The 144,179-nt window shown below is 39.8% G+C and overlaps 2 protein-coding genes and 1 long non-coding RNA gene across 7 annotated transcripts; 2 read left to right on the plus strand and 1 right to left on the minus strand.

The window, feature by feature from the left end:
• Positions 1-282: 282 nt before the first annotated feature.
• U2SURP (U2 snRNP associated SURP domain containing) lies at positions 283-53,501 on the minus strand. 5 transcript variants are annotated; one of them, XM_012102001.5, is made up of 28 exons: positions 53,436-53,501; positions 44,370-44,414; positions 42,914-43,045; positions 40,789-40,887; positions 38,648-38,762; positions 37,939-38,072; positions 35,793-35,860; positions 35,150-35,244; positions 35,034-35,066; positions 34,861-34,943; positions 33,691-33,856; positions 33,313-33,524; positions 32,335-32,378; positions 29,213-29,317; positions 28,215-28,281; positions 27,971-28,134; positions 26,297-26,459; positions 25,811-25,890; positions 25,322-25,409; positions 24,182-24,304; positions 21,023-21,179; positions 19,077-19,172; positions 18,317-18,383; positions 14,469-14,628; positions 9,647-9,757; positions 7,002-7,120; positions 5,588-5,764; positions 283-4,457 (listed from the first exon to the last, which is right to left on the minus strand). In XM_012102001.5, exons 1-28 carry the CDS (start codon positions 53,478-53,480, stop codon positions 4,319-4,321), a joined length of 3,087 nt encoding a protein of 1,028 aa, XP_011957391.1. In that variant the 5' UTR covers positions 53,481-53,501; the 3' UTR covers positions 283-4,318. The 5 variants fall into 5 exon arrangements, with proteins under 5 accessions (XP_011957391.1, XP_004003332.1, XP_060261583.1 ...); XM_004003283.6 differs by having other exon boundaries at positions 35,031-35,066; XM_060405600.1 differs by lacking the exon at positions 5,588-5,764.
• Positions 53,502-53,673: 172 nt separating this feature from the next.
• On the plus strand, positions 53,674-66,770 carry LOC121817228 (uncharacterized). The gene is made up of 2 exons (XR_006057032.2): positions 53,674-54,586; positions 64,264-66,770. It is a non-coding gene; the product is annotated as an uncharacterized LOC121817228 (long non-coding RNA).
• Positions 66,771-100,955: 34,185 nt separating this feature from the next.
• PAQR9 (progestin and adipoQ receptor family member 9) lies at positions 100,956-109,775 on the plus strand. The gene has a single exon (XM_060405591.1). It carries the CDS (start codon positions 100,970-100,972, stop codon positions 102,101-102,103), a length of 1,134 nt encoding a protein of 377 aa, XP_060261574.1. The 5' UTR covers positions 100,956-100,969; the 3' UTR covers positions 102,104-109,775.
• Positions 109,776-144,179: the final 34,404 nt, after the last annotated feature.

The raw sequence follows: 144,179 nt of genomic DNA on the forward strand, positions 1-144,179 counted from the left end.
ATTATTCTACTTTCATGTATGTTTGAAAATGTCCTCAATGAAACAGAACTTTTAAAAAATGGAACCAAAAGGAAAATGAAATTTCCTGATCAAAAAAATTATCTATCATGAAAATATTTTATTACGGTTTAAACATGTAAAAATGTAGAACATTTTAGCTACAACTGATAAATAAGACACATCATTTATTTCACTTGGGAGAAAGCTGCTGAAAACTAGATATGGTTTGCTGGGCTTACATTAGAAAAGCTGTATGGAGAAAATTACATCAACAGTCTAAAGTTTGCTATGAAAACAATGTATTTTATTAAAGTAATTAAAAGTCAAAAAACAACAACAAAAGGGAAATTCCACAACCTTTGTTTGCAACTATATAATCTTTATGTAGAAAAACTATAAAGTGACAGTCTGGGAGGCAGCTCCACGATAAACTGAATCCTTACATCAGGAGGGACTAAAATGATGGATCAGTTCACCCAAAAGAAATTTAGTCTTGCCGTAGAGTATTTCAGCTGAGCTGATTTCAACTATATTATTCTCATTTCTGAGAAGTTGTCTTTCCTGATATTTCAAATTACCAAAGATACAACGTGTAAGAGCCTGCTGAAGTCAAAAGAATAAAACACATACTCCAAGCACAATTACATATAAAAATGAATGAGGGCTTTTTATCTACAGATCTACAAAACTATATAAATAACCAATTACACACATAATCCGTGTACACTGACACTCCATGAGGTGGTACTGAATGAACACTTGAGGCATAGAATTTTCAACACTGGAACATGGCTCACTCTGGTCAGCAGCGCATTCCCACCTTTTAGTCCAGCATCACAACACTTCCCCTGGGATTTGTATTTGTGTCTTATCTAAGTCCTGGGAAGTTGATAACAAATAAAGAAAAATGCCGAAAGGAAAATGAACGAAATATCATCTAAAATCTATTCTAAAACATGCCTGTGAAATATGAACAAACCAAGCATTTTGTGAGTTTTTACAGTCATGTTCCTTTAAACTTATATTAGTGTCTTCATTAGTACCTGCACTGAATTTTCTGTAGCTTTTCCATTAATATATAACAGAAGAGGAAAACAACAAATAAAAAAAGCTCTTATTTTCTTAGAAAAAAAGTGGTACTATTTATTTTAAAAAACAACTTTCTCTGCTAAAGAAATCACACTATTGTGATCATCAAAATGGGTTAAGTCACTTTGACAATACAGACTTATTTTATTTTTAATAATCATAAACTATTACCATGGTCATATAATTTTTCAGAACTTATAAACACAATGGAGACAAATATGTACAGAATATTTCTAATAACCTATATTAGTTCATGATTATAACTGTTCAAAATATATTCAAGTACTCAAGAATATTAAAGTTTGGGGGAAAAATGCGAAAGTCATAAGCATTTCCTCCCTCTTAGATTCTTTAATTGGGATGAGAGTCTCATGGTAAGCCCATAGGAATGGTCTGTAATAAAGAAAAATTAGGTCAGTGTACAGTAATTTCTGCATACTTTAGCAGAAATGGCAAGAACACTTTGAGCCAAATGGAAGCATTCCTTTGGGTCAGGGCTTTTGTTTTAGTTCTTTCATCTCTAACTTCTCAACATGTCACAGTTCAGAAGTGCCTATACACCTACTAACAGTAATAAGAAAATACAAAATCAAAGAAAAGATTCACAGACATGATTCTGTTCAACCATAGGCCACCTTTGATAAGAAATAAATGACCATTTTTTTACTTTCTCTCACCTGTTAAAGAGAGAGATTAAACGGTATTAACCTAGTAAGGAATACCTGTTTATGTTGGAGGGGAAGAGTTTAAGCCACGCCCTCTATAAAGTATAGATAACAGAGGATTTCCTCCTACATGTAGCTTTTGGGGAGGACAGTACTGGAACAGGATATTTCCTATAACTGAACAGTCATGCCTACAAACACTTTCATGAACCTGCAGAAATTGTGTTATCTAATTAAGTATTCTTTAGACAAGAAACAATGACTACTATGCTCTTATAAAAATATGGTAGAATATCCCCCCCACTCCCACTCACCAATTACTGACCATTAAGCTTTCACTGAATCCATAGAGAAACACAATTACTCTGGATATTTTCTCATTAGGTAAAGCTGGAAATTATCTAACAATACCACTTGCAATTCCAGGAAAAAAAAAATCCAGTACAATCTAATGCAAACACTAGCAAGCTTCACAGAATACATATTCTATCAAGCCTACAGAATCCCTATCCATCACCCAAAAGGAAGTCAGTCTTATCCACTGCATAAATGATGTTCATTACATACCTAGATGCAGATTAAAAGAATTGCTACATTCTACTGCAGTAGAAAAAAATACTACAAATAAGCACTCAAAACTGACCTAACAATGTCTACTCACTCCTGCTTCTCCAGGCTACTTTAAGAGACAGAAAAATAAGCATAACTTGCAATTTGACTGGCAAAATCACTTCCTGACTAATCATTTCTAAGCCTATACTAGATACCAATGATGATGGAATGCCCACAATCACCAGCAACTCAACCTTATCGTTATTTCTGCAAAGGAAATTATATAAAATTCCATTCTCCCAGGCAGTGAACAAGGGAGAAAAACACATTCTTTAAAAATGGCTATATTTGTAGGTTTTTAGAAACCAGCACCAAATGTTCATGTTTAATGATTCTAAGCAACATTTAGTAATTAACTAAATGCTTACCAATATGGACAAACAAAAGGGTGAATGATAAGGAAATAACTTTCAAGCAATAGTGCATGTTGTTAAGAACCACTAAGTAAAATAATCTGGCACATTTCTACAGCTTTTGTAGGTTTGCCCAGTTTGGAAATAACATGCCTCACTGCTCAGATAATATTCCTACTCCTCAAATCATGAGTACAGGTTTTTAATTTTGTGACTAGGCAAGACCAAATACAACAACTTGAAAAGATACTTTTAAAAAACAAGCTAACTCAGAACAATCTGCTATTAGAACCGTTACTCTATTAAGAAGGGAAAAAAACATCAAATCACTGTAAAAAGTGTCTAAATGAAAAACTGAAAGCAAGGTTCACAAACAGTAGCATCAGTTCAAGTCTACATAACCCTTTATTACATTGTATCGATATTATGTTCAACATTACATAAGTTTTCTTATGTCTTCCTCACACTGCAATTTATTCCCACTGTACAACAGATTTCAACTCTGAAAATGGTTTAAATCAACTTTTGCATCTTTAATTTACAAACCATTGGGTGTTATGTTTCATAAAAATTTCTATCATTTTAAAATTCTGCTTAAAAGCTAAACCTAAAACTAAATCCTTTAAAAACAAAAAAACCAATGAAGGTGCTTTAAACAGAACCTTGTAGAAATATTCTGATACCAGTGTTTGAAAGAGAGCCTACAGAGGGCTATAAAAGGGCAACCTTCATAAAAAAAAAATTCTATGGCCAGTTACTGTTAAATTCTTTTAAATAAATTTTTCTAATGATAGAAAACTAAATCAAAAGATGGAAATTTAATATTTCCCTGAAAATAAGTAGTTGCTCAGGAGATGGGTTAAGTGTATTGAAATCATATTGCTTCTTTGGAAAAAAAAGAGATTTTAGCCAGGCATACCATTAACAAAAGACCACGCATATCTGCCTAGTCTTTTGATCACTGGGTACTAGTATTACCCAAGGGAACATTACCCAAGAAATTGGTTGGCAAGCCTACCAAATATGAGTCTTGGGTCCCTAAATTTTGACAGTCATCTTAGTAAATACAAAACTTTAGCTACTTGAACAATGAAGCTTGTAAAGTGCATTAGGTGTAAGAAACACAACAGAGGTGCTAAACTCACTTAGCAGGATTTTAAGGGACTTGATGTCATCAATAGGGCAAAAAAACAACATTAAAGTTTTCTGTTCAGATTTTATTTGAAATCTAATTCAAATTGTCAAAGCTACAAAAGGGGGGAAGACATCTGTATTATTTTTTCTAAGTCACAACATCCTAAACAAAATACTACTACTGCCAGCAGATCCATTATACACATTTCTGATGAAATTCATTAGCACAATAAAAATTTCATCTTGAGAAACAGCCACAACAAAAGTAATTTATACAATATAAAACAACAACAGGTCTACAGATGCAGTTACTTATGAGTTTACACATGCATTCACAAACAAATAAAAACCCCAGGAATGCTCTTTCATTAGATTTTTTGTTTTTTGTTTTTTTAAAAAAACAGACCGTTCAGGCACAAAACAAAATCGCATTTCCAATAAGTGACAGCATCTTAAAAATTTATGTCAGTGTTTGTTTTTCTTTGACTTTTTATGAGACCTGTGTGGAGATCGGGACTGGGATCTGGATTTCTTCCCTGATTTTTTAGGGGATCTAGACCGTGATCGCCTAGATCTTTTAGGTGTCCTTGAACCAGATGGAGATCTAAGGAAACAAACAAAAATAATTTAACCAAAGTACTCACATGATCAAAACCAACTATCCTTAAACTGTCTAAAATGATCTTTAACAGGGCACAATGAAAGTCACTGAAATAAAAAAGGCTGTAAACGTCCCAAATTTATTCTGTGCCTATTGTATGCACACACACACACACACGAGCACACACACACACACATTTTGTACTTCCTATGCATCACATCAGTGATCATCAGTAGCATGCATGCCCAAACAGACTCTGGAGCCCTTCCACTGCTCTACTGAATCAAACTCTCGAACTCTGCATTTTAACAGCTCCCCAGATTATATAAGCCAAAGTTCAAAATGGCATCCAATAGCATTCACAAAACTTTTGAACGCAGTGGCTTTGTAGCCTATCTTCTTGAGAGGAAAAGCACCAACTACTGCAATTTCAAGGGAATCAAGACAGCACTCTGTAAGTGCTATGCATTAAAATTACCAAAACAAATAATTATATAATTTTCATGAATATATATATAATATATGCACAAATACCATTCAGAAAAAAGAGTTATCTGTTATAGAAAAATTTTACTAAAAAATGGCTACAATAAAAACGTTTTAGGATAAAAAGCAGTTTCAGCTCTCAGGAAAACTCTATAAACACCTAGATAAACAAAACACTTCTGGAACACCTTTCTGGAACTTGGAGGAAAAAGGTACAGAACACACTAAATTAAACGCTGAAGAAATAGTCTATGGTATTTATGTCCACAAGTCTACCCAAGAACTTGCTAATAAGATTACTGCTGGGTGGGGAGGGAACATGTATTTTTCTTTCAGCCTTGACAAAAACTAAAGAATATTCCACAGAAACTAAAGAACAGAAAGGAAAGAAAAGCAGCTATTCCTACTTCACAGAAAACTGATGTTTAAAATTCCTGGCTGGTCTTTACGTGTTTAAGCTTTCTTGTGCTTTAGTCATGAGGAGACTGAGGTGGGGAGATGGGAAGGAAGAATCTAAAATGAAAGTATATCTGTTTGGTTTTCTAAAATCCTTTCAAAAATGGCTGCCAAACAAATTATTTTCAAAAGCTGGTGGAATGACAAGGAAACTGGCATTCGAAATATTACAAAAAATGACTTGCGTTTACCTTTTGGCCTTTTTGCTAACATCTCTAGGAGAATCTTTGTGAGATGACCTGGACCGTGAGCTCTCTTTATGAGATCTTTCTGAACGCTCTGATCGCTCCGATTTTGGTGATGGGGATTTCACTCGTCTACCACTGCTACTGCGAGATGGGCTAGGGGACGTACTGTGTCGCCTTTTCCTATGGAACAAAGCCCCGAAAACATCCCATAAGTGAGCAAAGGATCAGGTATATCATTTTCCTTCTACTAAATTAGCTTTTAATTCCTATCAGTTTACACTATCTTTACTTTCACTAACTTTATTAATGTTATTTTCCAACAACATTCAAAGCCTTTTACACTAAGAACCAAAAAGTCTTAAAGATAGGCTGACTGACACAAAAAGCTGAATTCAACTAAATTGGATTTTTCTCTGCTTTAAGAGAGATTATTGGAACAGTAGTCAAAATTCCATCAAGGTCTCTGATTAGATGATAGTGTTTTTTTTAAATGTTAATTTCCTGCTCTTGAAAATTTTTTCCTTTTGTTCGATCTGGAAACTTACTGTGGTTAAGTATGAAAATGGGGCATCATGTAAGCAAGTTATTCTTAAATGATTGGGGGTAAGGGGGGAAAGGAAGAAGAAGAAGAAAATAAAGCAAAAGGAGAAATACTTTTAACACTGGGGGAACGAAGGTGAAAGATTATCTGGGAATTCTTTATAGCATTCTTAAAACTTTTCTATAACTCTGAAATTTTATCAAGATAATAATAAATGACAAAAAAGTGATGGATTTACTACTTTACCAATTAGTATAACCATGTTATCTTGTAACTATATGAAGAGTGACTAACCCAAAATTTTTTAATTTGCATTTGCTTGGTTTTTATTATGAAAATCTCAATTCTAAAGTAACTTTCTCTACTAATCAGAGATTTAGGAAATGTAAAAGTAAGAATAAAAACTATAAGAGAAATTATTTTGATTAGAATGAAGACTTAAAGTGAGGACCAAGCCCTACAGCCTAAGTACACAATCTCCCTTAACATACAGGACTGGGAGACTCAAGTTTACAGGTAGCAGCCTCAGCACAGAAGAAAAGCTTATATTGGCGGTAACAGGTAAGATCTAGCAAGCTGCTTAGTTATTTAAGCCTTCAGTTCGATACCTAATACTGTAACTGAATTCTTGCCCTGAACTAAGGCTAAGGTACCTTATGAACCATGTAAAGGGATGATGTCCCAGGTAACTAAGCCTAGTGTCAAATGCCCCTTTGCTCAGCTAATTCTGCCTTCTGCAGGTAGAACCCAAACATGTTTATCATACACAAAAAAAACCCTTTCCAATCTGTTGGTTCCAGTGATGAAAATATTACAAAATGAAACATGATTCCAAATCCTAAAGTCAGCATAGGCATTAAATGAGAAATGTTATACCTTTCTTTCCTTGTTGGAGTACATTCATCTTTCTCCTTCTTGTCTTTGGATCGAGATTCCAGTTTTTCTTTATCCTTCTTATCTCTTTCTCGCTCTCTTTCTAATTCCTTCTCTTTCTCCTGTTTTTTTTTTTTTCAAAGAAATATTTAGTCATTAAAAAACACCAATCTGGTTAATCTCATTTATGTAGTAATATTTTCCCTTCTAGTTAACTATTTATAAAATTACTACTGAAGGCATACCTACTCTTCCAGAAAGCCAATCATTTCTTCTACTTCTCTACTTATACTGAATGATAATAATGAGACCAGCAACAGTGGCTAAGTATTTTCTGAATGCCTACCATAGGCCAAGCAATTAATGAACAACTTTCCATATACCACTGCATGTAATTCTTCGAAACATGCCTATGAATAGTATTATCCTCATTCAAAACATGAAAAATGAGCCTTACAAAGGCTCAGTGCCATGCCTAAGGTCATAGAGGAATGAAGTCAGGATCTGAGCCAAAGCTCTAGAGTCAGGGCTCTTAAAGAGTGGTGTCCCTTCACTTAAAATAAACAAACTGGAAAAACAATATGATGACCTTTCCATCTCAGACTACTATAAAACTGTCAATAGTGATTCTAATTGTACAGCAAACTGATTTAATCAAAGGAAAGCACTTATTAACATACTAAAAAGGAGAAAGACTTATTCACAATAAATGTCTAGCAAAAAGTCTTAGTATTAATAGTGGGAAACAAGTATCAATCATATTGGAAATTTATAAAAGTACAAATTATAAATCCTAATATAAAAGTACAAATTGATTAGATGACTATATAATTACATAAATCAGAAAAATTACTTATTTGCTTATCCCCAACTGCTACAACTGCCACTTCTCACTTGAAATTATGACTGCTATTGATAATTAAGGGCATGGCTACTGACAATGAACCCACAAAGCCAACTGAGCTCTTCAAAAACAAGAATTAAAAAACAAAACAATTAAATTTCTCTATGATTTGTATGCATCAAGAGAGGTAACCGATATATGATAAAAAAAGCCCTTACCAGATGCTGGCAAATGTTTTCTGTAAAGGGCCAGGTAGTAAATATTTTCTGCTTTGTGGGCTATAGTCTGTCAACTTTATAACCGTAGTCCAAAAGCTACTACCGATAATACATAGATAATAACTGAAGGGGCATGGCTGTGTTCTAATAAGTTCATTAACAAAAATGAAGTGATGGTCATAGTCTGCTGACCCCTGGCCTATGTCTTCAAAAAAACACGTTCTTTCTTCCAATTATAACCATGGAGTGCAAGGAGACTAAAATGGTAATAAACATGTTACTACCTCAGGGCCAGTGGGCACCTCGAGGTACAGTCTTCCGTGCAAATCAAACACCTGCCACCATCCCCAAAGGGACTCAACAGGGTTCAGATATATCTTTTTTTTTCACCTCATGTATCTTTTCTCCAAATACAAATTCACAAAGTGATGTTGAAGAGACCAACTTCCTCTGGTGATCTGCAGTTACATTTTCCTGATTGATACTTCACAGGAATCAGACTACAGTTCACTTATGATATTTTAAACACCTTAATAATAAAAATTAATGTTAGCAATTATTTAATTCTTTGCGTGTGTGGTGCTATTGGTAAAAAATCTGCCTGCCAATGCAGGAGACACAACAGATGCAGGTTCAAACTCTGGGTCAAGAAGATGCCCCTGAGGAAGGCATGGCAACCCACTCCAGTATTTTTGCCTGGATAATCCCCATGGACAGAGGAGCCTGGTGGGCTACACTCCATGGTATCACAGAGTCAGACACAGCTGAAGCAACTTACACACACACATACACAATTATCTAATTCACAATCCTACAAAAACTGGACCATTAACCCAGTTTCACTGAGTAAAAGCAGGTTTCAGTGATGTGCCCGGGCATGCACCGCAGAGTAGCACCAGGAGTCCCCATGCTGAGCAGCACCACAGCTGCTTCACCACACCACTGCTCCCACCAACATGAGTAGCTTTGGATGACTCTAAGTTCCCTTCTAGTTGTTGCTATTTCTCTCAATCATCTTTTTTTGTAATAACAGTCAAGATGTAGGTAAAAATTAATAACAGTACCAATCAATAAAATTCCTAGCTTCTTTCAACAACTATCCTGTGGGCTTCTTGTGTTAAAATTCCCTGTATATCCCTACACATCTTTTGATGTACAAGAATACAAAGTCCCTCAAAAGCTTAGAATTCACAGATGAGGTATTCTCCCTCTTGCTATTCCTCCTTGGACACAATGGAAAAGCAGTCCTAACTCCATCTCTGTCTCTGTGCCACTACTTAGGGTTGTTGGTCACAAATGTAACTCTTTCTATAGGACCCTCCAGTTCTGAAAGTGTGTCCTTAACAGGATGTTATGCTCTACAAGGATCTAGAATAAAAGAACATGGTGTTGTTCTGAAACTGTTTTCCAAGCTGAACTAACTATAAAACATCAAATTCCAGATGTTCCTAATTATTTACCAGTCTTCAGCATTTATATAAAGGATATAATTTGAAAATTCTCTTCCTTAAATACACCAATATATCAATATTACAGGCAGTCAAACGTAACTGAAAAATGCATAATTGGGTATACTTATTCCTTACTCGCTGAAGAAGTTTATCTCTGTAGTGTTCTACTTGTTCCTGAAAGCTCTGGCCTGCTTTTTTAGGTCTTTTTCCAGATTCCAATTCATCTTGAAACTTCATAACTTTGAGCTGTGAAATAAGACATTTTTAAAATAAATCTTTTTATCATTATAGCTTCTCAAGCAGCGCTTTGCTCCTTTAAAAAAATATTTTCTTCTTTGAAATGTGTATAAGAAGGAGAAACAAAAATAGCAACATAAAACATAAAAACATACAGTAACTGATTAGGATTCAGTCAAAACATAACATCAGTGTATGTAACTCCCTAATCTGAAGGCCACTTGTGAGACAAGCTGAACTATGCAGAATTCAAGTGATCAGGCATGTGCCCATGTGCTCTCTGCATAGCCACACAAGACGACTTGAAAACCAAGACCTGTGCTTCATGCCCTTGAGAACGTACCTATTCTCTGATATAATGAGAATGAATTTGGTATCTGGTACCCCAAGTTACTCCAATACTTTGGCCACCGCATGTGAAGAGTTGACTCATTGGAAAAGACCCTGATGCTGGGAGGGATTGGGGACAGGAGAAGGGGATGACAGAGGATAAGATAGCTGGATGGCATCACCGACTCGATGGACATGAGTCTGGGTAAACTCCGGGAGTTGGTGATGGACAGGGATGGGAATCATGGTTTCACAAAGAGTCAGACATGACTGAGCGACTGAACTGAACTGACCCCAAATTAGAAAGGTAATGTTGTTAAAGGTAAGCATAACTTCCAGCAAGATAAGACAGTCAGCAGAACACGGGATAAACAACTATTAAAACAATCAAAGAGAGCAGCATTCTGGTTATAGCTCATAAAGCTGTAGCTTGAAGTGAAGTTTCACTCTGTTTACAGGAGAGCCTAATCACTCGGCATCAAGACATCCAGAAAAGGTTAAACCATATTCAAAACATACTTTTAAAGACACTAAGTACACAGTGATTTAAAAGAAAACAGAAAAATTCCCATTTCCTGTAATTTATTCATATATGAACAAAGTTTTTTGTACAAAAGTATTCACTACAGCATTATTTGCAAAGGAATATAGACCACCTCCAGTTTATCAAGAGATTGCTAGCTGATTTTACATGTGTGTGTGTGCGTGTGCATTGTGACTGTGAGTGAACTAAGGGAAGTCAAATATACAGTGAATAGCATAAGGACTTCGATGATCCTGGATGGTACCACAGGACTCCAGTCCCAAACCTGTAAAACCTTGTTTCACTTCAGGCGGTCAAAGGGAACACACTTATCTGACACAATTATTACAGATGCAAACTTCTTTACCTATTTCACACTGTTATGCCCTTTAAAGGGACTAAATGCTACTATTTTACTTGTATTTAAAAAAACAGGACCTCACTTGTTTTAGTTTTTTCTTTCACTACCAATGAGGCTTTCCAGTAGACTGGAAACAAGCCATAACTTCCATTCAAAGTGGTATTTTCACCATGTTTTACTTTATGAACATTAAGTTTCCTGATTTTTGCCCCTTTTCTACCTAATTCTACTTCTATTATCAGGATCATTTATAATCAGAGCTTTGAGGTTCTCTTCTCTTTCCTTAAAACTATTAAAAAATACTTGCATCGTGTGTGTGTGTTAACAACTACATTTAAAAAGATAGTAAGATGTAAGGTAAAAGAGGGTGGGGGCCTGGGAAACGCAAGTTTTCGAGTTCATCACTCTGTGAAGCCTCCCATGACTAAAACGGCTGTTCCAGAGAATGTATTTGTGGCAAATCAGTTTAAAAGTTAAACAAGCAAGAGTCAAACAACCTAAATGTTACTCATGTGAAAGGCATCCCTAGAGTGCCTTTTGAAAAATCACTATACAATCCCTAGTTACAGTTCCTGCTGATGTGGCCTAACTCAGGCACAAGCGTAAGTCCAGGGTGCCTGGAGGATCCACAGGCCACAAAGGGTCCCAACTCAGAATAGCCCGTGCAATGGTTTGTTGGCCATCTCAAGTGTATCACCTTTCCCTTCAACTACTCACTCCTTCCTCAGGGGTCAGGGCAGAAAAGGGATCTTTCTACTTCAGCAACAAAGACCCTTCACCTGGCTCCCCACCTAGTGTTCCTCTCCAACCCTTACTGGTAGAAATGGAAACAATAGCAGATAAGAAAAGGTAACTCCAGCCCAGGCACTGTTCTAAGCAGAATCTGAAAGATTACAAACTTGCTTCCAGTAAACACTGTAAGATCACATGACTGCATATTTTCTAAGTGCTCTGCAGAAAATGTCAATATTTTATAATATAAATCTTTGGTTTTTATTAATTTCATGATAAAAAAAGGTTCAGCTATAGACATCTTTGTTACAATACATTTGGGGACAAGAAGAGCTTTTAAAAAGAAAAACTGCTAAGATGGTAAAGAGTCTGCCTGCCAAGCAGGAGATGTGTGTTCAATCCTTGGGTAGGGAAGATCCCCTAGAGGCTACCCACTCCAGCACTCCTGCCTGGAGAATTCCATGGACAGAGGAGCCTGGCGGGATACAGTCCATAGGGTGGCAAAGAGTTGGACACGCCTGAACAACTAACACTTCCACTTTTTCACTTTCTTATAATACACATACCATATATATTGTAGTATATAATAAAACTAATTAGAATTTTATTCTTCATTTAAGGGATCACCAATAAAAAGGTATTCGCTGAACTCTAAATTCAGAAACTGACATTCGAATTTAGGGGCAGAGAAGGGACAGTACATGAATAAAGCTCATGAGCCCGGAGTTCTAGCTCAAACTGGCCACCAGTTGTGGACCCTTACTCCACATGACTAAATCTCAGAGTAAATAAGGAAAAGAACAAATAATTTTAAAACAAAGCCAAGATCTACATTTTAAAATTAGGTTTTTGGCTCAACATCCAAATCCCAAAAGAGTTAAGTAAATCGAGAGAGGGTAGCCAGTATGAGTGCAAGAAAGACAATCACTGAGTATCTAGCAAAGAGAAGCCAGATTATTAAAGAGCATATAAAATAGGGGGAGAGAAAAAAATATATATATATATATACACATATGTAAGGTGTGTTGTTTATGTACATGCATGTACAGCACATATACACACATATACAGTGTAGAATCATCCAAATTAACCAAAAAGTTAAATCACATGGCTTTCTTTCAAGTCAAGAGGAAAACAGAACACTGAGAAATAGTCTATTTTGGTATGTCTAAGAAGACAGTTCAATTATCAAGAAAATACATTTTTTTAACTGAATTCAGTCTTTGTTTCTACTCCAGTACTTCTATCAGGTCAGTGAGGCAGAGTTCAGTAAGACTGGGAGGAGTGCTGAGAGTTCAGAAGGATCATGAGCAGCTTGAAAAAGGTCCACAGGTGAGTGCATTCACTGAGATAACACAACATCTTATTTTCCTGAAAATTTTATAAAGACTGAATATGAATATATCTCAGGAAAAATAAATCAACTTACTAATTCTGAAAATCCTCTCTACTTGTAACTGACATCACACTGATTCTGTAAGGTTGAAACAAAACGCTTTCTCTGTTTTTGGCTTGGTAATAGATATCTGGGAAAGAGGTAGGCAAGAACTTGTACCAGCCCCAAGAGCAGGTGGCGGAGACATGAAAACTGGTAATTAATATGGTAAGGTATGGTCTTTCCTAGTGGCTCAGTGGTGAAGAATCCACCCACCAACGCAGGAGACACAGGTTCAATGCAGGAGCAACTAAGCCTGTGCACCACAATATTGAGCCTGCGCTCTGAACGCATGTGCTGCAACTACTGAAGCCTGCACACCAACAGCCTGTGCTTCTTCTCAAAAAGAAGCCACGGCAAGGAGAAGCCCGTGCACCACCACTGGACAAAGTCCATGCAGCTACTAAGACCCAGCGCAATGAAAAATACATACATAAATAAAAATAAAACTACAACACAGAAGGTATTGTAAGTTAATGAAGGAAAAGCACAGACACACAGTAAGCATATAAAGTACTGTTAAATGAATGGACAGAGTATTACAATTCACTCTCATCTATACTTTTGCGATTAAGGACTGACTGCTACACTACTGCTAACATTTACTGGGAATGTTTCATCATCTGGGGGCAAGAAATAAGAAAGGCTCCCATTACAAAACCCTCCCCTCACTGACATGTCTGAATACCTTTGGAAATTTTTTAAAAGACATTATAAAATGGAAGGGCATGGAGACAGAGAAGTCTTGAGTGTGGACTCTTCCTTCTTATGGTTAAGCCCCAATGTCTACTCTCTCCCCATCACTTGGGCAGATACTTAGAAATTTTGAGTGATGTATACATAACTTGAATGTGCCAGAAAACATTTCACTTTTATTCCATACTATGTATGCTCAAAATATGATAGCTCTCTTAAGGTGAGATATAATCTATTACATCAATATCTGCAGATGGTCTCCTATGTGCCAGGCACTAAAGATATGATCATGGACAACAAACATGTGAAGGGTCCCTTATCCTCACAGAAATCACAGCCTAGAGGGGAATACAGACATTACACAAGCAAGCAAGGAAAAAAAAACACATAAATATACATAACATAATACATGTAAAAGCATCACAGATTAATATGGATAAGTAAGCAAATCCAGAAGGTTAAGAAAAGGGTACCAAGACAGAAGAGGCACTTGAACTAAGAGGCCTGAAGGAAGATAGCAGGTATGAAGGTTCCAGACAGAGAGGGAACAGTATGGACCCAAGTGTGATGCTAAGAGAAGCAGAGTTTGGTGGAGAAGGTGGAAGAAGGTACAGTGTAGTTTAAACTTCAATGCAATACTAACCTCGATTTCACGGAGTTTAGCTCGTTTCTCCTCACTCATTTCAGAGTACTTAGAGAACTTGGACTCAGTCATTTCCTCTTTGATTGGATTAGAGTACAAATGATGTTCTTCAGATTTGGAACTCTGAGTATCTTCTTCATCTTCACTTTCTTCTTCTTGACTTTGGAAGTAAACAGAATACATTTTATGTATGTCAAGGCAACAAGGAAAATAAAAGTTACATTTTAGAGTCTTGGCCTTTTTGGTTTTTCATTGCCTTAGAGCTAAAGTAATGTTTTAACGTAAGAGGACAATTCATCATTAAAACATTCTTTACAACATAACAGACAATTTTATAAAACTCTTATATGTTTCCTCCACAGAAAAAATTTGTGCTTCAACATAATCACACTCCTAAAAATTCTGATATGTTAATGTTATTTTTATGCCTTTTTCTGCCAGAAACCTTCGGTGCAGCAGTTAAATGAAATGAATAATCAATCAATGATTTCTGTTCTCTTTGTAGTTCAGTAATTTTATGACGGTTAACGTTTAAAAAGCCAAATGTTTACCCTTCCTTCAGCAGAGTCTATAAACTAGAAAATACAAGAGCTTGAGTCAGTTTCTATGAAACAATCAACACAGCAGCAAAGGCCTTATCTATTAATAAATTAACATATAACCCTAAGAATAAAACAATATATTAAGTATTAGCACATATTACTTCATGTCATAGTTGACTATGCAAGTTGGATTGGTATGTCAAATAAAAAGAAAATGAAAAACTAACTACCATAGCTAAGGATACAAGGAAGAAAAATTCTCCTGTTCTTCCAGAAGCAATCTAGTGGAAACAGACAAGCAACCATGACAAGCTGCTCATCATGGCCAGAATAGGATTAACAAGTGTTCTTCAATGTTCTTCAAACACAAAGAATGAAATGACTTTTAAAAAAAGGAAAAAGTTGTATGCTCCAAGACTGGGCTTTGTGAGTGTTAAATTTTAAATTTGAGGAAAACAAGTATTCTATGTACAAACTAATTCAGAAAGAGTTATACTGAAACAAAATTCCTGATAAAAAAATATGGTGATATGAACATGATTACCAGTATACCCTAGAAAATGTTATTTTCTCTTTAGTATTTGAACCCAATAAGCCCTTATATGTTGGTATTTGGATACTAACACTCTACCATGAGTAAGGAGTCTTTTAGTATATCTTTACAACTATTTGTAATAATATAAAAACAATTATAACCATATTCATTCCACATAAAATTTTAATTATTTTAGAACCTGATAATAAGATACGCACTGAGAAAATGTTAAGCAAAGTAGATAACAATAAAGAGAAGATATACTGTTTGCCTTTTAATTTCTAATCTGCAGAATACTAATAAAATACTTTTCAAACTTTATACTCTGAGCCCCACAAATCATTAGTAGCATATAGGCATAACTCAATACAATACTTACATGACGAAGAAAAACAGAAAAAAGTCAAAATCCAAGATTAAAAAAAAAAACAACCTCTTTTCTGAACTAAAATTTACATATTTCTTCTTAATTTGTCAGAAAATTAGCACAGTTCTTAGCTAATTTTTTAGAACACAAGAATTTCTTCTCTAATGGTACAAAATAGTTCTACAAGTGCCTCACACGCTTTTAAGTGGTTAAACTGTGTGTGCGTGTGTGTATGTAAAAACAGATGTTTACTGAAGGATTATTCTGGAAAGAGCCAGTCAATAAAGATGCAAAATAGTTAATGAAATTGTGTGACGTATGAAGTGAAAAGTGCTTAACCAATTGTCTGTTATTGACAAATTAAAAAAAAATTTTTTTGTAATTCTAAATATTCCTTGATAAACTTCCTTGCACACTTATCTGAATACCTGCTTTCAACCAAGATGAATACAGAGCAGATAAACATAGGGACTGACATGAAATAACAACATCCATGATAGTTCAATAAAAAAAAAAAAAATGTGGGTCACAGAATAGGATATAAAACATTATATAATTTATGCTTTAAATTTATGCATATTTTTACACAGAGGAAGAATCTAGGAAACTAGAAACTAAATACTAATCATATTACTTAAGACTTTTAAAATGAACTACACTACAGATGATGACTTTTAAAATATACATACTTTACAGTTATTATTTAAATTTTCTAAGGCTTGAGCAATCTGTTCTAAATGGCTTTGACTTTAGCTCTTAGTTACCAGTTCTAGGTTCAGAACTTAGGCCCAACTTGTTCTTTTATTTTTAAAAAATGGTAATTCAAGACTCTAAACCCATAAAGAATTCATTACAAATGAAATTAAATTACTATTTCGAACTTTTCTGCAAAATACTAGTGATATATACATACATATATTTAAACCAGTCTTCTGCCACAAATACAATAATTACTTGTGTCACAGAGCAGCTTCTTGGTAAAAAGGTATTTTTGGACTCAGCCACTAGAGAGCAGTAGTGAGGCTCAAGAAAATTTCAAGAAACAGAAAACAGAATTTAAGTATTTTTTCCCTATTTTGTACTTTCATAAAGTTATTTTTGTTATTATGACTTATTTGGAACTCCTAGGAAAAGTAAAAAATATATATTGTACTCGTAGTGATCCATGCTTCCCTGTATGAATGATTACCATCAACACAAATACATACGCATTTCAAACATTAATATAAATAACAAACTTACTGCAAACAATTAGTATGCTTAGAAACAATACCACTTGAACAATACTTGAGTTCTGCAAAGGCTTTTCTACCCTTTATTTCCCTTAAATTAATTATTTTATAAGAACAGATATTCATTTTAAAAAGCAGTGATCCTACCACAGTGAGAGATGTTAACTAATGATGGGATTGCAGACGTAAAGATGAAAACAAGTTGTACTGTTTTCAATTCCTCTACTTCTAAACAGCCTCAGGTATTTCTGACAGCCAACAACATCTACATTTTACAAATATGCTGTCATAATGATTGCTGACATGTTCTGATCACACTGTTTCTGGAAAGACACCACTGTAGACAACTTTTCTTCACCATATCAAACTGTGTTTCCACAAATGCTTATCAATCATATTTCCTTAAATTTAAATGCTAATAATACCCATTTATTAGATCCATACAAATGCTCAAATTGTGCTGGGACACAAAGGGACTTTTCCTTCTGTTTACTCTTCCATTTGAAAACAAACAAACAAAACCCCAGAAACCTCTGCTTTGTGTTCTTGATGCCTTCTCTTTCCCTATTAAAAAAATAATTAACTTCCTTTGCACTGATTTTAAAAGGTGCCCAGTGTTACAAAAAACTACCAACATAAACTTGCAGAATTTGGGAGCAGGAATTCCTATTGCATTCAGTGCTAACCAGCAAAACTGAAAATTATAATAAATTTTCTATATGACGAAGGTAAGTGGTTTTTCTTTTTTCTTTGTTCTTCTGAAGTATGTACATTTAAATAACAAAAAGAATGGTCAGAATGCATTATTTTTCTTAGCAATTCCAAAAGAGCATAACCTTCCCATTCACATTTAAAAATCACCATTTTGTGGAGCTGAAAGAATAAAGATTTAAAACAAATGCAGCTGACCATTTAGTAACTACAACGTGAGAATGTATAAACTAGCACAGAAAAATAAACTCAAAAGCAAACTGAAACCAGATGCATCAAAACCAGAAAGCAAAAGCTCTTTACTCATTAGAAAAACAATGAAGAACTAAAAATGATCCTCTTAAAACAAGCTTTTTAAGAGTTAAGTTTTCCTCTTCCCTATTACTCAAGTACACCTCTTAATGAAAAAGAGTGTGTATATGCAATAAGAAATGGAATATATTCTAAACCTAGATTCTTACTTTTGATTTTCTTCTTCTTCTGATTCTTCATGCTGGTCAAATAACTCCCATTTAGAAGTTGTTACAGCTGAATAGAAGGGAAAAACAGGATGTAATTCCATAAGGTAACTTAGCATTTTTGCAGCAGCACAGCAGAAGCCTAACTTTAGAACTGAGAGCTTATATTACAGAAGTTATCTACATTTATCTTTTCTTTGAATAGCCATTTCCATGTACTAAATCTATTTCTTTCCTCACACCTACACTATAATTTTATTCAAATTCAGGAAGCAACAAGTAACGCTGTCCTCCTTGTTTCTGTGTTAGATGCTAACATCTGTTTCATCAGAACCTACAAAATACTAAATTAACAATTACACTAGGATACATGTCCAGGCAAGTATGAAAGGCAGGTCTAAACTGCATCTGATAAATCAAGCACTATAGGGGACACAGTGATTTCGATTTTCTGAAACTGACCTCTAAATTTCCAAATAGGCATCCCACCTACATTTTCTACTGATTGGCTCAACCTGAAAGGTTTTCAGTGATTTTTGATTACTCCAAGCATCCAAACTGAAGCATCTAAGAAAACTGTATAGCAACTACACTGAAAACTTAGCCACTAGAAATATAAACTATGGTAGTACTGGGTCTTAAGGTTGAAACATGTTATAAAACACAAAAGGAAAACTACACCTATACACACACACACCAACGTTCAGTAAAATTTTAAGTACTCAATTTTCTAACGATTTGCATTTACTGTACTTTAACTTACCCTGTGCTTCCAATTCAGATTCATCTACAGCTTCCCATTTTGACGGGGCAACTTTAAATATAGGCTCATTCTTCTTTGAATCTTCAGTTGCATCCACTAAGGAAGAAAAATGAGCCATTAACTTTTACTAGAGGATGACTTAAAGAGCTCATGAGTATTCGCTGTATTATTAAAAAGCAAAACTAAATAAGGTCACACACAGACTAATAATGCTAGTGTCAAGAATAACGAATATGACTAATCCAACTCTCTGCATCTGAAGGCTAATTTTTAAATATCAATGTAAGCAAAAATAATACATATGTATGTGTATATACAAAACACACACCCAGAACATACAGGTGGTTACTTCAAGCAAATGGAGAAGTTGAGGAAGTAAAAAAAAAACCCTTCAGTACCTTTATCTAATTATTTTTTTAAGTATAAAATTAATATTATTCAGTATTTTAACATACAATTCAAATATACTGAAGAGGTACATTAGGTCTACGTAATTCAATAAATGATTTCAGGTAGCTAGGAAAACAAAGTGTAAGTTAGGAAAACTAATAATAAAAACAGAATTGGAGAAAAGGGAACCCTCTTACACTATTGGTGGGAATGCAAACTAGTATAGGTGGCTTAGAGGTTAAAGAGTCTGCCTCCAATGCGGGAGACCTGGGTTCGATCCCCGGGTCAGGAAGATGCCCTGGAGAAGAAAATGGCAATCCACTCCAGTAGAGAAGAAAATGGCAATCCACTCCAGTATTCCTGCCTGGAGAATCCCATGGACGGAGAAGCCTAGTAGGTTACAGTCCACGGGGTTGCAAAGAGTTGTACACGACTGAGCAACTTCACCATACCATACCATACCATAGCCACTATGGAGAACAGTGTGCAGATTCCTTAAAAAACTGGAAATAGAACTGCCATATGACCCAGCAATCCCACTGCTGGGCATACACACCAAGGAAACCAGAATTGAAAGAGACACGTGTACCCTAATGTTCATCACAGCACTGTTTATAATAGCCAGGACATGGAAACAACCTAGATGTCCATCAGCAGACGAATGGATAAGAAAGCTGTGGTACATATACACAATGGAGTATTACTCAGCCATTAAAAAGAATACATTTGGATCAGTTATAATGAGGTGGATGAAGCTGGAGCCTATTATACAGAGTGAAGTAAGCCAGAAAGAAAAACATCAAGACAGTATAATAATGCATATATAAGGAATTTAAAAAGATGGTAACGATAACTCTGTATGAGAGACAGCAAGAGAGACACAGATGTATAGAACAGTCTTTTGGACTCTGTGGGAGAGGGCGAGGATGGGATGATTTGGGAGAATGGCACTGAAACATGTATATTATCATATATGAAATGAATCGCCAGTCCAGGTTCGATGCATGATACAGGGTGCTCGGGGCTGGTACACTGGGATGGCCCAGAGGGAGGGGATAGGGAGGAAGGTGGGAGGGGGGTTCAGGATGGGGAACACATGTACACCCATGGCGGACTCATGTCAATGTATGACAAAACCAATACAATATTGTAAAGTAATTAGCCTCCAATTAAAATAAATTTATATTTTAAAAAAAAACAGAATTGATAAAACAAAGTACTTGGAATTATGCATACAACTGAATATAAGGTTTTTGCCTCTAGTTTCCTGACAATTAAGACAGGAAAAATTTGCTAGTATTTTAAGAGGCTGACTATCTCACCAAAAAAAAAAACACCGCATATACGACCGAAAAGAATACGCTTTTCTTGGCATACTTAAATGTATTGCTGGCTATGTGAATTCTGAAAAGTCAAAAATAAAAGAAAGAAAAAAGTTAATAACTGACACCTTACTCAGAAATTATAACCTTCTTAAACATCAGCATGTGCAGAAATGAAGAGATTTGGAAACAAACTTATTAGCTAGATTCAATTAGTTTGAAGTCTGAACTTACAAGGCACTCCATCAAGATCATCATCAAGGCTCTTTATAGGGACTCCATCAAGGTCATCAATAGGAGTAGCATCAATAGGAATTCCATCCACATCTTCTAGAGGGGCACCATCCAGCTCTTCCTCAATGGGGGCACCATCAAGGTCATCTGGTACATCCTATAAAAACACATACTATTAAATGGGCTCGATAAAGGACAGAAATGGTATGAACCTAACAGAAGCAGAAGATATTAAGAAGAGGTGGCAAGAATACACAGAACTGTATAAAGAAGAGCTTCACGACCCAGATAATCATGATGGTGTGATCACTCACCTAGAGGCAGACATCCTGGAATGTGAAGTCAAGTGGGCCTTAGAAAGCATCACTACGAAGAAAGCTAGTGGAGGTGATGGAATTCCAGTTGAGCTATTTCAAATCCTGAGAGATGATGCTGTGAAAGTGCTGCACTCAATATGCCAGCAAATTTGGAAAACTCAGCAGTAGCCACAGGACTGGAAAAGATCACTTTTCATTCCAATCCCAAAGAAAGGCAATGCCAAAGAATGCTCAAACTACCACACAATGGCACTCATCTCACATGCTAGTAAAGTAATGCTCAAAATTCTCCAAGCCAGGTTTCAGCAATACGTGAACCATGAACTTCCAGATGTTCAAGCTGGATTTAGAAAAGGCAGAGGAACCAGAGATCAAGTTGCCAACATCCGCTGGATCACGGAAAAAGCAAGAGTTCCAGAAAAACATTTATTTCTGCTTTATTGACTATGCCAAAGCCTTTGACTGTGTGGATCACAATAAACTGTGGAAAATTCTCAAAGATGTGGGAATACCAGACCGCCTGACCTTACTCTTGAGAAACCAGTATGTAGGTCAGGAAGCAACAGTTAGAACTAGACATGGAACAACACACTGGTTCCAAATAGGAAAAGGAGTATGTCAAGGCTGTATATTGTCACCCTACCTATTTAACTTCTATGCAGAGTACATCATGAGAAACACTGGGCTGGAAGAAGCACAAGCTGGAATCAAGATTGCCAGGAGAAATATCAATAACCTCAGATATGCAGATGACACCACCCTTATGGCAAAAAGTGAAGAAGAACTAAAAAGCCTCTTGATGAAAGTGAAAGAGGACAGCGAAAAAGTTGGCTTAAAGCTCAACATTCAGAAAACGAAGATCATGGCATCTGGTCCCATCACTTCATGGGAAATAAATGGGGAAACAGTGGAAACAGTGTCAGACTTTATTTTTTTGGGCTCCAAAATCACTGCAGATGGTGCCTGCAGCCATGAAATTAAAAGACGCTTACTCTTTGGAAGGAAAGTTATGACCAACCTAAAGAGCATATTCAAAAGCAGAGACATTACTTTGCCAACAAAAGTCCGTCTAGTCAAGGCTATGGTTTTTTCAGTAGTCACGTATGGATGTGAGAGTTGGACTGTGAAGAAGGCTGAGAGCTAAAGAATTGATGCTTTTGAACTGTGGTGTTGGAGAAGACTCTTGAGAGTCCCTTGGACTGCAAGGAGATCCAACCAGTCCATTCTAAAGGAGATCAGTCCTGGGTGTTCTTTGGAAGGACTGATGCTAAAGCCGAAACTCCAATACTCTGGCCACCTCATGTGAAGAGTTGACTCATTGGAAAAGACTCTGATGCTGGGAGGGATTGGGGGCAGGAGGAGAAGGGGACAACAGAGGATGAGATGGCTAGATGGCATCACTGACTCGATGGACATGAGTTGAGTGAACTCCGGGAACTGGTGATGGACAGGGAGGCCTGGCGTGCTCCGATTCATGGGGTCGCAAAGAGTCGGACACAACTGAGCGACTGAACTGAACTGATTGTAATATGTTCTTTTGCATGCTAAAGTCTTATCACTGAAACATTAACTGCAATCCTGTATAAACCAAGTGGGCTTCCCTGGTGGCTCAAAGGTAAAGAATCCACCTGCTAATGCAGGCAATGTAGATTTGATCCCTAGGTCAGGAACTTTCCCTAGAGGAGGAAATGGCAAGGCTCTCCAGTATTCTTGCCTGGGAAATCCCATGGACAGAGGAGCTACAGTCCATGGGGTCAAAAAAACAGCTGGATAGGACTTAGCAAAGCAACTAAACAACAACAACATAAACCAAACAGCTGGAGATTCACATTCCCAGGTACAAAATGCAGATATAAGAATAATATATTCTTATCATCCAGTCTGACAAAAAAGTAGTCATCTGTACAATATTTATCAAATATTTACCAATACTTAATGATGCCAGGTATCATATGAGGCACTAAGAATACAATAATGAGTGAAAATGAGCTTTGGTCCCTTAGTCCCTCCTGTCATAGAGCTCAGCAGAACTTGAGAGGCGGAGGGGGCAGGGGAGTGGAGAAGGAGCCAGGCAACCAGATAATCACAAAAGTGTAGGATGACTTATACAACAAAGAGGTGCACTGTATTATTAGAATGTATAGTATGTAGGTTCTACCTAAAGAGGTCAGAGAAAGCTCAATGAACTTATGCTCAAACTGAGATCTAAAGGGTCTGAGACAAGAGATGTTCCAAGAAGAGGAAAGAACATGTATAAAGGTCTTTGGTAGGAGAAAACATTGATATTTAAGAAACTGAAACAAGGACCATGTGGTTCAAGTAGGGAAGCAAATCAGGAGTATCTTGTAGAAGTGAAAGCGAAAACATGATAGATGGATTAGGATGGTGAAAATGAAGACGAAGGATTCAAGAACTATTGAGGAGGCTTAAAAAAAAAAACAAACCAGAAGGGTGATGAACAGAATCTGCTACCACTGTGGTACACATCTTTTCAGGTACATATTTACTTACATAGGTATCTTCAGTTTAACAACATGAAATTGTGCTGCATATTTCGCTTTATTACTTGCTTTTTTTTCTTTCTTCTACTAATATACAATAAATGTTTTCATGTCATCAAATAAAACACCAATCATCAATTTTTACATAAGGATACAAAACAGAGAATTCCTGTTATATATAATTTCAACTCCTGGGCTCCAACAATTCCAGCAACAAATATCCACTATTTTGTGGTAAACAGTACATATTTTCTACAAAGAAATGTTACTCATATCTGTACCTCCAAAGCATCCCCAGAAATAAATTTTAAGATAATCAGACAAATACAGTGAATACATACCTCTGCTTCCTTTTCTTCAATAATATTTACAAGTCCTAAGAAAATATTTTGTAGTTTGATCAAAAATGGTTCTGGATAAATTGCCCAATCTTCCCACGCTCTAAAGCAGGTCATTACCCGTTGCTAAAAGGAAAAAGACAGTGAATTATTATTCAGGACAATATGTATCAAACGTCATCTCATGATAATGACCATCACAATTTGCTGAATTTCCATCACAATTTTCCTTTAAAGCAATATTGTTTTTAAAATTTAAGGAAAAGAACTATCATTACAATATTTTTTATCATTAGTTTTTTTTAATCAATGTTACCTCTCAATTAAAAGAGGAAAGACACTAAGAATAAATATTTTTTTAAAAAAACAGTTAACTGCTTGCTCTTGGTCACCTAAGCTCAAGTTCCCTCTCAGAATGGTACACATTCTGCGAAACACTAGCCTAGAAACTAATGAAAGCTGGATACAAGTGTAGCCAAGTTCTGATCTGAACTCCTTTATGGTCTGATGAAATACTTCCCGAGTCAGATTAATACCTCTCTCTGTCCCATCCTTAAACTTTTCTATAATCTCTGTCTTATGGTCAAAATTTAAGATAAAAAAATTTTAATGGAGTTGTTAGTTTGACTCCCCTAAATGGTGGAGTCATTGGGGATCTGCCCAAGCTAAAAATTTCCTTAATGAGTGTTCTGCCCACGGAAGTATATTTATTTTTTTTATCTGTAAGTAAGGTATTTTGTTTGGCCTTTCTTAACATTGGTCTATAACTTCAGAGTTTATTTTAAAAATTAATAGCTGAATATACTTTCTAAACATGGATAACTAAAATGTGTATTTCTAATCCAACCAAATTATATATACTACTACAAAACAAGCGATCTTCTGAATATTTTCTGTGAAAAGACTATTTTATTAAAATGTTTAAAAATAAACCAGACACCCAAAACACTACACATATTTTAAAATTTCAGACTTTTTCTGATACTGAAGGTAAAATGGTGGTAAATTTTAAACCAATAATTTGTAAAACATCTAAGTTATGTCTTACAGTTATCTTACATACTCTTAGCTCTCCAATGTGGTTCCCAGCCCCCATGTCCCATTTAAAACACTAGGGCAAAAATAACCAAACAATAAACGTACCTTAAAGTTTTCAGACTGTAAATGGCCTTGAATTGTACGATAGGTAGCATTGAGGTCTGAAAATATCTGACACAACTTTGTTTCAAAACTGAAATTCAAATAATATGTTACTTTAACTCCTATTATTCTGAATTTTTCTTCTGCAAAAGCTCCCAAAGAGTCTTAAGAACTAGTTCCCTTGATTAATAAGGAATTTTACATCTAGGTTACTTTGGGGCATCTAGTCCAACCTCTTTGTTCCATAAAATAGGGAACAGAAAATTTAAGTGACTTGTCCAAGGCAGAAAAAGGAATAGCAGAGCTAAGATTAGGGTTGATTATCTCCAAATTTCCCTTCAGAGCCAGTTCTTAAAAGCCTCCCTGATTCATAAAATAAACACCAAAAAGGAAATGTCGGGAACTGAGCAAGAGTTATACTATACTCTTTTCTGAGCTTCTTACCCTTAAATATTTTATTTTAGGCGTATCACCTTATATCACTATACTTACAATTTTCTATAATAGGAAGCATTGGCAACTTTGGCTGAAGAGTTGTATAAAACATCAGAAACCAAATATAATCTGGCAATCTAGAATACCAAAAGATAGCATAAAATGGATTAAAACTGAAAACCAACAGCAAATAATGTAGCTAACAAAAACTCCACATTGAATTTTTTGAATCAACAGCATAAGGACAATGTTTAGCTATGATTTAATTATAACTAATTTGAAGAGTTTTAAGAAATTCAGTATCACCACAACCATGACTTTGGCAGGAATAAAACTTGTCATTCATTTACATTTCAACCTGTTGATAATTTGTGTCAATTAACCTACATTTCCCTGGCAGAAGGAAAACAAAACTACATGGGAAAGATTTCTTCAGTCAAGTTCTTGATTCAAAAATGAAACCAATTTCAATCAAAGCAGAAGTCAGTTACTACCTCTCTTTTTCTTAATTAAATGTTCCATAAAGAAAAATCATTCCCATACCTTTTTGGGAAGGGGTGTCTTTAAGATGGACAAGGACTCAGTAATGCAATCCACTATTTCTTCAGCAGCTTCAGCATTATTAAGACAGAAAACCATTGCATCTCCAATATCATTTTTCCTTGGAGTTAGCCCCCGCAGAATTTCTTCTAATTTGTCTCTCTGTCTGAATACAAATTTTTTTTAACTTGTAAGTATTTATAGACAAATTTTAAATACCATTACAGTTTCTGCTCACAAACTAATTTCTTTAAAACCCACTCAGATAAAATTCTGAAGGCTAAACTGTGTTAAGTCTGATTTGCGTTACATACTCCAAATGTGTTACATTTTTTTAAGAACTTACATGGGGAAGAAACAGGAACAAATATATTACTACTTCAGTGACTTTCAGTTTACAAATTAAGTAAATTAAAATTACAGTCATTTTTTTTCAAGACTCCTTGAGAACATCACAGTTCTATTACCCTATTACACTGAAAAAGAACCTTTATGCTCTTCACTTTCCTTTGAAGTCTGTTACTTTAGCATGTTCGCATAGGATTAGCACAGGCTAAAGCAAGGGTTAACAAACTTTTCCTGTAAAGGATGAGACAGTAAATATTGAGGCTTTGAAGGCCATATAGTCACTCAACTCTGCTGCTCTAACACCAGTGGAACCACAGACTACAAGTAAAAGAATGGGTATGGCTGTGTTCAAATAAAACAGGAGGCATCCAGATTTAGCCTATCTATGGGCTTAAGTATATGCAGATCCCTGGGCAAAAGTAATGATGAACATACATCTTTAGAACCAAATATACTCTCAAATACTATAGTTCTCTATTATCAATGCTCTTATAAACAATGCACCAATGCAACTATTAATAGCTTTAAGATTTATAGGCTAACACAATGAAGCATATCGTTATACAAGCTAAGTATCATTTTAGCCTTTTTATCCCCCAAATCAGGGATACAGAATTTCCTTTGAACATTTCAATAGTTAAATCTGTTTCTGCTTCTTAAACAAAGCTAACTGCACTGTAGCAGTGCTGAACACTAATAATAACATGTTTCCATGGTGGCCGCACACTGCACTTCTTAGAGCAGCTTTTTGCATAGTCATCCATCTCACTTCACTAAGTCATATAATAATTTTCCCTCTTTATGCTGCACTCAGAGAAGCAACAATTCTAAGGGCCCTGAGATTACTTCTGTATGAATATAAAGTATTCCACTGCTAAAGTGCCATCACTTAAGAGATCAATTTTTATCAGTAAGAAGAGGTCAAGTTCAGCAGGACACACATTTACACTTGCCAAGATGTTTAAAGGGCTTCCCTGGTAGCTCAGAGATTAAAGCGTCTGCCTGAAATGCGGGAGACCTGGGTTCAATCCCTGGGTTGGGAAGATCCCCTGGAGAAGGAAATGGCACCCCATTCCAGTACTCTTGCCTGGAGAATCCCATGGAGGAACCTGGTAGGCTACAGTCCATGGGGTCGCAAACAATTGGACATGACTCAGTGACTTAACTTCAAGATGATTAAAATGAAAATGCATATCTTAAGACATGCACTATTTAAAACAGTCACAAAATTTTAAAGACCATTTTAAGGTTAACACATCCTACTCCATTAATTAAAGTGACCATTAAATCATCTTTTCTGAAAATAAAACAAGGAAAAAAAAATCTTACTCTTCCTTAAGTGCTCCCTTTTTACTTGGCTCCTCTACAAAAGCTTCTGTTTCCTGCTCTTCTGACATTCCATGCAGATATGGATTTAATGGTGGTGGCCTCCAAAAAGATCCATTTTTGAACATACGAAAATCTTCCGTCCTCCACTTAGTTGGCGAATCTCCCTAATAAGTGCCAAGAATGCTATCAGAAAGGTCCAATACCTCAGATTCAAAATTAACAAAGTAACTGATTATATACATGCCTGGAGAATAGAATAAAGCTTCCACCTATAGTAAACATGGGCTGGTGTCTGGTTTTCAAACAAGAATCTAAAACAAAAACAAACAAAAAATTAAACATCACTTTTTTTAATGCAGAAGTGCCTTCAAGTAAATAAAAACAAATGAGAAATTTTATTTACCTATTTAGTTCTAAATAAAACCAAAAGCAAAGATCCCTGAAAAGAAATCCTCACCCTCACTCCAAACTGTCTTTTGACTGACATTAACACTCAGAAGGTATATATGCATCATGCTGAGTCTTACGATCAGTTTTATTGAACACTCATATGTCAGGGACTGTGTCTGGCAATGGAGAAGTCTTCCCAACACGTAATTTCAAAAGCAGCAGTTTTTAAATGACTTAACTGTGAATGAATGTGTTAGATATCGTAACTATCCAGAAGATAAGTAGTTTTCTATAAACCTCATTTATTCTACCATATCTTGCTTATGACTCTTTCAGTGAAAAACAAAATGAGAAGTATTTTCCTCAAAGAGAATGCTAAAAACAATGCTAACTAACACCTGCGGCCATAATACAACTCTGGTCAATGTTTTCAAACTACCCTCCCACCCCATTACAAAAATAACCTCATACTTTCAGGACTTTATTCTTGGAATATTTTTTAAGTATTTTAAAAAAGCACATCTGAGGATAAACAGAATGTGGTGTGTGTGCGTGTGTATGTTCATCCAAAGATGAACCCTGAAGACATACGCTAAGTGAAATTAAATCGGTTTCAAAAGAACAAACAAGGTATGACCCCACTCAGATGAAGTACCTAGAGTATTCAAAGAGACAGAAAGTAGAAAAGTGGTTGCCAGTGGTTGCCAGAGAGACCAAAGGAATGGAGTTACTGTTTAAGGGGTACAGAGTTTCAGGTATGAAAGACTGCCATTGAACTGTACACGTAAAAACAGTAAATTATATGGGTATACTACATGCAAATTTTACCACAATTAAAAAAAAAATGCACACCTGAACATAGGATTGTTGATCTCTCTGTTCATAATCATAGCTTCAAACATTGGCCCTTCACGTACAACAAACTCTATCATTCGATGTATCAGGGCGAGCAAATTCCTACAACAACAACACAGTTAAAGAAAATGGATTCAGACCTACCACTACATAAAACTACACTTGACCTAAGTTACTATAATTGTGCAGAAAAAGATTGTCCTGCTGACTAATACAGAATTTATACCAAGAAAGTAACCTGGAGCACATGTTACTATACCTTGTGCATTAAGAGGGAGCAGGGTGATGGGGATAAGGGAGTGGGAGAGAAGGGAAGGAGGGTGGGAGGCCACAACACAGCTTCATAGCAATAGAGACTTCAACTTCTAAATGCCACTTAACTTTAGTTTCCAAACGCAACACATTGAATTATGAATCACAACTAACTGGAAAGCTGCAAATATATAGAATCAGTAACTCAGAGCTTATATGTTATCATAAAAAACTTATACACTATCTCAGTTTTAAAGAAAACATTCCTAAGCCAAGCACTTTTCTGGTGATATTGAAATGTTATAGACATGACTATAGTTTGTAAAAATGCAAAACTATTTAACAAGTTTAAGGCCTGATTTAAAGAAAAAAAAATCCATCCAAATCCTGTGTTTTTCTGGTACACATATAGCAGTGGAGTTTTTATTGAATCTGACCTTTAATGAGGCAACATCCCTTTGTATCACACTTCAAACTAGTTCACATAGTTTATGACATGTATAATTCTGTCTGTGTGTTATGAATCAATAAAGCAATTATATTGCCAAAGCCTTAAACAAATGGAGTCCTCTTTCCAAAATATTTCAAAACACGGAACATGATGATATTCCCTTCCCATTTTTTCATAACAACTACTTCCCAATAATATATACACATAACTTTTTAGTTGTCGTTTTGTTGACTGAGTTTATAGAAAGTCTTTATTTTAAAAATCTGATACTTTATGAGACTCCAAACACAACTTCAGACATTGATTACAATTCTAGGCAAAAATAATTCAGTTTATTACAGCTACTTCTGATTTCTCATTTTATTAGTTGCCACCATATAAAGTTGGCAAGTAACAATTGGGAAAAGCAAAAGGATATTGGCTCCTGGTACAAGGCCCACACTAAATTACACCTTTAGCATTCCCAGCTCAAATTAAAGTTCATATAACTGCCAGAATATAAATTAAATATACAGTTATAGAATAAGACATTTTTTGCTCTGTAAAGCCCTGCTTCAGAGTACATGAACAATAAAATAATTTATCTCATAGTAATTATAATTATTTTCTCAGGCAAACCTACTTAAGTGGACATTAAAATCTCTATGTAATGAAAAAAATCACATGGAGGCTTAATAAGTGTTTAACACAGGGGGAACTACATATTAAAACTATTAATTCAACCTCATATTGTTAAAACCCCAAAAGCATCACTTAATTTTAAATCTAAAATTTATTTCTTTCACAAATGCTACTAACTGCTCTGCAAATATGCAGTTCTTGATATCCAAATGAGAATGTATTCTCAGCATCCATACAGCTAATGAGTGTTTTAAAGGAATGGAGGTAATGCAATGTTAAGTACTGATTCAGTCCCAAAGCTCCCACTGGTATGCATCAAATTAAGCTGAAGGGAAATTTTGTGTATCATAATATATAAAACTAATGACTAGGTGGGCAAATACTACACATCCAGAAACTTCTATGAATTGTCAAAAGCAACTTGCATATTAAAGATAGATGAAAAATGGTTTAGCAAGTTTAAAACAAAGGATTCATTGTAATGGTGAGTCAAAACTTTACAGCAAAATGTATACTCAAAATCTTAATTTAGAAATAAGCTGAGCCACATGTAAAACTAATACTGGATATATACTTTTTGAGTGCTGCAAATACACTTCCCTGTGAGTTCTTTACCAGTGGGGGGAAAAACCCACTATAGTTTTAAACAGGCTTGTAACTGATAAATCTATTCTTAGAAAATATAAAGTTTAAAAGAAGTTCTAAAATGCTTCATGATTATTTAAAATCAAAATCTGACAATTAGTTGTTGCTAACTTAAATTCAAGATTCGTAAAGAATTGTAATCACTTATCCTTAAGGATTATGTGCTTATTTTTAAAAGGGTGACTTTTCTATCAGAATGAAACAGTGTAGTACAAAAAGATGATATAAGTGCATTAATTTATTTTAAAATGGTAATTATCTTATTCTGGGCAACAACAACAAAAAAAACAAAAATTGTCTCTCAGTTATAATAAAACCACATTTACTAGAGTCGATCGTACCAATGTCTGGTCAAAAACTGTATACTTTCCCAATCCATCCCATGATGTTTTCCTGGTCCCCCGCTGCCGCAGACAGTTCAGCTGGTGTTGCTCACCAAGGCCAATGTCAAAGAGAATTTGGTATTCTTTTGTGTTCATTTATTATTCAACCAGTGTTGTGTTCCTGTGTTTGGGAAAAGGCTTAGCTTGACTGAGCAAGAGCATACCTAGAGCATGAATTCTTCTGCTTTAACATTATGTTGAAAAAGAAAAAAAGGAAGAAAGGAAAATAAAAGAATTCCAAAAACTTTTGTTATTAAAAAAAATTCTAGTTATATCCAGTGTTCATAAAAACAACAGAAATTCCTTCTTAAAATCATTTAGGAAAAAAATAAAGCTACACTTTCAGTAAAGAAAACTCGAACTAAAGTTGTACATTAAATACAGACAATTCAGAACCAAGAAAAAATAACAGATCGGGTCAAAATGTAACATTACCTAAAATTTAAGATATATTTAAAACACCTATTTTCCCATCACAGTAGTCTAGTATTATTAGACCAGCAACTCCAGATTAAATCTATTAAACACATTCTATCTGCTAAAGCTATAAAATTTCCTACATTGCTAACAATAAAAACAAAAGATAATGACATAAAATTGCAAAGTGTACTAAAGTTGATTAAGCTTCATATATCCCCCCAAAAAGTACTGGGAAGGAACCATTGCTCAGTCAAGATACTACCTTTTCCTCAACACTATTTTTTTTTTAAATTCAGAAGGGGATATTGTCTATATTTAGATCAGTAATAATAAAGAAAAACATGTACCTTTCTGTTGGGATAACCACTTTGACTATGGCTTGCGACAGAGTCTGTATATGAAGTCACATCAGATAATAAACATAGAATATGTGAGTATTGTTAACAAGTAACAAGCAAAAATATACATATGCATTGAAAATACTACACAACTAATCACAAGTTTTGCAGGCAATCACTGCATCTGAAGTAATTATACACTAAGCAATTACATAAATGCAAATGGATGTGTTCAGTGAACAATAAACGTTCACCAAATGCAAAGAATCAGAACATTCCTGCCAGAATGCACATCAATGCACTGAAATAGGTACTACACTGAGAAATATCAGATAAAGATTTTAATTTGTGAAATAATTAACTGTTTGCCTCTAACCATACAGTTTGCTACTTTGTTCCCAAGCCTTTAAAACCAGCCCTGTCATTTTTAAGTGTAATCAACATAATAGAACCAACAAATTCTTATAATTTGAAATTAAGTTGGTTTTATGTTTAATAAAAAAAATACTCACCCTTTGCTTTTAGTAAACTTTTTAAAAACCACATATGCTCTCAAATATTCTAATACCTCAGATCTTGAGAAGTTATTAGCTAGTTGCCATCCAAACAATTTAACTATTTAACTCCTAGAGTCTTTCTAATCGAAAAGGCACTTAACCAATACAAAGTATCACTTTCTCAAAATAAATTTAGATACTACACTTAAGCAAACCTGGATACAACAGAGGACAAAGAAAACAAAACAAAACAAAACTTAATAAGAGGTCAAAAAAGGAATGGTGGCCACAAATAAAAATATGATCTATTATCCCAGTACAGGGTTTCCATGGGCTAAGGCAGGGAACACATCTAAGTTATTTCTTTTTCTTTAACAGTTGCCAAACAGAATTACACACACATTTTTCTATAAAATTGTTGAAAAGAAATACTACCACAGATTTAGTATTTACAAATTAGATGCGGCCCTATGTACATTTTTAAAATTACCTTCTCAAAATCCTCCTTGTTTTTAGGTGGTGGTAACATGGGAGCATTGGGGTTTTTTAACCGCTCTCTAGGCTGCGCATTAAAAGGCAGTCCTGATGGAGGTGGGGGAAGCGTATGTTCCATCATGGAAGGCGGAATGTATATTGGATGTGGAGGAATAGGCACAGCTTTACCCCAACCTAACTTCATTTCAAAAGACATAATCATCTTTCCTAAAAGAAAGAAAAGAAAAGTCACATTGGTAACTCTCAAAAAATCTCTAGTGATATGAATTAATTTCCACGTTTAACCTTCACACTTCTGGTTCATTTTTCCCCTAGAGTTTTGATACTTTTCAAATCTAAAACAATGTCTAAATTCTATGATGGACTTCCTTACCATTTAAATTTTTTAAAGCTCTTTCAGCATCTCTTCTGTTCATAAAGGCCACAAAGCCACAATTTCTCTCTCTTGCCCTTTCTTCATCAGTTCTAGGCCACATAATTTTCACACTGGCTAATGGTCCAAATCTTCCAAATTCTTGGCACAACATTTCTTCATTCATCTATTAAAAGGCGTAAGATATTTTTAGTATACAAAGAGAAAATAATTCTATACAATGGAAAGCAAAGTAATTTTCCAAGATAAGAAGAGACCTATCAATGCTACAATTTTCCATCCAAGTACTAGGACCCCTGCAAGGGAAAAATTCTGCCTTCACTGGCATTCACAAATCTTTTCATACCAGAAACACTGGTTTATGTAAGTGGCCAGGTAAAGACACTGGGAGGCTGGAGAAATCAAAAACACGCCTTTACCTTCACTCTTCCTCCTTTCGAGAGTCTGCATCTAAAATAAGCTACAGCAATGATTTGTTTTACAACAATGATTTGTTCAGCATTTACGAACATTTTTCAGGCAGCAATGATAATTATACTTAAACCAAGGAGAAAATATTTGTTGACAATGAAAGAAATAAAAGACCTGGTTACTTTTTTCTTTTCCAGCACCCAGCTACCAGTGTAATCAAGAAAAGACAAAACGGAAAATGGTAAATATGCCATGAGGTCCAAAACATGTATTATTTTTTACGATATTATGCATAACAACCACTACATTCAGTTAAGAACATAGCAGGGGAAAGAATTAAAATATAAAAGGCAGCAGAAATATTATTTTGCTATTATGGAGACAAAAAATTAAAAAAGGAAATCCATAAGGAAGCAGGCTATATATCAAAAGGAGAGAGTCTAAAAAGAATACTGTCCACCACTGGTCATATCCTGATTTGATAAATAAAATCAGCACTTAGGAAAACATTTCAAAATCAGAGTACAGTCCAGCTATAAAAAAAAGGAGACAAGTCCTCAAGAATTATAACAAGAAAATTTGACCCACATCAGTAAGGCTCAATCTCACAACATAATTTTAGTTCCTACCTAGTTCTACCAAATCTGCTTATTTCACATGCTTGACTTCATCTTTTTTTTAATATTGATTGACAAAGCAGTTTTCCAACAAAAGCATACAATATATGAGCCAATATTAATCTTACTTTTCTAGTATTACCTGTGGATTAATGTTTCCAAGGTATAAATTAGTAGTGCTTGGATCGCCTACATCATGTGAGCCAGGTGCATAATCATCAAGAACTATGACAAAGAGAAAAAAAATTATAACCTGCAAACTACAAAGTTTGGACAATTTCTACAAATTAAAAAAGCAAAAAACTATATTACCACCAGATGATCGATTTCTTCTTGAAGGCGCGTCCACTTTAAAAGAAGAAAAAGAAAACAATTCTTAGTTTTTAGAATAGTTCATCACAAATATAAGCATTAAAATAAATGTCACTTACTAGAACGACGCTGACCATCAGAATCTGACTGTGGAGGTTCAAACCGACTTAACCTGCCTTTTGTTTTATGTCTCTCATCACGCTCTTCTTGAATTCTGTCGAAAATATATATAATCACTACTAATGAGCCAAAATTTGGTTGTTCACATTTGATAACAGAACTTATCCAGATGTCACCTTCAAATAACTTCAAAATACTTGTGTGACACACTGACAACTAAGACTGGAAGTGTCCCTCAGCTACAAATCATGAGCAAATTTCTGACGTATTTTATAAGCAAAAGAATACAAAGCCTACTTTTAAGATGAAAAGGAAATTCAACATGAAAAACACTTAAGTTTGTTCTTTCTTGGCTAAGATAGATCACTCTTCACCCCTATCTCACTGACTATACTGTTTCCACTGCAAACAGGACTCCGGACATTAGTTAAATTCAACTTAATTGAACCCATATAATGTAAGCAATCTAGATGCTGCACAAAATGCTAATTTACTGTCAAGTATACCCCACAAAATATCTGAAACAGCTTCATGTAAGCCAGTTAGTAAAAACAAACTAGTAGACTACATTCTTCATACCTCCATCTATAAGAATCAGCTCAAAATACCTATGAGAGCTATTCTCAACACTATAAAACTTACTGTTTCAATTCTTCTTTGAAGAGTTCCAAATTGCTTTTTTTCTTTTCTTTCTCCCCTTTCTTCAGTGGCTATGAAGGATATGATAAGTTATACTTCAAACAAAACAAGGTTAAACAAAACTAATGGTTCGACAATCAGATCACTCTAAATATACTTTTATTTTTGTGCCAATTATGATCTCATTATTTAAATTAAAAAGAAAGAATGCTTCTGTTACCACTGAACTGTCTGTCCTTCCTGTTCTCTAAAACTAAGAATTTAACAATTAAATTATTAAAACAACAAGCAGAAGTCTTAAGGTAAAGGAAACACCAACTTTATCCTCCCCTTAAATAAAGTCTACGATTGTTAGGCCAGAATACTGAGGAGCACTGGAGGAAAAATTAATAAACATAAAGTAACTGAACTGTCATGTAAATAACTGCCATGAACAACTACCAGAAATATGCACTCTTCAAAACAATCACCTTGGAGGAAATGAACTACTGAAACAAACAGCAACACTGCTTGAATTTCTCTCTTAAAACTGCTTCCAAAAACGCTTTGGGGATCCTCATTTTAAAAGATCCTTTCTTTAAAATCCTTATCATTTTGGGATCCTTAATTCAATGAGGAAGAATAACAAAGGGAGGTAGGTAAACTGAATATCCAAACACAAAAAAGAATGAAATTGGACCTCTACCTCATTCCATATACAAAAATTAACTCAAATGGTTCACAGACCTCAATATAAGAACCAAAACTATAAAACTCTTAGGAAAACATAGTGAATCATCATGAGCCTGAACTAGGCAACAGTTTCTTAGATATGACACCAAGAGAAACAAAAGAAAACTGATATATTGAACATCATCAAAATTATAAACTTTTGTTCTTCAAAGGACACAATCAAAAAAGGACAAAGAAAACCCAAAGGAAGAAAACAACATAGCTGGTAAGAGAGCTGACTACAAAAGCTGTAAAAATCTCTTAGAACTCAACAATAAAAAGACAACTCAATTAAAAATGTGCCAAAGATCTGAAAAGACATTTCTCTAAAGACTACAAATGGATAAGAAATAAAAAGATACTCAACATCACTAGACAAGTGCAAATCAAACTGTAATTAGGTACAACTTCACATCGACTAAAATGACTAAAATAAATCTTAGCAAGTGGTGATACAATTTCACTAGGAATATATATTAAGAGAAAAAAACATATATGTCCACAGAAGACTATACATGAATGCTTTCAGAAGTATACTCATAATAGCCTAAAAGTGGAAACAACCCAAATGGCCATTGAGATGGATAAACAATACATAGCATTATCCATAAAATGGAATACGATTCAACCATTAAGAGAAATAAATGTACTGATGGTGGTTGCCAAAGGCTGGGGACAACTAAAAAGTATAAAGTTTCCTTCAGGGATAATAAAAATGTTTTGAAATTAGAGATTAGTGATTGTTGTACAACTGTCAATATACTTTAAAAAACACTTTATACTTTTAAAGGGTCAATTTTATGATATGTGAATTAAATACAACTGTTTTTTAATTGCTTTCAGAGTCAGATAGGAAAAACCAGTTTTACTATTCAGTTTAACCACATTTTCTCATCAAATCTGGCTCCAAATGATAAGACCCACATCTACCTACCATCTTCCAAGAAAAATTTCACTCTCAAAAAATAAGATTTTCTAACACTAAGAATATATAAAGGAAAATGTCACTAGTTCTGATAGTAATTATCAGATTACTTGGAACATTACCAAACATGTTCCAAGCAACAGACACATTGTTGGAGTACAGTCTTCCAAATAATTGTCATCACGCATGCTGATATATTTAAATACCCAATTCAGGATTGCTTAAAAAGACAATCCCAGTATTTCACATTTATACCTAAAATATAGTTAACTTTTAACTTGCAATATACTATGAGTAACAGCAAAGGTTAACTGCTTAATGAGCATAGAGTGTCATCTGTGTGTCCCAATTTGTTATCTCTCATATAGGAAGATTAAGCATCAAAACTCAGTATCTATTCCCAAAAGAATTAAAAACAAGAAACCAAAGTCCTGCTTACAGTGGAAGTACAGAAAATATTATTGGCAGTGTCATCCCTGAACCTAAATGGTCACTTACTTAAGTATGACTTACAGGTTTTTTGGTTTCTATCACAAGAAGAGATGGTGGTCTTTCGCTGGATGACTGATTTGGGGGATTTTTTTGATCCGCAAATCTTGAAGATGGCTTGTAGATTTTACCTCTTTTTTCATCTGTTTCATGTTCTTCTGAAATTTAAAATACTAAGTTTCAAAACTAATTTCACATTACATGGATTTACTTCACCCACTATTTTTATTGAAAATAAACAAAAATTAGTAAATGCTTTTTAGTACTAAGACAGATGACCTGTGACTAAATATGATAATTCAAATACTATTACCTTATTCTCAAAAATACTAGTTTAATCATTTTATAGTAAAACTATAAAATCCGTAAAATGGTACAGCTACTTTGAAAACAGTACGGTAGTTTCTCAAAAGGTTAAACAAATAGTTACCATATGCCCAGAAATTCCACTCCTAGGACTATAAAGTAGAACTGTAAAATACATTTTTTCGTATGTTTACAAAGTTTTCTGCCCTCTTGAAACTTGAAAGGTATTTTATATTTTAAAAACTTCTCTGGCTCGTTTCTCATTAATCCTTATTTGGCCATTTATTTTACTAATAAGTAGCACCACTAGAGGGTGCTGATAGAAAGGAAAAAGAAACTGAAAAGCAACCAAACTTTTTTCATCATTACCTAGTCATTCAACCAAGACTTTTTAGGTTTGCTCAAGGACTATAACATTCACACTAACCTTTTGCTGCATTAACAACACCTCCGCGCACAAACGTTTTCACTTTATTACCATCACTTCCTTCAAAAGCAGCAAGAAATTCCTCATAAATCTCAGCAGCTGCCTTTTCATCCTCCTAAATACACATGAAAATATTAATATCACTTGATATAAAAATTATTGTACACAGGGTGAAACTCATCAAGGAGTAATGTAAACAGAATCTCGTCCTCCAATGGGGAAAGCAGTTATTAAGCACTCCTCTTAGGCAATAATACCTAGTCCTTAGTAGATACTAATTAGCATTGAAATTAAGAAGGACTTTGCTCCTCTACCAATAATCTGGGGAACAGAAAAAAAGGATCCACTAAATAAATTTGTTTAGAGACAACTCAAGGGTGCAACTATATGACAACTGACTACACAGACTATATTACTCTATTAATGTTTATGACAATTATAAGGTACAACAATTTAATTCAGTGAATATAAACATTTCCTTCACAAATCACCAAAGACATAAAATGATTAGAAGTCTGAAGAAGCTTCAAACAGTTTGCATTAAATATCTCCAGACAGTTTGCATTAAAGAAAAAACCTTCAGTAGAACCCTCACAATTTAACTATTCTAAATGTCCCTAAAACATGTATGACTTGAAGGTCAAATGGAGCAGAACAGAAAATACAGAAATAAATCCAACAGTATGTAAAAATTTTGCGTTGTTGTTTAGTCGCTAAGTCATGTCCAACTTCTGTGACCACACAGACTGTAGCCCACCAGAGCGCTCCTCTGTCCATGCAATTTCCCAGGGTAAGAATACTAGAGTGGGTTGCCATTTCCTTCTCTAGGGGCTCTTCCCGACCCAGGGACTGAACCCACGTCTCAGGCATTGAAGACGGATTCTTTACCACCGAGGAACCAGGGAAGCCCATGTGGAAATTCAGTATTCAACAATTTGACAGCTATTTTAAAAAAATAATAAAAATGAACCAATTCTTCACATCATACACTAGGAGAAACTACAAATGAATAAGATTTAATTTTTTAAAATGTAGGTATGAGGGGAAAAAAATGAGGAAATTCCTTTATAAGCTTGGAATAAAAAAACAAAACAGAAAAACCAGAAATCAGAAGACTGAGGTAAATCTGCCCATGACTTGTTTCTGCATGGAAAAAAACACCAGAAGCAAAATAAAAATGGAATCCACAACCTGAGAAAAAAGCACTGTACCGTGCGTCACACCCAAGTGGTACAATATACTTAAAACAAGAACTTCTAAATACAGATATCCTTCTAAGAGAAATACTGGTTTAGATATAAGCAGACAGTTCACAAAAACAAACACAAGAAAAGTTGTCCAACCTTACTTATAAGAGAAATGCAAATTTAAAACTACCTTGAGATTCCATTTTTTGCTTACCAGATTGGCAAAACTCCTTCAAAAATATCCTGTTGGCAAAGCTATGGGGAAACAACCTCTCAAACACTGATTATAGGCATGCAAAATGGACTTGCCCATAGAGAGCAATTTAACACCATCTAGCATAACTATAATTATACATTTACCATTCAATGCAGTAATCTCACTTACAGGAATATATCCTAAAAGTATACTAGGAGTAAACCCAAATACAAAACACTATCCCTGACTGCATTACTGGAAACAAAAGACCAAAACATTAATTCCCTCAATAGGAATTGCAGCGAATGTAGGATTTTAGTACATTAACTACCACATATCTATATAGCTTCAATAAAGAACAAGCAACGCTTCAATATACTTGTGGTAATCTCTGAGATACAATGTTAAGAGAAAAAAGCAAAGTGAAGGAATGGGTATTATATAAAGTAAAACATTGTTCATCTAAAAAAAAAAAGGCAGGCACAACATACATTTATACACACTGGCTTACAGGAGAAGAACAGACCAGAAAATAATCAAAACTGTCACACAGAAGTGAGGAAATGATGGAGGGGAAAGGCATAAAGCTGGACCTTCACTGAATACCTCTGTGTTATAGACTTAACTTGAGGTAGGAGCTGAGAATACCCTTGAAATCAAGAATCTTTGAGAAACATTTCTCTACTGTCCATACACTTAAAGCCTCCTTAGGTACATTTAACTGACAGAGATAACTAAAACTACATTCTAAGCATTACCTTCTTCTTTAATTCTTCTTGCTCCTTCTTACTCAAAGTTCGCTTAGCTGTACTCATTTTTCCAATACTGAAAGCTTTAAGTTTGTTTTCTAGAAGAGGCTGTGAAAAGGTAAAAAGCATACACCTTTACATACACATTCTCAATGTTACCTATAACTCTTCTAACTCAATGTTATCTATAACCTTGAGGTTATTAACAAGTTAATTGAGTTAATAACATACAAAAGTCATTTTTAAATAAAAATAAAACACAAAGAGACACTAAGGCTTATAACACACTCAACCTACTTGTTGGCAAGAATAAAAGCATTTGAGGAGGGAAAGTATAGATGTTTCTGGGCAAAAGAAGCAGTGATCAAAAAACAGACATTCAAATAGGGAGGAAGAGCATATATTTCCATGATTGAATAGCAGGAATCATCACCATCCAGAACTCCCAATTCAGGTGCAAAAATCACATCATTTCCTTTTATAATTCAGCAAATTACTCTATTCTTCATCAACAAAACTGATATTTATGAACACAATTTCATTTTCATTGCTGGGAAAATACCACATACTATGTTCTAGGTTTCAGGCAAGTATACAGTTACCAATTAATTTTGAATGAGAAACAGTATTTTAATGAAGTCTTCATTTATGTTAAATTAGAAGCAATTTCCTTCTGAAATATGGTGTGAATAAACTGTAGACTCTTAATTGTTCTGTCATTCATTTGAATGTTAATTTTGATTCAGAAAGTTTTCTTTTGATTCATAAAATTTTAAAAGAGAGGAATGTTTATTAAATACAGCCTAAATATTAACCTGCAATTGAAATCTGAATATTCCTCTCTCACCTACCAAAATGAGACTGACTTATAAGAGTATCAGTCCCCTGGTTATTAAACAGGCTTGCTTTTGGTGAGAGACAGAATGGAAAGGTAATACTGCATTAATACCTTAAAGCTACATTTAAATCCCTCTGAAAAGATAAAAGCAGTTCATAACTCAGAAGTCACTACTGGTTTCATGAACAGATTTCAAAGTGAATTTTTTTCCAAAATAGAAAGGAAAATGTTTGGCCATCATTCAGCACCTTTGGTTTCAACTTCTTTGGTTTAAACAAATGGTAAAATTACACATAAATTCCATGAAAAACAAATTTTTACACAACAAAATTTTTGTCCTCAATTTTATTTGTATCTTAGGAGCTAAATTTAGACACCTAAGAGAGAAATGGTTAAGGAAATCATGGAATATTTACTCAAAAAATATAATGATTCATTAAAAAGTCTTATAGAATTTATCCTAGTTTTTTAAAAAAATTAGACCTGAGAGTCTTTTAAAATGTGTTCCTATAAAATAGACCTCAATGAAGTAAATATATATTTATGCTTACAAATACTAAACAAGAAAAATAAAGTGTTATCAATGTCAACACTGGCTGGTAATAACTGTTTTATTGTATTTTCTAAATTTAACCATGACAAGAAAACATTATTTGAAATCTAAAAAAGACTAAAAGAGTACAAGAGTATTTTGCAGATACATGCACAGACACACTCCTCCGGGTGCCTGGGTGGCCCTGGGCCCTGCACTGACCAGCAGAGTGAATAGCACCTGCTCCTGTTTGCTTCCCAGAATGAGATTACATATAAGCTCCCTGAGAACAAGTGTGTTTTGGGAATTCCCTGGAGGTCCAGTGGTTAGGATACTGTGCTTCCACTGCAGGGGGTAGAGGTTTGATCCCTGATCAGGGAACTAAGATCCTGCATGCCACATGACGTAGCCAAAAAGGGAAAAGTATTTTAAACATTTGTGTATTTCCAGTGACTGGCATCTGGCACTTGGTTCAGCAGAGGTTTGGCCTAAGGGGCGAACAATAAACCAATTAGCCTTTTTACATCCAAACACTCGTTGGTTTTTTTAAACAAAATTTTTAAATGAAACATTATCTTACATGTGACTTAGAAAACATTCCCTTAGATAAGTTTATTTACCGTTAACCCAAACCGAATAATGAATGCTATTTTCAAATAGTACAAAATGAAACAAATACAAAACCAAGACACTTTAAGTACCAAATTCAATTAAGGACATATCCAAACCATTAATTATCCTTCATAATCTTTATCAATACTTACCCTTGAAAGATTCTGATGAGGAGAATCAGAAACACTTTCACGGGCACTCTCGTTCCTATAATTATGTTTCCTTGGGCTCTTAGGTCGAGTCCGACTTGGCATATCACTATCTGAGGGTCCAGATGCATCCATCTTAAAGAAAAGGAAAATAAGTTCTTAAGAATCATACAAGTCGTACTGAACTAGAAACAACCCAAACATTCCAATACTGACAAACTTCATTACATACTATCAAAATATATCACTACTGACCCCTTAATCTCATCCCTTAATACTACCACTGATTTCATCAGAAAAGCTCTTAAATACAGAAAGTTTTCAATAATTCTAATTTGGACTTGAAAGTTCAAATTTTATTATCATTAAACAGATTGCTGTCTTCTTCGAAGAAACAGGTACCTTTCCTTCACTTTAAAGAAAATGTCTGCCAAACACCCAAGTCTGATTACCCAGTCTGTCAATCAGTTGTACCTTCAGGTAAAAATAGCACTCAATGAGAAAAGGAACCAGTTTTATTTCACAACTTAATCCCACAAGCACTTCTCCGTAAGACAAATACCACATTTTGGCAGGTAGAAGTGCGTCCCATTTCATCACTCAGAACCCATACAGAAGGACAATATTTTATATTAATCATTTTTACTATCTAATCAAGAAAGTTCTTAAGTGAAACTAGCTTATTTTTACTGTGCCTAGTGGAGAAGAATATGACAACTACTTGCACATTTTGGTGACACTGCCTTGATTTGTGCTGAGGTGCCAACAGTTTACCCATCTACTGCTTTTATACCATTAGTGCAAATGTCAACACAGTGAAGGCAAATGATGTCTTAGTATTATCACAAAAGAATTCTGAACTCAGACTGAAAAATTCTCAGTGGCCACACTTTTATAGCATTGAAAACCACACTTCTATAGCACTGCTATAATAACCCATGTAAAGTAATGTTTATTGCATTATTCAAAATGTCAAAAAGCTTTAAACAAAACATCTAGGCCCACCAACAAAGAAACCAGCTTAATAAATAATAATATACCTCCTGCATGGAAAGTTAAGACGTCATTAGAAAGACTAGATTAGAGTTACAGCTGTTGACATGCAGAGGATTTCCAAAAGGTGTACTGTGCAGTGTGAAAAGAATTGTGTATAAACGTAAAACTTGTTTAAGAGATGTATAAACACACACACATATATATGCACAAAATTTTACAAGCACAATAAAGAAAGGAAACATACATATTTCGTTTCTAACATGGTTTAAGGGGCCAACTTATGCGAATAATAGAACAGAAAAAAGAACACAAAATATCTAGCAAAAAAGGTTAAAAGAAAATAGGCACGTACAATGCAATCATATTTATCAGGTAAAATCATAAGGGATATATCAAGTAGGGATCTACACAATAATAAAGTAAATTTTAAGGAAAAAAGACAAAGACTGCCTCTGATACTCACATGGGCATCTGAAGATCCAGATGAATGAACATCTGATGATCTGGTCTGTAAGTATTAAAAATAAAAATCAACCTTTAAATAATGAGAAAAAGTATCATGCTAACACAATAAGTATTTTTCATGTTATAAAGACTTAATCTTTCCAAATTAATAGCAATTTCTTCTCAAGTCATAAAATCAAACAAAGGCAAACTGACTTACAGAAAAAAAAAATTGTGATCCAAAATAAACGGGCCAGTCAAGTTCAGTCTTCAAATAATGGTGCCATTTAGTAAGGCCATCTGTTAAAATTTCATCTTTTAAGTTGATATACAATTTCAGATTACATATAGTGTATAACAAATTTGATTTTTCACTATGCATCTAAGGATCAAAAAGCCAAACTAAAACTAATATGAAATATCTTTCTGAAATTTCTACTTGGAGGCCCAGAATTTAACTGTCACTGAGTCATTTTTATTTTTCAAGGTATTGTGTAGTGAGATTTTACTTTGCATATATTTAAGTATTAAAAGTGAAATCAAGAAACTTGAGATCACATTTATCTCACCTGAATACCAGATTTCAAAAACAACGCACATTCATTTTTAAGAGAAAACTGAAGATTTGTATGATGCAGAAAAGAGCAAACAAGATTCCTACAGGTCCACACAGTACTTTTTTACACACATATCTTGTAGAAACATATGGCTCTGAACAGCTGATCAGATTTTCATACTGAATCAATTTATTCCTCCACTGTACTGGACTGAGGCACAACCAGCCCAAGACAAGCAAGCACTGAGCTACTTCCCATCTCCATTCTTTCTACCCACCTTTTCTCTGTCCCCAACTTTTATTTTGTCTCTCCTATTTCACTTCCTTCTCCCTGCTAACCTTTCCTAAAAAGCAAGATATATGGGAGGAATTTTTTTTATATTTAAATTTAACCCTGGGAAACATACTTTGAATCACAGTTTGAGATGTGCCTATTTGCAGACACTTAAAAATCCAAGAATAAATAACTCCTCTTAAAAAAGAAAAGTTGAGTCAAGAGACTGAACTGAACAGAAAAAAACATTGTTGCTCTTTGTTAACCTGCTAGGTAACAAAAAATAACACCCTAGTAGTAATAGCAAGAAAAAACATAAACCACCTAGTAACCAACTAAAGAAATACCTTACTATTAAGACAAAGCCAACTATACCTTAATTTATTTTCGTATTTAATGCAATTTCATTCCACAGCTCAAAATCCTAAATAGAAGTCTTTGCAAGGGGACAAGGGGGATTGCCAAAAATAATTCTGAAGTTTGCCCAGAAGAAGAAACATGAAAGAGTAGCTACAAAAGTGCTAACCCTTTTTCTTTATGCCACCATATCCAAATCATCATTTTTAGGATTTAAAAATAACAGCATAGCGTAGGACGATGCATCAGCTGATTAACCCAAGATGGCACTGAACAACATTTACTGCAAACCAAACATTCTCCACTGATAAGCAGCTGCAGCTACAGAGCATTCAGAATAAAACTTTAGGCTTGAGAAGAATTAAAGAGATGCAAAGAGTAGTGAATAAAAATTTTAAACGAATAACTAACTTCTTGAGCTAATGGTTCAGGTAAACAGCAAATGTAACACTACTTTTGAAGTCACGTCTCTGCCTCTAACTTAACCTGGAACAGTACTATACTATTTGTCTTGGGTCTGGGTTTTACGTCTTTGCTGAAGAACACCAAATTAGTGATGTTTAATGAGCTTCTGCAGTGCACAGCGCAATTCCTCATCCAAGTGAAAACACCCAAAAGCAAGAAACAAAAGGGGAAAATAAGGGAGATTTGAGGCAATAAAGAAGCAGACACAAGAAAAAATTTATCTCAAGACAGAGAAGGCAGATTTGTAATACACATGTGGGGAAGGACAGCAAAAAAAAAAATTTTTTTTAAATAATTCTGACGGCTGCTGAGGAGAGAGATGAAGCCAACTAAACTTCAAAGTAAAACTTTTTTTCTGACTGCTCCCACCTTTACTTCAATTGAAAAACCCCCACACCTGAGTTCTTCAAATTACCAAGCTACCCACAGCAACACTGCTTCAATATTTCCACTCTGCCTAATCAGTTCTCCTATCCCATTTGTCTCCTTCCTCCTCATACCCTCTAAAGCATCAACTCACATCTCTGAAAGCTGAAGAATCACTCCCAAAGGAAGTACATCAATACTTCTATTGTACCGAAATGAACCCCAATTTCTTATTTTCAACCTTGGTGCTTCTCCTAGGTTCCAATCTGTTCTTAAACAACTTCCAGGACATCTTCACCTGAATATCTCCAAGTTCCTCAAATCCAGTATGTATAAAATCCCTCCCAAACTAGCTTCTCCTGTTGACCGTATTTCTGTCACTGAATGCTAATTCTCAGTCACAATCTGGAAGTAGTAACATTAAGAGCAGATTCTGGAATCAGACTTCCTGTTTTTAGCACTTACCAGCAGCTTTGTAATCTGTTCTTTCATCTATAAAGCTGACTGTGGTGTTGAAGGACAAAGACAGGTGAAGCATTAAGAACAGCACTGGGCCCATAAAAGCGCTCAATGAGTGTTAGCCAGCAGGATTATTATAACAGGGTCGTCCTCGACTCCTTCCTCATCCCCCATAATCAACTGAGTCACATTCTGTTTATCCCACCTCTACTAAAACTCTTCTCCGGGACCCTTTTTTCTAAAAATACTACTATGGTTCAGATCTTCCCTATATGCTACCCATTTACTGGCAACCACTTACTGGTACTGTGCCATGCATTAGAGATATAAAGTAAAATAAGACATAGCTCTTGCCCTTAGGAGCTAATAAAAGAGACAAGTAAAACAGTGTGGCTACACTGCACGAGCACAGAGGACAAGCAAATCTCAGTGGGATGCAGACAATGTCAGCAAAGCTTCCCAGAGAGTATCTGAGGTGAGATTTCTGGAGCAATCTTTATCAACAGCACTGCAAAAATCTTTAAACTATTCTCCTCACTCCCAGATTCTTCTTAAATTGTCTCCAGTATAGTTTTCCTAAAGGTCTTTCTTGTCTTGAATTTTCTATGACTCTCTTATTCCACAGGTATCAACGCCTCCACAATTTAGCTCAAACGAAACTTTCCATCTCAGAAACTTTTATTTCCTATTCCAGAGCCTTATAAATTGGCTAAAACGGACCATTTAGCAATCCATTTCCAAGTGATTTTTATTTTCTTTACTTCACCCATCTCTTTTGATACCTGTGTCCACCCTTCAAAACTTTGCTCCTTGTTCTAAAGACTCAATCAAATGCCTCCATTCCTGAAGCCTCCCTCAACCCCACCCTCCATTCAGCTGTCATTTCTTTATCTAAACTTTTAGATGCTTCAGATAGCTCTGCCTTGAACATACATTGACTCTCTTCTTCCACTAGACAGCATGCTCCCCAAAACTGAACTGTCATCTTATTCAACGTTTTATTCCTCAGAGTTAAACACAAGATCTGGCAAGTGACACAGTCTCAATACACTTGCTGATTCAGCTGGTTGGAACAAGTACCTACCCAACAAAATTACATTCCATACTATCAATATATACTAAGCTGCCCACTCACCAACAAGGAGCAACTACCTAGCTGAATACCACTCTCCAAGACAAACCAAAGTCCACCTCTCAAAAAAACTTCATAAACTCACTGAGACAAGCACTATTTAATAATGTTTAATAACAAGGCTGAAACTATCCTTAAAATTACATCCAAAATACATGAAACATTTTAAGTACATTCTGAATGATCTGCATTTAATCTAAAATGAGGAAAAATCTAGTGAAAAAACACTGACTGCTCAAGGAACAGACGTCTAACAGTACCAAACAGCCTCAAGTGCTATTGGCAAATGCATCTTCCTTAAAAAAAAAAAAAAAAAAAGTCCGCAAAATACCCACCAAGTGGCTGATATGCAATAAGCTGTTAAAGCTACTTAGTATAAGAGGCAAATTATTTGCAATATTACTATTTTTGAGTTTAATATCCTATAGGAACTTTTTTGCTTCTTTCTCCAAAAATGAGGCTCTTTGTGTAAAAGCAACAGAGAGGCAGAAGTCTTCAACTTGCATGGCAAATGAATGTTTTTGTCGATTTGTTTTCCGGGAAAAACAAAGCTTCAGGAATAAAAAAATCAATTCAATCCAATAAGACACACATTTTCAAAACACGTATCAGTAGTCATATTCAAGAACCAATGCTACAAATACTCAACTTCCTAAAAGGCACCAATCAAGAAAACAAAAGCTCCTAATTTCTCTCTCTACCTCAAAACAGCCTTCCACACAGAAAACTGATCTCCTTATAAGGTGTTTATCTTACAGTGTCAATCATATCATAATGAAGACTCAGTTTAAAACTGGCAAACAACAGAGGCTAATTTCTCAAGGTCTGTGTAAATCTCTGAAGTTTTTGGTCATATTTACTTCTTACATATCTTTAGGTACCACCAAAAAAGGTACACAGGCAACAATACATACCTAAGGATCACAAGCTATGAATGGATTCTCATCATACATTATTTCACACAAGTGAAATATTTTCACTAATCAGCAGTCACTCAAAATACTGATAGTTCCCACACCGATTTAGAACTGAGCATCCAAGGAAGCCAACAGCATTTTATACTTTGCTCATTTACCTCTCTAACCCAAGTTTTTACAATATGGGAAAAAAATAATGCACTGTCAGAGTCAAGTAACAGGGCACACAATTCCACTATACTTGCAATATTACCAGCACAGCAGATGCAGAGGGAATAAGGATACCATATTCTCTTCATATCCTCATTGTGCTGAGCAAACAACTCTTAAAATCAAAATTTTTATGAACTAATTTTTATAAACTAAATTCTAAGGAAATACGCTTAATATTTTTCTAAGCAAACAATTATAGACACTTTGCCTCTCCTCCCAAAATCAAAGCTACAACATGGCACCAAGACCTCTCTCCCCTAAAACATTATTTCAGTCTGGTGATACAGGAATAAAGGCACAGGAAATTCTTAGCTACTTCCTAAAACCTTTGCCAGGCTTTAAAATGTAAGTACAGCAAAATCGCACAGAAAACAAAAGACATGGGGTTTCTTCATTAGGACAACTACACACAAAGGTTAAATCATTTGACTATACACCCTTCATGTAATTTTTAAAGCTAAAAGAAACTGCGCTGCTGCCGCTCAGTTGCTCAATCGCGTCCAACTGTGCGACCTTATGGACGCAGGCTCCTCAGTCCATGGGATTCTCCAGGCAAGAATACTGGAGTGGACTGCCATTTCCTCCTCCAGGGGATCTTTTCAACCCAGGGATCAAACCTGCATCTCTTGTGTCTCCTGCATTGGCAGGAGGATTCTTTACCATCAGCATCACCTGGGAAGTCCAAAAGAAACTGTAGAGAGTATCTAATTTAATCTCTTTATTTTGTATTTAAGACAGGTCAAATAATTTTGCCATTGTCAATAGCAAAAATCCTGTCATACATTACATTTTTAAAATTTATTTTACTGAGGTTTAACTGACATACGACACTGCATTAGTTTCAGGTATACAATAGGATTCATTATTTGTATGTTGTTGTTTAGTTGCCATAAATCACGTCCGACTGTTTTTGACCTCCTCTGTCCATGAGATTTTCCAGGCAAGAATACTGGAGTGGGTTGCCATTTCCTCCTCCAGGGGATCTTCCTAACCCAGGGATGGAACCCAAGTCTCCTGCATTGGCAGGTGGATTCTTTACCACTGAGCCACCAGGGAAGCCCCAGTATTTGTATACACTGCAAAAAGATCACCACACTATTAAGGCTAGTTAACAGCCAGTATCAAACACAGTTAAAAGAGTTTTTTATTTTCTTCCTGTGATGAGAACTTTTAAGATCTACTCTCTCAGCAGCTTTTAACTATGCAATACTTAAAACTGTTAACTATGGGCTTCCCCGATGGTTTGGTGGCAAGAATCTGCCTGCCAATACAGGCAAAAGATCAGGGTTCATTCAATCCCTGGGTGGGGAAGATCCCCTGGAGGAGGGCATGGCATGCTGTATTCTTGCCTGGAGAATCCCAGAGACAGAGGAGCCTGGTGGGCTACAGTCTATGGAGTCTCAAAACAGTGAGACAGAACCGAGAGCACGCACACATTGTTAACTACAGTCGCCATGCTATACACTACATCCTCTTGTATATTTTTAAATTAGCATTTTTCTCAGAGTCTAGAAATATGATTGACAAGCCCATATCAACAGGAATTTATGACAAAAGAATGAACATGAAACTGAAAAATCTGTTCACTCATCTGTATGGTAGAATAGGTCACTCATCTGCACTCCCCAGATGTAGGGAAATCAAACCAGAGATCAAAGACTAGAAATCCCAAATGCTGCAGTATTAAACCAAAATGATCTTATACTCTCTCCAATAAATTCCGGACTTGGGGTTAGAAATAAAAAGCAGCAATCTGAGCAGTCATGATAACTGATGACAGATTCTAAATCTCAGGTTTAGAATTTATCCTGACATTTTGAAAAGTACTTTTTGTTTCCTCTAAGAACAAAAGAGGAAAGGAACTAAGGTTTTTAATGTATGTTATAGACATTCACTTATTTAATTCTTACATCGATCCTGTAGAAATGAGATTAAATCCGTATTACAAACAAGGAAATTTAAGGCTGAAAAAGTTAAGCAATTTGCCTTGATAGCGCAAACGATTTATTATCAAGTTAGGATTTGAATCCAATTATCTTGTTAGCAGTCTGCCCTGGTGGCTCAGAGGTTAAAGCCTCTGCCTGCAGTGCGGGAGACCTGGGTTCGATCCCTGCGTCCGGAAGATCCCCTGGAGAAGGAAATGGCAACCCACTTCAGTATTCTTGCCTGGAGAATCCCATGGACGGAGGAGCCTGGTGGGCTACAGTCCACAGGGTCTCAAAGAGTCGGACACCACTGAGCAACTTCACTTTCACCTTGTTAGCAAAATTCATAATCTCTCTACAAAACATGCACCCTCCATATTAATGGAGCAAATCATGTCAAGTCCTGAGATATTTTAATGACATCAGTAGAAAATCTCCTAACAGCATCAACTGATGATAATCTAAAGCAATACAGAGGACGTCCCTGACAGTCCAGTGATTAAGACTTCACTTCCAATAATGCAGTGGGTGAGGGTTCCATCCCTGGTCAGAGAGTTAAGATTCCACATGCCTCGCAGTCAAAAAACCAAAATATAAAACAAAAACAACATTGTAAACAATTCAATAAAGACCTTTAACATGGTCCACATTAAAAAACAACAAAACTTTTAAAAGCAATATAAACTGAAAAGGTTTATTACTGGAAGATCTAACAATTTACTTATAGGGAATAGCCACACACAACCATTATTAGAAAAGGAAGCCTGAACATACACATTAAAACGTTTTCAATATATCCAAAGTCTCAAATAAAAGATACTTAAAATATTACTTTGAAAATAAACAAAAATAATGAAGCTTATGCCATGAATTTTATGGATGTAGTAGCTTTCCTGCCCAGGTGGCGGTGGTAAAGAACCCACCCGCAATGTAGGAGACACGAGGCGGGTTCGATCCCTGGGTCGGTTAGATCCCCTGGAGGAGAAAATGGCAACCCACTCCAGTATTATTCCCTGGAGAATCCCACGGACAGAGGAGCCTAGCGGGCTACAGTCCATAGGATCGCAGAGAGTCGGAAGAGACTCAGCACGCACACAGCTTTCCTAACAGTTCCCTAACAGTAAGGAGGCCTGGGCTGGTTTTGTCAGAGTCGGCTGAGGAAAGTGGGAAATCATGTACTCAATTATTCCCCTCCTCACCAAGGGAAAAGGTATTGGGGAAGGAAGAAACAAACAAGAAATAAACCCCGCATGTAAAGTAGCCAAAACTAGCCCTAGTTTCTACACAACTGAAGGATTTCTGGAAAATCCATTACCGATAACAAACTAATTATAAACACCATTCACCAAACGGCATAAAGATTACAATTTAACAGAAACTGAGGAAGCAAGTATGTAACAGGTTGCATTTCCGAGAACAAATTGTACATACCAGACATGCTCCGTCTACCGTAAACGTAACTTCCTAAAACCCTACTTACAATCACACACACTCTGTAAGATGTAACAGTCCTTAGAACCTTTAAGTATTACACAACTTCTCGGATCAGCATCAAAAAGCGTTTAACAACTACTTCAGGCAGGACCTATTACTTTTAATATCGTGTTGGAGATGAGAAATTCAAAGCAAAAAGTCGATTAAAGGACCGGTCCAAGATGGCAACTTAGAACCTGATGCTAATCACAACATAACTAACGCTAAACTACTTCCACAGCTCAGTAATTTCCACAATACGTGCACACGGTTCCCTGTAAACTCAAAAGCAATTTACTAATCTTAGGTGGCTTCCAAGTATGGAAATGAGCCCTCCAAATGTACTTCCTCTTACGTGAGGTAAAACCACGTGTAGAGCGTAGCGTTAACCTTGGCGATGCATCACCGCAAAGGGGAACTGCACTTCCCACCCCGCGTCCCTTCACTATTGGTCCTCCTCTCACAACTGATGGCCCTAAAGATTATTTATTTCCCGGAGGATGTGAGGGAAACGGGGGGAGGCCGGAAGCGTGTGAGATCCAAAACCAAAGGAAAAGGAGGCAGACACTTAAGCTAAGGGAAGCGATTCCCGCCTCTCCTAGGCTCTGCCCGGCGGCCTGAAGAGCGCAACAAGCTGAAACACCCCGGCGCGTTTTCCGGATTTAAGACCTCAATCTAAATCCCTGATTTCACTCCAGTGCTAAACTCGGGCCAAAATACTCACGCCACCAGCCCTGGGGCCCCCAGTCTCGAGCCGAATCCAAGCTGGGACTAAGGGGAGACACCAGGCCTCTCAACCTGCGCACCACGGTCCGTCTGCGCCCCGGCCTACCGTCGCGACCAGAACACGGACCCCGACCCCAATCTCCTCCCGCTGGCCAGAAGCGTCTATAGCCCCCAGACGACAGTGATAGGGCCACTGACTTAAGAAGTCCTCTAAGAAATTACCTTTGAACTGGCCTTCTGAGAGCCGCCTGGCGTTTTGTCCGCCATCTTGAGCTTTGCCCCTCCTTCAGCGGCGGCAGCAGCACGGGCGAGTCGAGCACCGAAAGGCTGGATCACAGCGGAGCCCGCCAGAGGAGCCTGCAAGGCTGAATAGTCGACTGCCGACCTGAGGAATTCAAGGAGAACTGCGCCACATGACTTCCGGTGTTGAGCATTTCCTGGGCCCGCCCACTGAATATTTGGGGGCGTCTCCGTGTCGGGTTTTGCTATTGGGCCGGAGAATTTAGTGAATCTTTTCGTACTGGCTTTCGGGGCCGGTTGTTACTTCACTGTTTTTCCAGCCCCAACCCTAGATAGGTGCTGGGCGGGGAAGGAAAGACTTCTTAAAGAAGAAATGAATGATCAGCTTGGGAGGAGCTTTTACTTCAACTCAGAAAATAAATCTGAAGCCGACTGGGAGGTGGAGGGGGCGGGACGGGGCGGGGCAGGGGTTTGTCCGGCTCTCCTGGGATGAAGATGATATCCGTCCTACCTCTGGCGTCACGCCCTGCTGGGGGACGGCAAACTTGCAGTCTGTTCAAGAAAGTCGTGTCCGGAAGCATAGGAAGGGAGCTTTTGACCCAACCTGAGACTCTGGCAGTGGAGTTTTCGGATAGACTATTCGGGTCAAAACCGGGACTTGCAGAGAGAGGATGAATGAAAGGAAAATTATAAATAGACGGTGTCTATTTATATAGCATCATGTAAGTTGTCATTTTAAAAGTTACATTTTACGGTTTAATCTTGTTTTCGTTTCTAATCACAAATGGACGGGAGCACCTAAGTTCTTAATAGGATCTACATGTATGGATGTGAGAGTTGGACTGTGAAGAAGGCTGAGCGCCGAAGAATTGATGCTTTTGAACTGTGGTGTTGGAGAAGACTCTTGAGAGTCCCTTGGACTGCAAGGAGATCCAACCAGTCCATTCTGAAGGAGATCAGCCCTGGGTGTTCTTTGGAAGGAATGATGCTGAAGCTGAAACTCCAGTACTTTGGCCACCTCATGCGAAGAGTTGATTCATTGGAAAAGACTGATGCTGGGAGGGATTGGGGGCAGGAGGAGAAGGGGACGACAGAGGATGAGATCGCTGGATGGCATCACGGACTCGATGGACGTGAGTCTGAGTGAACTCCGGGGGTTGGTGATGGACAGGGAGGCCTGGCGTGCTCCGATTCATGGGGTCTCAAAGAGTCTTAGCTAATTGTCACCTGCAATGTAGGTGACCCAGGTTGGATCCCTGGGTCAGGAAGATCCCCTGGAGAAGGAAATGGCAACCCACTCCAGTACTCCTGCCTGGAGAATTCCATGGACAGAGGATCCTGGCAGGCTACAGTCCCTGGGGTCGCAAAGAGTCGGACACGACTGAGCCACTCACACACACTTACCTACTTATTGTGTGTAAAAGCCTGCATGAAGTGTTCAGAGGCTTACACAGATGACTACAATATTATCTTCATATAATTTAACATTTAATGAGGAATAGAGGGGAGATGGAGAAGGCAATGGCACCCCACTCCGGTACTCTTGCCTGGAAAATCCCATGGACCGGAGGAACCTGGTAGGCTGCGGTCCATGGAGTCGCAAAGAGTCGGACATGACTGAGCGACTTCACTTTCGCTTTTCACTTTCATGCATTGGAGAAGGAAATGGCAACCCACTGGAGAGAATCCCAGGGATGGGGGAGCCTGGTGGGCTGCCATCTATGGGGTCGCATAGAGTCAGACACGACTGACGCGACTTAGCAGCAGCAGCAGCAGAGGGGAGAAGGTACCAGCAAACTGACACTGTAGAATTCAACAGATGCTGAAAGGAAGGATCACTAGCTGTGGGAACTCTGAAAGAATTAATTCTGAAGGTGGAGATGGGGTAAACAGATGGAGGTTTCAGAGAGCAGGAAGCCAACTCTGAAGAAGAAGGAGAATTTTGTTTGTTGGATGGTGTTGGGGGAGAGGGAGGGGAGGTTGGAGTGGTGGTGATCTGATACATGGAAAGGCTAACAGGCCTGTGCCAGGCACTGAGGAATCAGCAAGTTGGGTAGGGCTCCTGTTCTGTGTGAGCAGGTTGGGGTAGAACAAATAGTAAACAAGCAAAAAAAAAAAGAAATGGTCAGAAAGTAACAAGTGTGAAATATCTTGTTTGTAAGTTTGGCCATTGTGGACTATATATATAATTTTTATTTCTTTATCTTTTTTATTGGCTGTGCTGGGTCTTCCTTGCTGCAGGGGCTTTTCGCTAGTTCCGGTGCTCAGGTTTCTCATTGCAGTGGCTTCTGTTGTAAAACACAGGCTCCAGGGCAGTCAGGCTTCAGTAGCTGCGGCGCCTGGGCTGAGTAGCTGCGGTTCCTGCGCTCTCAAGCACAGACTCAGTGGTTGTGGCATGTGGGATCTTCCCAGATCAGGGAGCCAAATGGTGCCTCCTCCATTGGCAGGCATACTTCACCACTGAGCCACCAGGGAAGCTCCACTGCGAAATACTGAAGTAGAATGGTGGTTTGCAACCTCCAGTCCTACTGAATTTAATTTCAAGCCCGGATATTTTTAATTCTAGACTTCTCACCCTCACCTCACCCTTATCCTTGCCTCTAATTGAAGGTTAATCAGTTTTTAAATACTCTTATGGGAGATATGGTTTTTCCAGTGGTCATGTATGGATGTGAGAGTTGGACTGTGAAGAAGGCTGAGCGCCGAAGAATTGTTGCTTTTGAACTGTGGTGTTGGAGAAGACTCTTGAGAGTCCCTTGGACTGCAAGGAGATCCAACCAGTCCATTCTGAAGGAGATCAGCCCTGGGATTTCTTTGGAAGGAATGATGCTAAAGCTGAAACTCCAGTACTTTGGCCACCTCATGCGAAGAGTTGACTCATTGGAAAAGACTCTGATGCTGGGAGGGATTGGGGGCAGGAGGAGAAGGGGACAACAGAGGATGAGATGGCTGGATGGCATCACGGACTCGGTGGACGTGAGTCTAAGTGAACTCTGGGAGTTGGTGATGGTCAGGGAGGCCTGGCATGCTGCAATTCATGGGGTCACAAAGAGTCAGACACGACTGAGCAACTGAACTGAACTGAACTGATTGATGGGAGATATATTTTCTCCAGGAATACTTAACAGACTTCCCTCCCCTACCAAGCCTAAGTAAGTTACTCTGCTTCTGTTTCCATGGGAACCTGTTTCCCACTCAAGATACTCATCACATTAGATCTTAATTGTCTGTTTACAATCTAGGATTAGAAAGTGAAATCATCAGCTGAGATGAAGGGAGAATTGTGGGCTTGTCCCTGCCTAGTCATGTTCTGGCAATACTTAAGGCTGACTTTGTCGCTATGAAGTAAATATACAAATGCTTTTCATTTAAATCCCTGAAGTCCTATTTCACATTAAAATCACCCTTATTAAATGTTGGGGCTTCTTCCCTGGTGTCTCAGCTGGTAAAGAATCCACCTGCAATGCGGGAGACCTGGGTTCAATCCCTGGGTTGGGAAGATCCCCTGGAGAAGGAAACAGCTACCCACTACAATATTCTGGCCTGGAGAATTCCATGGACTGTATAGTCCATGGGGTCACAAAGAGTCAGGAACGACTGAGTGACTTTCACTTCACTTACTTTATTAAATGTTTACTCCTAGAGACTTAAAAATAAAGAAACATAGACTTCTCTCTCTCATATAGTAAAGCCCCAAAGGAAGTCAAACATGTGCCCTGACTAAAAATTAAACATAAGCCTTCATTAAGACCTAATTAAGTACACTCTGAAAAACACAAAAGCATGATTAACAACAGAGTTTTCCTTCATACATATAAGTCTTGAAATTATGGCCCCTTTACTCAAACTGCAAATGAAGGAGGATGAGATAGCATGCACATAAATACAAACAGATGTTTATAGAACCTGAAATTGTTCATTAGATTCACAGTTATTACCAAGTGACTACACATAAATAGTAAGAAAATTATACAATTTGCTGCAGTTAGTGTTTCCCAGTCATACTAAAACCATGCTATTCTTGCTGACGTGTTGGTTCTCTACTCTTACACCTGTTTTTAAGGATTCTCCCTGCAGCTACATTTGACAAAGATTACAAAGTAGTGCCAGATGCAGTTCACAGAGGTGTTTTATTTGGCTCAAGCAGGAAGGGTTTTTTCTTTGAATTAGGAGACTTGACTTTTTTCTACTCAGGCTTTCCAGTTTTTCTTGAAAAACAGGCAGGTCTGGGAACAATCCAGTGGGAGGGAGCCATATGGGACTCTGGGGTCAGCAGGCCTTCACCACACTCGGTGGACAAATGCCCCACACAGGCCTGCTTGTAGGCCTGTGTGTTTTCTGACTTCTCATATACAGTGTCAAGTCTCAGCAGAGGTGGTAACACATTTAGCAGAGCTCTCCTAGGTTCAGCAGTAAAAAATCTGCCTGCCAATACAGGAGACATGGGTTCCATCTGTGGTCCAGAAAGATCTCACATGCCATGTGAGCCACAACTGCATAGCCTGTGCTCTGGAACCCAGGAGCCGCAACTATGGAAGTGTGCACGCCCTTGAACCTGTACTCTGCAAAGGAGAAGCCCCTGAAACGAGAAGCCCGCACATGACAACTAGAGAAAAGCCCGAGCATCAGTGAAGACCCAGCACAGTCAAAAATAAATATTTTTTTTAAATTAAATAAAATCTCAAAGAAAATGGACATTCAGTAAAAAGGAGGAAAGAAGGTTAATATTCTGTGGTTAACCCTCAGGAAGAAGGGGAAAAAAAATTAAACAGTCAATCCCCCAGCACCGAGGTGAACTGGCTTACCCATTAGACATAGAAGGCTCAGTATATTTTTATACTAGGGCCAGTATATTTTTAAGGGCCTCCCCAAATGTCCTGGGCTTCCCTGGTGGCTCAGTTGGTAAAGAATCTGCCTGCAATGCGGGAGACCTGGGTTTGATCCCTGAGTTGGGAAGATCCCATGGAGAAGGGAACGGCTACCCACCCCAGTCAGTATTCTGGCCTGGAGAATTCCATGGACTGTATAGCCCATGGGGTCACAAAGAGTAGGACACGACTGAGCGACTTTCGTACACACAAGTTTTAATTTCTTTTAAACCGAGGGAGAGAAAAAGGTGGAGTGGAGAGGCTGAAACAACAGCATTTCGCAATATACACAGTGAAAGATAGAGACCTTACCAGGGCTTCCCTGCTGGTTCAGTGGTAAAGAACATGCCTACCTATACAGGAGACTTGGGTTCAATCCTTAGTCTAGGAAAATTCCGCGTGCTGAGGAGCAGCTAAGCCCGAGGGACACAACTATTCAGCTGGTGCCCTAGAGTCTGAAGCCCCGTGCTCCAGCGCCCGTGCTCCACAGCAAGAAAAGCCACCACAACAAGAAGCCTGCGCGCCGCCACCAGGGTAGCCCCCACATTCCCTGACTAGAGAAAAGCACACTCAGCAACGAAGACCCCAGCACAGACCTAAATAGATACATCTAATTTAAATTATTTTTTAAAATGACTGCCCCAAAGCTAACATCTTCTCTGCTGTGCCAATGGACTGCTCCTATTTGGTGGCACTTAGAGAATTTTTAAGCGGTTTCTTTCTGCTCTTTAGGCTTCAGGATATAGGCTGGTGGAAGGACAATCCTATCCTTGTGTTCATTTGGCAGTTGTTGAATTTCTAGCATCTGCCAGGCTCTGCAGAAAGAAGATAAGGAGGGAGGAAAGGAGAGCTAAAAATCCAACTTAGCTTTTCTTCTGAGAGAGCCTAGCCACCTCTAGGAGTAGTCAGATAACACCCTCCAAAGAAGGTGTGGTCTGCTTGAAATGGAAGATTCTTTGAGATTAACCTTATTGTCTGTCCCTGCCCCTCCCCCCTCCCACCACCCTACCCCATCCCACAAGGCTAGCCTGACAAGTAAGATTTCAGTGACAATAACAGCTCCTCCCTTTTCTCCACTCCTGTACCAAAAGAAATGTACTTATTGATGCTATCTAAAATTCCTTTGACTAGTGATTAGCAGTGGAGTTTTTTAAAAACAAACATCTCTTTTTAGCCTTTTATTTTTTAATGTTCTTGGCCGTGCTATGCAGCATGCAGCATATAGGATCTTAGTTCCCCAAAATGTGAAAGTGAAGTCACTCAGTTGTGTCCGACTCTTTGCTACCCCATGGAATTTTTCAGGCCAGAATACTGGAGTGGGTAGCTGTTTCCTTCTCCAGGGGACCTTCCCAACCCGGGGATCGAACCCAGGTCTCCCACATTGCAGGCGGATTCTTAACCAGCTGAGCCACAAGGGAAGCCCCTAGTTCCCCAACCAGGGATCAAATCCACACCCCTTGCATTGGAAGCTCGAAGATTCAACCACTGGACCGCCAGGGAAGTTCCTAGAAGTGGAATTTTTTTAAGCTACAATGTCCAAGATGTAGAGAGGTAAGAGGTATATAAAAATGATGTCCAAAAAACATATAACCTAAGAATAGGCTAGTGACATGTTGAAGATCATAAAATGGTTATTTTAGCTATGATCCTGGCTGTTTTCACAGTGCTATCATAGTCAGTCTTTCTCTTAAGGAACATGGCATACCTTTCTTCTTTTTCAAGTTTTGTTCTGTTTCCTTCATATTGACTTTTCACATTTCTTGTTACCGTAATTCCTAGTTTTTTGAAAATATTTTCAAGATTAACATTAAGTAAGAGTGGTACTAGTGGATATCCCTGGATTGTTCCTGACTTTAATGAGAATGCTTTTAGCGTTCTTCTGAAGATGAGGCTGACTTTGGGGTTGTAAGTTGAATTATCAATTAATGTGTATTAATTATATATTAAATTTTTAGTCAACCATGGAACTGAAAATGCAGAATTTTAAATTCTCATAGAAGACTTGGGGACCCTGAGGATATGCCAAAGGTCAGACAACCTTATTACAGAAACACTGTTACAGTCTTGTGTGAAAAACACCAGGACACCTCCATGACTTGGGAAAATAAGTGAACAGAGTAGAAATGTCCTGCTCTGTGCACCAGGGAGAATGGGCAGATTAAAGGGAAGACAAAAATCTATATCAACTTCCTGATACTGCTGGAAGTTACCTCAAAGTTAGCAGCTTATAGCAACACGAATGTATTATCTTCTACTTCTGAGGTCAGAAGTCTAAAATGTGGCAGCAGGCCTGTGTTCATTTCTGAAATGCTAGAGGAGAATCCATTTCCTTGCATTTTCCAGTCTCTAGAGTTCACCTCGGAGAAGGCGATGGCGACCCACTCCAGTACTCTTGCCTGGGAAATCCCATGGGTGGAGGGGCCTGGTAGGCTGCAGTCCATAGGGTCGCTAAGAGTTGGACACGACTGAGTGACTTCACTTTCACTCTTCACTTTCACTCTTCACTTTCATGCATTGGAGAAGGAAATGGCAACCCACTCCAATATTCTTGCCTGGAGAATCCCAGGGATGAAGGAGCCTGGTGGGCTGCCGTCTATGGAGTCACACAGTCAGACACGACTGAAGCAACTTAGCAGCAGCAGCAGCAGAGTTCACCTACATTCCCTGGCTTGTGGCCTCCTCTCCAGCTTCAAAGCCCATAGCATAGCAACCTCTCTACTCTCTGACATCTGTTTCCATCTTTACAGTCTTCTCTCCAGCTCTGCCACCTCCCTCTTACAAGGATCCTCGTGATTACATTGGGCCCACCCCAACAATCTCACATCTCAAAAGCCTTAAATTAATCACATCCACAAAAGATCCACAGTTTCTGAGAATTAGGGTGTGGACATCTTCAGAGGGCTATTATTCAGTCTACCATAGAATCTAAAATGAACTCTCTGCGTTTGTATTCTGTCCGTGGCTGGCAGGCACAGCTTTGACCCCACCAGAAAACTGACATGGCCCCAATAAGTACCATCTTCTTGAAGCAGCTGAGTTCTGAAATTGTTACTGGGGTATTAAATGGGCTGAAGGTGTGGTTCCAGTGAAATAGGATGAGACAGATCTCTGTTGTCAAAGGACTTACAAGGCGTAAAGGAGACAGATGTGTCACGAGTATAATAAGTAAAGAATCTGAAGTTTAGTCTGATTTGAGCACCACTGCATCTGTCGTGCCTCGAACAGAGTACGCACATGCCGGCATGCAGTGACTATTTGCTGGTGAAAAAATTCCACAGCAGAGGTAGTTTTTTAGAAACATATAAAGCTTGGTGCTGCATAAAAGGAGTCAGGGAAGACCTCATCAAAGAATCTACAGCATTTTCAGGGTATCTGTCCTACTCTTAAAAGGTCACCTCTGGGGCTAACTCCTAGGAGTTACTAGAGGCCCTCAGAGAGAAGGATGGAGACCTTAGCACAGTGTTGTCTAATTTTAAGAAAATGCAAATTTTGCTAATTTTAAGCAGACCAAAAAGTCTCCCATCCTGTGCAGATTTTGAAATAATACAAATCTCCTCTTCCTCAATCTAAAAAATTCTTTTTGAGAATTGTGTAATTTTGGGAGTTTCCTGGTGGTCTAGTGGTTAGGATTCAGCACTTTCACTGCAGAGGCCTGGGTTCAATCCCTGGTCGGAGAACTGAGATTCCTGCAAGCCACCGAGAATAATACTCCCCTCTCCAACTCCCCCAAAAAGAATTGTGTAATTCCTACAGACAGGCTCAATGGACTGCAAACATCATTTACTATTGTGCCACGTGGTGGCGCTGCTGCAGCTAGTAAACAAAAACATCCACTATCCTTCCTTAGGAAGATCCCCTGGAGGAGGAAATGGCAACCCCCTCCAGTGTTCTTGCCTGGAGAATCCCATGGAGAGAGGAGCCTGGTGGGCTACAGTCTACAGGCTGGCAAAGAGTCGGTCACAACTGAGCGTACACACACACACACACACTCACACTATTCTTCATAGGTGTTCTGTGAACATACATGGAACTTCTCTGAGTGGGCTTGGTGCTCAATTAAAAATCCTCCTAACATCCTGTCACTGTCAACCAAGCTTTCATTGAACACTTGTACTAATTCGGTGCCGTAAACAAAGTATGTGCTAACAAAATGTAGAGGGGGAAGTTAAACGTGACAAAACTATGGCATTCTGTGATGTTCATCGAGGAGGGAGGAGCTTACAACATCTAAGAGAGAACAAAAATATATTAGAGATGACATTAGAGGTAATATCTTTTCAGTCCAACTTGTCCTGCTTCTCAAGGAGGAGGGCAGGAATGGGGCTGAATCCTAGCCCCTATTACTGTGCCTGGCTGCTGCTGCTGCTAAGTCGCTTCAGTCGTGTCCGACTCTGTGTGACCCCATAGACGGCAGCCCACCAGGCTCCCCGGTCCCTGGGTTTCTCCAGGCAAGAACACTGGAGTGGGTTGCCATTTCCTTCTCCAATGCATGAAAGTGAACAGTGAAAATGAAGTCGCTCAGTCGTGTCCTACTCTTTGCAACCCCATGGACTGTAGCCTACCAGGCTCCTCTGTCCATGGGATTTTCCAGGCAAGAGCACTGGAGTGGGTTGCCATTGCACCAATAGGCAAACAATGAACATTTATTGAATAAGTGAACATGGAATACGGTACCTCATGCTCCCAAATATATATCCTCTTGCCCTACACAGAGACTAACAAAAAGTTGCTGACACCAAATTCCAAAATTTCAGCTGAGAGTTTCTTAGTATTCCAACTCAAGTTAGCTGCTCAGTCTTGGTCTAAGCAGCTGCATCCAGGGAAATAGAGCCACACGATACACATGGCTCCCGGAGGCTTACAGTGGGATGAATGAAGTCTTCAGGTCGAGGGTGGGAGCGGAGAGCCAAAACTAACTGCAGAGTATATGAATAATTGATCTTAGACATATGCACAATTATTTTTTTCAGATGTTTGGAGATGCAACAGTGATTGATAGGATACAGTTTGATTTATTGTGGAAAAATACACACGACATGCCCTTTGCCATTTTAACCATTTTCAGTGTACAGTTTAGTGGCACTAAATACAATCACATTGTTGTGCAAACTCACACCACCATCTATCTCCAGAATTTCTTCACCTTCCCAAACAGAAACTATGCCCATTCAACACTAACTTCCCACCTCTCCTCCCCGCAGCCCCAGAAAGCTGCCATTCTATTTTCTGTGTCTATACATTTTTAAAATTAGTTATTTATTTTTGGTTGCACTGGGTCTCCGTTGCCTTGCACGGGCTTCCTTTAGTTGTGAAGAGCCGGGGCTACTCTCTAGCTTCATTGTGTGAGCTTCTCATTGCAGCGGCTTCTCTTGTTGCAGAGCCCAGCTCTACGCTCTAGGGTGTGTAGACTCGGTAGTTAGGGTGCACAGGCTTAGTTGCTCACAGCATGTGGAATCTTCCCAGACCAGGGACTGAACCTGTGTCTCCTGCATTGGTAGGCAGATTCTTATCTACTGTAGCACCAGGGAAGTCTTGTTTCTCTAAATCTGACTACTCTAAATATCTCATAGAAGTGAAATCATAATGGTATTGGTCCCTTCATGACTGGCTTATTTCACTTAGCATATCCTCTGTGCTATAGCTATGGTGTAGCATGTGTCAGAATTTCCTTCCTTTTTAAGGCTGAATAATAGTCCATTGTATGTCTATAGCACAATTTATCTGTTCGTCCATCGATAAACCTAAGGGTTACTTCCAACTTTGGGCTATTGTGAATCATGCTGCTATGAACACTGTCAGAGCATTCTGGAGTTCACAACAGCTCTTTGTCATATCCCTATTCTCAATCAGCGGTCTTCAAAGTGTACCTACTATCAAGTGGGGATCAGCAGAAAGACTGGCAGTGTGGGTGCCCTTATGTTTGACATCTTTTTGAATCTTAGGAGTGTGTTCAGAAGAAAAGAATCCGTGTGGCAGCACATCTGGAAATCAACTCCTGGGAAGAAGGAATGAATGAAGTCATTGGCCAGGAGCAGAGCAGACTGAAGGAAGCTGGGGAGCCATCTACAAGGAGCAAAGACTTTTTCCCTGTTGCTCCCTAAGACCAATTAAGAGGCACCACAGCATCAGATTTCTGATTTCAACTCAATATGTGAAATACTTTTTAACCTCTAGAGCTGTTTACTAATGGAATAATCTACCTTAATAGAATAAGTATTCCCCTATGAAAACACACAGAGAGAAGTTGATTGTAGAAGGGATTCCAGAACTTGGAAGGGAATTGGAGGAGAGCTGTATCTGGGTTCTAAGACTTCTTGACCCCAACATTCCCTGTCTTTCTAATGCTTGAAACGTCCATAGGAAAGGCCAAAATGGCCAGAAAGTATAATGTTTCCAAAGTAAATAATTATTCAGTATAAACTTGACTTGATATTCATGAGTGCGATATCCTCACAGGAGGCTGAAATCTAAGAAGTTTGCTGAGTGACCCACACAAATATCAGAGAGGAAAGTGTTATCTAAGATTGTAATGACAAGAGCCAGAAATCAGCAGGTACACTGGGACCTAAACTCGAGTCCTTAATCTTGTTTGCATATTATATTAGGAGAATACCCCAGTAAATCCAAATCAAATTATACAATGTTACACTGTTAGTTACTAAAAATTAATGACGGCAATTTGTTTCTCTTCTTAGACTTTGGTTTTCAGTTTTTCTCCTACGATTTCCCTTTTGTTCATTCAAACTTGTGAACAATGCCTTAAGAAGCTGTGGAGAAGTAGACAATTCTGCTTTGGGGTTGGGATGGCCATTTGGCCATAGTTATCAAAATGTGAAGGGAACATACCCTTTGACCCAGCAATTCCACTTGTAGGAATGAATTTCCCTCCATATAAGAAAGCACCGCAGTAAAGAGTATGTGCGGGGCTTCCCTGGTGGCCCAGTGGTTAAGAATCTGCTTTGCAGTGCACGGGAAATGCTGGTTTGATCTTCGGTCCCTTTGATCCTTGGTCCTGGAAGATCCCACATGCCTTGGAGCAGCTAAGCCCATGCTCCACAATAAGAGAAGTCACCGCAATGAGAGGCCCATGCACCCCAGCTAGAAAGTGGCTGCTGGTCGCCACAGCTGGAGCAAGCCAGCACTCAACAATGAAGACCCAGTGCAGCCAAAAATCAATAAATAATCATTTAAATTTTTTAAAAAGAATATGTGCAGCAAAACATTAAAAATGCCCTGACTGTCTATCAATAAGGGACTGTTTCATGAGGAATGACACATGCTATATCAAGGGTAGAAGATCTTTATGTACTGACTTGGAAAGTGCTCCAAGATACACTGTTGTATGACAAAAGCAAGGTAGTAAACTTTGTGCTTTAAAAAAAAAGCATCTAGGGACTTCCTTGGAGGTTCAGTGATTAAGACTCAATGCTTTGACTGCAGTGGGTGTGGGTTTGATCACTGATTGGGGAACTGAGGATCCCACATGCTGCAGGGCATGGCCAAAAAAAAAAAAAAAAGCTCAGAAAAAGGACATCTATAGACAGAAATACACGATGTGCCAGGCAGCTTCTAAGATGATCCTCAATGCTCTCCAACCCTTGGTGTGGATTCAACCTAGTGTGGGTTCAACCTAGTGTCTTTTTTCTAACAGAATATAGCAAGGGTGTCGATTCTGAGATTTGGTTGTAGAAAAAAACTTTGGTTTCCTTCTTGTCCTTCTTGAGTTTTCTAGCTCTCGTCACCTATTTGCATGGATGAAATCAGTTGCCATGCTCGGAGGAGCCCAGTGGAGAGGCCCATGGGGTAAGAAGCTCAGGGAGGCCTCAAGCAAAAGACCAATGCAGAAATGAGGCCATCAGCCTAACAGCCTGTGAGGAACTAAATCCTGCCAGCAAGGCCTTGAGGGAACTTGACAGCAGATAGTCTGGATCGGAGCTATGAGGTGACTGCATTCTCAGCTGACAGCTTGATGACATCTTTGTAACAGACCCTGAGCCTGGAGGGCCCGACGAGGCCACTGGGACTCTTGATCACAGGAAATATATGATAATAAATGTTTGTTGTTTTAAGTCACTATGTTTTGGGGTAACGTTACACAGCTGCTGCTGCTGCTGCTGTTGCTGCTGCTAAGTCGCTTCAGTTGTGTCCGACTCTGTGCGACCCCATAGATGGCAGCCCACCAGGCTCCCCCATCCCTGGGATTCCCAGGCAAGAACGCTGGAGTGGGTTGCCATTTCTTCTCCAATGCATGAAAGTGAAAAGTGAAAGTGAAGTCGATCAGTCGTGCCTGACTCTTAGTGACCCCATGGACTGCAGCCCACCAGGCTCCTCCGCCCATGGGATTGCCCACACAGCAGTAGATAGCTGATACCAAATGCATGTTTGTTTATGCACGTATTTCTTTTTTAAAAACTAAATAAAAGTATCTATTTTTGTTTGATTTTTAAAATTTATTTTTAATTGGAAGATAATTGTTTTATATCGTGTTGGTTTCTGCCATACATCAACATGAGTCTGTCATAGGCATACATATGTTCCCTCGCTCCTGAACCTCTCTCCCACCTCCTGCCCTGTCCCAACCTTCTAGGTTTTCACAGAGCACTGGATTTGAGCTCCCTGCAACATACAGCAAATTCCCACTGGCTATCTAATTTTACATATGGTAATGTGTATTTTTTAAACCCTGGCCACTGTGCTTGCCACCAGGGAAAGAAGTTTAAGATTCTAGGGTGGAAGGAAACTTACTTTTTAATATAGACTCTTTAGTTTTATCTCAGTTGTTTATTCAACAAAGAGGCAAATAATAACATGTTTAATATTCTCCAATGAACAATCATTCCAAAGGCCCATTTCTAAAGTTCTCAAATGAAGTTTTATTTTCTATATCTACGTAAGTTAGCTAACTCACTCACAAAAAAGCTTTTTCATACTTCAGCTGGAGCACATATTATATCACTTCACACACACAGAAAAGGAGACTCTTTCCTTCATCTCTTTTGGGGGAAAAGGAAAATGCCTTCTTCTCAGCCCCATTCTCTGCGGCCTGATAACTCTGTGCTCTGGCCACACCAAGGGATCCAGCTCCCCCAGGGGCCCTGTTTCCATCTCTTGTCTCTTAACTCACACCTCCTCTCAACTTGGAATTCTGCTCTTCCAACCCACTCTCCCTCCCAGCTAATTCTTATACCCAACTCTAGGCTTTTCCTCTGACACCTGAGCTCACTCCTGCCCCAACTCCCCTTAGCAGTTCTGTTCCTGGATATGCATCCCAGTCTCTCCCTCCTTTGAGCTAGCCCTGTGCTTTAAACTTAGTCCCAGACAGGTCTCCACCCACCATCATGTCATTTCTCTGTGTTCCCTATTAGACAGTAAGCTCCTTGCAGATAAGAGAGGATGGGATAGAAGGCAGACGTATAGGACTATGGTATGACACACCCCGTTCACTCCCCCAATCCCTACCCGGAGCAGAGGCAGCAGGTGTGGGAGCCCATACAGGGGTCACGTTCTCAACTTAAAGTCACAACAGATAATTGAGGATTTATACTTACACTACCTTAGGAAGCACGTGTAAGATACCTTTATGGTCCAAAAATATATACACCATGAAACAGTCAGACCATAAAGAAGGCTGGGTGCCGAAAAATTGATGCTTTTGAATTGTGGTGCTGGAGAAGACTCTTGAGAGTCCCTTGGACTGCAAGAAGATCAAACCAGTCAATCCTAAAGAAAAATCAGCCCTGAATATTCTTTGGAAGGACTGATGCTGAAGCTGAAGCTCCAATACTTTGGCCACCTGATGCGAAGGGCTGACTCACTGTAAAAGATCCTGAAGCTAGGAAAGATTAAAGCCAAAAGGAGAAGGGGGAGGCAGAGGATGAGATGGTTAGACAGCATCACCAACTCAGTGGACATGAATCTGAGCAAACTCCTGGGGAACCTGGTGTGCTGCAGTCCTTGGGGTCTCAAAGAGTTGGACACAACTTAGCAACTGAACAACAACACAGGATACCTTTAGTCACAGCTGACAGGAATCCCATCACTTGTGTGGCTGACACTATAAGGAAATTTAATTATTTCATTCATCAAGATGCTCAGCGGCAAGACTCTCCCAGAATTTGTTAACTTAGCAGCCCAGTTTCATCAAGGGCCCACATTCTTTCCATCTCTCTGCTCTGCCATCTTCAGGGGGGTCAGCCTGTTCCTCAGGCTGATTTCCCTCACAGTCACAAAATGGCTACCACAGCTCCCAACATCACACCAGAGGAAGAAGTGTTCCTTTCGTCCAGAAAGCTTATATATCATTTTTTTTTAAGACTAAGAAAAAAGGCTTCCTAGACATCATCCCGTCAGACTTTTTCTTCATGTCTTATTTGTCAGAAATGAGCTGATGCCTAAACCAACTGATGGCAAAGAGAGTAGAATGACCACGGCGGGTTTACAGGGAGCACCTGGCTGACTGGGGTGTATGTATCTGCGTAAAATCTGGGCTCTGCTAAACAGAAGGAACAGAGTGGGTAAGGACAACACTGTCTCCTACATTGTGAGGTCCTAGGCTTCTGACTTTTAAACTATTGAGCTAAATTGCATATATTATCATTGGAAAACACTACCTCATTCCCAGCACCTGGAGATATATTTTTTAAATTATCATATATGTAACCTGAATCTAGCTTAGAACATGGATTTTTAAAACTTTGAACTTCAATAATACTGTGGGGAAAAAAAAAAACAAGGCAATTAAACCCAGAAACATGCTAGTGTTTGCCAAGAGGCTGAGTTGATAATTTTTTTTCCTTTTTCCCAATTGGTCAGTACTCTTCACTGGGCTCAAAGAACAGTCAGACCAGGAGCTGATATACTGGGCATGTAGTAGAAAGGAAAACACACGCTCTCAAGCTAGACTGACTTAGCTTAAAATCTTAGTTTCACCATTTAACAGTACATGAACTTTGATCATTGAAATTAGATTTTCCAGGACTCTGTTTCCTTATGTGTAAAATATAGATAATAATACTGACCTAGATCATCACAATCATGGTATTAAATGTCGCCTCCAAAAGTTAAAAAAATAAAAATACTGGCCTTGAAGCATTCTGAAAGAATTAAGTGAAAATCTGGACTGGAATCACATGAGTGTATAAAGAAAAAGAATAAAATATCAAACCTCTTGCCATTGTAAAAGCAAAACAAACAAACAAAAACGGTGTGCTCATAGCACAGGAACTGAAAGTTTGGCCAATGGATTAGAAGAGCTAATTCAGGGCCAGTTGCACAGGAACTTAATACACAGCAAAGGTGTCAGCACTGCTCAATGGGGGAAAGAATGATTGCTTAACAGATGGTGCTAGGAAAACTGACTCATTATGAGGAACAAGTAAATCCAATTTGGAGCATGGGACTGGGATGGAAAATGCCCTTCTCGCCTCTCGAACTGGCAGAGTGGTTCCAAGGTGAATGGAGGTTCTAATTGTCTGAGAGAGAGCTCTAAAATTAATGGAAGAAATTGCAGTAGGGAATCTTTGTGAACTTAGGAGTTACTAATAGAAAGCATTTCTTAAAATTTGACGAAGACAAATATTCTATGATATCACCTATATGCGGAATCTAAAATACACAACAAACTAGTCAATATAACAAAACAGAAACAGACTCAGACATGCAGAACATACTAGTGGTTACCACTGGGCAGGGAGGGGCAACTGGGGGTTAAGAGGGACAAACCATTATGTATAAAATAAGCTACAAGGATATAACGTATAGCACGGAGCAGATAGCCAACCCATATATTATATATATGATATATACATTCACGACTGAAGTGACACACACAGGAGTGGAACTGTCAGACAGAACTGAGCACACTGCAAGGAGTGTTAAAAGTGAGAGTTAAATTGCTCAGCCGTGTCTGACTCTTCACAATACCATGGACTGTAGCCCGCCAGTCTCCTCTGTCCATGGGATTTTCCAGGCAAGAACACTGGAGTGGGTAGCCATTCCCTTCTCCAGCCGATCTTCCTGAATCAGGGATCAAACCCAGGTCTCCTGCATTGCAGGCAGATTCTTTACTGTCTGAGCCACCAGGAAATGCAGGCATATATACCTATGGTAATTCTATTTTTAGAAAAACACAGAAGTTCTTGATTTTTGAGAAAAGGAGGGGCTCTAGAATTCGAGTGTTTTCTTTAACCACTAGAGGGCACCCTGCATCGAGCATTTTGTTTTACTCCTATTCTGTATGATCTTTAAATGTTTATTTCAAGAGAATGTCAGAGTAAAAGAAAGAACAGCGAACTCTGATTTTTCAAAATAAATATTTTTTTAAACTTTCATTAACTTCACAAGAAATGATTAAGCATGAAGAAAGTAACAAAACAAGAGGGAAAGAAGTCAAAGTCCTGGAAACCTAAAAATGGATCAATCCAGATACTGTACTTGCCAAAAAATAAGTAAACACAAAAGTTTTTCTCTTCAATTCCTAAGTAGTTAGAGAGTAAATCTAACTCCTCAGAAGGCAAAAAGAGAGAGCTGCAGCACCAGGAAAGTGTTATACTGTGAAGTGTCAGCAAAAGATGCTTTATGATGTTGTGATAAGAGGCAATTCTCTACTTAAGTCATTAGATGTTTCACTTAGTTTTATTGGATTGCTGATATATGCATGTCACGAAAATTTTAAAGGTACACAATAGTCTCTCTTCTCCCCATAATATAGTTCCCCTCCTTAGAAGCCACAACTGTTACTGGTTTCTTATACATCTTTCAAACGAATCTATACATGTATAAGCACGATGCTGCTGCTGCTGCTGCTGCTGCTAGGTCGCTTCAGTTGTGTCCGACTCTGTGTGACTCCATAGACGCAGCCCACCAGGCTTCCCCCTCCCTGGGATTCTCCAGGCAAGAACACTGGAGTGGGTTGCCATTTCCTTCTCCAATGCATGGATTCTCCAGGCAAGAACACTGGAGTGGGTTGCCATTTCCTTCTCCAATGCATGAAAGTGAACACTGAAAGTGAAGTCACTCAGTCGAGTCCTACTGTTCGCGACCCATGGACTGCAGCCGACCAGGCTCCTCCATCCATGGGATTTTCCAGGCAAGAGTACTGGAGTGGGGTGCCATTGCCTTCTCCGATGTATAAGCATGCTACTGCTGCTAAGTCACTTCAGTCGTGTCCGACTCTGTGCGACCCCAGAGATGGCAGCCCACCAGGCTCCCCCTTCCCTGGGATTCTCCAGGCAGGAACACTGGAGTGGGTTGCCATTTCCTTCTCCAATACATGAAAGTGAAAAGTGAAAGTAAAGTCCCTCAGTCGTGTCCGACTGTAGCCTACCAGGCTCCTCTGTCCATGGGATTTTCCAGGTGAGATACTGGAGTGGGGTGCCATTGCCTTCTCCATGTATAAGCATAGAACTGAACAAATACACTGAGTTCTACTCACCACAGAAATGACTGTGTGCTACCTACACTGTTCTCACTTTGCATTTTTTCTTTCCTTTTTTTTTTTAACTTAATAATGTATCTTGGAGATCCTTCTCTGTATGTCTGAATCTGCTTTATTTCTGCATTACTATTTTTAGCAGCTGTTATTTAGTGAGGTTACATTATTATCTTGTAATCCTATTGAAACTATACTTACATATTTCATCACTATCCAGTAATGAACATTTAAGCTATTCCCAATTATATCTTTTATAAATACTACTGCAATGAATACCATTTGCAGAGGTTATTTTCACTGTGAATATCTATAGAGTGAATACCAGGACTGAGTCAAACCTAATACACAATTAAAGTTTTGATAGACAATTTTTCTTCTGCAAAGATTGTATTAACTAAATTCCCATAACCCTGTTATCCTGTACCTTGCCCACACAGTTTTTACTTAATTTTTTTTTCAATCTTGGCCAATCTGCTCTGGCAAAAATATTGCCTTGTATGTTGTTTTGTGTTTCTCTTAATATAAGTGAGTTGAGCATCTTTTTCACATATTTAAGGAAAGGCTGGTATTAATCAGAATGAACTCTACCATATAAAGGCATAGAATGTGGAGATATTATCACCCAAATTAAGAATAGAGGTAAGTACATTTTCATGGGGAAAAGAGAATTGGGAAACTCCTGAGCTGACCCAACAAAGCAGGCCTTCAAGAACATCCCAAACCATACTACTACTTTCTATGCTGGGACCCCAGGTCCTCAGCAGATCTCTAGGGGGCCTCCGTGTCAAATTGAGAGACCAGACACTACCTGGGGCCAAAAGTACCTAAGTACCACTTATCCCCATTTTCCTCAGCCCTGCTCTGACCTGATCCCCCTCTCAGTCTTTCTCATTGCACTTTTATATCAACTCTGTCCAACAGAAATGTAATGCAAGCCACACGTGTAATTAAAATTTTTCTACAAGCTGCATTAAAAAAGAAGCATCTGGGAAACTAGAGAAAGCCCACATGTATCAATGAAGACCCAGCACAGCTAAAACTAATAAATAAGTAAATCTTAAAACAGAAGCAGCTGTAATTACTTGAAGTTTTATTGAAGTATAGTTGACTTAAAATATTGTGTTAATTTGTGCTGTATAGCAAAATGATTCAGTTATGCAAATATATATATTCTTCCCATTATGGTTCATCACAAGCTATTGAATATAGCTCCCTGTGCTAAACACTAAGAACTTGCTGTTTATCCATCCTATGTATAATTGTTTGAATCTGCTAATCCCAAACTCCTAATCCTTCCTACACCATCCTCCCTCCCCCTTTGTAATTACTTTCAATATTTTATATAACAAAATATATGCAAATTATTATTTCAACACGTGATCAATATTAAAAGTTACTAATATTCTGTATTCTTCTTTTGGGACAAAGTCTTTGTGTATTTATGCTCACAGCCCATCTCAAGGGCTCAGTAGCAGAACGTGGCTAGATCAGCATCATCCAGTGGAACTTTTTGCAATGATGGAAGTGTTAGATCTTTGTTCCCATAAATACCATCTAACCTCCTATATATTCAATTTTTCCCCAGAGCATTTTTTCTTGTTCTTGCACCGGTGGGATTCAGGTCCTCTCCTAAGGCCACTACACCACCCTTGGGCATCTCTAGTGGAGGCCACTTATTCTTTTATGCCCCGAATTACTAGAACCAGCTCCTCATGAAGCTTCCATCTAGCTCTGCGTTGTCCAGTGTGATAAATGCAAATAAGCGCGTGGCTTCCTAGGTGGAGCAGTGGTAAAGAATCTGCTTGCCAATGCAGAAAACACAGGTTTGATCCCTGGGTCAGGAAGATCCCCTGGAGTAGGAAATGGCAACCCGCTCCAGTATTCTTGCCTGGGAAATCCCATGAACAGAGGAACCTGGCAGGCAACAGTCTATGGGGCCACACAGAGTTGGACATGACTGAGCCACCGAGCATGCACACACCTACATTTAAGTTAATCAAAATAAAATACAAAATTTCATCCCCTCACTTGCACAAACCACAGTTGTGGGGCTCAAGAACCACATGTGGTTGGTGGCTGCCATATTGAACAGTGTTTCTCCTCTATTTATCTTTTACCACCAGAAAAAGCCATCTCTCTCTGGAGACCACACAGCTCTAGAGTCTTCAACCATGCCCTCATGGGAATCATGGAGCTACCTCTTCTGAGTAAGACTTTTAGAGGGTTCTCCTCATCCTTCATCACCTACAGAGCTACCCCATGCTCTCCAGCCCAGCTCAGAACACCACCCTGGGGCTTTGTACCATGGGTGTTCCTCTAGGTAACAGCCTAGCTGAACACGTTTGGTACTTTCTTAGTTCCAACCTTGCCTTCACTCCATTTCAATCACTTACTGCCAGTACCCAACCCTTGATCTAGTCATCACCTGGCAGTACTCCACCCAAGAAATCTTTCCTTATTCCCTTACTTATAATTAATTCATAAATAATGCATACTAAAAAAAGAATTGACCCACACAGCTAAAAGAAAGTCCCCTTTGGCCAGCCACCCCTAAAAATCAAGCCCATCTCCCAATCCCCTGTCCTTGTATTTCTAAACTCTGATAAGTGCATGTTGTTTTGAAACATGCTTGTTTTTCTTAACAATTTGTCCTGCAGACCTTTTCATGTCAGTAATGTAGACCCACTTCTTCCTTGTTTTGTGTATGTAGTGGTGAGGGAGGTAGTATATTCACATAGTTAAAGCCGCAACAGTAAGTAAAAAGGTATAGTGAAGTTTTCCTCCCCATTCTTGCTCCTCATCTACACCATTCCCATACCAGTTTCATAGGTAACCACTGTTGTTAGTTTTCCTACTACAGTTTTTCCTCATGCATTTCAACCAAATATGAATATAGATTCCTATTTTCTCCCATTTTATGCATATTTATACACTATCCTGCACCTTGAAGTGACTTTCCATATCTTGATTCTATATCAGAGTACTGAGAACATCTTCCTTCTTTTTTCAGCACCATGTATGAAAGCGAAAGTGAAGTCGCTCAGTCGTGTCCTATTCTTTGCGACCCAATGGACTGTAGCCTACCAGGCTCCTCCATCCATGGGATTTTTCTGGGCAAGAACACTGGAGTGGGTTGCCATCTCCTTCTCCAGGAGATCTTCCCCACCCAGGGATCGAATCTGGGTCTCCTGCATTGTAGACAGACGCTTTACCGTCTGAGCTACAAGGAAATATATGACTGCCCCATAATTTATTTACCCAATCGGAATGGATGTTGATGGAGTCCTGGGTTGTTTTCAGTGTCACTATTACAATGAGTGCTACAACAAAGAACTTTGTACCTACATTACTTTCTGTATGGAAGTATACTTGTAAGATGAATTCCCCAAAGGGAAACTGCACAAAGGGTTTTTGATAGCTAATTTTGATAGATATTGCCACATTGCCTTCTGCAGGTACTGTACCAATTTATAACCCCATCAGCATGTATCTCAGTGTTTCCAACCACTGCGTAATACTCTGAAGACTATCGCCCTTCCTCTTGGTGGGTATGGAGTACCGACTGTACTGAGAATACAGATTGCATTGGGTAGGCTCCTCCTACTGATGAAGGATGTTGGGTTGTTTTCAATTGTTGTATTACAATGATGCTGTAATAAACATGCTTGTCTGTGCTTCCTTGTACATGTATTTTTCCAGAATAATTAAAGTAAACAAAGAGCAAAGGAAGCAGCTGTGCAAAGGCTCCAGGGTAGAAGAGAGCTCAGAGTGAGAAGAAATGGAGAGAGAGCCAGTGTGGCGGCTGGAGCTCAGGCATGAGGCTGGAGACATGAGGGCAAATGTGCACAGGGTCCACCCCTGGGCCAGAAAGCCATGGGTGCGGTTTTGGATTTTATTCTAAGATCAAGATTACCCGATTTACATTTCAAAGGCCACTCTGGCTGCTGCACTGAAGAATGGTTTCAAGGGAAAGAGGGGAAGCACAGGGATTTCCCCAGCATTGCAGTAGTTAAGAATCCACCTTCCAATGCAGGGAATGGGGAGTGGTTCAATCCCTGGTTGGGAAACTAAGATCCTACACATCCTGGCGGGGTAGCTACTAAGCCCTCCCACTCCAGATCCCAGGGTCCACAGCTAGAGAAGGCCAGCGCACTATAAGGAAGACCAGTGCAGCCGGAAAAAACAATTGTGGAAGCAGACCAGGTAAGGATGAATGTCAGAAGGGGCACCAGAGGCCTGGCTAAAGTGAAAGACTAGATTCCTAGCAGGTTGCCCAAATGAGAAGTCAGTGAACAGGAAGGGCTCTGCTCCCAACAGACACCATAGAGAGCACTGAGGGACACCTGGAGCCTCAGGCAGACAGAGCCTCTGCCAGCAAGAACTTCCTCTCTAGCAAGGCATTTGGAGGTTAAGCAAATCATTTCAAGTCTAGACAAGTCCTCACACAGTGTGACGGGGAATAGAGAAGTGGCTTTGACCTTGGAATGAAATAGGGCCATTTGTAGAAACTTGGATGGGCCTAGAGACTGTCATACACAGTGAAATGTCAGGAAGAGAAAAACAAATATCGTGTAGTAACGCACGTATGTTAAATCTAGAAAAATGGTGCAGATGAACCTAATTTCCAAGGCAGGAATGGAGACACAGAACAAACATGGAGACATAGAGGGGAAAGGAGAGTGGGATGCACTGGGAGATTGGCATCAACATATACACTCTAAGTCAATTCAGTTGTGTCTGACTCTTTGCCACCCTATGGACTGTAGCCCACCAGACTCCTCTGTCCATGGGGCTCTCCTGGCAAGAATACTGAAGTATTCCCTCCTCTAGGGGAGGGAGGTTGCCATTCCCTCCTCTAGGGGAGCTTCCTGACCCAGGATCGAGCCCATGTCTCATGTCTCCTGCCTGGGCATGCAGGTTCTTTACCACTAGCAATACCTGGGAAGCTCCATATATATATACCACCCTGTGTGAAATAGATAGTGGGAATCTGCTGCAGAGCACAGGGAGCTCAGCTCTGTGCTTTATGGTGACCTAGCGGGGTGGGATGAGGGGTGGGGTGGGAAGGAACTTCGGGAGAGAGGGGAATATATGTATACACATAGCTGATCAAGCCTATGGCTCAGATGGTAAAAATCTGCCTGCAATGCAGGAGACCTGGATTCGATCCCTGGGTCGGGAAGATACCCCAGAGAAGAGAATGGCTACCCACTCCAGTATTCTTGCTTGGGAAATTCCTTAGATAGAGGAGCCTGGTGGGTTCCAGCCCATGGGTCCCAAAGAGTTGGACAGGACTAGGCAACTAACACAGAGAAGGAAATGGCAACCCACTCCAGCGTTCTTGCCTGGAGAATCCCAAGGGCAGGGGAACCTGGTGGGCTGCCGTCTATGGGGTCGCACAGAGTCGGACATGACTGAAATGACTTAGCAGCAGCAGGGTAACTAACACTTTCACTAACACTTATAGCTGATTCACTTTGCTGTATAGCAGAAACCAATATAACATTATGTAGCAACTGTATGCTAATAATATGCTAAGTGTATAGTAATTTTTATTAAAATTTTATTAGCATACGATTGTATTAGAATACAATTTTTTATTTAAAAAAATCTACTGTCCCACTTACTGGCTGTGTTACATTCGTCAAGTTCCTCTCTCTCTCTCTCATATCTGATTCCTTCATCTGCAACAGTTAGTGAGAAGTTTAAACGCGATTCTGTTTGAAAAGCACCTAACACTGGTTAAAAAAAAGGAGGTACTTAATTACATTTGGTAAATGTAGAAAAACACGTTCCCTTTTCACTGCCATCTGTCTTCTTGTGCCCCTGCTGCCTTTCCAGGCAATCATTTTGGTTCTAAACTCCTGCCACCCCCTTCAACCACAGAGTGTGGTTACCACTGAAGTCAACCCAGCTCATTAACTCTTTGCGCATGGTTTGCCAGAAGCAGGGGTTGCCAAGTAAATGCAAATTAACTGTTTATACTCCTTTGGGTCTATTCTTTCCCCAAAGTTATCCTTTTAAAAAGTAAATGAATATTCTTCCTCTCTCTCCCCTTTTATTATCAGGAAATTGTAAATATCCTAGTAACAGTGGATGGAGGAATTAATTTATTTGATTAATGGATACCGAATTATTATGGTTAAGTTTATTGTTTCAGACCACAGCTCCACTGGGACATTAATAAATGTGATTGCTTTTACTAGAATATTCGTTAATCCTGTGGTTTAGTGCACTGATAATGGAACATGTTCTTCCCCTGACTTTTAATGAGCGTGCTCCACTGACCAGCAGAAAAGCAAAGAAAATGATTTTATGGACGTATATACACTGAGAAGAATAAGGTAGTTTTTAAAACTCCATATGCTCTCAAAACATGTCACAAAGGTGTTCTTATTTGTAATTTCTATTTCCTATAGGTTTTTTTCTATAGATCTTTTTAAAATTTAAACTAGAAATTTGAGAAGTGGTGCTCTTAAATTCTAAAACAAGATGAGTTATTTCTAGCTATTGGGATTTTAAAAGACTCTTTGGCTTGGAGGCCTTGATTAACATGATTTTTGCAGTTATGGGGTTTTGCCTTCTTTGTGAGTATATAACTCAAAACTGACAAAATAATATGATGATAATAGACATTGCTTCTTGTTGATTCAGGTCATAGCCGTAGTTGAAAGCAAAATGCTGTTATTTAAAAAATCATGAGAGCTTTCTGCTCAAGGACAATAGATTGCCAATGTGTCCATTCAAATGTTAAGGCTCACTGTGTACCCTTTCCTACTTTCATCTGCCCTCATAAAAATCTATATAAATCAATGTAGTATTTTTAAAACAACATGAAATTAAAAGATCTTGCTTCGAGTAGACCATATATTTTCCTCCTGTCGTTGCAGAGACAATCACTGTATAAATAATTATGGTGAGGATGAGGAGGGATAAAATTAAAACAACAAAGAGAACAGGTGAGGAAGTCACCCATGGACAGTAATTTCTGGAAGACAATTCAGATAAAGCGGGGCAGAGAAAGCCAAACTCCAGAATATACTGGGGAGGAGGATGCAGATCCAGTGAGAAAGAACCCTGGCAACGATGTTTAATATAGAGACCATATTTAAATGGCCTGGCACGGTGTTAAGTGTTCAAAAAATGTCAGCCATTATGTCATAACTCGGAACTTACTTTTCTTACTCCAGATCAATACATAACATGTAATATAGTCTTTTGTAGACATGATAGTCCATAACATGTTCATCCATTTCCCTATTTGAGAAAAGTTCAGATTATTGTTTTTTGTTTTTAAGGGGATGGTCTAAAAAATTGGTGCAACAAACTCACTTATATACCTATCATTTAATGATTTGTGCTGTCATTTCTACAGGCTAGATTTTCTATAGGCTAGGTCAAAGGTATGTGCAAGCTTAATTTTAACTAATTAAACAACTGATTAAATTTTGTCACAAGTTGTAGCAGACACACTCTGGCCAGCAACACCGAGGACCACCTGTTTCTGTATCCTCCAGCCAAAGCGGGATGTTGTCAGTATTATAAATCATAAATTTACAGATTTTTGTCATTCTGTTGAATTAAAAAAAGACAGTTCAGTCGCTCAGTCATGTCCGACTCTTTGCAACCCCATGGACTGCAGCATGCCGGGCTTCCCTGTCCATCACCAACTCCCAGAGCTTGCTCAAACTCATGTCCATTGAGTCAGCAATGCCATCCAACCATCTCATCCTCTGTCGTCCCCTTCTCCTGCCTTCAATCTTTCCCAGCATCAGGGTCTTTTCTAATGAGTCAGTTCTTCACATCAGGTGGCTAAAGTATTGGAGTTTCAGCTTCAGCAACAGTCCTTCCAGTGAATAATATTCAGGACTGATTTCAGTTAGGATGGACTGGTTTGATCTCCTTGCAGTCCAAAGGATTCTCAAGGGTCTTCTCCAACACCACATTTCAAAAGCATCAATTCTTAAGCACTCAGCTTTCTTTACAGTTCAACTCACACATTCATACATGAACTGAAAAAACTATAGCTTTGACTAGATGGACCTTTGTTAGCAAAGTAATGTCTCTGCTTTTTAATATGCTATCTAGGTTTGTCATAGCTTTTCTTCCAAGGAGCAAGTGTCTTTTAATTTCATGGCTGCCATTTCTATTATAATTTGTTTATCACTGGCCTAGTGTAGTTGAGCATCTTTTCAGACACTTACCAGCTATATAAAGTTCTTAATTGGTGAGTTGATAATTCATATTCTTTGCCCATTTTTAAATTTTTTTAAAAATAAGATTGTAGGCAGGGTTGTATTTTAAAAACATTAATTTGTCTGTCCTATATTGACTTTGATTACCATTTTTCACTAGGCAGAAGTTCCTAATTTTTATGTTGTTGAACTCATCAGATTTTTATTTTTGACTCTTCATTTTCTGTCTTCCTAGAGGCTGTCTCTCTCAAACTGAGATTATACAAATATTCTCCTATATTTCCTCCTGCTATCTTTATTGTTATATGTTTTAAATTTAGATCTTTAATCCACCTGGGATGTTTTGTTATTTATTTATTTTGAAGAGGGAGGGTTTTTTTGTTTTTTCTTTTTCTCCCCCGGCTGTGCTGTCTTTGTTGCAGTGCATGGACTTCTCATTGCTGTGGCTTCTCTTTTCGCAGAGCACAGCCTCTAGGCACGTGGGCTTCAGTGGTTGTGGTGTGTGGGCTTAATTACCCTAAGACATGTAGAATCTTCCTGGACCAAGGATTGAACCTGTGTGCCTTGGCAGGTAGATTCTTAAGCACTGGACCACCAGGCAAGTTCACAATATCTTTTTTTATTGAAATATTGTTAATTTACAATGTTGTGTTAGTTTCAGATACACAGCAAAGTGATTCAGTTAAACACATATATATATACATATTGTAGCTTCTTTTCCATTATAGATTATTGTAAGATATTGAATATAGTTCTCTGTGCTATACAGTAGGTCATTGTTGTTTATTTCATTATACAGTATTGTATATCTATTAATCTCAAACTCCTAATTGATCACACACACTCTTTCACTTTTGGTAGCCGTAAGTTTCTTTGCTATATCTGTGAGTCTGTTTCTGTTTCTCAAATAACTTCATTTGTATCACATTTTTAGATTCCACATATAAGTGAAAGCATATAACACTTGCCTTTGTCTGGCTTGCTTCACTTAGTACGATAATCTCTGGGTCCATCCATGTTGCTGCAAAGGGCATTACTTTATTCTTTTTTATGGCTCAGCAGTATTCCATTGTATATATATGCCACACCTTTTTTATCCATTCATCTGTTGATGGACATTTAGGTTGCTTCCATGTCTTGGCTATTGTAAATAGTGCTGCAATGAACTTTGGGGTTCATGCATCTTTTTGAGTTGGAGTTTTTGTCTTTTCAAGATATATGGCCCCATCTGGGATTTACTTTTATATCGTGAGAAGAAATAATAGTATTGAGCAACAATAACAGGTAAAATTTACTGAACAATTTCCATACGCCAAGAGCTTTGTAAGCACTTGATTTACTTCACTGGATAAGAAAATTAAGGATTTGAGATTTTAAGGAACCAGCCAAGTTTATACAGCTACTAAGACACAAAAATGAAATTTTATTCCAAGCATTCTCACTCAGCACCTTATCCTTCCAAATATCCAGATGAACAGTTAATTATGCTAATCCCATTTAAGAGTCATCTTTCCCATTTAACTGAAACACACATTTCACAGTACAAATTCTCAAATATAGCCAGTCTATCTCTGGATTCTATTGTGGTTGTGTCACAACTATATTGTTCCAGTTTTAGTAGCTTTATAGTACTTTTTCTCTCTGGTGAGGCAAATGCTCTCTCACAACTCTTCTAAATTTATCCAATAAAATTTAAATATTCTTATTCCATACAAACGTTTAAACCATTTGTTCAATTTCAAAGAAAATATATATTAAATCTCTCTATCCATGAAAATGGTGTAATGCCTCATTTAAGTGAATCAAGAAAATGTTAGTTTTTTTTTTTTAAATATAATTCTTGTGGTTTGATCATTGAATCTGGCTCTTTTTGTCACCATTTTGAGTGGGATTGTTTTCCCCCATATCTAATAGGCAATTGCTAATATAGAAGAAACAATGCTTGGGCATATTTCTGGCATTTGGCAATAGAGTTAAATAAAACCTCTAATTGTTTTAATTGTTTTCTTAATGGAGTCTTGAATTTTCTAGGTATATAGTCACGCTACTGCCAAAAACTTATCCTCTTTTCCAATATTTATACCACTTGTTGAATTTATGGAGGAGTCCCAATACATTATTTAAACTTTTCAAAAAGTGTTGAATGTGGTAAATGTGCCTATCCTAGCTTTGGCTCTGATTTTAATGACAGTAGCTTTAATTTTTCACTTGATAATATGTTGTTGCCAATTGTAATTCATAATTTTTAGCAAGTTTAAGTAGCTTCCTTTTGTTCCTATCATAGCTGAAATTTGTATTAGAAAACCTACTTTGTCCAATTTTTTCATCTGGATTGCCATCATCACACAATTTTTAACCTTTAATGTGATAATATTTTAAATTATGTTGATATATTTCCTAACATTATAAAATGATATAATTCTGAAATAAGTACTTACATGAATATCCCTACACTTCCCAAACCATCCCAGACCGTGAAAACAGATGGAAAGCACTTTAGTTCCTTGAATGATTTTATCATATCCTTTAATACCAAAACCTACTACAAAATACAAAACACAAGAATGATGGAACAATTTTACTTATGAAAAGAGGGATGCATGCATGCTAAGTAGCTTCAGTCATGTCCAGCTCTTTAGGACCTTATGGGTAGCCTACCATGCTCCTCTGTCCATGGGATTCTCCAGGCTAAAATAATAGAGTGGGTTGTCAAGCTCTCTTCCAGAGAATCTTCCTGACCCAGATTGAACCCAGGTCTCCTGTATTGCAGCAGATTCTTTACCACTGAGCCACCGGGGAAGCCCTGAAGAGGGGGATCAGTTCAGTCGCTCAGTCATGTCCTACTCTGAGACCTCATGAATTGCAGCACACCAGGCCTCCCTGTCCATCACCAGCTCCTGGAGTCCACCCAAACCCATGTCCATTGAGTCGGCGATGCCATCCAGCCATCTCATCCTCTGTCATCACCTTTTCCTCCTGCCCCCAATCCTTCCCAGCATCAGGGTCTTTTCCAATGAGTCAACTCTTCACATGAGGTGGCCAAAGTATTGGAGTTTCCGCTTCAACATCTATCCTTCCAATGAACAGCCAGAACTGATCTCTTTTTAGGATGGATTAGTTGGATCTACTTGCAGTCCAAGGGACTCTCAAGAGTCTTTTCCAATACCACAGTTCAAAAGCATCAATTCTTTGGCGCTCAGCTTTCTTCACCATCTAACTCTCACAACCATACATGACTACTGGAAAAACCATAGCCTTGACTAGACGGACCTTTGTTGGCAAAGTAATGTCTCTGCTTTTTAATATGCTGTCTAGGTTGGTCATAACTTTCCTTCCAAGGAGTAAGCATCTTTTAATTTCATGGCTGCAATCACCATCTGCAGTGATTTTGGAGCCTAGAAAAATAAAGTCTGACACTGTTTCTACTGTTTCCCCATCTACTTCCCATGAAGTGATGGGACCAGATGCCATGATCTTCGTTTTCTGAGTGTTGAGCTTTAAGCCAACTTTTTTACTCTCCTCTTTCACTTTCATCAAGAGGCTTTTAGTTCCTCTTCACTTTCTGCCATAAGGGTGGTGTCATCTGCATATCTGAGGTTATTGATATTTCTCCTGGCAATCTTGATTCCAGCCTGTGCTTCTCCCAGCCCAGCGTTTCTCATGATGTACTCTGCATAGAAGTTAAATAAGCAGGGTGACAATATACAGCCTTGAGGTACTTCTTTTCCTGTTTGGAACCAGTCTGTTGTTCCATGTCCAGTTCTGTTGCTTCCTGACCTGCATACAGGTTTCTTAAGAGACAGGTCAGACGGTGAGGGGGCTAAACTACTCTAAATGAAATATCAAATTAAATCTAGCAATGTGTTAGAAGAATGATAGCAAATGATGTGAGAGTATAATTAGAAGACATAAATATCAATGACAATAAAAACATACTGAAGAATTTTGAAAAAAGTCTAGGTATAAAAAATGAATAATATAAAAAATCAATAGTTGTTCTGTACATAACCACAAGCATTTGGAATTGGAAATGTAAAGGAATCCTATTCATGCCACAGTTTTTTGTTTTTGATAGTTTTCTTTGGAAGAAAAATTGTTTTTTGTGTTATTTGGGAATTTGTGAAACATAATCTTGAAAATGGAAAATAAACGTGGGTGGAGCCCTGCATGTGGTCTAATGATTCATTCACGAAAGACCATTTAGAGATAGAACACTGGCTGCATGACTGACTCATCAGATCTTCACTCCCCCAACCAGAACCACTGCACCAGTTGAATTCAAAATAATTCTGCAGGTTCCCTAAAAAGCACGGATTAAATAGCACTTCACCGGAGTATTTCTGGAATGAATTTCCTTTTGTTTGGGCTGGTCTTTACATCAGGGCAGAGCTGATGTTCACTTTACATCTGGTAAGTGTTATGTTGTCACTGCTAAAGAAAGAAAACTCCATAGGCACCTGGAATAGAAAGCCCCCTGGAGAGAAAGGACTTTGTTGTCTCATTGATTTCCTGTTTCTGGGAATAAATTCATTCACTCATGAATTTAACAAGTATTTCTTGCACTTTGGGTGCTGTACCAGGTCCTACAGAAAGAGAGGCAGCACAGCTGGACAGGGACCCACCCTCTGAGAACTTACAGAGGAGTGGGCTGAGGGCAGCGCTGCACATTTGTGATGAAATTACGATGCACTGTTCATTTGCCTTTGGAGCAAACAACTGGAGAGCAACTGATGAATGAAGAACTGGTTATCTCACTCCTAAATGGACAAACAGGGTCTTTACAGTATGTTGTTATTTGTTATTTAATCACTAAGTCGTGTCTGACTCTTTGCGACCCCATGGACTATAGCCCACCAGGCTCCTCTGTCCATGGGATACTCCAGGCAAGAATACTGGAGTGGGCTGCCATGTCTTCCTCCAGGGCATCTTCCTGACCCAGGGACTGAACCCACGTCTCTTGCATTTCCTACCCTGGCAGAGGTGTTTTTTTACCACTAGCACCACCTGGGAAACTGATAACAGTATAGTCCTGTAAATTCTGCACCCCATGGACTGTAGCCCCATCAGGTCCTTCTGTCCATGGCAAAGCATCTCCAGGCAAGAATACTGGAGTGGATTGCTGTGCCCTTCTCCAGGAGATCTTCCCAATCCAGGGATCGAACCTGGGTCTCCTGCATTACAGACAGATTCTTTACCATCTGAGCCACCAGGGAAGCCCATTACTGCACATAAGAAAGTCCTTTTCCAGTTCATTTTGTTTCCTTCTCCCCTCTACCACATGTTTTCTAAGCAGAAAGAGAAACAGCATTTCTTCTCTGCCTTCTCTCTCCTGGGCTGAGGTCAGCCTCAGGACAAGGTCAACATTAGTCAGCTTGCCCAGTACTGACTCTCATCTCTGCCTCGAGGCCAGTCTTGCTAAAATCTTGATGAAGAAATGAAGAGTGTCTATCCAGGGTCCTGGGCAAAGGTAGGGACATATCCCTGTGGAAAATATGATCTGAGATCTATGTGTGCTCTGGGTTGACATGGTAGGCACAGAGAGAGAGATCTCAGGGTTTTTTGCAAAAGAAATGTGTTAGTCACATCAGAAGCCACCAAAGTGTTCATATATTTTATCTCATAATTCTATTTTGGGGAATTTATGGCAAGAAAACAACATAAAAGAAAAAAAGTGTCCAAAGATATTCTCTTAACAGTGCAATTGGTATTATGATAAATTCTTAGCATTCCAAATACTTCCAATGGAGAATTTTGATATAATCTGGATGAAGGATTACAGAGGTATTAAAAATAGAGAGGATGTGTACTATGTTAATTCATGGAAATATCTACATTTAGAACAGAAGACAGAATTCACACATGGATTATAATTATGTGAAACATCTGTATGAATATTGAGAAAGATTAGAAGAGCATTTAGACTATTGTTTTTTCCCCAGAATTCTCTATTTTTAAAAAATTATTCTTATGAAAATGAAAATAAATGGCAACTGAGACATCAACACATAGAAGCTACTCTTAACCAGACTTAAAAGAGGGACGCCCAGAAGCAGTTGTTTGCATGTTGGGATGGGACAGTGTGCCCACCACCAACCTCTCCAGGACTGAACATGAGGTCAGGTTCTATGGTACCCTTCACCTCCCAAGGGATCACCCTGTTGTCAGCTACTCAGACCTATAAGCATACCTTTTGATTCCTCTGGGTTTCTGATTTTTGTGCCATGTCCCTCCTTCAGGCTAACTAGATGGTGTGACCTGACTGTGGCCACCTGCCCTGAGGCTGCCTGCCTGCCTGGACGCCTCTTTATCTGTCTTCATGCCTTTACATGTCCTCCTCACACGGGCTTCTTTCAGGCACCATCAGGGGAAGCTGTTGCCCTAACACCTAAACTATCTCTCTGCATGTAACCTCATTGCCCAGATGTCCATCCCATTACTGAAACTGTTAGTCAGTCATGTCCAACTCTATGAGAACCCATGGACTGCAGCCTACCAGGCTCCTCTGTCTATGGAATTCTCCAGGCAAGAATACTGGAGTGGGTAGCCATTCCCTTCTCCAGGGGATCTTCTCAACCCAGGGATTGAACCCAGGTCTCCTGCATGGCAGGCAGATGCTTTACCATCTGAGCCACCAGGGAGGGCCATCACTGAAGTTCATCTCTTTAGATCTCAATGGCTCTTTTCAAGGATCTCTACCAAAAATGAGCTCATGCTCTGTGATGGCCTAGAGGGGTAGGATGGAGTTGGGGAGGGAGGCTCAAGAGGGAGGGAATATATGTGTTCATATAGCTGATTATGTGACTTTTCAGCAGAAACTAACAAAAACTTTGTAAAGTGATTATACTCCGGTAAAAAACTGAAATAAATAAGTAAACACTTTTGAAAGTTGTACCATCTTAAACTAGTGTTTTGTAATATCCATTGATTGGTTTGTTTTTCCTCAGGTAAGGTTGTGGGAGATCAAACCACAGCCAATCCTAAAGGAAATCAACCCTGAATATTCACTGGAAGGACTGATGCTGAAGCTGAAGCTCCAACACTTTTGTCACCTGATGCAAAGAGCTGGAAAAACCTTGATGCTGGGAAAGATTAAAGGCAACAGGAGAAGGAGGGTGAAATGGTTGGATGGCATCACTGACTCAATGGACATGAGTTTGAGCAAACTCCGGAAGATAGTGAAGGACAGGGAAGCCTGGTGTGCTGCAGTCTATGGTGTTGCAAAGAGTCAGACACAACTTAGCCACTGAAAAACAACAATGTTGTGGGAGAGGTTGTAGGAAGAACAGTAACAGCTACCCTTTATTGGTATCTAGTCTGTGTCTAGCACTTTTATAGTCAATCTTCACAACAAAATTGCAAGACAGCATTACTTATGGGTTCCCTTTGCAGAACAGAGGTGACGCAACTTGCCCATCCAGTTGGATGACAAAGTCATGTTTCAAGCCCAAGCTTATCTGACTCAAAGTCAGGGCTTACTATGAAAACAGTATGGAGGTTCCTTAAAAAAAAAACACTAAATATACAGTTACCATATGATCCAGCAGTCCCACTCCTGGATAGATATCCAGAAAAGATTAAAAGTTTTTTAAAAGAGATGCACGTGCTCCAATGTTCACAGCAGCACTATTTACAATAGCCCAGACACGGAAACAAGCAAGTGACCATCAGCAGATGAATGGCTTAAGAAGATGTGGTGTAAATACACAGTGGACTGTTAACCATAAAAAAGAACAAAATTTTGCTGTTTGCAAACATGGATGGACCCAGAGGGTATTATGCTTAATGAAATAAGTCAGAGAGAGAAAACAAATACTATACATTATCACTTGTATGTAGAATCTGAAAAATAAATCAAGTGAATGAATATAACAAAACAGACTCACAGAGAACAAACTAGTGGTTACTAGAGGGCAGAGGGATGAGAGGAGGGACAAAATAAGAGTAGGGGATTAAGAGGTACCAAGCACTATGCATAAAATAAATAAATTGCAAGGATATATTGTAAAACACAGGGAAAATAGCCAATATTTTATAGTAACTTTAAATGGAGTATAATCTACAAAAATATTAATCACTACACTGTATACCTGAAACTAATATAATATTATAAATAAACTACACTTCAGTTAATTTTTTTTTTTTTAATTTGTGCTGTGGTCTTAAAAGCTCTGAGACATTTGCAAATCTCCAAGCATTTTAAACCAGACTTTCAGGAAAAGGATCTGTTAAGTTCTAAAAGCTCAGGCCCTAGGGAAAGAGGGTATAAATTTTTTATGTCTCAGTGGCGCTATATCCGCACTGACATTTGCTACTTTATTATCTCAGTTTAGGTGAAACCATGGTGAGACAGAATCCTAAATAGCCTCCGCAGAGCTGCTGGGGTGTGAAATGATGCTATTAATAGAAGAGATTTGAGGAATTCTCTTTGATACAAACTACTTTAGAATTGACCTTTAAAATTCAAATCAAAGCACTGCTAAGTCTTCCTATCATGATGGCTCATGTTATATGTTCTTTCTTTCCAGATAAATGACTTGTCCACAAGGTGAACAGGCCTCTTTCCACAGGTTTCACTGAGGGGAAGGGAGGGATGAAGGTGGGGCGACAGGCATCTTTTAGGGGTCTGGTTTGCTGTTAAGATCCCTAAGTGATTGATTCTGAAGTACAGGCACCACTGCCATTGTCACTGAGGTTCACAGCCAACAGCTTTTGTGTTTTCTATTTTTGGTTTAGCTTTTCTGGGCTTTGGAGATCAGTTCATCAGAGAAGAGTCTGCTTGAGCAGGGTCAATACAAATGTTCTGAATTGAGCCTAACTCCGGACTTGGAAAGCCTTAGGAATGGTGTCTTTTAAACCTTTCACAAATGTTAAGTGCCTACTGTATGCCAGGGCCTTTGATAGGTGATGGGGATACAGCAGAGAGCAAAGTTCTGGCCCTCAAAGAGCTTCTATTTTAGTAGAGAGAAAGAATGAATAAGCATATATGATATCATATATTATAGTGTCTGCTAGTAAAACAGGGAGAAGATAAAGCAGGCTGAGGAGGCAGAGAGTGATGGGGGCTGCCATTTTGCCATTTGGGTGGGTGGCAGAGTTTTCTGAGAGATGGTGTTGCTGATCAGAAAACTGAATGAAGGGAGAATGTCAGGGCAGAAAGCATTTGAGGCAGAGGGAGGCACAGAGAAAGAGCATGTGCAAGGGCCCAGGGGCAGCTATCAGCCCAGTTGTGACTCAGGGAAAGGCTTCCTTCTTCTGGGTAGACAGCCCATGTGTGGGCCCAGAGTGTGGCCAGCAGATTACAGGCTGCCTAGCAGATATTCCTGGCCCATCACCAGGCTGTTGTGCAGCGGAGAGCATGTACACAGCCACATGAAGCCTCTCCTGGTGGTACAGGCTTTAGAGGAACAGCTGGAAGGATGATGCAGTGGATGAGAGCGCATAGAATGAGGGAGTGTGGGAACTAGCAACCTTTGTCTTAAAAGATGAGGGGTGTAGATTAAAAATCCTTTTCTTTGAAAATTATTTATTTTTATTTATTTTTAAGTTTTTAAAATTATATTTTGACTGTGCCACCATGCGGCATGCAGGATCTTAGTTCCCCAACCAGGGACTGAGCCCATGCCCCAAGCAGTGGAAATGTGGATTCTTAACCACTGGACCACCAGGAAAGTCCCTAAAAATACTTTCTGTTCAGTTCAGTTCAGTCACTCAGTCATGTCCGACTCTTTGCGACTCCATGAACCGCATGCCAGGCCTCCCTGTCCATCACCAACTCCCAGAGTTTACTCAAACTCATGCCCATTGAGTCGGTGATGCCATCCAACCATCTCATCCTCTGTCGTCCCCTTCTCCTCCTGCCCTCAATCTTTCCCAGCCTCAGGGTCTTTCCAAATGAGTCAGCTCTTCGCATCAGGTGGCCAAAGTACTGGAGTTTCAGCTTCAACATCAGTCCTTCCAATGAACACACAGGACTGATTTCCTTTAGGATGGACTGGCTGGATCTCTTTGCAGTCCAAGGGACTCTCAAGAGTCTTGTCCAACACCACAGTTCAAAAGCATCAGTTCTTTCGCGCTCAGCTTTCTTTATAGTCCCACTCTCACATCCATACATGACTACTGGAAAAACCATAGCCTTGACTAGATGGACCTTTGTTGACAAAGTGATGTCTCTGCTTTTGAATATGCTTATCTAGGTTGGTCATAACTTTCCTTCCAAGGAGTAAGCGTCTTTTAATTTCATGGCTGCAATCACCATCTGCAGTGATTTTGGAGCCCCCCAAAATTAAGTCACTTAAAAAAAATATTTATTTGGCTGTGCTAGATATTCATTGCTGTACATGGTCTTTCTCAAGTTACAGAGGGCAGGAGCTACGCTCTAGCTGTGGTGTTCGGGGTTCTCATTGTGGTGGCTTCTCTTGCTGTGGAGCACGGGCTCCAGAGCACAGGCTCAGTAGCTGGGGCACACGGGCTTAGTTGCTCTGAGGCATGTGGGATCTTCCTGGACCAGGTATCAAACCAGTGTCCCCTGCGTTGCAAGGTGGATTTTTAACCACTGGATCACCAGTGAAAGAAGTAAAAGTCTTAGTTATTCAGTCAGGTCCAACTCTTTGCGACCACATGGGGTATAGCCTGCCAGGTTCCTCTGTCCATGGAATTCTCCCAGGGATCGCTTTGCAGGCAGATTCTTCACAATCTGAGCTACGAGGTAAGTCCTGGACCACCAGGGAAGCCCATAAAAATCCTTTTCTTAAGTGAATATAAGAAAACCACCAACCACATGGGACAGGATTTAGGAGCCCCCTCCCCCTCACAATGGACTCGCCTCCATTCCTCACTGGGGTGATGATTTTCTTAGCCATGAGGCTGATGTAGAATTTAAGAACCACCTCAGCCCTAATGACAACACCATTCCAGTTTGGAAACTAAGGTAGGTTATTTCCATGCCCCTCTCACAAAGAGAAATTCTCTCTTCCTTCCCCATTTTATTTCTTCTCATTTAATATTTGTACAATGCTTGTCTCTCCTGAGTTACAATGTTCTGTGGCACAGCAAAGTCAAAAGATTTTTGGTGTAAGTATAAAACCACTGCTGCTTTTTAAATTATAGAGTAAAACAAGAAAACTAGCCTTTCATCACCCTTCTTCCATCTCTAATCCCTTTCTTTATGAGACTTTCATTTTCTACTTTATTTCTGAATTGTTTATAATGTCTTACAAATTTATTGCTTTGACAAGCCCATATCTAATTACTTGGTATATGTTTTAGTTTTGTTTACACAATATGAGAAAACAAAGTGTTGTGTTATCTTGTGTTGACATCTACCAGACCTGGCTTAGCCTGTCTCCCCTAAGTTATTATGAAGGAGTTTGGTGCCAGTAGACAGAATATACATAAATCACTGAAGGGCCTGTTAGACATGTTGAGGATTTCCGGCACAGTCTGGAGCTGGCAATATGAGAGAATTGTAGCCCACAGAGTCATTCCATTCCCAACCCCTTCCCTTCCAACACTCATCCAATTAAATAAAGTTAATATAATCAGAAAGCTTCCAAAACATGAGAGACCATTCATGCAGTTTAAAGTGGGAAACAAAGTATTAATAAGTTCCATCCTGCTACATTCAAATCTATTTTTTTATTAGAAGGAAGTGAGGCCAGGCACTGTTATGGAGAAGGAGAAATCAGAGAACTAAGATAAAAGCCAAGGGAGAGAGAAACAAACGCCCCAGGATTGACAGTTCTCTCTGAGATGAGCAAGGGTGGATGACTCGTAACTCCAGTTTTCCATGGTTTTCTTGCCAGATGGTGCCTAGCCCTCACCCCAGCACTGACCTCTGTGGATGGGGTGCAGGTGTCTGTCCAGCAAATTACTGAGAAGTAAAAACATTGGAAACTTAATGGTGTTTGAAGCAGCATTGAAATACTGCTTGTTTCAAAATGGCTGCATTAAATAAGTAATCACAAGGTGGTTGCACTGAAACATTGTGGGCCCATTTCCCCTGCAACTGAGAAGAGGAATGATTCTAACTTCTCTTGATTGTGCTCCAACTTGCTCCTCTGCCCTTTCCTGCCCTGAGCATCTGGTGCCGGCTATAAGCATAATTGGGGTTTATCATTGCTTGTTAAATAAACAACTGGCCTATCTCCTGAATGCTTGCTATAGATTTATTCAATAATCTCTACTCAGCACTGGGATATCTCTAATCAGTGAATTAAGTATGTATGAGAATGAAGTATCTAAGGTTGAAATAGGTGGAAAGAAGTTTAGAGGAGCAGGGTAAAGACCAAGAATAAAAACTAAAACATTACAATCTGCCGACTTCTAAATAAAGGGAATATTTTTAGTGAATATAGAAGGAAATAACTTTTATGTCACAAAATTCATATATTCAGCCATTTGATATTTTTCAAAATCATACAGTCATTGAAATTTAAGAAAGCATAAAAGTAAAATGTTTTCTCTTATTAAATATTTACTTTAAAAAAGAACTAAACCATTTTAACTGTAGAATTTCCATAACACACAGCTCAAAGAAATGTGCCTATGGGTGACCAAGGGATGACATAAGTTCCTTTAAAAATGCTCCTTCTTAAAAATCAATATATTAAATATATAAGATATGATATCTTCAATTAGTTTCATGATTGGTGCCCAGACAATTATGTTGATAAATTCTTTCAACAAATAGACATTGTACCTCAAAGAAAAGGAAAATCTTTAATTAAAAAATGAGATGTATAGGTATATCAAAAGATGCTCAACATTACTACTAACCATAAGGGTAACTCAAAACCACAGTGAGATATCACCTCTCACCTGCTAAAATGACTATTATTAAAAAAAAAAAAGGAGTAATTTTGGAGACATTTGAAAAAAAGGAAAGAAAAGAAAACTCTTGTGCACTGTTGACTGGACTGTAAATCGGTACAGCCACTGTGGAAACAGTATGGAGATTTCTCAAAACATTAAAATACAATTACTATACAACCTACCAACTCTACTCCAGAGTATTTATCCAAAGAAAATTGCAATGCTAATTCAAAAAGACAGCTGCACCCCCTTGTTCAATCAAGCATTGTTAACAATTGCCACGATGTGGAAACAACCTGTGTCCATCCATGGATGAATGGATAAAGAAGATGTGGTTTATGTGTGTATGTGCTGTGCTTAGTCGCTTAGTGGTGTCTGACTCTTTGCACCCATGGACTGCAGCCCACCAGGCTCCTCTGTCCATGGGATTCTCCAGGCAAGAATACTGGAGTGGGTTGCCATTCCCTCCTCCAGGGTGTCTTCCCAACCCAGGGATTGAGCCTAGGTCTCCCACATTGCACGCTGATTCTTTACCATCTGAGCCACCAGGGAAACCCATGTGTATAGGCATATATATATATATATATATATATATATATATAATGGAATATTGTTGCTGTTGTTCAGTCACTCAGTCAGGTCCGACTCTTTGTCACCCCATGGACTGCAGCATGCCAGGCTTCCCTGTCCTTCACCATCTCGCAGAGCTTGCTCAGACTCATTCTGCCATTAAAAAAAAGAATGAAATCTTGCCATTTGCGACAACACGGATGGACCTTGAGGACATTATGCTAGTAAAATAAGTCAGAAAAGGAAGACAAATACCATATGGGAGGTGGAGGTGAAAGGGGTCAAAAAAGTACAGATTCCAGTTATAAAATAAGTCCTGGGGATGTAAGGTACAGCATGGTGACTATAATTAATAATACTGTATTGCACACCTGAAAGTTGTCAAGAGAGTAAATCTTAAAAAGTCCTTAACACAAGGAAAGAAAACTCTTGTAACTATGTATGGTGTGGATGTGGATGTTGACTAATTGTGGTGATCATTTCACAATACATACAAATATCAAATCATTATGCACCTGAAACTAACATAATGCTGCAAGTCCATTATGCCTTAGTGAATTTTTTTTTAATTTTTAAAAAGAGAAAAAAAAAACTTAGCAGAATATATTCCTTTCTGTATTAATCAATCACTGTAATCAGTAATATTGTACTAAATGCAAGGATCACCTATGAAGTCATAGAATCTGCTATCTGCATCTTTGTAGCGACTGAGACTATGGCAAGCTCCCTGGTAATAACAGATGTTAACTGTTTACAGGAAAATGCTCTTTATATGAAATGTACCTTCCAGCCACAGCTAATCAATATGCAGCTGTCACGTACTGCATGCACACAAGCCTTATTTGGCATCATTCTTTGCAGGGACTTTCTAACCAGACCCAACTGGTGACCACATTCAATAACACTTACAGTTGAGCTTTAGGCCAAGATGCAATAGTGTTTTTTTTTTTTTTTCTCCTCATCAGTTGTGCTCATTTATTTACAAAGTTCTCCCAAAACAACCATTTCAAAAGCTTAAAATGGAAGGGGATAACATATGATGTAATAGGTGTCTTTACTGGAGATGTTCAAGGCTGGCTGCACAATAGCCTTGCAGGAGGTAGCATCCCCAAAAGGAAAGAGTTTTGGAATTAATGGTTTGACTTCTGATCTGCCACCCAGCTGCATCACATCTCTGAGCCTCTGATTTCTTGTCTGAAAACAGGGAGACTGGATTTACCTTACAAAGAATATTCTGAGAATTAGAGATAATATAGGTAAAGTGTCATTGCAATACCTGAATACAGTGTATGATCAGTAAATTGAAACGACTATCATAAATGGGAAGAGTTGGACTAGATGACCAACTCTCGAGATGACCAAAGAATTACACCACATCGCTAGTCTGAGATTCTAACCATTCAAAGATTTACAGTACTAAAGAGAATTACCCCAGTCACAAATATGTTCATCCTTACTATGTGCAAAGCACTGTGTCTTAAGGAAAACTGTCAATAAATAATGAGGAGCAGGCACTCAGATATCTATCTCACACACTAGGATCAGTTTCTAAAGCTAAATTAATGGAAGCCACCTAAAACGCTCTACCAAAAGAGTCTCTTCCCAAAGGGTAAATCTGAATCAGGGTGAATATAACATGTAAATGGGCTTCCTTGATGACTCAGTGGTAAAGAATCCTCCTGGCAATGCAGGAGATGCAATTTTGATCCCTGGGTTGGGAAGATCCCCTGCAGAAGAAAATGGCAACCCACTCCAGCATTCTTCCCTGGGAAATTCCATGGACAGAGGAGGCTGGCGGGCTACAGTCTCTCAGGTTGAAAAAAGTCAGATACAACTTAGGGACTAAATAACAAAAACACACAATACAAAGTCTATGTAGGAAGACAATACAGGCTCTAGACAAGAACGAGAAAGAGCAGAACTGGGAGAAATAACTCCAGAATGGAGACTGTAAAAGCTCGGGAAGACTTTGGGAAGGGCTCAAGGCTTTGGGCAGGGCTAATCGGAGCCTAGGAACTGTTGGTGGACTCTGAGAGGCAGGACCTGAGAGGCAGGAAAGGGGAGTCTATCCTGAGTCCGAGAGAGGGGATGGAAGCAGACGGGACAAACAAGAGCAATGGACTATGGGGCAGAAGTGGACAAACAGTTTTGATTGCATGCCCTTTATCAGCCAGTGCTTAGATGCTCCCCATGCCCCCAACGTATTTAGAAGGATGAGATCTATTGAAAGCGAAGTTGTGGCATTTTATTCTTCTTCTTAGTCTTTTTATGCAGCCCACTTTGGAGACCACTGATAGAGAACAGGTGAACCTGTAGGACAGAGGGGAGTCTGGAGCTGTCCCTCCCAGCAAAGAATCTCAAAAGGCAAAAACACCTTCAACAAGGCTCCCTTAGCTTTTATTCAAAAAGGAATCCGTTGGGACTTCCCTGGTGGTCCAGTGATTAGAACTCCATACTTTCACTTTCAAGAGTGCAGGTTCAATCACTGTCAGGGAGCTAAGACCCCACAAGCCTTGTGGTGTGGCTAAAAAAAAAGAGGGACAGAATTCTGCCACCATGTCAGTTACCAGGCAGGAATCATGCCAGATAAGAACTCAGTCTCCCACCACTTTATCATTTCCAGCCTTCCACCCAGCATTTGGATTGCACTTTGCCCTGAAAGTTGCCATAGTTACACCTGATGCCACTCCCAGAAGCTTTTCCATCGTCAAGAATCTGATTCTATAATCTGGTAATGATCACATCTGACATGGAAGTGTTTGTTTCATTTTTGCTTTTTAAAATTTTTTGTGGAAATATAGTTGATTCACAATGTTGTGGGAGTTCCAAGTGTACAGTAAAGTGATTCAGTTATACATACATATATATATATATATATAAAATACATATACACCTTTTCAAGATTCTTGTCGATTATAGGTATATTGGAAGATACAATAAATCATAAGGTATTTAGTATAGTTCCCTGTGCTATACAGTAGATCCTTGCTGGTTATCTATTTTATATATAGTAGTGAAAAGTGTTAGTCACTCAGTTGTGTCCAACTCTTTGTGACCCCATGGACTGTAGCCCACTAGGCTCCTCTGTCCATGGAATTCTCCAGGCAAGAATACTAAAGTGGGGTGCCATTCCCCTCTCCAGGGGATCTTCCTGACCCAGGGATCAAACCCACATCTTTCAGTCTCCTGCATTGGCAGGTGGGTTCTTTACCACTAGCACCACCTGGGAACCCCATAGTACATATATTTTAATCCCAAACAACATAGAAGAGTTTGGAAGATAACATTACGACTGTTTTCAACTTGAGGGAAGGGAAGCACTTTGTTTAGACTATATATTCTAAGGAGGGACTAAACCTTATAGAGTTCTCTGCATACAGTGTTCACAATGGGTTTTGTTTGCTTGATTGGTTTTGGTTAAAAATGAGACTAGGAAAAAAATTACCTCCTCCAAAACAGATGTAGTATTACCAAATATCATAGCATATTTTTTTCTTCAGATTTTACAAATATCTCATCATTTTTATTAGAAAACATCATATTTGCTGTGGAAGTTTTATATATGCTTCATCTTATTGTTAAAAGACACTTACTCCTTGGAAGAGAAGTTATGACCAACCTAGACAGTATATTAAAAAGCAGAGACACTACTTTGCCAACAAAGGTCCGTCTAGTCAAGGCTATGGTTTTTCCAGTGGTCATGTATGGATGTGAGAGTTGGAATATAAAGAAAGCTGAGCAGTGAAGAATTGATGCTTTTGAACTGTGGTGTTGAAGAAGACTCTTGAGAGTTCCTTGGACTGCAAGGAGATCCAACCAGTCCATCCTAAAAGAAATCAGTCCTGAATATTCTTTGGAAGGACTGACGCTGAAGCTGAAACTCCAATACTTTGGCCACCTGATGCGAAGAACATGACTCATTGGATAAGACCCTTAAGCTGGGAAAGATTGAAGGTGGGAGGAGAAGGGGACATCAGAGGATGAGATGGTTGGATGGCATCACCAACTTGATGGGTGTTGGTGATAGACAGGTAAGCGTGGTATGCTGCTGTCCATGGGGTCGCAAAGAGTTGGACACAACTGAGTGACTGAACTCAACTGAACTTCTTATTGTCATGGAGAGAACACAAATAAACCTACAGTTGATCTATAAGAACATCAAAGCAAACAACAAGGTCAAAATCCATTTGTCCTACTTGCTATAATTTCTACAAATGTCTGCATCTGGCAGCCAGGACCCATTAGTACCCAAAGGTACACAGTCTGCACAGAACTGCAAAAAACACACTTGTAACCTTGGTTTGACAAGATTTCAATGGGAAGAAGTAGCCGGTTTCTGCCTCTAAACGATGGCACTGACTTTCCAATGTAATACAGGTAACTTTTCTCTATCAGGAACTCCGTAGTCAGTTCTAATTACCTGAGAGATGCCTTATCTCCCAGTTCACCTTTTGGGAATGGCAGGCAGCCCACGGTTTCTCTCTGTTTAGCCAAGCCCAGGGGATGGGACTGTGGTTCTCACTGCAAAGAGGCAGTTATTTTACTGGAGTTAAAATAAACTACAAAAGCCAGCCTTTGTAGGGTTTGGGAAACGAGGTTTTATAGCTCAAAAACCTTAAGGAAAATTAATTCTATAGATTGGTAGTAATTAAGAAAAAAATCATATCGCTGGTTCTTTTTTTTTTTTTTTAATAAGTTAGGTGAATTGTGGTGTTTCCCTAGTTCCCTTTAACTTGGCTTTGTCAGGCAATAGTCAGGACACTTGTCTTGGCTGGCATCGGAGAGCTTTCAGGAAAACCAGTTCAAAACTGCAGCAGAGTCTGTGCCTCGTGCAGGAGGGCAGTTACATGAAAAAAGAGAAAAGCAGAAATTGCAAAGACTTTCTGAAAGATTTTTAAGAATGTTATGATGGATTTTTTGACTTTATAAAATAGAGTGCTTTAAAGAACGTCATCTTTTATCATCGCCAGTCTCATCCCACCCACATAAAGATAAATGTTATTTCATCTAATCAGAGTTTCTTTCACATTTATTTACAGTCAATTCCATTATTTCACTTGATGTGAACTTACTATTATATTCTCCTCTATTATATAAGTGAGCTGATTATGCAACCAAGAGGTCAGTAAATATGGGAATTATTATTATAAGATCAACATTTTTTACAGCTCAGGTTGTTTGTGCAACAATAAAGAAGAGAAAAAAAATCTTTGTTTTCCAGTCTGCCCTGGATTCAGTTTTATCATTCCTAGGTTAGATTTATAAATGCCTGAATCTTAATCTCTTTTACAAATTAGCCTGGATCCTTAGTCCAAATGTGAAAAGAACTTAGGTTTTGGTTTAAAACAAGGCTATAGACAGTAGCAAAACAAAATACTAAAACAAGATATAGTTAACTATAGCAAAATCTCATTTACTTAAAACCCATCAATAAGGGTTACTCCAGAAAGGCATGAGACCCAAGTACACCTTTGGCCTAATTGTGTAAGAGCTTGCTAAAGCAGTTACTAATAGAAAACCTTTTTTTTTTTTTTGAAAGAGAAGGCTGAAACTTGTTTCTGATACCTTTAAGTAATTTTAGACGTTTATAATACTGAATGACTTCCTAGTTATAAATAATTCTTATCCATAACTTAAGTCCCCTGAGCCACCACTAAGTAAACCTTCCTTGACCTACTTAAAGGATTTGTTATAGTGATGAAAGCGGCCTTTCATTTATGAAATGAAAATAGTTTCCTTTGAGCAAATCAGGTTGTTGGATGTTCTGCTTTAAGTACATAAGGTCCAGAAGCAGTTTGCAGGATTCATAACCTCCTTCTGCCAACTAGGCCCGTTATTTACCGTCGCGGTGCTTAGACTTCCTTATCTGCAAAATGGGAAAAATAATAATGCCTAAATGATTTTTAAAAGTGTAAAGCACTTAGAACAATGCCTGGCTCCTTAAACGTTAGCCTCTATTGTCATGACACTACACAGCAGGTCAGGGATGCACGTCAGACTCAGTCACACCCTCAGGGCATTGCTAAGAGAAACTTCCGCGAAATGACAAAACATTTTACAGGAGGCAGGTTTTTTAGCCCCCTCTATTCACAAGGCTCAAGGGCATATTTTCACAGCGCAGTGCATCACAACCGTTTTTCCATTCTTCAGTCTTCCTTTCTTCTGGCCTCCAGCCACTCAACCTAGCCTGCCAGGTACTTCTGCTAAATTATGCATAAAGCTTTTTCCAAGCCACCCCTCCCAATCTCTACGAATTCGTCTCCGTTCTCTTTTCAATTCGGGCTAGAACGCACCTCCTCCCTGAGGTCTTCCGTCATCAACATCCCCCACGTACAATCAGCCCTTGACTCGGGCACAGCTCTGCTTGGGAATCCCTTCTTAATAAATTTCTCAGATCATTACAGGCTTTCCGAATCCCCTGGTCTTCATCTGAAAATTTTCATTAAAATGCTGAGTTTGAGCAGCCCGCCCTGAGTTGTAGGACTCTGGGCTCCAAACAAGATTCCTAGTTAAAGACACAGGAGCACGGGTGGGCTGCGACCCCCGAGGGCTGGTGATCACGACCACAGGCCAGTTTAGAGGGCCGTTCGTTTGAATCGGACAAGGACGAAAGGAGGTTGGTGACGCACCTGAATAAGTCCGCTAGACGAAAGGAGATAAACTAACGCTTGACATGGTGCTGAGAGTGAGAACCGCGCGCGCGCACGCACGCACACACACACACACACACACACGCAAAGAGAGGAGCAGTACCAGGTATCTGACAACGACACGGCCTGATCCAGACGCGGCCTCAAAGCCCCCAGATTGCCGGAGCGCCCCCGCCCGCTCCCGATATTACGGTCGGCGCATCCCTGAGCCCTGCCCCGGCTCGGACTAGCCCGCCGCTCTCCCCTCACCCTCTTCCCCCGTTTCTGCGGCCGCAGCTCCCCGCCCCCCTGCGAACGCGGCTCCCCAGTGTCCTCTCGAACGCCCGCGTGGCTGTCGGGTTTCGAATCCCTAAGCCGACCCTCGCCCTCGGAGCGGGTCGCCGAGTCGCTGGCGCAGCCTTTGGTCCCAGCATCAATCATTAACGGGCCAGCTCGGGCTTCGGCGACCCGAAGCGGGGGAGCAGGGGAGGGATGGTACGGAACTCGAGACCGAGGACAACTCTATCCCCCGAGGCGGCCGCGAAATACTAGCCGGGGAGGCCCCCGCCCTCCCTCGGTGCGCCCGTCCCTCCCTCCCTCCAGCGCCTCAGCTCCCCCCATCCCCGCCTCCCGAGCCGGGGGCGGCGGCGGCTGCGCCCGCACCTCGCGATGCCCAGTCACCGCAGCAGCGCCGCCGCCGCCGCAGTCAGTCGCGCCGCCGCCGCCGCTGCCGCAGCGCGGGCGGCCGCGAGCCGGTAGCGGGGAGCCTGGCGAAGGGGCCGCCGTGCCCCGCGGGCTCCTGCCGGTTGGTACGCGCTTGAGATCGATGATTATTTGTATTTATTTCTTTATTTTTTAGGAACGGTTGTTCAGAGGCTCTGGTCTTCTGAACCTGCAGCGACGCCCCCGGCGCGCGCACAAAGGCTCCGACGGCGGCCGGCGGGGACTGGCGAGCGCGCCGGAGCCGGCGCCAGAGGTCGCCGGTGCGCGTCCTAGCCAAGCCCTGGGCACCATGCCGCGGCGCCTGCAGCCCAGGAGCGCGGGCACAAAGGGCCCGCCTGGCACGACCGCGGCGGCTTCGGAGGCCGCCTCGCGTCCCCACGCCTTGGCCTCCGGGGACTCTCCGGCATCCGCCAAGCCGCTGTTGCGCTGGGACGAGGTGCCCGACGACTTCGTGGAGTGCTTCATCCTGTCGGGCTACCGGCGGCTGCCGTGCACGGCGCAGGAGTGCCTGGCCTCGGTGCTGAAGCCCACCAATGAGACGCTCAACTTCTGGACTCACTTCATCCCGCTGCTGCTGTTCCTGAGCAAGTTCTGCCGCCTGTTTTTCCTGAGCGGCCGCGACGTGCCCTTCCACCATCCGTGGCTGCTGCCGCTGTGGTGCTACGCGTCGGGCGTGCTGCTGACCTTCGCCATGAGCTGCACGGCGCACGTGTTCAGCTGCCTGTCGCTGCGCCTGCGCGCCGCCTTCTTCTACCTAGACTACGCGTCCATCAGCTACTACGGCTTCGGGAGCACCGTGGCCTACTACTACTACCTGTTACCAGGCCTGAGTTTGTTGGACGCCCGGGTGATGACCTCGTACGTGCAGCAGCGCCTGGGCTGGCACGTGGACTGCACGGGCCTCATCGCCGCCTACCGCGCGCTCGTGCTGCCCGTGGCCTTCGTGCTGGCGGTGGCCTGCACTGTGGCCTGCTGCAAGAGCCGCACCGACTGGTGCTCTTACCCATTCGCGCTGCGCACCTTCGTCTTCGTCATGCCGCTGAGCATGGCCTGCCCCATCATGCTGGAGAGCTGGCTCTTTGACCTGCGCGGGGAGAACCCCACGCTCTTCGTGCACTTCTACCGCCGCTACTTCTGGCTGGTGGTGGCTGCCTTCTTCAACGTGAGCAAGATCCCCGAGCGCATCCAGCCGGGCCTCTTCGACATCATCGGCCACAGCCACCAGCTCTTCCACATTTTCACTTTCCTCAGCATCTACGATCAGGTGTACTACGTGGAGGAGGGCCTGCGCCAGTTTCTCAAGGAGCCACCGGACGCGCCCACCTTCCTGGGCACCGTGGGCTACATGCTGCTGCTGGTCGTCTGCCTGGGGCTGGTCATCAAGAAGTTCCTCAGCAACGCCGAATTCTACAGTAAAAAGTGAGCCTCCTCCTTGGGGGAGGCTGCCGGCTCGCCCACCAGTTTGTTGGGGAGTTTCTGTTGGTTTGTTTTGAAGTTTTGTCGTGTTTCCTTCTTTGCTTGAGGAGGGTGCTGCGAAACCACAAGGGAAAAATCCAGCAAGGCAGGAGGGTTTCAGCGCACCTGGGGCTTTGGAAGAGGGAGGTGGGACAAATGGGAGGGATAAGGCAGCTGGTTCTTGTCCTTGGAGAAAATTCAGATGGTGTCTGTGGCATCAGGGATCCTTCTAAGGCAGCGAATAAAACCCCCACTAAAACCCCAAACGGTTCAATTTTCCAGTCGTCTTCTCCGCCAGAGGTAATATCAAGTGACCCTTGTGAGGTCAGGCATGGAGTAAAGAGGGTAAGTAGACGAAATCCCTGGGTACTTCCATTTGGTTCTGAGGAATGCTCGGATTTGTTGAGGAATAGACCTTTGTAGAAAATCAGCAAGGAGACACAAACCCAGGGTTTAACCTGCTAGAAAATGCATGGACTGTGAACACATGTTAATTATTTCAAAATGTTTTCTCAGATGTTATTTAAATAGTAATATATACAATGTTTTTTCATAATTTATCAAAGCCTGTGATCTGCACTGAATTTTCTTTGTCGTGTAGTTTTGAATTTTGCAGCCCTTCTGCATTGTGTACACTTGAACTGGACATCAGGGCAAGCTGCTTGAGAGTTCTCAGCTACTTTTTTACACAGTATTTTTTGGAGGCCTATGTGTGTCATGATACAACTGTGAATTATTCTACTGTAGGGACTCTGGTTAAACTATTGAGAAGGAGCTAAATGGTTTGTATAGATCCCAGATTCCTATTTACTTTAATGTGTTCCATAAAACCCATCTGATTTTTTTTTTTTTTGCTTTGTTTTTAATCTTATTCTCTCCTTCTCTACTGATTTAAATTGCCACTGGAATAAATGTGCCTTTTGAAGCAATGCCCAAATGACTGGTCCTCAAAAATATCAATGGTTTCTTACATGGGGAGAGCAGTAGGAGTAAGCTTTTCTTACTTGATTGCAAATCAAGGTTTAACATTCCACTCAGGAGGGAAGGAAGATGGTGCTGGTTGTTTTTGGTAGGACTGAAAGTTGCTTACCAGGACATGCAGAACACTTGCCTTCTCTACAAGGAGAAGAAACCAATCCACTACTGTAGCTATGCTCCCTAATGTGGTCACTGGAGAAAGTGACTGTGCCCATCTATCCCTGCTTAAAATTAATATCATAGTATTCAGGAATAAATGTGGCAGTTGTATTATGAAAAGTCAGGAGTATGTTACTTGAGCTGTAGTTTAAGCTAAATAAGGTGACCTTTCCCTAGTTAAGCACTGAAGTCTCATTTGGGTCCAGACTATGGAAATGAACGGCAGTCATCCAAAGTCATTGAAAAATTTGGGAAACACATTCCTGAGATCCTGTCTGACAACCACATTGGCCAGTGTTACTTAAGATAGTTCTCATAAATGCTCTCCTGGTCCTGAGATGGCAACTCTAGATTAACACAAACTAGTGAGGTGATTTAAATGCTTATCACACTTCCTGACAATTCCTTTTGGTGAAGAGCCAAATAAGTCATTGAATGGGGAAGTGTTGCCTTCACGGTATAATTTAGATCAAGCACAGAAGGTAGATGAACACTTACTTCAGCACTGGTAGGCTGATGCTCCTGCCAAGACTGCTGTTTTTGTTTATGCTTTTAATCGCTACTGTATTTGTAATCAGAGAGGTTCAGCACAGCTCCCTGGAGGAACCAGTATCCTTGTGTGTTAACTGCACACAGACGTAAACTTTATGTATGTCTGTATTTGACTTAGGACCTCTTAATGGGACCATGAATACACTTTGCAAGTGGGCTGATAGGTGTCAATGTCTCGTCTTTGGCAAAGTGCAAGGAGATTCCTGTTAGGTTACGTTACAGAGACTGAGAGTTGTGCCTGCCACGGATGTTAATACTCAGCTGTAACTCCATTTGGAATGTGTGTTCAAGGACAGTTGTGGAAATCAGGCTATTTCTGCAGGCAAACTCATTTGCATGTCATTGCTGTCTCTTCTAGAACCCCAAAGAATGTTAGTTTGGAAGCTAGTTGAACAGGTTGGGAAGTATTTTGGGTCTTCCTGGTGAAATAGCCATCTCCTTTTTCAGAAGAAACTTTCTAGAGACAGACTTCTAAAAAATGTCAATGAGTTTGAGAAATTAAGCCCATATCTGTTGTTTTACGTTTTTGTTGGCGATCTTCCAGGTTCTCAAACGAAATTCTCTTCTTGCCCTGTGTCTTTGTCCTTAAGCAGAGGCCACTTAAGGATAAAATTATACCCATATCGTTTTCAAGTGATTATGATACATGAGCTCAGTAAGATGACACACTTTTCCCCTGGAAGGTTTCTGCAGGGTGAAGTCTCACTTTCGTTCCCTTTGTCTCTTCCTTCCTGCACTTTCCCTTTCCTACTCCATCTTGGTTTTTTATGTACCACAGACAACATTGACAAAGGACAGTCTGGTGGAAAACAGTGGTTTGGCTTTACTTTGTGTTCCAATAGGTACCCTATATACTACATAGGACCAAGGGATGATTTGTGAAACTGTATATGTTATTTGCTAAATGATATCAGATTTCAGTCAAGGTAAAATATGATTTTTGAGAATCAGCAAATATTTACTCAGTCTCCACATTTGCATGGAACTCTCCAGATGTATTACATATTTCAGGGATAATATGGCAATCACAATATAATTGCTTGTAAAATATTTAAAATGTTTTTTCACACTCTCCATGTTGCTACATCCTTTAAAATTCAGTCTTAGTTTATAGTGTTCAGCTGTTCAAAATATAGCACAAATAATAAGTCAAAATGCACTCCTTTATCTCTGTACAACCTATTTCAGCAGTAGAATTTTGAACCTTATTATGTAATGCATTTTATTTTTACTTGTTAGTCATGATCTAGGTGACATCTCAAGGAGCAGTCATGCCTGGGAAATGAGGGTGTTTGACTTGCATGCCTGTCACCCCGTGGGTTGGTCTCTGGAACTGACTCAGGCTGACTTAATTGGCCAGGGTGAAGGGGGTCCCCTTCTTTCCTGTCACTCTTGTATCTGCACCTTCAGGTGAAGAGGGTGACCTTCCCAGAGAGAGGAAGTGAGTTCTTCAGTCATGTCATGAGTGGCTTGTAAAAATAAACGTGATCTTTCCCCCTGGCCATATACTTTCTATAAATAGCCCGGGAAGAAAGTGTGGGGCTTCACAGCTGGCCACAGTGGCCTTCCCATGTTTCCATTCATAAATCCTGCCTGTAAGTGATTTCAGTCAAAACCCATTTCACCTAATTCATCTTACTGCTTCAGGGGAATCATTCCGAAGAATGCAAAATCTGGGGATGGAGATGATTTTTCTAACTTTTTTCTGATTTGGTGCTGAATCTGAGAGCTAACAGCAATAATAAGCAGGGATTTTAATCTTCAGATCTCTTCACAACTTGATTTAATATGCACAAAACTCTACTAGGAGAAAGATACTGTAGGGGTTATCTCCATTTCAGGGTTATACCATTGGTCCCCCAAGGTGACATAATGTGGGGATGGTTGTGCGCTCAATTGTGTTTACTAATTCATATGGCTATGATGCCTGGCCAAGCATATTGACACTAACTGGATATATATATATTTTCCTCCTTTAATTGATTACCTTATAATTACAAAACAGCAAGGTTAGAGATGGCTGTCCTTGAATTTGGGCTTCCCAGGTGGCACTAGTGGTAAAGAACTAGTAAAGTGGTAAAGAACTTGCCTTGCCAATACAGGGGACATAGGAGACGCAAGTTCAATCCCTGGGTCAGGAAGATCCCCTGAAGGAGGGCAGGGCAACCCACATCAGTATTCTTGCCTGGAGAATCCCACGGATAGAGGAGCCTGGCTGAGTACAGTCCATAAGGGTGCAGAGTCGCACATGACTGGAGCGACTTCACAAGCACACATCCTTGAATTTAGATTATAATGTTGTAAACAAAATGTTATTATTAACCACTTAAGTACTTTTTATCCTTTTTAAGGATGTTGAACTTTTTAAGTTGTTGAAGCTCACCTGTTGAAGTCTGCCATTGCTAACTTCACTCTGTAAGAGTCCTGTGAGCCGATTTTCATTTTTTTGTTCATATAATGCCTTTAGTGATCATTGAGCACCTTCTGCATGTAAGATGCTGGGCCAGGAACAATCCATATCATTACAGCCATCACCCTCTGCTGGTGGAATAGAGGTAGAAAAAACCCTCTGACCAGGGACCCAACTGTACCCTTGGCCGTAAGCACAATGTCCTAAGCCACTGAGTTTGGTTCTTTTCTCCTATTAGTCTAAGAACAATGCATAGCATCTTATTTCAATTAACATCTTAATTTACCCACAACTGATTTCTTTCTTTTTTCTTTCTATAGTTTTCTTCCTCCCTTCCCTCCTTTTCTTTCTTTCTGATTCTAGGTCTGTGTGAATATTATAGGTAAAAATAACTAGAAAGTTTAATGGATAATCCAGGTGAAGGGAGAGAAGGCATATGCACAAAGAATTGAAAAATTTGTCATCACTACTAATTAATAAATAACAATCACTTTTGGAAGGTTCGTAGTGTTCATATCACTATGAAGTAAGATTCATCCAAAGTGCCTAGACTGTGATATTATTAAGTGTGCATTTCATAGATAGTGTAATTAATTTTTTAATGTGAACTTAAATGCTTATATCTCCAAAGATTAGCTAAGATTAACTAATGTTCTTTAGCTTTTCCCCTCCTTTAGGTGTGTTGTAACCTATGTACCTTGTTTCAGAAAAAAAATTAATCTGGAGAAAGTTATCTAGGAAAAAATATCAGGTGTGAAAAAGCTAGAAAGGAGGCATGAGAAAGGAAGAATGAGGAGGATTCAATTCACACAGTCAGAATGGGACAAGTTTAATTACGGACAATTTTGCCCGAGGTTTACATTTTGTCCCTAGAAAAGCATGTGCATTCCCAGGGCATTCGTGCTCATATAGGCAGATGAAGAATTCTGTTTGTCAGTCTGACCACATCCTGTAGGTTTTGACCTGAGCACAAGCACCTCGGTATATTTTGAGTAGCGCATGTACCCGTGGCTTCATGTCTTTAATTTGTCTCCATAAAATTAGGACATAAGGCAGAAAGGCATGAGGGGATAACACCAGCCAATTTTTAATCACCTTTTGAATCATTTTCTTGAAGGACTGCCAATACTCTCTGACATATATCTAACAGAAAGCAAATGAGTCTAGACACACTGAAAAAGGAAACAATCATTGGTGGAAGCTGAGTGCTATTGTACCGTGTTGTGAGTCTGCATGTCTTCCTACTGAAGAGTTTATTCCTTCAATATTATGAATAACTATTTATCTGTGAAAATAGATGTCCACTCTTAGTCACTATTCCAAAAGCCAATGCAAATTTTGTCGTCATTAGAAAAAGGACAAATGGATTGCATTTCTGGTTTGCAGATTTCTAACGAGTTTGTGGACTTTTTGTTCCCAAACAGCTTCTTCAGAGTCTGTCAGTGAGTTGCAGAATTAGAGTGTTTATTTATAGGTCAGAGGCCAAGAATGCTTATTTGGCTGTTAATTGTGGCAGGATGTGACTTTTTTAAAGCTCTGAACACATACCTAGATTCAGCAGAAATGCTCACATATTGACTATTTAACTCAGTGAAACACAGCTTTGGGTTTGAGCTTTTGAAAATGTTTCCAATGTACTATGCTTCTAAATGCAGAAGCTTCTAAAGTTTCTAAATGCACGACCTTTAATATTTTTTGTTCTTGAACAATCTCTGAAAGCTGTTCCAAACATGGCATTTCTTGAATGTGTAACATTATTCTCGAATGTGTAAAAGTGGCTGGCCACCTTTCTCATGCCTTATACTCCACCTAAAATATGCAATAAGCACTCAAGCAGGAGTTGGGGGTAGGGGGTATCTTCGGATGGTTTTTAAACCATCCTGAAGAAATGGCCCTTCTCCTCACAGCTCACCACAACCTTGAGAAAGGACCCCGTGTAAATAACCCTTGTTTCCAGATGAAGAACAGGGACACATTGATTTTATTTCTTCTTTTAGGTCAATCTCTAGTTAGATAGCATGATCTGTTTGTAGTATGCTGGATGCAAAAATGAAAATTAATAGGCAAAATTTTTAGAGAAGTATCCTAATTTTATATTTAAATGTTTATAACAGCAATTTGTTTGTAAAAACTGGCCTTAGCACACAGATGAGAACCAGCGCTTTTTGGAAAGCCTCATCTTTGTCCTGGGAATTTAATCACCTGGAGCTCTTACCCAAATGATAAAGACCTAGGAGGTCTTAAAACATGTAAATAGTGTATAGTTTAAAGATGGATAAAAATCATTTTCTAAAAAAGAATACAGGTCAGCTATGTAATAGGTATGTCACTAGGCTGCATTTAAAAGTCTTTTCAAAATTCTGTTATAGTTAGAAATGTCATTAAATGCACTCTTCCAACAAGGCTGAGCACAGACGGTCCACTTTTCTACCAGGTTTGTTTCCTTTTATGGAGGCTACGAGCAAAACTAAGCAACTGAGTACCAAGGCAATACAGAAATGAGGCCCAGTTCACTTTGATGAGGGTTCAATCACCAAACGTAGTAGGCTTGTGGATAACATAGCCAGGAAAATGTGCAGCCCTGGACACTCCGCTCCTGGTTTCTCTGGAGCAGAAAGATGAATAAAGCCTCATGCCATCCAGGAAAAGGCTCTATTTCAGGGATAGGGGAGGATACCATGCCCACTCTTCTCTCTAAATAAAGCACGTGCTAGCTCTGAGCTCTGTCCATTTCAGCTTTCTCCTAGACTGTATCCACCACCCTCAAAGCTTTCACTTGCCACAAACTCAGCCTTGAAGACAAAAGGTTTCTAAAAGGATTCCATGTGTATTTAGGCCTTCTCAAACCATCTGCCTTAGGAGGTTCATCCATTTCTAAAGTAAGGCTTTAAGTACAATGGCTGCACTCAAATTTACAAGGATGCACAACCAGCAGGTCCCCATTTGCAGTCATTAATTGAAGGGCCGTACACATTTTCCCCCCTCAGGTCAGAGGCAGAGAGAGGACTTACCAGTGAGCAAACGGAGACCTCCTTGTGTCAGTATTTTTTAAGTTCATTTAATGGTGTTAATGGAGGAAGGGGAGAGTAAAGGAAAATGCAGGCATGAAAAAAGACACTGAATAATGTTTTTCCACTGCTTGTTAAATTAATTCTTAAGCGACCCTAACTCCAGTCACCATCTATATCCTAAATAGCTGTGTTTAGCTAGCTGGCGAGGCTTTCTCAGGGTGTACGAACAGGTACTACAGTATGGATTCAAATCGTTGGTGAATTCTCCCAGAAAAGCATTATTTAATCATAATCCCATATGACCTGATACATTAAGCAAAAATAGTCCATAGAAATAGCTATCACTTGGTCAGTTCTGTGCATGTAGCTGAACAAAAATGAGTCATGTCTGTTGTATAATTCGCCATGATTTCGGTTTCTTGAGACCTTTGTTCCCTATGATCTTGAATATGAAAATCTGTATAAATAACTATGCATTTTTTGCTGAAAAACAAATGTATGAATTAAGAATAAAGTATTTGTAAGCATCATGTTTAGGACTGCATTTGTACATTGTATGTTCAGAAGATAACCTTCAGCAAACATTCCTAAATTCATAGCATGTGTGACGCTAATAAGGAGAAGGAAATGGTAACCCCCTCTAGGATTCTTGCCTGGAAAATCCCACGGACGCAGGAGCCTGGTGGGCTATAGTCCGTGGGGTCGCAAAGAGTCGGCCACAGCTTAGCAACTAAACAACGACAATGACGCTAATAAACACAAGAAAAGACATTATCCTTTTTACAGAAATGAACAGGCAGAATGGGAAAATGGAAGTTTGTCCTGAAGAAGCATTCTTAGTATATTACTTTTTTTATAAGTAAAAGATTTGTTTATTTATTTATTTTGGCTGCACCAGCTCTTAGTTGCAGCACCCTCTTGTTTCAGGTAGGGGTTTGTGGTTATTAGGAACATAAAATTCTCCTCTCAGTACTGAGGGATTCTCAGAATGCACAAAGCTGACCAGCCAGACCTCAAGAAGGACAAAGAACAGGACAGAGCTCAAGATCCCAGCTGGGAACTCCTGCCCCCAGCCAGCGGCTCTCCAGGGAGAGAGAGCCAACTTCGGCTGCTTTCTGGCCCTGTTGTATCTGTTCCCAACTCACATTCCTGGGAGGGAGTATCTGATTGGCTTAACCTAGCTCAGGTCACATGGACTCTTCTAAGGTAATAGGGTACAGGTGCTTGTGATTTACAGCCCTTTCCAGAACTACAAGGAGGGGAAAGTTTCGTTCTCCAAAGGAAGGGGTGATGGGCAGATAAAAACAACAGCTGTCCACCTCATCGTCCATCCCCTTGGCCATCTGGTGCACAGGCATACCTCTGTAATCCTAACTCTTAGGGAGCATGAGGACAAGGACAATGGGAGACTGAAGGTTTGGGCTGATGGGCGCTGTGTAAAGCACTTGTCCAAGCTGAGTGTCTTACCCATGCAGGGTTCCTATCCAAGTTCTGAAGCAGCTGGTTACAGAAGGAAGGAGAAAAATATATGCCAGCAGCCCCAAATGATAGCAACCACAGCCCAGCATACGGCTGGCTAGCCTACCCTCTTCTTTCCATGTATGCTTGGCTTATGTAATACAACTGCATAATCTAAGTGTGCTTGCCCCCTTTCCTAAAATCAGCCCCAAGTCCTGGCTTAGAGCTGCAGCTGGCTTCCAGCACCCAGGATCTCCATGTGATATGAATGCCTCTCAGTGATTCATTCAGCTACGCCCTGACTAACTGTAGGCAGAGAAGAACTGGATCACTGAGAGGCAAACTCACACTCACAGTGTCATACCACTTCTAATAACATACTGTCCCAGCAATACCTGACAGTCATCACCTCCCAGGATGTAGGAAGGCCAGGTCCTCCATGAGCTGGTTGTGGCTTCCTCAGGTTCTGTGTGCTGGGAGGAGCTCTGAATGCCTTGCTCCAAGGTCACTCTATTTTTGCTGTTCAATACCTCTTGGGCCAGGGCTTCCCAGGTGGCACTAGTGGTAAAGAACCTGGCTGCCAAGGCAGGAGATGCAAGAGACATGGGTTTGATCCCTGGGTTGGGAAGATCCCCTGGAGGAGGGCATGGCAACCCATTCCAGTATTCTTGCCTGGAGAATCCCATGGACAGAGGAGCCTGGTGGGCTACAGTTCACAGGGCTGCAAAGAGTCAGGCATGACTGAAGTGACTTAGCATGCATGCATGCATCTCTTGGGCCTGTGCCAGATATCTGCCTGTTTGTCTGCAGACCCATTTCCCTATCCTTCTGCTCATTTGTTCTGTGATTTTATGCCCCCTTCCCTCTGGCTTTTGTTAGGTTCTGCCAAGAGAAGAAGAAATGGTGGGAGATTGGCTAGAAGGAAGAAGGCAGGTATTTTTCCTCCTCCCTCTCGACTCTTTCTTCAATTTTTTCTGGAATCCTCAACCCTGACTGCTGCTAGCAGTCCAAGTGTAACCCTGAGGGAAGCCAGAATAGGAACAAAGCCAGCACATGGAGTGGGCCTGAATAGAGTAAATCACAACGGGAGCCTTGATCAACCTATGCCTGAAGTCTACACAATTTTTAACTTTTCCTTTTAAGCTAATACAGTCCCTTCATTTTACCACCCAGTTTAAGTTGTATTCACTGTATGTAATCAGAAACAACTGATCCACAGGTCTTCTAGTGTCCCAGTTTTATATGGATAGGATTTGCACAGCTCCCATCCCGCCTTCCCTCAGCCAGTCCAGCATTTTAGGATCTGCATCTTTTTACTGTGTTCAGTTGCTCAGTCATGTCTGACTCTTTATGATCCATGAACTGCAGCATGCCAGGCTTCTCTGTCCTTCACCATCTCCTGGAGTCCTTCACCACCTCTAAGATACATCTGTATCTTAGATATTTGAAATTTGTCGTTCTTAATATACAGAGTTCCATATAAGGACTCAGGGCTGCCCAGTGACTCTCCTGTTCTCCATTGCAGGTATTCGTTTCTTTGATCCTCCTACTTCCGCTATCTCCTCAGATCTCTCGTCCTACCCCTTCCCATCTCTCGAAGAACCACACGCCATCTACTGCACATTCTTCTTCCCTGTGCTCAACTACTTCTACTCGATAGGATTCTCCTCATGAACATTTTAAAATGTGCTACTAGTTTCTCCCATCTTCTAAAAAAGGAGTCACCCTCTTCCCACTATGTCCCACTCTGACAGCCACCCTACTCTTTCTTCTCCTTCACAGTCAGGCTTTCTGCAAGAGTGGTGTACGCTTGTCTTTGTTTTCATACCTCCCACTTGCTCCTTCACCCACTGCATTCTGGCTTCATTAATCTCACTAGAATGGTTCTTGCAAGTTTTCCAACCACCGCTTTATTGCCTCTTCTTAGACGGGACATTTCTTAGATCCTCTTTTCCACTTTCTTCTGCCGAAACTCTTCCCTCAGCCTCTGTGACCCGTACTCCTGGATGCCCTCTGACCTCTCTGCTACTCTTTCACAATCTCCTTTGCTAACTTCTCTTCCCTGATTGCTCTCTGATGTCACTTTTCTCAAAGTGTCACTGCAGGCCATCCACAACAGCATACTTTATGGTATACCGTTTAGCTGCCACTTCCTGTGAACTCTGACTCACAGCAGAGGCATTGTAATTCTTATTCCAGAAAGCTCAACTTTGAGCTTACTCCTGCAGTCCTTCCAGTGGGTGACTAAGACAACCAATGCCTGTTAACAAATCCCCTTCAGCCCCAACTACTGAGTGGATTCTGTTGTCTGAAACTGATTCCAAACTGATAAACTAGCTATGCAGAAAAAGATGGTGATCAGGACTGCTGTAAATAAGAAATCATAGCTCTTTATTCCCCAAACCATTCATTAGCAAGTAGCCAAGTAGGCCCCTCCAGTTGACCATCACCAGATGGTCAATACTGAAATCAGATTGATTATATCTTTTCAGCCAAAGATGGAGAAGCTCTATACAGTCAGCAAAAACAAGTCCAGGGGCTGACTGTGGCTCAGATTATGAACTCCTTATTGCCAAATTCAGACTTAAATTGAAGAAAGTAGGGAAAACCATTAGATAATTCAGGTATGACCTAAATCAAATCCCTTACAATTATACAGTGGAAATGACAAATAGATTCAAGGGATTAAATCTGATAGACAGAGTGCCTGAAGAGCTATGGAAGGAGTTTCGTGACTTTGTAAAGGAGGCAATGATCAAGACCATCCCCAAGAAAGAGAAGTGCAAAAAGGCAAAATAGTTGAGGAGGACTTACAAATAGCTGAGAAAAGAAGAGAAGCTAAAGGCAAAGGAGAAAAGGGAAGATATACCCATCCGAATGCAGAGTTCCAAAGAATAGCAAGGAGAGATAAGAAAGCTTTCCTCAGTGATCAGTGCAAACAAATAGAGGAAAACAATAGAATGGGAAAGACTAGAGATCTCTTCAAGAAAATTAGAGATACCAAGGAAACATTTTATGCAAAGATAGGCTCAATAAAGGACAGAAATGGTATGGACCTAACAGAAGCAGAAGATATTAAGAAGAGGTGGCAAGAAAACACAGAACTATTAAAAAAAAAAAACATCTTCATGACCCAGATAACCATGATGGTGTGATCACTCACCTAGAGCCAGATATCCTGGAATGCAAAGTCAAGTGGGCCTTAGGAAGCATCACTACGAACAAAGCTAGTGGAGGTGATAGAATTCCAGTTGAGCTATTTCAAATCCTAAAAGATAATGCTGGGAAAGTCATGCACTCAATATGCCAGCAAAGTTGGAAAACTCAGCAGTGGCCACAGGACTGGAAAAGGTCAGTTTTCATTCCAACCCCAAAGAAAGGCAATGCCCAAGAATGTTCAAACGACTGCACAATTCCACTCATCTCACACACTAGCAAAGTAATGCTCAAAATTCTCCAAGCCAGGCTTCAACAGTATGCGAACCGAGAACTTCCAGATGTTCAAGGTGGATTTAGAAAAGGCAGAGGAACCAGAGATCAAATTGCAAACATCTGCTGGATCATCAAAAATTAAGAGTTCCAGAAAAACATTTATTTCTGCTTTATTGACTATGCCAAAGCCTTTGTGTGGATCACAACAAACTGGAAAATTCTTCAAGAGATGGGAATACCAGACCACCTGACCTACCTCCTAAGAAATCTGTATGCAGGTCAGGAAGCAACAGTTAGAACTGGACATGGAACAACAGACTGGTTCCATATTGGGAAAGGAGTATGTCAAGGCTGTATATTGTCGCCCTGCTTATTTAACTTATATGCACAGTACATCATGCAAATGCCACGCTGGATGAAGCACAAGCTGGAATCAAGATTGCCGGGAGAAATATCAATAACCTCAGATATACAGATGACACCACCCTTATGGCAGAAAGGGAAGAAGAACTAAAGAGCCTCTTGATGAAAGTGAAAGAGGAGAGTGAAAAAGTTGGCTTAAATCTCAACATTCAGAAAACGAAGATCATGGCATCCAGTCCCATCACTTCGTGGCAAATAGATGGAGAAACAATAGAAACAGTGAGAGACTTTATTTTGGGGGGCTCCAAAATCACTGCAGATGGTGACTGCAGCCCTGAAATTAAAAGATGCTTGCTCCTTGAAAGATAAGCTATGACCAACCTAGACAGTATATTCAAAAGCATAGACACTACTTTGCCAACAAAGGTCCATCTGGTCAAAGCTACGGTTTTTCCAGTAGTCATGTGTAGATGTGAGAGTTGGACTACAAAGAAAGCTGAGTGCCAAAGAACTGGTACTTTTGAACTGTGGTGTTGGGGAAGACCCTTGAGAGCCCCTTACACTGAAAGGAGATCCACCCAGTTCATCCTAAAGGAAATCAGTCCTGAATATTCATTGGAAGGACTGATGTTGAAGCTGAAACTCCAATACTTTGGCCACCTGATGCGAAGAACTGACTCATTGGAAAAGGCCCTTATGCTGGGAAAGATTGAAGGTGGGAGGAGAAGGGGACAACAGAGGCTGAGATGGTTGGATGGCATCACCGACTCGAGTTGGTGATGGGCAGGGAAGCCTGGTTATTGATATTTGTCCCAGCAATCTTGCTGTCCATGGGGTCACAAATTGAATTAGGCCCCTGATTTTTCGCCTTTAATTCTCCTTGGAAGGCAAAGCAGATTCTGAATCAGGCATGAGACAGAAATCTCTTCAAAGAGTTTTGTTCTGTTTCAAAGGAAAAAAGGAACATTAGGAAGAAAATTACCTACAATTTCTTTCCTCTAATGTTGACTCTAAATAGATGAAGGGAGATATAATATGGATACTTAGAACACAAAATCAAGTGAAAGAAGTCTAAAATAACACAACTAATAAATAATGTGACATTCCTATCAGCAGAGTTTATATATTTTCATATTGAGAACCAGCCCCTAAGAACCAAAAATTCATTATGTACAAAGAATGTACAAAATTATAACACTGGAAAGGAATTTCAAGAGTCTCAAATCTAAAAAATTAACTGTGGTCCTCCTACACAGTGGAACGTGCTTTCTTGGTGGCTCAGCAGCTAAAAAAAAAAAAAAAAAAACCCGCTTGCAATGCAGAACACTTGGGTTTGACTCCTCGGTTGAGAAGATGCCCAGGAGAAGGAAATGGCAACTACTCTAGTAGTCTTGCCTGGGAAATCTTACAGAGAAAGAAGCCTGGGGGACTACAGTCCCCCGGGGGAGACACAAAAGAGTCAGACACTTAGCACTAAAAACAAGAGTCCCAGTGGAAGGCCATCAGAAGTGAACCAGAACTTGAGCAGTTGCTTGGTTTTCTCTTTTTCTTGGTTTCCTTCTATTCCTGTAATGCACCCCCTGCTCCTTTAACCCTAAATTTCCTTTCAGGAAGAATCCATTTCACTCCCTTTGGGGGGAGTGCTCTTCCTGACTGTGAAGTGTGGGGCATGTGACCTAAGGCAGGCCTGCAAGCCCAGAGCATCTCTGGACTCTGTACTTGCCATAACTTGTCTGCATATGACTTCATGTGATTCTGTGAGCCACCCAGAGCCTTCAGTAAATTACTTCTTTTATTCTTCTTATTTTTTTCCTCCTTGAGTTAGCCAGAAAGTTTCCATTTCCTGCAACTAAAGAATGTTGACTGAGGACTTCAGTTTCTGGTCTGGCATATAAGAAGCTTACAAACTGTCACTCCATCCTGCTACCGCTGCTGCCGCTAAGTCGCTTCAGTCGTGTCCAACTCTGTGCGACCCCATAGACGGCAGCCCACCAGGCTCCTCCGTCCCTGGGATTCTCCAGGCAAGAACATTGGAGTGGGTTGCCGTTTCCTTCTCCAATGTATGAAAGTGAAAGGTGAAAGTGAAGTCACTCAGTCGTGTCTGACTCTTAGCGATCCCATGGACTGCAGCCCACCAGGCTCCTCAGTCCATGGGAGTTCCCAGGCAAGAGTACTGGAATGGGGTGCCATTGCCTTCTCCAGTCACTCCATCTTAACAGCAACTAAAACTCGGAAGACACCCAGAAGATCACCAGTTCTCCTTGGATCAACTAGAGAAGTAAGATCACAGAGCAAACCACTGTCCTCAAAATTAGACACCCAGACAGGTGGATGCAAAGAATTACAACTTGCCATGTTAGGAATCCACAGAAATCCAGCAAAAACCTCTATAGGAAGAAATACTGGGTTCCTTTTCCTGATACATATCATGTCTAGTTTTAAATTAAAAACTACAAGGCTACTAAAAGGTCAAACCATAGTTTGAAGAGACAGAGCAAGCAACAGAACCAGATGCAGGGCAGGGCCGTTGGGATTATCAGACTAAGAATTTAGAACAACAATGCTAGAGACTCTAACGGAATAAGTAGACAACATGCAAGAACAGAGGGCTTCCCTCATAACTCAGTTGATAAATCATCTGCCTGCAATGCAGGAGACTCTGGGTTCAATTCCTGGGTCGGAAGATCCCCTGGAGAAGCAAATGGCAAACCACTCCAGTATTCTTGCCTGGAGAATCCCATGGACCAGAGGAACCTGGTGGGCTACAGTCCAGGATAGATCACTACAGTGCGATCTCTCTGGGATTGCAAGAGTAGGACATGACTTAGCGACTAAACCACCACCACCATGCAAAAACAAACAGATTGCAAACAAAGAGATGGAAATTCTAAAAAAGAATCAATAATAAATTCTAAAAATCAAAAACATGGTGATAGAAATGAAGAAGGCCCTCAATGGACTCATTAGTAGACTAGAGACTGTTCAAGAAAGAATCAAGGAACTTGAGGACACATCAGAAGAAACTTCCCAAATTGAAAAGTAAAGAGAAAAAAGACTGGGGAAAGAATGGAACAGAATAAACAAGAATGGTGGGACAATTACGAAAGGTATAACATGCTCAGTCGGAAGACCAGAGAAAAAAGGAACAGAGCATAGTAACTGATACAACACCTACTCAAAATCTGTGCAAAGGAAATCCTGCACATAGATATGAAAAGACTTAAAAAAAAATTTTTTTTGGACTATAGTTGATTTATAGTGTTATGTTAGTTTCAGGTATACAGTTTATATTTATATATGTATGTGTGTGAATATATATATTCAGGTTCTTTTTCCTTGTTGGTTATTACAAAATCTTGAGTATTATTCCCTGTGCTGTACCATAGGCCCTTGGAATCTTTTATACATATACATATATCCTCTCTTTTTTGGGCCTTCCCTGGTAGCTCAGCTGGTAGAGAATCCACCTGCAATGCAGGAGACTCTAGTTCAATTCCTGGGTCAGGAAGATCCCCTGGAGAAGGGAAAGACTACGCACTCCAGTATTCTTGGGTTTCTGTGGTGGCTCAGCTGGTGAAGAATCTGCCTGCAATGTGGGAGACCTGGGTTCGATCCCTGGGTGGGGAAGATCCCTTGGAGAAGGGAACAGCTACCCACTCCAGTGTTCTGGCCTGGAGAATTCCATGGACTGCAGTCTATGGCGGAGAAGGCAATGGCACCCCACTCCAGTACTCTTGCCTAGAAAATTCCATGGATGGAGGAGCCTTGTAGGCTGCACTCCATGGGGTCGCTAAGAGTTGGACACGACTGAGAGACTTCACTTTCACTTTTCACTTTCATACATTGGAGAAGGAAATGGCAACCCACTCCAGTATTCTTGCCTGGAGAATCCCAGGGACGGGGGAGCCTGGTGGGCTGCCGTCTATGGGGTCGCACAGAGTCGGGCATGACTGAAGTGACTTAGCAGCCACAGCAGCAGCAGCAGCAGCAGCAGCAGTCTATGGGGTCCCAAAGAGTAGGACACGACTGAGCGGCTTTCACTTTTCTCTTTTTTAGGTTATTTTCCCATATAGGTCATTGCAGGGTATTGAGTAGAGTTCCCTGTGCTATCCTGCAGGACATTTTTAGTTTTCTGTTTTATGTATGATAGTGTTTATATGTCAGTCCTAATCTCTCAATTCATCCCTCTCCCCACCTTCCCTGCTGGAACCATAAGCTGTTTTTTATACCTGTGACTCTATTTCTGTTGTGAAAATAAGTCAATTTGTACCATTTTTTAAGATTCCATATATAAGCAATTTTATATGATATTTGTTTTTCTCTAACTTACTTCACTCAGTATGACAATCTTTATATCCATCCATGTTGCTGCAAATGGCATTTTTGTTTGTTTGTTTGTTTTGTTTTAATAGCTGAGTGATGACATGACTTTTGAAGAAGTAGTTTCTTTCCTTTCTGGGGAGTCCACTCTCAGTTTCCGATCTCTAATACTTTTTTCAAGAGCTGAAGGAATTCCTAAAATAAGGTAGGATTTAAGAAACTTGGGGACCTTTGCAGATAATTAGTACTTCTTAAAAATCATAGGATTAATAAAAGATGTCCCATATTTTGCCTCCTCACATAATTTCTGTCTTTCCTACCTTGAGCTTATATAATGGTGAAAAATATATGTAGAAAACTAAGAGTTTGGGAGAAGTCATGTGAGTGCCTATCAATGCCTGCTGCTGCTGCTGCTGCTGCTGCTAAGTCGCTTCAGTCGTGTCCAACTCTGTGCGACCCCAGAGAAGGCAGCCCACCCGGCTCTCCTGTCCCTGGGATTCTCCAGGCAAGAATACTGGAATGGGTTGCCATTTCCTTCTCCATATCAATGCCTATCAGTGCCTAACTCTCTAAGAGCTGGGTTATTATTAAAGGTGCTCTATAATTACAGCAAGTGCTCTAATAAAGGTGCTCTGAGTGAGTTTTTACTCCTCTTAATTCAGTGGTTCACTGTATTCTTTCTTCTTTACCTTGTATAAATCTGTTTTGGTTGTAATCTGTAAATATCAGTTTAGAATTCTATCATATTCTTATTTTAGTAACACGGACATTTCAAAAACTACAAAAAGAAATGCATTCAAGGAAATGAATATTTCTACAGATATTTGCATATAATACACCAACCATAAGAAGATTGTGATCCTATCTTTTGTATAAAGTAAGAAAAAGATTCATGTCCTCATTTTCTCTTGTTTGTTTTGGTTTGACTTTTTGGTTTTCATCTGAATTTTTGTTTTGGGTTACGGTGTTTTCTTTGTGTTACTTTTAGATCCTAGGAAAAGGTCAAACATAAAAAATGGCAGATATGAAATTCTTCGGAAGCCCCTCATTTTGACCTCTGATATTATCTATGTCTTGTCAGTTGTAAAGCTTGCTCATTTATAGGCATCTACTTATCACTGGAGAAGGCGATGGCACCCCACTCCAGTACTCTTGCCTGGAAAATCCCATGGATGGAGGAGCCTGGTAGGCTGCAGTCCATGGGATCGCAAAGAGTTGGACACGACTGAGCGACTTCGCTTTCACTTTTCACTTTCATGCATTGGAGAAGGAAAGGGCAACCCACTCGAATGTTCTTGCCTGGAGAATCCCAGGGACAGCAGAGCCTGGTGGGCTGCCTTCTCTGGGGTCACACAGAGTCGGACACGACTGGTGCGACTTAGCAGCGGCAGCAGCACTTATCACAGGAACATGGGAAATTCAGGGCAAGTGGTATAAATCATGGCACCTGCCTTCAATGTTTTTATACAGCTGGCATCCCTCTAAAATGAATGTAAAGAGAGTACTTTAAAAGGGAAAGTTGAGGGCTTTTCTTAGCACAGGTGGCAGTTCCAAACTCTCTCCATCTGACTGGTTCACAGAATCATTTTGGCCCCAGGGCCATCATTTGCTCCTTGGTGGCTGGGAGAGTAGTCTTGGAAGGATGAGTCACAGCTATCCTGTGAGTCAGACTCAGGTCTGGTGATGATGAAGTTCTCACTTTCTTCCTGGGCATATAACAACCCGGGGACTCGTCCTATGAATAGCAGGGTACTTTAAAAAATAAATCTTTTCCTCCAGGTCCTGGCTGTTTAATGCCATAAATAGTTCTGACACCTGTCAAGCCGCAGAGGTACTTGGCCCCACCTCTCCATCCCACCCTCACCCCAAGTGCTGGTGACTATTCACAGCCCCTCCTAAGAGACCCCCAAGAGGACACAAGTGCCCTGCAGTAAAATGAGGAGGCTACACCTGGAATCGCTATCCAGGTGTTTGGGGCATCTTAGCTCCCAGCCTGATGGTTGGAGGTCTGGAAAGCTTGCCCCACTGTCCCCGCTGCGGCCAGGGAGCTGGGTGGCTGCACATTCAGGCGACCTTGTGCTGTCGCAGTCTGAAGTTCCTGACAGCCAGGACGAAAAAGCTGAACCCCCGCCCCGCCCCCCTAGTTGGGGGTGGGGGAGTGGGCATCCTGCCCTTTCAGAGACTGGTATCTAAAGAGCGCTAGACGCATATACATATACCAAACTCAAACACGCTGGTCACTCCAGATGGCGAGATGACCCCCGAGCGGTAAAGGTGCCCAGAAAGGCCACTCTCAGAACCACAGCAGGCGGAACGGACCCGGGAGACAAGGAGGGGGAGGGGGCGGGATCGGCTCTCGCTGCATTTTTTGCAGGAATTCCTGCACGCCCAACACGGGATCTGAAATACATTCCGAGCAGCCGCAGGGATGCAGGGTGCTCTCCGAGTGTGCGCGGGGAGTGGTCGCCAGGAGGCAGGGGAAGGGGCGGCCGCCGCGCGTCGGGCGAGGGGCATCGGCGCCCGGGGAGGCCCGGGAACTGGAGGACACGGGGCAAGTGGGTCCTACGAGGACGCAGGCTCTGGCGGTGGTGCTGGCCTGAGGATCCGGGAGGTTGGTGCCTCGGCCTGGGCCTGGAGGGGAGCCGGCAGGACCGTGGAATGGCGATGGGGTGCTGGGGACCCACACTTCAGGACCTGGGAGGCCGCCGAAGAGCCCGCGATGGTCGCTACCTGGAGCCTGCTCTAAACTCCTGCCTCCTCTCACTGCAGCTCCTGGCCTCTGGCATCTTCAGACCAGACTGGTATGACTTCTCGCGCCATGATGTCCTTGTCTTATCTTAGGACGATACTTGGCCCCTGTAGATCTCCATTTTCCCATCTATAAAATCTAGTTGGGAATATTCCTTATTTCACAGCAGTGTGAGAATTCAGTACGTTTTAGCTAAGGTTATATTAGCTCAAACTCTTAAGAACTTATAACATCTCCGGTCCATTAGGATCCTTGCCGGGTACCTGTGTACTCTGGAAAAAACTGAAACTGAATCAACTTTCCAAATCAGTGCTAACAGAGATGTAACGAAAACCATATAGGTAATTTTCTAATAGCCACTTAAAAGGGTAAAAAAAAAAAAAAATCAGGTGAAATTAAATTTAGTGATATGTTTGGTTTAACCCACTATATCCAAAATATTATCATTTCAACCTGTGGCATCAGCCACATTTCAAGAGCTTCAGTTTCTCCTGTGCTGGACAGCAGAGCTCTGACGCTTTGTCACTATTTGGGTCTCAGCTCAAATGTCACCACGACCTTAGACTATGTAATTAGTGATCCCTGTCTCCTCCCCACCTATAAGCACACATTCACCATGGCTTTACCTTGTTTTATTTTCTACACATTATATATCACCATGTGAAATTAACTTGTTTACTGTTTCCATCTCCCCATCAGAATTAAGCTCTGCAGTTTTGGATCCTCAGCACTCAGTACAGTGCCTAGCATATTGCAGGCACTTGTTTAATACTTGCTGAATGTATGAGCTAATGAGTTAAATGACTGGATATGGTAGTATCTACTTACTCTACAGACAGAACTACCCAATTTTGACTAAGAAGATCTCTCGGCATCATGGAAATTACCTTCTATTTGAAGAATATAGGCTGCATAGTACTTACAGGAATATGAAAACAGGCTTCTGTAAGTTTGATAATTAATTAGGCAATGACAAGTGACTTAGCCACCACCATGTGCCTAAGTTTATAAACTAACTCTCCCAACTGTGATGACATACATTTCAGATGTTCTTCAGCTGTCATTTATTTGCTTTATAAATTATCTGAAAACTAATGCCAACTCAAAGATATAGGATTTTTAAGAAATTTTAAAAATAAAAGATTAATATATAAAAATATTACACTAAATCTAAATGGTGAAAAGCCAGTCCACTATGGAAGGATTCAGTTCAGTTCAGTTCAGTCACTCAGTCATGTCTGACTCTTTGCAACCCCATGAATCGCAGCACACCAGGCCTCCCTGTCCGTCACCAACTCCCGGAGTTCACTCAGACTCACGTCCATCAAGTCCGTGATACCATCCAGCCATCTCATCCTGGGTTGTCCCCTTCTCCTCCTGCCCCCAACCCCTCCCAGCATCAGAGTCTTTTCCAATGAATCAACTCTTCGCATGAGGTGGCCAAAGTATTGGAGTTTCAGCTTTAGCATCATTCCTTCCCAAGAACACCTAGGGCTGATCTCCTTTAGAATGGACTGGTTGGATCTCCTTGCAGTCCAAGGGACTCTCAAGAGTCTTCTCCAACACCACAGTTCAAAAGCATCAGTTCTTTGGTGCTCAGCTTTCTTCACAGTCCAACTCTCACATCCATACATGACCACTGGAAAAACCATGGCCTTGACTAGATGGACCTTTGTTGGCAAAGTAATGTCTCTGCTTTTCAATATGCTATCTAGGTTGGCCATAACTTTTCTTCCAAGGAGTAAGCGTCTTTTAATTTCATGGTTGCAGTCACCATCTGCAGTGATGTTGGAGACCAAAAAAAATTAAGTCTGATACTGTTTCCACTGTTCCCCCATCTATTTCCCATGAAGTGATGGGATCTGATGCCATGATGTTCATTTTCTGAATGTTGAGCTTTAAGCCAACTTTTTCACTCTCCTCTTTCACTTTCATCAAGAGGCTTTTGGTTAACTTTCACTAAAAAGAGGGTAGATGGCTTAAGAGTATGCATGTCTACTCTGCTGAAACTGTTCAACATGAGAACTTTCTTGATAAAACTAACCATTTGGGTCATGGGTCAATAACAATGGTTAAAACCTATTTCTGGATAGGCAACCCAATTAAGGTAATAAGTGTGTTTGTGGTACCAGTTCTAATGAACTCATTCACTGTTATAAATTGGCTAAACAGTGGTCTCTAAACCCAACTGCATGGTAGAACTGCCTATGGAGTTTCACAGCAGAGATTCTAATTCAGGCATTCTGTTGGAGCTTTGTAACCTGTCATTAGAAAATTCTCTTGGTGTCTTCAATCATCAGCCAGGTCTGGGAACCTCTGCAAAAGAATTGTCCAAATGTCACCAAAAGCAGATTAACCAGGACACCAAGGAGGCTCTCTCTGCAGGTGTGTGTGTGCTCAGTTGTTCAGTCATGTCCAACTCTTCATGACCCATGAATTGCAGCCTACGAGGCTACTCTGTCCGTGGAATTCTTTAGGCAAGAATACTGAAGTAGATTGCCATTTCCTTATCCAAGGGAAGATATTCCAACCCAGGGATCGAACCCGCGTCTCCTGTGTCTCCTGCATTTGCCAGTGAATTCTTTGACACTGAGCCACCTCGGAAGTCCCTTCATCTGCACGGGTCCCTCCCAAAGCTTTGTATCTAATTACTTATTCATAATTTTACATTTTTTTTTAAAAAAAACAAGGTCCCTTTAGGCTAAAAAGATGTACAAATTTTATTTATTATGTAACCTGAATGGGATCCTGTACTGAAAACAGTTTTATGCAGGACATTATTGACACAGTTGAATATATTTGAAGCGGGGATTGGTGGTTAGAATAAAGCATTATATTGATGTTAAACTGCATAAATTTATTAATTTTACTGAGGTTACTTTAAAAAAAAGAGCTTCCCTAGTGGCTCAGTGGTAAAGAATCTGCCTGCAATGCAGGAAACTCAGGTTCAATCCCTGGGTCAGGAATATGCCCTGGAGGAGGAGATGGCAACCCACTCCAGTATTCTTGCCTGGGAAATCCCATGGACAAAGGTGCCTGGCAGGATACAGTCCATGAGGTCACAGAGAGTTGGACACAACTTAAGAATGAAACAACAACTTAAGAAAATATCCTCTATCTTAGTAAGTGCAAATTGAAATATTTAAGTGATAAACAGTTAAAAAAAAAAGTGCCCCCTCCCGCCCACCCCACCACCACTGCCCTTATAAAGGGTTCTCTCCTCATAAAACCTGGATCTGCTTTTGGCTGTAAACTATACTGTCCCAGAACACTACCATTACAGACCAAATCTGAACCTCGGCCTGTTTTTTCTTTTTGTAATAGTCCATAAGAAAGGCTATTACATCTTTAAAGGTTGAGAAAAATGTAAAGAAAAATAATACTTTATGATATGTCATGTGAAAAGTACATGAAATTCAAATTCTAGTATCTATAGGTAAAGTTATATTGTTCACAGCCATGCTCATCCACTATAAATTGTCTGTGACTGCTACACAGTAGAGTTGAGTAGTTGCAACAGAGATTGTGTGGCCTGCAAGGCTTAAAATGTTTGCTATCTAATCCTCCAGAAAATGTTGGCCAACACTGATCTTATACCATTGAATGATTACATCATAGATACAACAGAAAATTGATTTGAAACAGTTAACTATTTAATGTCTAAAACATGGTAGGGGAATTGTCTAACATAATTTATAAACACTGCCGATTGTTGAAAGATTTATTTTTGAAAATCTACAAGGTTGAGCACCAAAGAATTGATGCTTTCAAACTGTGGTGTTGGAGAAGACTCTTGAGAATCCCTTTCTGCAAGGAGATCAAACCAGTCAATCCTAAAGGAAATCAATCCTGAATATTCATTGGAAGGTCTGGTGCTGAAGCTAAAATACTTTGGCCACCTGATGAGAAGAGCCAACTCGTTAGAAAAGGCCCTGATGCTGGGAAAGATCGAAGGCAAGAGGAAAAGGAGATGACATAGAATGAGATGGCTGGACGGCATTACCAACTCAACATACATGAGTCTGAGCAAACTCCAGGAGATGGTGAAGGACAGGGAAGCCTGGTGTTCTTCAGTCCATGGGGTCACAAAGAGTCGGACACGACTTAGCAAATGAACAACACAAATGATTGCATTCAGATGTGACTAGCAAAGACTTTATAGAACCATAGTGTCTTATTCAACATCATTTATAGTAAGCTGTGCTTGATCTATAAGTTGGGAGCCAGTAATGTAAGACAGAAGAGTTTGTGAGATGCTTCAAGATAGGATGATTATCAGTAAAACCTTCTCAGGTAGAAAATTCTGGAAAAATCTTGGAAGATCGTTGCCAAACATGTGTGCAATGAATGGTTAACCAGTAAGCATAAAACATTATGCTCTGGGTGGTGGGAAAGTATAGTACAATGTTGCTAAAGGTATACTTCAAAGTTTAGCTCAGAGGTAGGTTATAAAATCAGTTAGCCCAGTACTTCCAACAAAGCTAAAAACAGTTGAACAATAATGACTAGACAAACTGGGCAAGAACTGCGACAGATCTTCGGATTCTGGCAGCAAAGCAGAGCAAAAATACTGATCTGGCTGTCCCTCTTCATAAACATCTGATGGAAACCTATGCAGTGTAGGGAGAGCTCTGAAGATGAAGGAGGTAATCTATCAAAGGACAGTCAGTATAGCAAACTGAGCTGGTGTGAATGCTGCTTGGACAGGTCCTATAGACGTAACAGATTCCCCGGTCAGACAAACAACAGGTGGAAAACTAGACCAGAGGGCAAATCAATTGGCAAGGTCAGTCTGTGAAATGTCACTAGGTTGAGAGTTCAATGATAAAGGCAGAGCTTTTTTTTTAATCAGTCGGTTGACTTTACAGAATTTATGATTAGATCGTACAAAAGAGAACAAGAGATCTTCAACTGACTCAAGGACCTGGTACTTTGAAGATTCAAGTAATCTGCTACTCCATCTTCTGACAGAATCTTGGTTGTTTGAAGACAATTGCTTCCATGACTTTTTAAAGGAGCATAGTCCTCTGTGTTTCAAAGGACGCTGTGTCTTCTGCCTGCCTTTTGTCGATGGAAAAACCTTAGCTAAAGAATAAGTTTAATCAGAGAAGTGAGAAAATGCACAAGCAAAGGAAAACAGTCAAAGGGTGTTAGTTGCTCAGTCATGTCTGACTCTTTGCAACCACATGAATGGCAGCCCACCAGTTCCTCTGTCCATGGGATTCTCCAGGCAAGAATACTGGCATGGGTTGCCATTCCTTTCTCCAGGGATTGTCCCGACCCAGGGGCCAAACCTGGGTCTTTGCATTGTAGGCGGATTCTTCACCACCTGAGCCACCAGGGAAACCCTCGGAACTAAAGATTAACTGTACTTAAAGCAGTCAAGACCAAACTGCCAACATCCGTTGGATCATCGAAAAAGCAAGAGAGTTCCAGAAAAACATCCACTTTTTTAACTATACTAAAGCCTTTGACTGTGTGGATCACAATAAACTGTGGAAAATTCTTTAAGAGATGGGAATACCAGACCACCTGACCTGCCTCTTGAGAAATCTGTATGCAGATCAGGAAGCAACAGTTAGAACTGGACATGGAACAACAGACTGGTTCCAAATAGGGAAAGGAGTATGTCAAGGCTATATATTGTCACTTTGCTTATTTAACTTCTATGCAGAGTACATCATGAGCAACGCTAGGCTAGATGAAGCACAAGCTGGAATCAAGATTGCCGGGAGAAATATCAATAACCTCAGATATACCCCACTCCAGCATTCTTGCCTGGACAATCCCATGGACGGAGGAGCCTGGTGGGCTGCATTCCATGGGGTCACTAAGAGTCGGACACAACGGAGCGACTTCACTTTCACTTTTCACTTTCATGCATTGGAGAAGGAAATGGCAACCCACTCCAGTGTTCTTGCCTGGAGAATCCCAGGGACGGAGGAGCCTCATGGGCTGCCGTCTCTGGGGTCGCAAAGTTGGACATGACTGAAGCGACTTAGCAGCAGCATACAGATGACACCACCCTTATGCCAGAAAGGGAAGAAGAAACTAAAAGAGCCTCTTGATGAAAGTGAAAGAGGAGAGTGAAAAAGTTGGCTTAAAGCACAACATTCAGAAAACTAAGATCATGGCATCCAGTCCCATCACTTCATGGCAAATAGATGGGGAAACAATGGAAATAGTGAGAGACTAGTTTGGGGGGCTCCAAAATCACTGCAGATGGTTACTGCAGCCTTGAAATTAAAAGATGCTTGCTCCTTAGAAGATAAGCTATGACCAACCTAGACAGCATATTAGAAAGCAGAGACATTACTTTCCAACAAAGGTCCATCTAGTCAAAGCTATGGTATTTCCAGTAGTCATGTATGGATGTGAAAGATGGATTATAAAGAAAGCTATATAATTGGACTATATATAGAGTTGGACTATATATATATAGAGAGAGACAGAGAGAGAGAGAGAGAGAGAGAGAGAGAGAGAGAGAGAGAGAGAGAGAAAGAGAGAGTTGGACTCTATATAGAGAGTTGGACTATAAAGAATTGATGCTTTTGAACTGTGGTGTTGAAGAAGACTCTTGAGAGTCCCTTGGACTGCAAGGAGATCCAACCACTCCATCCTAAAGGAAATCAATAGTCCTGAATATTCATTGGAAGGACTGATGTTAAAGCTGAACCTCCAATACTTTAGCCACCTAATGCAAAGAACTGACTCATTGGAAAAGACCCTGATGCTGGGAAAGATTGAAGATGGGAGGAGAAGGGGATGACAGAGGCTGAAATGCTTGGATGGCATCATCGACTCGATGGACATGAATTTGAGTAGGCTCCGGGAGTTGGTGATGGACAGGGAAGCCTGGCATGCTGCAGTCCACAAGGTTGCAGAGTCAGACATGACTGAGCAACTGAACTGAACTGAACTGAAAGCAGTCAAGATGACACTGCTCAGACTGCCAGTGACCAATTTCAAGATGACTGTCTAAGCTAACTGCTGTTTCTGCATGTAGCCCCCTTCCTCAGCCTATAAAATGTCTTGCCCCTGATTGTCAAAGGTGGGGGATTGGCCTTTGAACAGCATCCACTCTCCTCCCGCACCAGTTGCCTGCATCCAAAAGAAAATAGATTTTCCTTTCTACCAACCTAGCCTCTTTAATGGCTTTGGAACAGCGAGTGACAAGACCCCCACTGCAACCAAATCCCCACCTTCAGTAACATTCCTGGGAATAAGATCCCAACTGCAGTCCAACTTTTTTTAGAAGCAGAAGTGATATTTATTCCAAATTACAGAATAAAATGAACCACAGCCTCAGAAATAGATTTTTTTTAAAAGCAAAATATTTCACCTTTATTTGTCTGGAAAAAGTTTCTTATTCTTCCACTGAAAACATGGTATGAGATAAGAGTATATCTTCACTGAGATTTAGTTGAACTACACATAAAATAACAGAAAAATTTTCTTTTTGATGACCCATATAGATACAGTTTATCAAGTAAAATTTTTAAGCTACTACCTACAAGGTGAAAAAATTGGAATTATCCTGCTACTGCTGCTGCTAGGTCACTTCAGTCGTGTCCGACTCTGTGCGACCCCATAGATGGCAGCCCAGCAGGCTCCCCCGTCCCTGGGATTCTCCAGGCAAGAACATTGGAGTGGGTTGCCATTTCCTTCTCCAATGCATGAAAGTGAAAAGTGAAATTCAAGTCGCTCAGTCGTGTCTGACTCTTAGCGACCCCATGGACTGCAGCCTACCAGGCTCCTCCGTCCATGGGATTTTCCAGGCAAGAGTACTGGAGTGGGTTGCCATCCTACTTGATGTTAAAGTGAATAAGTCAGTTACCTGTATTGACTTATTTATGTCAAAGTCCATTTAGTGTCCTGGTTGCTACTTTAGAAGCCTTGATGAAGTACGTTTTCCACCACCTCTCCCCGCTGCAGTCCAACTTCTGTATTTTCATGATAAGAGAAGGGTCTTGAGAACTGGAAGGTAAGAGATTTGTTGAGTCAGTCTGAAGGATGCGTGATTTACCAGGTGGACATAGGGCAAGAGGAAGGAAAGCAACGTTCTGGAGCACCTGCTTCTGCTGGGTACTTTGCATATGTTACTTCATTATCACCACATCCCCTCAGTATAATTATCATTGATTCCACTGAACACCTGGGGAAACAGAGAGGATCAGTTTCACACTTACAGCCAACCAGCCAGTAACTATAGAGCTGAAATATGAACACAGGTCTGTCTGTCTACCTGGCCCTGAGTCTTCCTCTTTCTTTCCTTCACCATCCTATTCCTGGCAGGCTCTCTAAGCAGAGAAAGCAACAAGCAGAAAAGCACAGCATCATAAATATGTTTTCCCACTTTGAGTGACCAATAAGACATTTCTTTACATTCATCAGAATTATAAAAATAAAACTAAACTAACACTATCTATCAATTAATAATACTGTCTCTAAGGTAAAAGCTCATATTATCCTTTGTAGTTGTCCTTAAAACAAATTGTCAAATCCTAAATCTAGGAAATGTCCTCAATTTGGTCCCTTTCAATGTTTTTACAATTTAAACTCCCAAACTGGCTTCAAAAAGTACCTCATATGCTGATGTAAAGATTTGCTGACTGCTGGTTGCAAGACAGGCAAGCCACTGTCCTGGCCCCTTGTTCCAATTGTGATCAGTGTCTTTTTCACCACACTCCAATTAGAAACACAGCTGTAGTTCTAAGTCTTTCCTCCCCAGGAGGATTCTTTACCCAGGCCATTACAGTAATGAATCACATGATCTTTCTTCCCTTAGGGGATGGTAGGTGGTAAAAACACATGCAGTAAATCATTAAAAGAATTATTACCAGCCCCCTTAAAAATCGGTTAAAGAACGCATGCTGCCATTTAGAAATCCTTTAGTATGTTATTTGATTAATTCATAAATATTTTGATTCCCTCTAAAACTGCACCTTCTAACCTGTCAGAGCTTATTTACATTTTGTTCCTATTCACAAACCACTCAGAAGAGCCTGCAGGAAGAAATTACTGCCAAGTAATGCTTTCTTCAAGCATTCTGGGACTTCCCTGGTGGTCCAGTGGGTGGGACTTGGAGCTGCCAACGCAGAGGATGCCAGTTCGGTCCTTGGCCAGGGAACTAGGATCCTACATGCCATGTGGCATAGCCAAAAAGTGAAAAATAATCATAACAGAAAATTTTAAAAAAATTTTAAGCAGCCTGTCTACTCTAAATTCAGTAAAATTTTTGTCAACCTAGGCCTACTCTCAGATTAAACAAAACAAATGGTTACTAAGTAGATGGCCTCTTTAAATCTGTTTGCTTTGCCAAGGATGAAGGGGTCAAGACTATCTTAATTTGCAGTTCAGAAAACGCTCTTCCCAACTTAAAAGCAAAGGGGAAAAAGAAGTCCAAGTATCAACTTAAACATTTCGTAATTATAGGATTTGGGGTTTGGAATCACTTCACTTAATCTTTACATGACCCAGAACTCAACCCAAAAGATCAAAAGAACAATATTTTCAATTCCATTCATGAAAATTAAGGACTTGACTAGAGTTAATAAAATTGAGGAGAAAAAAGAAAAGTTGTTAGTCAAAGCAGTGTAATCCTCATCCTAATGCCAAGTGAAAAAGCCTTAGTCATACATTATTTCCATTATAGTAGGTCATACTTTTGCTTATAGATTTATAAAAGAAAACATAATATCCTGAAGGTGAATTGCTCCATGTGGGAGATCCATATTAAGATGCCACTGTTAGAGCAACCCCAGAAGCTTATCAGATCTAAATAAAAGATTGATGGTGATTCTGAGTTTAAAATTTAATGTCCAAGGCTAGCTACTAAATTTTACATTACAAAAATTCTGACGGTACTGTAAATCAATAAAATCAATTATTTTCTCTTGAGGGATTGATTTTATAAGATAAAAATTATTTACATATCATTGTGTGTTTTTTCTGAGGACATTATTTATTTATGTCACTCACTATTATTTGTCAAGATTTTCATTTTGATGGATTTCATGGATAATATTCCATATGTGGTACATTAGAAGTCCTATTCAGCTAAAAATGCCCTTTTTTACCTGTAAATTGCTAATAGACATGATTATTCCTACCTATAAATATGGCAGACTGTGTTTGCAGATACAGTGTAATAACCTGAACACTCAAATTCAAAGAAACAATTCCCAACTTTTAATCATATTTTAAACTGACTCCTTGGAAAAAGGAGGTCAAGACAGCTATATTGTGCTATGAAGACACAATCAAAATAGTAATCATAGGTATGAGGTGTCTTTGTAAACAAATGGTGTCTGTTTATCCAACACCTTAGTTACTATGAAAATCTTTCCTAAAACCAGGTTACCAATTCACAGGGGCTTTATCTTTGACTAAACCCATTTCTCAAGTGGGTTAAAGGCTTGTGCAAGAAAGTAAATGACCTTCTGTAGGTTTAAAATGGGCTGTGATGTTAAGACCCATGTACTGCCACTCAAAGATAAGAGCTGGCAGTGTTTTCTCCAGGCTCTGTCACTAATGTTCGCAATGAACTCTCTTCCCCAGCCTCCAAGAGGGAAGAAATCATCTTACTAAATAATGCAAATACTGTAACAATATATGCCTTCAATTGTGTTTTCATGAAATTGTAAGATCAAGGTTTTTGATCATTTAGGCTGATCAGACACTTGGTTATATTTATAATAAAAAAAAAATAACAGATGCCAGTATGGAAAAAAGGCTCAAACATTATCATAAGGGATCAAAGTATATTTCAAAGTAAGTTATCAAAAGTTATAAATAGTGTTGACACTCAGAATTAGTATCTGAGAAAGACAAATTTCCTGGACAATAGTGACTTCATTATTTTCTTTTCTTAATATAAGGGTGGTCTACTTTAATCATGGAGAAGAAATCCTTTTACTTATTCCTAACTATATTGGATTAAAGTCACATGTGCATTAGGAATAAGGGTGTTTTTAAACGGTTAATCATATGTATTCAAGATAAAGATACAAAAATCAATAATCAATTATATTTAAGTCCTGAAATCAAGAATTTACTCAGAAAAGCTTTTATAGATTTTCATCAGCTAATGTGATTATTTGTTTTAAAATGTTTCTAGTATTGAATTTGGGTTTCCTTGGTAGCTCAGCTGGTAAATAATCCACCCACAATGTAGGAGACCCTGGTTTGATTCCTGGGTTGGGAAGATCCCCTGGAGAAGGGATAGGCTACCCTCTCCAGTACTCTTGGGCTTCCCTGCTGACTCAGACCGTAGTGTCTGCCTACAATTCTGGAGGCCTGGGTTTGATCCCTGGGTTGAGAAGATTCCCTGGAGGAGGGCATGGCAACCCATTTCAGTATTCTTCCCTAGAGAACCCCCACGGACAGAGGAGCCTGGCAGGCTACGGCTCATGGGGTCCAAGAGTCAGATATGACTGAACGACTAAGCACAGACAACACAGTATTAAATTTAAACTTTTTATTTTTTCCAAGTAATTTGCACTATTTCCCCTCTATATATTCCCATATTTGAAAAAACACAAAATATATGACACACACCTAAAAACATTTATAGTTTTAAAAGTTACAAAAGATACACCTATGTGAAAGTCAAACATCACAGATGTATAAAAATAAAAAGTTATTAATCTTCTCTTCACTTTCTTCAATTCCATCCCCCTGAGAAAAACAATGTTAAATTTTAGTGTATATTCTCCTCACTAAACAAATAGCTACATATGCATTTATTCAAAGTGAAAGTGAAAGTGTTAGTTGCTCAGTTGTGTCCAACTGTTTTTGACCCCATGGACTGCAACCTGCCAGGCTCCTCTGTCCATGTAATTCTCCAGGCAAGAATACTGGAGTGCGTAGCCACTCCCTTGATCTGCCCAAGCCAGGGATCAAACCTGGGTCTCCTGCATTGCAGGCAGATTCTTTACCATCTGACCCACCAGGGAAGTCCCATTTATTCAAACACAAATGCATAATTATAAAGGCTCCATTTTATAGTCATAATCAAGTCATTCACATCATTTTACTTCTTAATCAGGACTCTGGGTAGCAAGTAACAGAAACAGAAAGTAGTTTAACTAAAAAGTAGGATTTACTGGTTCACAAAACTGAGGCTTCAAGCACAGCTGGATCAGGGACTTAAACTGGCACCTGGTTTTACTATGTCCTGATGCTCTTCTTTTTTTTCTTGGGGATGGTCTTGATCCCTGTCTCCTGTACAATGTCATGAACCTCCGTCCATAGTTCATCAGGCACTCTGTCTATCAGATCTAGTCCCTTAAATCTATTTCTCACTTCCACTGTATAGTCATAAGGGATTTGATTTAGATCATACCTGAATGGTCTAGTGGTTTTCCCCACTTTCTTCAACTTCAGTCTGAATTTGGCAATAAGGAGTTCATGATCTGAGCCACAGTCAGCTCCCGGACTTGTTTATGCTGACTATATAGAGCTTCTCCATCTTTGGCTGCAAAGAATATAATCAATCTCATTTTGTTGTTGACCATCTGGTAATGTCCATGTGTAGAATCTTCTCTTGTGTTGTTGGAAGAGGGTGTTTGCTATGACCAGCGCGTTCTCTTGGCAGAACTCTATTAGCCTTTGCCCTGCTTCATTCTGGACTCCGAGGCCACATTTGCCTGTTACTCCAAGTGTTTCTTAACTTCCTACTTTTGCATTCCAGTCCCCTATAATGAAAAGGACATCTTTTTTGGGTGTTAGTTCTAGAAGGTCTTGTGGGTCTTCATAGAACTGTTCAAGTTCAGCTTCTTTAGCATTACTGGTCAGGGCATAGACTTGGATTACCATGATATTGAATGGTTTGCCTTGGAAATGAACAGAGATCATTCTGTCATTTTTGAGATTGCATCCAAGTACTGCATTTTGGACTTTTTTGTTGACTATGATGGCTACTCCATTTCTTCTAAGGGATTCCTACCCACGGTAGTAGATATAATGGTCATCTGAATTAAATTCACCCATTCCAGTCCATCTTAGTTCGCTGATTCCTAGAATGTCGATGTTCACACTTGTCATCTCCTGTTTGACCACTTCCAATTGCCTTGACTCATGGACCCAAGGGAAGAGAAGAACAAAGGGAAAAAGGAAAGACATACCCATTTGAATGCAAAGTTCCAAAAAATAGCAAGGAGAGATAAGAAAGCCTTCCTCAGGGGTCAATGCAAAGAAGTAGAGGAAAACAATAGAATGGGAAAGACTAGAGAGCTCTTCAAGAAAATTAGAGATACCAAGGGAATATTTCATGCAAAGATGGGCTCAATAAAGGACGGAAATAATATGGACCTCACAGAAGCAGAAGATATTAAGAAGAGGTGGCAAGATTACACAGAAGAACTGTACAAAAAAGATCTTCATGACCCAGATAATCATGATGGTATGATCATTCACCTAGAGCCAGACATCCTGGAATGTGAAGTCAAGTGGGCCTTAGGAAGCATCACCACGAACAAAGCCAGTGGAGGTGATGGAATTCCAGTTGAGCTATTTCAAACCCTGAAAGATGATCCTGTGAATTTGCTACACTCAATATGCCAGCAAATTTGGAAAACTCAGCAGTGGCAACAGGACTGGAAAAGGTCAGTTTTCATTCCAGTCCCTAAAAAAGGCAATGCCAAAGAATGCTCAAACTACCACACAATTGCACTCATCTCAGAGGCTAGTAAAGTAATGCTTAAAATTCTCCAAGCCAGGCTTCAGCAATACACGAACCATGAACTTCAAGATGTTCAAGCTGGATTTAGAAAAGGCAGAGGAACCAGAGATCAAATTGCCAGCTTTCGCTGGATCATTGAAAAAGGAATAGTTCCAGAAAAACATCTATTTCTGCTTTTTTGACTATGCCAAAGCCTTTGACTGTGTGGATCACAATAAACTGTGGAAAATTCTTCAAGAGATGGAAATACTAGACCATCTGACCTGCCTCCGGAGAAATCTGTATGCAAGTCAGGAAGCAACAGTTAGAATTGGACATGGAACAACAGACTGGTTCTAAATAGGTAAAGGAGTACGTCAAGGCTGTATATTGTCACCCTGCTTATTTAACTTATATGCAGAGTACGTCATGGGAAACGCTGGCCTGGAAGAAGCACAAGCTGGAATCAAGATTACTGGGAGAAATATCAATAACTTCAGATATGCAGATGACACCACCCTTATGGCAGAAAGTGAAGAGGAACTAAAAAGCCTCTTGATGAACGTGAAAGAGGAGAGTGAAAAAGTTGGCTTAAAGCTCAACATTCAGAAAACCAGGATCATGGCATCCAGTTCCATCACTTCATGGCAAATAGATGGGAGGACAGTGGAAACAGTGGCTGACTTTTCTTTTCCTGGGCTCCCAAATCACTGCAGATGGTGACTGCAGCCATGAAATTAAAAGACACTTACTCTTTGGAAGGAAAGTTATGACCAACCTAGACAGCATATTAAAAAGCAGAGACATTACTTTGCCAACAAAGGTACGTCTAGTCAAGGCTATGGTTTTTCCAGTAGTCATGTATGGATGTGAGAGATGGGCTATAAAGAAAGCTGAGTGCCGAAGAATTGATGCTTTTGAACTGTGGTGTTGGAGGACTCTTGAGAGTCCCTTAGACTGCAAGGAGATCCATCCAGGCCATCCTGAAGGAGACCAATTCTAGATGTTCACTGGAAGAACTGATGTTGAAGCTGAAACTCCAATCCTTTGGCCCCCTGATGAGAAGAGCTGACTCATTGGAAAAGACCCTGATGCTGGGAAAGATTAAAGGTGGGAGGTGAAGGGGACGACAGAGGATGAGATGGTTGGATGGCATCACCGACTCGATGGACATGGGTTTGGGTGGACTCTGGGTGTCGGTGATGGACAGGGAGGCCTGGCGTGTTGCGGTTCATGGGGTCACAAAGAGTCAGACATGACTGAGCAACTGAACTGAACTGACTCTTCTTCTCTATATTGGTTCATTCTTGGGTGAAACTTCCCTTGTCATAGCAAGAGAAGCTTACATCTTCACAGCTCCAAACCCAGGGGAAAAAAAAAGAGTTATTCTCTTCCAACAGAATCGGCTCTTGTTGGATCAACGAAATGTCCATTCCTGAGGCCAGAGGAATGCTCTCATTGTGATCACCCAGGCATGTATCATGGGTACACGTAGACTGAGAACAGTCTCCCTGCGGTAACAAAAATATACTAGATTGGGTGGCTTAAATAACAAGCGTTTACTTCCCATACTTATAGAAACTGGAAATCCAAAATCAAGAGCTAGATTTGAGCTGGTGTCTGGTGAGGATATTCTTACTGGTTTGCAGACCCTGAGAGAAAGAGAGACAAAGACAGAGAAAGGAGTGGAGATGAAGGAGGAGGAAGAAGAGGAGGAAACGGAGGACGCTGGGAGGAAGAGAAGGGGAGATGGAGAAAGCTCTCATACCTCTTTTTATAAAGACACTGATCTCATTCATGAGGCTCCATCCTCATGAACTAATATCCGAAGTACCCAAAACATCCCACCTTCTAATATCATCATATTCTGTTCAGTTCAGTTCAGTCATTCAGTCATGTCTGACTCTGTGACCCCATGGACTGCAGCACATCAGGCCTCCCTGTCCGTCACCAACTCCCGGAGCTTGCTCAAACTCAGTGTCCATCCAGCCATCTCATCCTCTGTCGTCCCCTTCTCCTGCCGTCAGTCGTCACATCGGTAGTTTTTATTTCAACATAGGAACTTGGCAGGGTGATAGCTGTGGACATAAACATCCAGTTCAAAATACTCCTAAAAGGAAAACCCAGGTTCTGGTTTTCCAAAAAGGTTAATGAATTCTGGGTCAGCAAAAACCACACATTGTCTGTTACCAATACAGTCTGTATCTCTCTTTCTCCACTTAATAGTACATTATGGACATCCCTCCATATAAAGTAATCAGTGTAGATATAATGTCAATAATGAACAACAACAAAAAAAAAACCCTTCTTTTTTGTAAATTCCCATAGAATATACCATTTCATTACTGATGGATGTTCTGCTGTCTCCATTGCCCTACTTCCCACAGAGTTTTTTTCCCCCATATTATAACTGGTGCCACAAGAAACATCCTTGTATTGTCTAGTTCATTTATTTCTACAATACAGATACCTCTAAGCGGGATTACAAGTTCTAAATATAATACGTTAATATTCATTACCTGATGTTGGAGGATGGAGGGAATGAAAAAAGCCACCAAACTAGAAAGGGATCTTGAGGCTGAAAAAATAAGCAGGCAGCTCCATCTAATCAATTAATCAGTTTATTACAAGGTAATTTAGTCACGGGGTGTGATGCATATTAAGCAGACAAACCATCCAGCACTCACATCTGCACTCAGTACCACCAAGGGGCCACTGGGACAACTTTATAGTTAACCTAGGGTATGGAGGTGGTGCTTGGAAACAGGACCTAAGTCAGGATTTAGGAATGGATAACTAGTGTCTGGGGACCAGGAATCTGTCAGTGAAGGTCTTCATTATTGTTTGGAAACTAATGGAGCAGAGCCCATCTGTCCTAATGATTATTACAAAGCCCTTGACAACAGAGAAGTGATTTGCCACACAGTATAGTCCTAGGTAGTGTCAGTGGAGGGACAGGCTGAAATGAACAGACCCAAGGAGACGTTAGTTACGCTGACAGCCATACAGCTGATTATATGTCAAAATCTGTTGTTTGCATTCCCATCAACATAGGATGGGAATGTTGGTTTCCTCACATTTTGGACAATGTTATTACAGAGTGTAAGTGAAAATAATAAAATTAAATTTCAGCGTATATCAATTTTATAGTTTAGGTTGGGATGATTTCGCAGAACACAGGAAAGCAAGAAAATGTGTCACACTTACACTGAATTAAGGGTGTTGAGTTATGTTACTAATGTATGCAACTTGAGTTTTGTTTAACACTCTCTGCCAAAATACACTTTATTCCCCATAACTTAAAATGTATATATATATGGATTTTTATATATAATAGCTTATTATGTACAGTTAATTCCACTGTTTTGGGTGCAATAAAATAGATTTTGAAAAAAAAAATTTTTAATGTGACTGGAAGCCAACATCTCACTTGAGAAGGCAGATCACCCAGTGGTCCGTGCTTTCCTGTCTCACCATGTGAAGAATGGAGGCTCCATATTCAAGTCAGACCAACTGAAGAGAGCATACCTGCCTGATGGATATATGAATGAGAATCAACTCCTTAAACCACAAGATTGTTGACAGGGAGGTTGCCACCGTTGTGATCAAGATAAATAATGTGGAGTATTAAAGTTAAGTATTGATTGTGTGGCTCATTTTTATATTTATCTCAAAACTATATGGAATAGTTTTTCACTATATATATAGTTTCAGGCAACTATATTGCTTGTTTGTTGTGGTTTAGGCACTAAGTCATGTCCGACTCTTTTGCAATCCCATGGACTATAACCCGCCAAGCTTCTCTGCCCATGGGAATTCCAAGGCAAGAATACTGGAGTGGGTTGCCCTTTCTTTCTCCAGGGGATCTTCCCAACACAGAGATCATAAACACATTTCCTGTATTGACAGGCGGGTTCTTTGCCCCTAAACCACCAGCGAAACTCCATTATATATGCTATTATAACCCTTTCAGTTTTTGCAAATCTCAAAGATAAAAATGACATCACTTATAAAAAGAATGACAAATTTGCACACTTGAGAAATATTAAAAATCTGCCTGTCAATAGAAAGACGATTCAAAGTTGAAAACCACAATAAGAGAATATTTGCTGCAGATGTGACAAATGAAGGTTTGTCTCTAATTTGTGTTTCCTTAAAATCACTGCAGATGGTGACTGCAGCCATGAAATTAAAAGACGCTTATTCCTTGGAAGGAAAGTTATGACCAACATAGTATATTCAAAAGCAGAGACATTACTTTGCCAACAAAAGTCTGTCTAGTCAAGGCTATGGTTTTCCAGTAGTCATGTATGGATGTGAGAGTTGGACTGTGAAGAAGGCTGAGCGCTGAAGAATTGATGCTTTTGAACTGTGGTGTTGGAGAAGACTCTTGAGAGTCCCTTGGACTGCAAGGAGATTCAACTAGTCCATTCTGAAGGAGATCAGCCCTGAGATTTCTTTGGAAGGAATGATGCTAAAGCTGAAACTCCAGTACTTTGGCCACCTCATGCGAAGACCTGACTCATTGGAAAAGACTCTGATGCTGGCAGGGATTGGGGGCAGGAGGAGAAGGGGACGACAGAGGATGAGATGGCTGGATGGCATCACTGACTCGATGGACGTGAGTCTGAGTGAACTCCGGGAGTTGGTGATGGACAGGGAGGCCCGGCGTGCTGCGGTTCATAGGGTCGCAAAGAGTCAGACATGACTGAGTGACTGAACTGAACTGAACTGAACAGTTTAATGACAATTTAACTTTTCATATTTTTATTCACCAACCTCTTCAGGTCCTTGGTTTACTTTTTTTAATTGGTTGCTGATATATTTTCACAAACTTTTTTTTCATTGTTGGCTGTGGAGCCTAGGATCTTCCCTGACCAGGGATTGAACCTGCCCTCTCAGCTTTGGAAGCTTGGAGTCTTAACCACTGGACTGCCAGGGAAGTCCTTATGAACTTTATTATTATTATTTTTTCTACAGCAAAAGAACTTTATTTTTTTTTAATTTTAAAATCTTTAATTCTTACATGCGTTCCCAAACATGAACCCCCCTCCCACCTCCCTCCCCATAACATCTCTCTGGGTCATCCCCATGCACCAGCCCCAAGCATGCTGCATCCTGCGTCAGACATAGACTGGCGATTCGATTCTTACATGATAGTATACATGTTAGAATGCCATTCTCCCAAATCATCCCACCCTCTCCCTCTCCCTTATGAACTTTAAAAGCTCTTTTTATGTTCAGAATGGTTTCTGAATCTTATCAATTCCTATTTTAGGGACGTATATCATGATTTACTTTTAATTAGCTAATGCAATATGTTGAATTATGTTGATATATTTCCTAAGATTGAGTCATCTTTGCATGTGACCATAGGGCATTATTTTCAACTCACTTTTATTGTTTTTATTTTTTAAATTTTTTTAATTGAAGGATAATTGCTTTACAGAATTTTGTTGTTTTTTGTCAACCATCAACACAAATCAGACATAGTCAACCCACTTTTAGATTCAATTTCCAGTTATTTTATTTTGGATCTCTCTACATAGAGATATATTGCTTTGCTTTGTGAATACATTTTATTTTTAAGTTTTTTCTACATATACACATTTATAAAAATTGCTAAATGTGAATGTTCAAAAAATAAAATTTTTGCATCCCTCGTTCCCTTTTTTGCTTTGCTATTCTTCACCTCCTCCTCCTTATTACCTACATCATTCTTTCTCCACCCTCCCCTTTTCCTCAATGCCCATATGCCTCAGGTTAAAAATATACTGTAGGACTTCCCTGGTGGTACAGTGGATGGGAGTCTGCCTGAGAACACGGGAGTCATGGGTTTGACCCCTGGTCCTGGAAGCTTCCCCATGCCTTAGGGCAACTAAGCCGATGCACCACAATGACTGAGCTCATGCCCTAGAGCCCGAAGCCTGAAACTACTGAAGTCCATGTGTCTAGAGCCTGTGCTCTGCAACAAGAGAAGCCACCACGATGAGAAGCCCACTCACCACCATGAAGAGTAGCCCCTGCTCGTCACAACTAGAGAAAGCCCACGTGCAGCAGTAAAGATCCAGCACAGCCACTCATCTGCTGACGGATGCTTAGGTTTCTTCCGTGTCTTGGCTATTGTAAGTAGAGCTGCTATGATCACCAGAATGCATGTCTTTTTGAATTAGTTTTCTCTGGATATATGCCCAGGACTGGGATTGCTGGAACATGGTAAGTGTATACTTTTTAAGGAACCTCCATACTGTTTTTCATAGTGGCTGCAGCAATTTGTATCCCTGCTATAAGTATACAGTTTAAAATTTGTCTTCTTAGGGATTTTTCTTTGTCAGGGAGGCAGGGGTGATATTAACAGAGAAGAGTTTTTAAATCTATTGGTTTTTTTTAATTAGTTCTGGAATTTCACACAAGCACACAAATTCCAAGAAACAGACAGTCTTCAGGAAAAATATTAAATATACTAGGAAACAAGGCACCGTGAACAAGATCCAACAGAAAGAGTAGATGTCACTGAAGTACTCCAAAGACCTCACACTGGCTATATGAAACACAAAATATAAAATAACTGTGTTTAACAATTTTAGAAAAAATGCAAGCATGAAAATATGGACAGGCAACAAGACATAACTTTAAAATGTCATAGACACTGAAAGACCATTTAAAACTTATAAGAATGAAAAATATAATAATGGAATTAAAAACTCAATGAGAGGGACTTCCCTGGTGGTCTAGTGGTTAAGAACCTGCCTTGCAAGGCAGGGAACATGAGTACAATCCCTGGTCAGGGAAACTAAGATCCCGCACAGCACGTGGCAAGTAAGCCCAAGCGCCACAACTACTGAGCCTGCACCACAGCTAGAGAATCCGTGTGCCCCAACAAAAGACCCCACATGAAACAATGAAGATCTCGAGTGCCACAACTAAAACCCTACTCAGCCGAATAGATTTTAAAAAAAACAACTCTGTGGAAGATTCCCATATATGGCAATATTGTTATCAAGATAGTTTGGACCATTCTCCCACTGGAAATAAAAAATACTGGCTATATTAGGAAAAAAATATGCCTTAGAGGCATCAAAGAGCTAACAAAATAATAAGAAAACATCAAGCCAAAATCTAGGTACAAGAGGAAACAGAAAAATAAACATAGTTATGAGGCCAGTACTTATTTATTCAAGTTAATTCCTAAATGTACTCATTTTGTGTGAGGGCATTGTCTCATAACATCATACGATGACCCCACAAACAAGGACCCAACACTGAATAGCTATCCTCTACACCTTGGGGATACTCAACAAGTAGGCTTATCTGGAAAGGGGCCAGTCAGGAGAGAGAGGTTTCCTAGGCATCTCAGAATTAGATCTGTCCCTTGAAAGTGTAGACCACAGATAGCCAACTCTCCTGCACCAGCTCTATAATATGCTTGCAAACCCTTCACTGACAATATCAAAATAGAATAGGATTGGGGTAAAAAGAACACCCCAAAATTGGAAAGAATGAGCAAGCCAGTCATTCTTCCTTCCTGCTTTACCCACAATGAGGAGAGCAGTAGAAAGGACAGGATGCCTACTCTCAGATCCAGGAGGAGCAGGCTGCAGGGCTAAGTTGAGACCTGCGATCTTTATGGTCAGCACGTGACTATTGCCTGCCACAACCTCCTTGCCTGCAGTAGACACATTGGACTAAATTTAACTTTGCACCTGCCCCACTCTACCCATGTGCTATTGCTCAGAGCTCTGAGAACACATTACCAGTGCTCCTGTACCAGTCAGGGTGCTCCTACATCGGTTAGGGCACTCCTGCTTCGAGGAATAGGATGTCTAGCCCAGATGCATTTAGACAATAAAAGAGGATGTTCTTGCTAAAAGTTCTGGAGAGGGTTCTTAGTTTAAGCACTAAAAATTGATTTAGGCAGTAACAAATTTGTTGATATAGAAGAATATCAGTTATCTCAAAGGCTAGGTAGAAAGAACCACAGCCAAAATTATGAGCCCAGAACCATTTTGGCAAAGACAGTGAATCATCTGACCCAACTTTTCATTCTGTCCTGGGGTATTAACCTCGCGTCACTCTGTCAAGTGCTGATCACCTCCTGAAATAACAAACAGAAAAAAAACAATAGCAAGCTGTTTTTCATGAACAAGAAACCCTTGAGAACAGTGACCTAATTTATCTGGATTTAGCTATCTGCCTGCCTAGAAAATGCCAGGGCTAAGGTAGGTGCTCAATAAAATGGTTGAATTCACACACACACACATACACACACACACACACACACACACAAATGTAGCTTTGTTCAGCACCAAATTTTGCTCACAAAGAATTGATTTCCCTCATTAATACTATAATGGATGATGATGTTCATTGAACAATACTTGCCAGATACTGATATCTCAGTTAAAACCCATGACAACCCTATGACTTAGGTATTTTTTATCAGAAGATAAAACTGAAGCTTAAATTAGTAAACTTTGAGTGCTGGCTGGATCTGGATTTTTGATCCCAGTTCACCTGATCCCAGAACTCATGGATGAATCTTTGAAACTCTGATCAGTTTTACAAAATAAAATGTATTAAAGTTGTACCTTGACTTCCCTGGTGGCTCAAACGGTAAAGCGTCTTGCTTACAATGTGGGAGACCTGGGTTCAATCCCTGGGTCGGGAAGATACTCTGGAGAAGGAAATGGCACCCCACTCCAGTACTCTTGCCTGGAAAATCCCATGGATGGAGAAGCCTGGTAGGCTACAGTCAATGGGGTCGCAAAGAGTCAGACACAACTCAGCGACTTCACTTTCAAAGTTGTACCTGAAACAACGATTACTCTTCTGAATATATATATTTTTTCTTTTCTAGACTAATCATTAGCATGCAACACTTAAGCAGCTTTTAGGAACCAAAAGCTTTTCACCATATCATCAGTTCAGTTCAGTTGCTCAGTCATGTCC

Source organism: Ovis aries, chromosome 1, assembly GCF_016772045.2.
Source record: "Ovis aries strain OAR_USU_Benz2616 breed Rambouillet chromosome 1, ARS-UI_Ramb_v3.0, whole genome shotgun sequence".
NCBI classification, from domain to species: domain Eukaryota; kingdom Metazoa; phylum Chordata; class Mammalia; order Artiodactyla; family Bovidae; genus Ovis; species Ovis aries.

Coding starts and splice junctions, on each gene's coding strand:
- U2SURP (XM_004003283.6), bottom strand. CDS start 53,480: ATGGCGGACAAAACGCCAGGCGGCTCTCAGAAGGCCAGTTCAAAG. Junction 40,888..42,913: donor CTCATCAGAATCTTTCAAGG/GTAAGTATTGAT, acceptor ACCTTTTCACAG/CCTCTTCTAGAAAACAAACT. Junction 21,180..24,181: donor TTGAAGAAAAGGAAGCAGAG/GTATGTATTCAC, acceptor GTGTTTTTATAG/GATGTACCAGATGACCTTGA.
- PAQR9 (XM_060405591.1), top strand. CDS start 100,970: ATGCCGCGGCGCCTGCAGCCCAGGAGCGCGGGCACAAAGGGCCCGCCT.